Source organism: Heterodontus francisci, chromosome 2 (genome assembly GCF_036365525.1).
Source record: "Heterodontus francisci isolate sHetFra1 chromosome 2, sHetFra1.hap1, whole genome shotgun sequence".
Taxonomy (NCBI): Eukaryota; Metazoa; Chordata; class Chondrichthyes; order Heterodontiformes; family Heterodontidae; genus Heterodontus; species Heterodontus francisci.
In genome coordinates this window covers 9962610-10106788 of record NC_090372.1, presented here as the reverse complement: position 1 = coordinate 10106788, position 144179 = coordinate 9962610, and the positions used below count along the sequence as shown (strand labels likewise).

At 42.8% G+C, this 144179-nt stretch overlaps 1 protein-coding gene and 1 long non-coding RNA gene across 7 annotated transcripts; one reads left to right on the top strand and one right to left on the bottom strand.

Moving 5' to 3' along the window:
• Positions 1 to 34235: 34235 nt before the first annotated feature.
• Positions 34236 to 134614, top strand: lars2 (leucyl-tRNA synthetase 2, mitochondrial). 5 transcript variants are annotated; one of them, XM_068054373.1, is made up of 22 exons: positions 34243 to 34322; positions 36422 to 36518; positions 36806 to 37061; positions 41466 to 41594; positions 52613 to 52704; positions 65965 to 66025; positions 70934 to 71023; positions 73205 to 73348; positions 79509 to 79616; positions 82631 to 82790; positions 89355 to 89459; positions 91257 to 91372; positions 93347 to 93630; positions 95867 to 95965; positions 97183 to 97320; positions 101574 to 101677; positions 102923 to 103105; positions 107107 to 107276; positions 110760 to 110837; positions 118639 to 118750; positions 125700 to 125827; positions 133956 to 134614. In XM_068054373.1, the coding sequence occupies exons 3-22, from the start codon at positions 36825 to 36827 to the stop codon at positions 134133 to 134135; spliced, it is 2718 nt and encodes a 905-aa protein (XP_067910474.1). In that variant the 5' UTR covers positions 34243 to 34322; positions 36422 to 36518; positions 36806 to 36824; the 3' UTR covers positions 134136 to 134614. The 5 variants fall into 5 exon arrangements, with proteins under 5 accessions (XP_067910491.1, XP_067910474.1, XP_067910469.1 ...); XM_068054368.1 differs by having other exon boundaries at positions 34288 to 34322; positions 36419 to 36518; XM_068054359.1 differs by lacking the exon at positions 34243 to 34322 and adding an exon at positions 34329 to 35784 and having other exon boundaries at positions 36419 to 36518.
• LOC137381664 (uncharacterized) lies at positions 100270 to 121149 on the bottom strand. 2 transcript variants are annotated; one of them, XR_010977208.1, is made up of 4 exons: positions 120492 to 121149; positions 109186 to 109246; positions 103549 to 103595; positions 100270 to 101649 (listed from the first exon to the last, which is right to left on the bottom strand). It is a non-coding gene; the product is annotated as an uncharacterized lncRNA (long non-coding RNA). The 2 variants fall into 2 exon arrangements; XR_010977209.1 differs by having other exon boundaries at positions 109203 to 109246.
• Positions 134615 to 144179: the final 9565 nt, after the last annotated feature.

Here is a 144179-nt window from a genome sequence, read left to right as displayed (position 1 = left end):
CAGGAAGTCTCATTATTATAATTATCCAAGAGAACTGCCTTGTTAGTTATAAATTTTGTATATTGCAAAACCCAGTCTAGCTTTAATTTAAAATTCTCATCCTCAAAGCCCTCCTTCATTTCTTAATCCCTATCTCTGTAACCTCCTCCAGCCCCACAACCCTCCAAGAAACCTGCATTCGTCCAACTATGGCCACCAATACATCCCCCACTCCCTTCACCTCTCCATTGGCGGCCCTGCCTTCAGCCACTTAGGCCCTAACCAATGGAATTCCCTCCCCTAAACCTCTCCACCTCTCAGATTTAACAGTGTCTCAGACACCAGTATCCCAGAAATCGAACTAAACAAGCATCAGTTTAAAAGCGGCTTATGTTTTAAATCTAGTTAATTTGTCTGCTTTATTAAAAACAAATCTTTTCAGTCAGTTTCATCTTAACCAGAGTAAAACCACATCATGCTCAGTCCTTATACATTCTGGCTGGCTGAACCTTACCTACCTGTTAGCTGACTCCAATCTTACTGAGTCAAGCATCAAAATGCTGTAAATTAACCTCCCGTCCTGTTAAGTGGCTTGAAATATTATTCAAATACACACGTGCATTGCACATTTTTGAAACCTGCTTCCAGGTACAAATCTACTTTCTACACAATAAACACTGGTACTCTGATTTCCCACGATCGCCTGGGTGAAAACCTTTATACATTTCAGTTCCCAATTGTTGTGTCACCTGATATGATAAACTGAGCATAAATAGAAAAGAAAAGCAAGGAATGTTGGAAATACCTGCACAGTGTAGGACAATTACTTGGGTTGGATTCCTACTCTTAGAATAATGAGAAACAGGGAGAGAACTGTTTCCATTTACACGTGGTGGTGCCTTTACTAAGCCTCATTTTCAAAGTTACAGAAAACAATAATTACTGGTTGCTTAGTATCCCTGAGTGCTGGAGCTCGCCCTGGGTGGTCGATCCACTGACGACTTCTCCTCGCACATCTTCCAGTAACTGACCAGGTCACTCCTTCTGATCTACAGACCAGATCGTCTCCCGCTCTGACTTTTAAATTCTTGGCTGCATTCCAATTATTGTGATGTCAGCATGTCTGCTCTCTCCGACCATATTCACCCAAAAGCCAATGTCAGCTCTTGCAATTGCTTGTCTTTTCAACACGCTCCCCTACTCTCATGCCCATATTTCTGTCCTTGGCCTGCTGCAGAGTTCCAGTGAACATCAACGCAAGCTCGAGGAACAGCATCTGATCTTTCAATTAGGAACTCTACAGACTTGTAGACTCAACCTTGAGTTCAACAATTTCAGAGCATGACTGGATTTTTTTTAAATTTTTCTATTTTCTATTTTATTTTATTTTATTTTTTAACCATGTGCCTGTTATTTCATGTGGACAGACCTGCTATTACTCTGCCATTAATGCTCTCTCAGAGCAAATGTTTTGTCTTTCACCATAAGCACTAACACACTCTTTGCCTTTGTCATTTAATCTCTCCTGCCTTTTGCCCCATCACACATCTTCCCTTTTCTTCTCTTCCCTACCAAACCATCTCTGCCACCCCCCCTTCACTGCTCCCCCCTTCACTTGCTTAAAACCTAATTCTTTTCTAACCTTTGCTAGTTCTGATGAAAGGCCACAGACTCAAAGCATTAGTTCTGCTTCTGTCTCCACAGATGCTGCCTATCCTGCTGAGTATTTCCAGCAATTTCTGTTTTTATTGCCAATTTCAGCTCACCTGATTGGCTTTCTATCGTTTCATTGTCCATCACAGGCCAGACTCTACTGACTGCATCTTCCTTTGTCTCAATACTGATTAGATCATCCCAGGTCATTGCAAGTTTCAACTCGTTACTGTACCTAAGGCTCTCGTAAGTTCTTCGGTCCGACACCTTCTCCAATCTCGATGTTCCACAGTCCACCCCTCCTGCTCATAGCAGGCATGGGTACACCATAACTGTTTTTTCACAATACATCTGTTTCAGCATTTGTAAATCATCTTACACTAGATTTAAGGTAATTGCCAAAACAGTCAGGGAGGGGATGAGGACAATTTGTCTTACACAGCGAGTTATTACGATCTGGAATGCACTGCTTGAGAGGGTGGTGGAAGCTAACGCAATAGTAACATTCAAAAGGGAATTGGATATATACTTGAACAAGAAAAATATTGAAGGGCTATGGGGAAAGAGCAAGGAAGTGTGACTAATTGGATAGCTCTTTCAAGCAGCCAGCACAGGAACGATGTGCTGAATGGCCTCTTTCTGAGCTTTATGATTCTGTTGTATGATATCTTGGGGACGGTGAGATCTGCACACCCGGACTGCATGATCTGCATTTATCCTTTCGCAGACACTGCCTGATCCGTTGATAAGATGTGGATGTTTTTCATAACTGTTATTGCACTTGTTCATGGAAAAACTGTGCTAACGTCAGAGCACTGTCAAGGTGTATATTAGAAAACAATGGCAGTGGCCTGATTGCTGAGGACTTAACAATGCCGAAACCATATACGAGTGCAAAAATAGCCACCTCAGTGAGTTCCAGGCTAGAGTATAATTGCACAGTAATTAATCTCAATCTGATCACGCGGATTATAAATGTTATCCGATCACCTTCACTTAAATGAGAGCAGGTCACCTGCTTATCCTCTCAGCTAGGAAACTGAGTTGGCATTGGAGAAAAAGATGGCAAGAAAATAAAATACATTTTGACAAAAGGAATTAATTATTTATATCGTGCTCTTTATTCAAACAACTCGTTGGAAACCACATGGGAATCAAGATTCACAGGAAAAGACAACAGATGAAGAGTAGGAGGGTATTTGGCTGAGCTCACACTTGGCATGTTCTTGCAATGATAACCTTTTGCTGTTCACATTTCTCTGCATATGTTGCTATATTAGAGCTATACTTAAAAAAAGAATGTTCAGCACCCCAGATAGCTCAGTGGAGAAACGGCCACATATTTTTGGGCAATTTGTCTACGTTTGTTCTGCCAGCAGGGAGCCTTGCTTGCCAGCCATGCGTATTGGCAAACCGTGGGCTCGATGTTCACCATTTTCCATCTTTTTTTAACTATTTGTGTTTGGGGAATGGGTGACACTACCACGGCAGTATTTATTACCCATCGTTTATTGTTCTGAGGGAATTATAGGTCAAGCATGTTGTTTGGGTTTGGGGTCACACTTAGGTCAGAGCAGCTAACAGTTGCAGTTTGCTTAACTGAAGGCCATGAGTGAAGGAGTTGGGCTCCATGAGTGTCAGCTGTGGCTGCTTGTTTTTTAGTCAGGAAGGTAATGGGTTCAAGTTCCACTCCAGAGACTTGAGTACAAAACTCTAGACTAGTGGAGTGCTGCCTTTTGGATGAGACCTCAAACTGAGGGCATGCCTGGACTCCCAGGTGGACATAGAAGATCCGATGACACTATTTTAAAGAAGAGCAGGGGAAATTATTCCCTTTGTCCTGTCCAATATTTATCCCTCAATCGACATCACAAAAACAGATTATCAGGTCATTATCACGCAGCTATTTGTGGGAGCTTGCTGTGCGCAAATTGGCTGTCGGATTTCCTAAATTACAACAGTGACTACACTTCAAAAACATTTCATTGGCTGTAAAATGCTTTGGGGCAACTGGTGATTGTGAAAGGCGCTATATAAATGCTAGTCTTTCTTTCATGGTCACTTTATCTGGTGTGAGTCTAAAAACAGGTTTATTGAATTCGATTACCCAACTTGCGATGAGGGGATTTGAATTCACAACGTCCAGATTACCATAATCACGAGGCTACCAGATCCATTATGGATAGACAGTTGTGAGTAGCAGGCCCTCAGTTTTCCGAATTGCAGAGTCAGAAGATTTCCCTGCATTCGAAACCCGTTCGAAACGGTCAGCGAAGATCTCCACAGTCACTTTCAAAGAGATGGGCTGAATGTTTTACTTGCAATGACAAGTGACTAGCCCAGGTGCCTTCAAACCCATACCCCTCAAGGACAAGCTTCAATCTCTGATTGTTTGTTTTATTATTATTCTGCTGAGGTAAGGGCAACAATGGATTGGATCCATAGTCCCCAAAAAGTATGATTGTATGAGTTTGGAGGAGGAATGCCATCAGCCTATTCCTGTGCACAAGCACATTTTCCCTCCATCTGCTGCCAACTCACGAGGGTGCAGTCTCATCTATGTGTTCAGAAAGGTCAACAGTTGTGGAGACACTGCTATCACTTCTTCCGCATCTTCATTAGCCCATAGTCTCCCCACTCAATTCTGATTATCTTCTCCTCCTCTATCTTTAGGACAAATTAATACTTGGCGAGAATGTGGATTCTGCTTTGAGAGTGGTGACTTATTGATATCTCCAGATACAACACACTGAGACAATGATAACCAATGTTATTTTTCATTGATATGAAAACAAGAAATGCTGGAACCACTCAGCAGGTCTGGCAGCATCTGTGGAAAGAGAAGCCGAGTTAACGTTTCGGGTCAGTGACCCTTCTTCGGAATGTTCAGTCACTGACCCGAAACGTTAACTCTGCTTCTCTTTCCACAGATGCTGCCAGACCCGCTGAGTGGTTCCAGCATTTCTTGTTTTTATTTCAGATTTCCAGCATCCGCAGTATTTTGCTTTTATTTTTCATTGAGCTCCCTTCTGACACTAAATGCCCCTTTCTACTCCATCCTTTATCTAGGCTTAGAATGGGTACCAACCATTTATGAGGAGCTGGGGACAGCAGTGAAAGAGGGTAAGATATGAACCAGCTCACTTTGAAAGGAAAGTGGTTTGGGAAGCAAGCTGTTCCAGCACTAGGATCTCCAGTAGCATTAGAAAGAGGTAAAGATTCTGCACTACACCCAGTACAGTGCCATTGATGGATTCCTACTGTACCTCACATGTATTGGAAACACAATTACAATCTAAGGTTCAGTCACATACACCCATAGCTTCCAGCTTCTTCATGAGGGCTACATATTACAGTGCCCTGTCATGCTGCTGCAGTGGTCTATGGGGAAGGTGATAAACTGGTTACTCAAGCAAACCATGCATCTGTGACTTGCTTGATCCAACCTGTGTACAGACAATTGATGAACATTACAGATGTGCCCGGAGGCAGCTTGGAATGACTCCACAGCATAGACGTTTAAAGCAGTGGCGACCTTGACAGTCAGTGGCCGGGCGGTGCCAAGGTGGAGGTGGGCTGTAGGTCAGGTTGCAGCATGTGGTATAACTCACCCGTGGCTTCCCCTGTGAAGTGCAGTCTTCACAAGCTCTGTTTCTGGGTCGCCTGGAGTTGGAGTGACATCGCCTGTATATTTTGGAGTGAGGGCAACACCAACGGATGGTGTCTGAGCCGACTAGCCTACTGCTGCTTCTCCTCCTCCACTTACTCCAAAAAACATGGACGGAGATGAATTCCCAGTGGAAATCCCATAGTCCCAGTGTTTATACCTTCACAGCAAGATAAAGACTGGCTGCTAGGAGACAAGGATTATTCCCTGCACAGTTGTTTTACAGTTCCTCAGAACCTACATTAGGCTACAGAGCTCCTAAGCAATCAGATCCATGGGTTAATTAAAGCCTTCATCAAGCATGTCATCAGAGTCCTCAAACAATGCTTCAGATGCTTTGATTTGTCTGGTGGCTTCCTGCCAGAGAAGCTAGAAGCAGTGTCCCATATGATTGCACCTTGTGAAATGCTGTTTAACACTGCTCTACAATGGGAACAGCACCTAGACCCACCATTGGAGGATAACCTTCAGTGTGATAAGACTCTGATGGCATACAGGATGGTGAGGAAGTGGGAGGCATCCAATAGTTGCCTGTAGCCAGAGCTTTGACAGCTGCTCGTCGATGAGAACTTCATCTGAATAATCTTTGCTCCTCTGTGTACTCTACAATCAAAAGCCTAAAGCAAAATTCTCTTCTTGACAAGTAACATTGCAGGATTACCAGATTCTACAGTCCTGTAAGATTTCAAACATCATTGTGGTTTTAACTTTCAGAAAGACTTACAAATGATTTTCACCCTAGTGGGAGCCCCTAACATCTGTGTTATCTGCTTTTTTTTACCTACTTTAGTTATGAGGTGATCCCCCAGCCAACCACAATTGACTGATAATTCAGAGTGAATTACTGATAAAGATTTTTTGTGTCACATTATTTATTGATCCTCCTGATGACTTGATAGTGGCCGACCAGCTCTACTATACTGTACTGGGGAACTCAAAAATGAAACCACAGACAGCTCCTTCAGTCTTTATTATCCAGTGCAGGACAGCTAAAATTCTTTTATACTATTTGATCAGAGATTTTCAACACAGAAGTCTTCAGGGCATCTCCCATTCCACCAGCTTAACTTTGGCGGACGTTCTCTTAACCAAGGTTTCCCCTGAAGTTGTTCAGGAATTCCTTCCCTAAACCTCTCCGACTCACTACCTCTCTCTCTCTGCCTTTAAGATGCTCCTTAAAACTGCCTCTGTGACCAAGGATTTTGGTCACTTGTCCTAATATCTCCTTATCTGGTTCAGTGTCAAATTTTGTTTGATAACACTCTTGTGAAGCGCCTTGGGGCGGTTCATTATGTGGAAGGTATGATATAAATGCAAATTGTTGTTGTTATTGTGACAGGAGAAGCCCTGAGGAAATTCATCCCTCCCTACCACCCCCATAGATTGAGAGAATTCAATGTTTTACTGTTAATATAAGAGCATAAGAAATAGGAACTGGAGGAGGCCATTCGTCCCTTCGAGCCTGCTCTTCCATTCAATAAGATCATGGCTGATCTTCCACCTCAATTCAACCTGCCCGCACTATCCCCATATCCCTCGATCCCCTTAGTAACCAAAAATCTATTGATCTCTGTCTTGAATATATTCAACTGAACATCCACAGCTCTCTGGGGTAGAGAATTCCAAAGATTCACAACCCTTCGAGTGAAGAAATTTCTCCTCATCTCATTTTGAAATGGCTGCCTCCTTATTCTGAGACTGTAACCCCAAGTTCTAGATTCCTCAGCCAGGGGAAACATCTTCCCAGCATCTACCTTGTCAAGCCGCTTAAGAATTTTATATGTTTCAATGAGATCATCTCTCATTCTTCTAAACTGTAGAGAATATAGGCCTAGTCTACTCAGTCTCTCCTCATTGGACACAATTCCCTCATCGCCGGTACCAGTCTGATGAAGTTTTGTTGCACTCTCTCTAAGGAGAGTATGTCCTTCCTTAGGTAAGGAGACCAAAACTGTACACAGTACTCCAGGTGTGGCCTCACCAAGGGGGCCTGTATAATTCCTGTAATATTTCTTTATCCTTATACTCCAATCCATTTATAATAAAGGCTAACATACAATTTGCTTTTTTAATTGCTTGCTGTGCCTGCATGTTAAGTTTGTATGATTTGTGTACAAAGATACCCAGGTCTCTCTGAATACCAACGTCTCTCACCATTAAAAAAAAAATTCTGCTTTTTGATTTTTCCTACCAAAATAGATAACTTTGCATTTCTCCTCATTATACTCCATCTGCCACGTTCTTGCCCACTTACTTAACCTATCTCTATCCTTTTGCAGCCTCTTTCTATGCCCCTCACAGCTTACTTTCCCACCTAGCTTTGAATCATTAGCAAACTTGGTTACATTATGCTCAGCTTCTTCAACGAAGTCATTGATATTGATTGTAAATAGCTAAGGGACAATCACTGATCCTTTCTGTACCTCGCTAGTTACAGCCTCCAATCCGAAAATGACCCATTTATTCCTACTCTCTGTTTTCTGTCCTTTAACCAATCCTTAACCAGTCCTGTGAACTGCATTGCAGAATTTGGTAAATTGACTGATTCTGTTGCTTGCACTTGTTTAACTTCATTTAAGGCAAATTTGCCAAACAAAAAATTCACACAAAGCAAAACTTAAAATATTATTACCTTAAACGCACACAAACAGATAAATAATGAATCATTGTTATAAATTTGAATTGTACAAATAGAACTATGAATAATCTCCATGTGTTATACATACAATGTATTATTCAGTAATGCCACACATCATCTATTGCAGTCCTGCTGAGTCACTTTTGCTGATACACTTGCTAATGAGATGTATGATAATTGTCAGCACCAGTAACCTTGGAGAATAAAGTGGATATCTTAAAAACTCCTGAATATATATAACCAGGATCCTCAAGAAAATACACCATTCAAGCACAACAATGATGAATCTATTAACCAGATTCCTGTGTCAGCATGAAACAAAATAACTTGATTTAGAGCTGCTGGCTTCAAATAATTTGATTTTAGTGGAATTTCTGGGTTCTATTTCAGTGCCGTGGCATTTTCAGGCATGGATTCTGAAGCAGGATCCCACTTCTGACTCATATTGGCAGCAATATTATTTTGACCATTGCTGGGGCATGACTGTGATCTACCTGTCAATTTAAATGCGCATAAATAAGGAAATGTGGCCAAAATTACACAATTTACATTTGCAATGCACCAGGAATTTCACATTCAGTTTGAAGGTGAAAAACTTGGCTGTGAAACGAGTGTCTTAAACATAGGTAAAGGTAATGACAAAGGTATGAAGACAGAGTTGGCTAAAGTAGACAGGGAAAATAGGTTATAAGGTAAGACGATAGAAAATCAGTGGCAGACATTGAAGGAGATATTTCATAATCCTCAGCAAAGATATATTCCATTGACAAAGAAAGACTCTATGAGACGGATGCACCATCCGTGGCTAACTAACGAAGTTAAGGATGAAAAAAAGACATACAGTGTTGCAAAGATTAGTGATAGGCCAGAAGATTGGGAAAATGTTCAAAACCAGCAAAGGAATGACTAAATAAAATAGAGGGAGAAAATAGGTTATGAGAGTAAACAAGCAAGAAATATAAAAAACAGACAGTAAGAGCTTCTTCAAGTGTATAGAAAGGAAGAGAGTAGCTAAAGAAAATGTTGATTCCTTAAAGGATGAGATTGGGGAATTAATAATTCGAAACAAGGAAATGGCAGAGACTTTCAACAAACATTTTACATTTGTCTTCATGGTAGAAGACACTAAAAGCAACTCAATAATAGGAGAAAATCAGGAGGCAAAAGGGAGGAAGGAACTTAAAACAATTGTTATCACTGGAGAAAAAGTACTAAGAAGAATAATGGGACTAAAGGTTGACAAGTTCCCTGGACCTGATAGCCTGCATCCCATGGTCTAAAAAGAAATGGCTGCAGAGATAGTGGATGCATTGGTTGTAATCTTCCAAAATTCCCTAGATTCTGGAAAGTTCTCAGCAGATTGGAAAAGCTCAAATGAAAAGCCCCTATTCAAGAAAGGAGGGAGACAGAAAGCAGGAAACTATAGGCTAGTTAGCCTAACTTCTTGTCATTGGGAAAATGCTGGAATGTATCGTTAAGGAAGTAGTAGTAGAACATTTAGACATCATAATACAATCAAGCAGAGTCAACATGATTTTATGAAAGGGAAATCATGTTTGACAAATTTATTAGAGTTCTTTGCAGGTAGTGTATTTGGATTGCCAAAAGGCATTCGATAATAAAAAGTTATTCATCAAGATAAGGGCTCATTGTGTTGGGGTAATATATTAGCATGGATAGAGGATTGGATAACTAACAGGAAATAGAGTATTGGGATAAATGGGTCATTTTCAGGTTGGCAGACTGTAACTAATGGGTTGCCACAGGGATCAGTGCTGGGGCCTCAACTATTTACAGTCTACATTAATGACTTGGATGAAGGGACCAAGTGGCTTGTAGGCAAAGTTGCTGATTGTACAAAGATAGGTGAGAAAGAAAGTTGTGAGGAGGACACCAAGAGTCTACAAAGGGATATAGGTAGGTTAAGTGAGTGAGCAAAAATTTAGTGGTGTGAAAAATGTGAGGTTATCGACATTGGTAGGAAAAATCAGAAAAGCAGAATATTATTTACATGGAGAGAGACTGCAGAATGCTGCAGTACAGAGGGATCTGGGTGTTCTTGTACATGAAACACAAAAAAATTAGCATGAAGGTACAGCAGGTAATTAGGAAGACAAATGGAAGTGCAGGTTGGCCTTTATTGCAAAGGGGATTAAGTATAAAAGTAGGGAAGTCTTGCTACAACTGTACAGGGCATTGGAGAGACTGCACCGAGAGTACCGCGTACAGTTTTGGTCTCCTTACTTAAGGAGGGATATACTTGCATTATCACCAGAGAAAAAGTACGACCGCTTGCAAAGAAAGTTCACTAGGCTGATTCCTGGGATGAACGGGTTGTTTTATGAGGAAAGCTTAACAAGTTGGGCCTATACTCATTGGAGATTAGAAGAATGAGAGATGATTTTATTAAAATTATTAAGGTTCTGACAGGGTAGAGGCTGAGAGGATGTTTCCCCTCATTGGGGAATCTGGAACTAGAGGGCACAGTTTCAGAATAAGGGCCTGCCCATTTAAGACGGAGTTGAGGAGGAATTTCTTCTCTCAGTGGGTTGTGAATCTTTGGAATTCTCTACCCCAGAAAGCTGTGTTGGCTGGGTATTCAATATATTCAAGGCAGTGGTAGACAGATTCTTGAACTATAGGGGAGTCAAGGATTATGGGGAACAGTCAGGAATGTGGAATTGAGGCCAAGATCGGATCAGCCATGATCTTATTGAATGGCGGAGCAGGCTCAAATGGCATACTCCTGCTCCTATTTCTTATGTTCTTATGTAGGAGTAAGCTGGAACAATATAACTGAGACATACCTTTTTCCAGCTTTATCTAGAATTGGCAACAATGGTCCTACAGAGAGATTTTGCTGCTTTGATAGATCAGGAGGAGCTCCAGAGTGTAAAACCCACATGGATGCAGCTAGCTGTGACCTGCATAGCTACGCCCTCCAAAAAGTCCTGGAAATGGAGATACCAGGGGTGATGGCCCCAGTTACTTCGAAGGCAGAAGATGATGAAGAGGGGCATCAGGAGGAGGACATCTCAGTGACAACTGCAGAAGAAGTCAGAAGGCAGCTTATCTGTGTTTCCATCTATTTAGCATCCTCTTTTTGCCACCACTGCTGTTGCTCCTTCTCCCCACCTTCACATAAATTTACATTACATTGCGCCTCTTTAGCTCTCCATGTCAGTGCAAGTCTACATAACATGAAGGAATAACTGAACACCAGATACAAGGACTAGGGGACACAGATCGAAGGTTGTGGGCAAGAAATGCAGGAAAAAAAACATTTTAAAACCATTTTACGCAGCGATTGGTAATGACCTGGAACTCGCTGCCCGAGAGAGAGAGAGAGAGAGAGAGAGAGAGAGAGAGAGAGGTGGAAGCAATGATTTCAAAAGGAAATTGAATGGAAGCTTGAGGGGAAAAAAACTTGCAGGGCTACAGGGGTAGAGCAGGGGAATGGGACTGATTGGATTGCTCTAGGGAGAGCCAGCATAGACTCCATGGAGCAAATTGCCTCCTTCTGTGCCATAAATGGCGCTATGACAACGTAAGTGCACCGTTTCCTCTAAGACTATAACATTGAATAACTAAGCATGACATAATGGTCAAGTGAACCACTCAATTGTGAGGAAGGCGGCTCACCACCACCTTCTCAAGGGCAATTAGGGATGGGAATAAATGCTGGCCTCGCCAATGACACCCACATTCCATGAGCAAATTTTTTAAAAATCGCAGAGTCTTTTTTCACAAGCAACTGGAAAGTGAAATTAAGCTGTTCTACTCTTCCCTCAAATCCTGCTTCTCCTGGGTGTCTACATGTACCTTTCTTTCCCTTATTCTAGTGCTTCTCCTAAGTGCAATGTAAGGGCCAGTATCAAGATAAGTTGGCTACTCTTATGGTGTAAAACGTTCATGGGCTTGAGGTGGCCGTCTGCTCGTATCAATTTAATCCTGGGAGGGAGTTGCTACTGGCTGCATCTCTGGAGCTTATACGTTGACAGCCTGATGTTGCCTCCTACACATCAGTTGCCTGGTGTTCTGAGTGGAACAATGGTATATGCTCAGTCCTGAGAAACAGTTTTGTGCAGGTCACCTCCACCATCACCATTGTACTGGGTCCTGGACCTGTCTGTCCATTGATCAGAGAGCTAGAATCATAGAATCATGGAATGGTTTCAGCACAGCAGGAGGCCATTCAGCCCCTCGTGTCTGTGCCAGTTCTCTGCAGGAGCAACTCAGCTCGTTCCGCGCCCCTGCCTTTTCCCCGTAGCCCTGCAATTTTTCTCTTTTCAGATAAATATCCAATTCCCTTTTGAAAGTCACGATCGAATCTGCCTCCGCCACACTCTCAGCAGGCTGATGTATTGGCACCTATCCGGTCTTGTAAGTGCTGAGAGACTGCAGCCTTGCATCATGGCCTCAAGCCTCTGAAAACAGTGTACAAAATGCAGTCTATTCTGTACCCTACTGCCACCAGGGTAACAACGGTGCTCCCATAGAGGCAGAGTCACCTGCTAGTCCCAGGCGGCTTTTGATGTGGGAACATTTTTCAGATTCCAAGGAAGCTATTACACGGTCCGCTGATTTGTCAATTGCCACACATCCTTGGGAGACTGACCTCAGAGCCTGCAAGGAGGTGTGATGTTCCTGAAATATCCTTCCCTTCAAGTGGTAAGTTCTGGGTCCCCCTGTGAATCTGACGCCCCGGGACCTTCTCCTCTTCCTCTGCTGGGAAGCTGCCAGACTTTCATTGCTTCATACTCCTCCGACTTCCCCAGACGCTGTCATTCACTTGGTACACTTGCAGTATCGAATCCCCCATCAGAGTGAAATGACTTGAACTGGTGCATAGGAGTACGAGCAGATGACATGGCGAGGGAGGGGTGGGGGTGTGGGGGTGTGGGGGTGGGGGGGAGGGTAGATGGTGGTGGTGATAGAAAGGGGGTTGGAACAAAGCAATATGGACAGTCGGTGGGCTCCAGGAATTCTTGTCCAGCATTTTTGCAGCATCCCATTTCTCATCATCATTATTCTCATTATCATGGTTAGCGAGAAAAAATATGTATGCCCTCCTGTTGCTCCTCATCATCTTCCCCTGCTCCGTCTCTGCTGCAGGGCTGGACTTGGAGTAAAAGTGGGTATAAATGTTGAATGGATGACCATAACTCACTTTGGGATTAATGAGAGTAGAAAACATCTAGGCCATCTGCAGCTTCAAAGGGAGGTCACAGTGACTGCTGGCTCTGCACCCACCAAGTTGCTGCCTGCACCTTCGCACCAATCGTAACAGCTCCCACAGCTAGAGCAGTAACTCCACACTCACTCTCTGGCCTACTATATGCAAGGGGTCCTCTCTCCAATGTTCGAAATGCCCCACCAGTCTCCTGTTTTTCATTGGCATTGTCCACAGGTTTGAGTGATTTAAGTGAAGGCGAGTATTTTGACTTAATTTAATTCATTATATAAAATAATGTAATTATATTTAATTAATTAGGGGATGTCTCCCAGCTAACATCAGACAGTCGATGTAATAGACCTGCTGGTATCACCTTGTTAAAGAACGATTTTGTAACCTTTTCCCTCCTCACTTTACCGGTTCCTCTCTCAAAGATAATGGCAACAGCTTCATGACACTGAAGGTGGGCGGCACAGTGGCGCCGTGGTTAGCACCGCAGCCTCATAGCTCCAGCAACCCGGGTTCAATTCTGGGTACTGCTCAGTACTGTGGCGATAACAAGTTTATGCCAAATCCAAATAATTGTCCTGTTTACCCATTCATCTTAATCAAGAAAATTGTTGCTACCATTTTTCACAGAGAACTAACTATACACAACTGAAACTCTGACTATAGTTATTGTTTAAAGTTATCCGAGAATATAAATATAGTCATCAATTATTTAACTGGAGAATTATTTTGGTAGCTATGATTGATGATTCCCACATCCTATATAAATGTAGTTCAATGAATGTCCAATTGAGGCTGAGCCCAGATGTCAGCTTTATTCGATCCATTATATCTGCTCTGGAAATGATTTGCTGTGATTAGGAAGGTTAAGTGCATTAGAGAATCTCAAAGTACTAACTTCATGTCTCTGATGATAATCACTTTAACTGCTGGTTTATTGCTCTGGTTCAACAGCAGATCTCATGTGATAGTGACTGTGAAAGAAAGCATCAGGATCCGAGATTTAAGGTCAGCACAGTGGTCGGCACAGTGGCCGGTAAAGTGGTCTGAACAGTGCTTGGAACAGTGGCTGGTACAGTGGTCAGTATAATGATCAGTATAGTGGTCAGTACAGTGGTCAGAACCGTGGTGAGTACAGTAGTCGGAACAGTGCTCGGAACAGTGGTCAGTAAAGTGGTCAGTATAGTGATTGGAAGAGGGGACGGTACAGTGCTCAGTGCAGTGCTCAGTAGTGGGGTCAGTACAAATGGTCAGTACACTGCTCAGTACTGGGGTCAGTACAAGTGGTCAGTATAGTGCTCAGTACAGAGGTCAGTACAAGTGGGAGGGTACAGTGCTCAGTACTGGGGTCAGTACAAGTGGTCAGTATAGTGCTCAGTACTGGGGTTAGTACAAGTGGTCAGTACACTGCTCAGTACTGGGGTCAGTACAAGTGGTCAGTATAGTGCTCAGTACAGGGGTCAGTACAAGTGGGTAAGTATAGTGCTCAGTACTGGGGTCAGTACAAGTGGTCAGTACAGTGCTCAGTACTGGGGTCAGTACAAGTGGTCAGTGCAGTGCTCAGTACTGGGGTCAGTACAAGTGGTCAGTGCAGTGCTCAGTACTGGGGTCAGTACAAGTGGGTCAGTACAGTGCTCAGTACTGGGATCAGTACAAGTGGTCAGTATAGTGCTCAGTACTGGGGTCACTACAAGTGGTCAGTACACTGCTCAGTACTGAGGTCAGTACAAGTGGTCAGTACAGTGCTCAGTACTGGGGTCAGTACAAGTGGTCAGTGCAGTGCTCAGTACTGGGGTCAGTACAAGTGGGTCAGTACAGTGCTCAGTACTGGGGTCAGTACAAGTGGTCAGTATAGTGCTCAGTACCGGGGTCAGTACAAGTGGTCAGTGCAGTGCTCAGTACTGGAGTCAGTATAAGTGGGTCAGTACACTGCTCAGTCCTGGGGTCAGTACAAGTGGTTAGTATACTGCTCAGTCCTGGGGTCAGTACAAGTGGGTCAGTACACTGCTCAGTACTGGGGTCAGTACAAGTGGTCAGTACACTGCTCAGTACTGGAGTCATACAAGTGGTTAGTATAGTGCTCAGTACTGGAGTCAGTACAAGTGGTCAGTACACTGCTCAGTCCTGGAGTCATACAAGTGGTCAGTACACTGCTCAGTCCTGGGGTCAGTACAAGTGTTCAGTACACTGCTCAGTACTGGGGTCAGTACAAGTGGTCAGTACACTGCTCAGTACTGGAGTCAGTACAAGTGGTCAGTATAGTGCTCAGTACTGGAGTCAGTACAAGTGGTCAGTACACTGCTCAGTCCTGGAGTCATACAAGTGGTCAGTACACTGCTCAGTCCTGGGGTCAGTACAAGTGGTCAGTACACTGCTCAGTACTGGAGTCATACAAGTGGTCAGTACACTGCTCAGTACTGGAGTCATACAAGTGGTCAGTACACTGCTCAGTCCTGGAGTCAGTACAAGTGGTCAGTACACTGCTCAGTACTGGAGTCATACAAGTGGTCAGTACACTGCTCAGTACTGGGGTCAGTACAAGTGGGTCAGTATAGTGCTCAGTCCTGGAGTCAGTACAAGTGGTCAGTACACTGCTCAGTACTGGAGTCAGTACAAGTGGTCAGTACACTGCTCAGTACTGGAGTCAGTACAAGTGGTCAGTACTGGAGTCATACAAGTGGTCAGTACACTGCTCAGTACTGGGGTCAGTACAAGTGGGTCAGTATAGTGCTCAGTCCTGGAGTCATACAAGTGGTCAGTACACTGCTCAGTACTGGGGTCAGTACAAGTGGGTCAGTATAGTGCTCAGTCCTGGAGTCAGTACAAGTGGTCAGTACACTGCTCAGTACTGGAGTCATACAAGTGGTCAGTACACTGCTCAGTACTGGGGTCAGTACAAGTGGGTCAGTATAGTGCTCAGTCCTGGAGTCAGTACAAGTGGGTCAGTACACTGCTCAGTACTGGAGTCATACAAGTGGTCAGTACACTGCTCAGTACTGGAGTCATACAAGTGGTCAGTACACTGCTCAGTACTGGGGTCATACAAGTGGTCAGTACACTGCTCAGTACTGGGGTCAGTACAAGTGGGTCAGTACACTGCTCAGTACTGGGGTCAGTACAAGTGGTCAGTACACTGCTCAGTACTGGAGTCATACAAGTGGTTAGTATAGTGCTCAGTACTGGAGTCAGTACAAGTGGTCAGTACACTGCTCAGTCCTGGAGTCATACAAGTGGTCAGTACACTGCTCAGTACTGGGGTCAGTACAAGTGGGTCAGTATAGTGCTCAGTCCTGGAGTCAGTACAAGTGGTCAGTACACTGCTCAGTACTGGGGTCAGTACAAGTGGGTCAGTATAGTGCTCAGTCCTGGAGTCAGTACAAGTGGTCAGTACACTGCTCAGTACTGGAGTCATACAAGTGGTCAGTACACTGCTCAGTACTGGGGTCAGTACAAGTGGGTCAGTATAGTGCTCAGTCCTGGAGTCAGTACAAGTGGGTCAGTACACTGCTCAGTACTGGAGTCATACAAGTGGTCAGTACACTGCTCAGTACTGGAGTCATACAAGTGGTCAGTACACTGCTCAGTACTGGGGTCATACAAGTGGTCAGTACACTGCTCAGTACTGGGGTCAGTACAAGTGGTCAGTACACTGCTCAGTACTGGAGTCATACAAGTGGTTAGTATAGTGCTCAGTACTGGAGTCAGTACAAGTGGTCAGTACACTGCTCAGTCCTGGAGTCATACAAGTGGTCAGTACACTGCTCAGTACTGGGGTCAGTACAAGTGGGTCAGTATAGTGCTCAGTCCTGGAGTCAGTACAAGTGGTCAGTACACTGCTCAGTACTGGAGTCATACAAGTGGTCAGTACACTGCTCAGTACTGGGGTCAGTACAAGTGGGTCAGTACACTGCTCAGTACTGGGGTCAGTACAAGTGGTCAGTACACTGCTCAGTCCTGGAGTCAGTACAAGTGGTCAGTATAGTGCTCAGTACTGGAGTCAGTACAAGTGGTCAGTATAGTGCTCAGTACTGGAGTCAGTACAAGTGGTCAGTATAGTGCTCAGTACTGGAGTCAGTACAAGTGGTCAGTATAGTGCTCAGTACTGGAGTCAGTACAAGTGGTCAGTATAGTGCTCAGTACTGGAGTCAGTACAAGTGGTCAGTATAGTGCTCAGTACTGGAGTCAGTACAAGTGGTCAGTACACTGCTCAGTACTGGGGTTAGTACAAGTGGGTCAGTACACTGCTCAGTACTGGAGTCATACAAGTGGTCAGTATAGTGCTCAGTACTGGAGTCAGTACAAGTGGTCAGTATAGTGCTCAGTACTGGAGTCAGTACAAGTGGTCAGTATAGTGCTCAGTACTGGAGTCAGTACAAGTGGTCAGTACACTGCTCAGTACTGGAGTCATACAAGTGGTTAGTATAGTGCTCAGTACTGGAGTCAGTACAAGTGGTCAGTACACTGCTCAGTACTGGAGTCAGTACAAGTGGTCAGTACACTGCTCAGTACTGGAGTCAGTACAAGTGGTCAGTACACTGCTCAGTACTGGAGTCAGTACAAGTGGTCAGTACACTGCTCAGTACTGGAGTCAGTACAAGTGGTCAGTATAGTGCTCAGTCCTGGAGTCAGTACAAGTGGTCAGTATAGTGCTCAGTACTGGGGTCAGTACAAGTGGGTCAGTACACTGCTCAGTCCTGGAGTCAGTACAAGTGGTTAGTATAGTGCTCAGTACTGGAGTCAGTACAAGTGGTCAGTACACTGCTCAGTACTGGAGTCATACAAGTGGTTAGTATAGTGCTCAGTACTGGAGTCAGTACAAGTGGTCAGTACACTGCTCAGTACTGGAGTCAGTACAAGTGGTCAGTACACTGCTCAGTACTGGAGTCAGTACAAGTGGTCAGTACACTGCTCAGTACTGGAGTCAGTACAAGTGGTCAGTATAGTGCTCAGTACTGGAGTCAGTACAAGTGGTCAGTACACTGCTCAGTACTGGAGTCAGTACAAGTGGTCAGTACACTGCTCAGTACTGGAGTCAGTACAAGTGGTCAGTACACTGCTCAGTACTGGAGTCATACAAGTGGTTAGTATAGTGCTCAGTACTGGAGTCAGTACAAGTGGTCAGTATAGTGCTCAGTACTGGAGTCAGTACAAGTGGTCAGTACACTGCTCAGTACTGGAGTCAGTACAAGTGGTCAGTACACTGCTCAGTACTGGAGTCAGTACAAGTGGTTAGTATAGTGCTCAGTACTGGAGTCAGTACAAGTGGTCAGTATAGTGCTCAGTACTGGAGTCAGTACAAGTGGTCAGTACACTGCTCAGTACTGGAGTCAGTACAAGTGGTCAGTATAGTGCTCAGTACTGGAGTCAGTACAAGTGGTCAGTACACTGCTCAGTACTGGAGTCAGTACAAGTGGTCAGTATAGTGCTCAGTACTGGAGTCAGTACAAGTGGTCAGTACACTGCTCAGTACTGGAGTCATACAAGTGGTCAGTACACTGCTCAGTCCTGGGGTCAGTACAAGTGGTCAGTACACTGCTCAGTACTGGAGTCAGTACAAGTGGTCAGTATAGTGCTCAGTACTGGAGTCAGTACAAGTGGTCAGTACACTGCTCAGTACTGGAGTCAGTACAAGTGGTCAGTATAGTGCTCAGTACTGGAGTCAGTACAAGTGGTCAGTATAGTGCTCAGTACTGGAGTCAGTACAAGTGGTCAGTACACTGCTCAGTACTGGAGTCATACAAGTGGTCAGTACACTGCTCAGTCCTGGGGTCAGTACAAGTGGTCAGTATAGTGCTCAGTACTGGAGTCAGTACAAGTGGTCAGTACACTGCTCAGTACTGGAGTCAGTACAAGTGGTCAGTATAGTGCTCAGTACTGGAGTCAGTACAAGTGGTCAGTACACTGCTCAGTACTGGAGTCATACAAGTGGTTAGTATAGTGCTCAGTACTGGAGTCAGTACAAGTGGTCAGTACACTGCTCAGTACTGGAGTCATACAAGTGGTTAGTATAGTGCTCAGTACTGGAGTCAGTACAAGTGGTCAGTATAGTGCTCAGTACTGGAGTCAGTACAAGTGGTCAGTACACTGCTCAGTACTGGAGTCAGTACAAGTGGTCAGTACACTGCTCAGTACTGGAGTCAGTACAAGTGGTTAGTATAGTGCTCAGTACTGGAGTCAGTACAAGTGGTCAGTATAGTGCTCAGTACTGGAGTCAGTACAAGTGGTCAGTACACTGCTCAGTACTGGAGTCAGTACAAGTGGTCAGTATAGTGCTCAGTACTGGAGTCAGTACAAGTGGTCAGTACACTGCTCAGTACTGGAGTCAGTACAAGTGGTCAGTATAGTGCTCAGTACTGGAGTCAGTACAAGTGGTCAGTACACTGCTCAGTACTGGAGTCATACAAGTGGTCAGTACACTGCTCAGTCCTGGGGTCAGTACAAGTGGTCAGTACACTGCTCAGTACTGGAGTCAGTACAAGTGGTCAGTATAGTGCTCAGTACTGGAGTCAGTACAAGTGGTCAGTACACTGCTCAGTACTGGAGTCAGTACAAGTGGTCAGTATAGTGCTCAGTACTGGAGTCAGTACAAGTGGTCAGTATAGTGCTCAGTACTGGAGTCAGTACAAGTGGTCAGTACACTGCTCAGTACTGGAGTCATACAAGTGGTCAGTACACTGCTCAGTCCTGGGGTCAGTACAAGTGGTCAGTATAGTGCTCAGTACTGGAGTCAGTACAAGTGGTCAGTACACTGCTCAGTACTGGAGTCAGTACAAGTGGTCAGTATAGTGCTCAGTACTGGAGTCAGTACAAGTGGTCAGTACACTGCTCAGTACTGGAGTCATACAAGTGGTCAGTACACTGCTCAGTCCTGGGGTCAGTACAAGTGGTCAGTACACTGCTCAGTACTGGAGTCAGTACAAGTGGTCAGTATAGTGCTCAGTACTGGAGTCAGTACAAGTGGTCAGTACACTGCTCAGTACTGGAGTCAGTACAAGTGGTCAGTATAGTGCTCAGTACTGGAGTCAGTACAAGTGGTCAGTATAGTGCTCAGTACTGGAGTCAGTACAAGTGGTCAGTACACTGCTCAGTACTGGAGTCAGTACAAGTGGTCAGTACACTGCTCAGTACTGGAGTCATACAAGTGGTCAGTACACTGCTCAGTCCTGGGGTCAGTACAAGTGGTCAGTATAGTGCTCAGTACTGGAGTCAGTACAAGTGGTCAGTATAGTGCTCAGTACTGGAGTCAGTACAAGTGGTCAGTACACTGCTCAGTACTGGAGTCAGTACAAGTGGTCAGTATAGTGCTCAGTACTGGAGTCAGTACAAGTGGTCAGTACACTGCTCAGTACTGGAGTCAGTACAAGTGGTCAGTATAGTGCTCAGTACTGGAGTCAGTACAAGTGGTCAGTACACTGCTCAGTACTGGAGTCAGTACAAGTGGTCAGTATAGTGCTCAGTACTGGAGTCAGTACAAGTGGTCAGTATAGTGCTCAGTACTGGAGTCAGTACAAGTGGTCAGTATAGTGCTCAGTACTGGAGTCAGTACAAGTGGTCAGTACACTGCTCAGTCCTGGAGTCATACAAGTGGTCAGTACACTGCTCAGTCCTGGGGTCAGTACAAGTGGTCAGTACACTGCTCAGTACTGGAGTCATACAAGTGGTCAGTACACTGCTCAGTACTGGAGTCATACAAGTGGTCAGTACACTGCTCAGTCCTGGAGTCAGTACAAGTGGTCAGTACACTGCTCAGTACTGGAGTCATACAAGTGGTCAGTACACTGCTCAGTCCTGGAGTCAGTACAAGTGGTCAGTACACTGCTCAGTACTGGAGTCATACAAGTGGTCAGTACACTGCTCAGTACTGGAGTCATACAAGTGGTCAGTACACTGCTCAGTCCTGGAGTCAGTACAAGTGGTCAGTACACTGCTCAGTACTGGAGTCAGTACAAGTGGGTCAGTACACTGCTCAGTACTGGGGTCAGTACAAGTGGGTCAGTATAGTGCTCAGTACTGGAGTCAGTACAAGTGGGTCAGTATAGTGCTCAGTACTGGAGTCAGTACAAGTGGTCAGTATAGTGCTCAGTACTGGAGTCATACAAGTGGTCAGTACACTGCTCAGTACTGGAGTCAGTACAAGTGGGTCAGTACCGGGGTCAGTACAAGTGGGTCAGTACACTGCTCAGTCCTGGAGTCAGTACAAGTGGTCAGTACACTGCTCAGTCCTGGAGTCAGTACAAGTGGTCAGTACAGTGCTCAGTACTGGAGTCATACAAGTGGTCAGTACACTGCTCAGTCCTGGAGTCATACAAGTGGTTAGTATAGTGCTCAGTACCGGGGTCAGTACAAGTGGGTCAGTACAGTGCTCAGTACTGGGGTCAGTACAAGTGGGTCAGTACAGTGCTCAGTACTGGAGTCATACAAGTGGTCAGTACACTGCTCAGTCCTGGAGTCATACAAGTGGGTCAGTATAGTGCTCAGTACTGGAGTCATACAAGTGGTCAGTACACTGCTCAGTACTGGAGTCAGTACAAGTGGGTCAGTATAGTGCTCAGTACTGGAGTCATACAAGTGGTCAGTACACTGCTCAGTCCTGGAGTCATACAAGTGGTTAGTATAGTGCTCAGTACTGGAGTCAGTACAAGTGGGTCAGTATAGTGCTCAGTACTGGAGTCATACAAGTGGTCAGTACACTGCTCAGTACTGGAGTCAGTACAAGTGGGTCAGTATAGTGCTCAGTACTGGAGTCATACAAGTGGTCAGTACACTGCTCAGTACTGGAGTCAGTACAAGTGGGTCAGTACCGGGGTCAGTACAAGTGGGTCAGTACACTGCTCAGTCCTGGAGTCAGTACAAGTGGTCAGTACACTGCTCAGTCCTGGAGTCAGTACAAGTGGTCAGTATAGTGCTCAGTACCGGGGTCAGTACAAGTGGGTCAGTACAGTGCTCAGTACTGGGGTCAGTACAAGTGGTCAGTACAGTGCTCAGTCCTGGAGTCATACAAGTGGTTAGTATAGTGCTCAGTACTGGAGTCAGTACAAGTGGGTCAGTATAGTGCTCAGTACTGGAGTCATACAAGTGGTCAGTACACTGCTCAGTACTGGAGTCAGTACAAGTGGGTCAGTATAGTGCTCAGTCCTGGAGTCAGTACAAGTGGTCAGTACACTGCTCAGTACTGGAGTCAGTACAAGTGGGTCAGTACCGGGGTCAGTACAAGTGGGTCAGTACACTGCTCAGTCCTGGAGTCAGTACAAGTGGTCAGTACACTGCTCAGTCCTGGAGTCAGTACAAGTGGTCAGTATAGTGCTCAGTACCGGGGTCAGTACAAGTGGGTCAGTACAGTGCTCAGTACTGGGGTCAGTACAAGTGGGTCAGTACAGTGCTCAGTACTGGAGTCATACAAGTGGTCAGTACACTGCTCAGTCCTGGAGTCATACAAGTGGTTAGTATAGTGCTCAGTACTGGAGTCAGTACAGGTGGTCAGTACACTGCTCAGTCCTGGAGTCAGTACAAGTGGGTCAGTACACTGCTCAGTCCTGGAGTCAGTACAAGTGGGTCAGTACAGTGCTCAGTACTGGAGTCAGTACAAGTGGTCAGTACACTGCTCAGTACTGGAGTCATACAAGTGGTTAGTATAGTGCTCAGTACAGGAGTCAGTACAAGTGGTCAGTACACTGCTCAGTACTGGAGTCAGTACAAGTGGTCAGTACACTGCTCAGTCCTGGAGTCAGTACAAGTGGGTCAGTACAGTGCTCAGTACTGGAGTCAGTACAAGTGGTCAGTACACTGCTCAGTCCTGGAGTCAGTACAAGTGGTCAGTATAGTGCTCAGTACTGGAGTCATACAAGTGGTTAGTATAGTGCTCAGTACAGGAGTCAGTACAAGTGGTCAGTACACTGCTCAGTACTGGAGTCAGTACAAGTGGTCAGTACACTGCTCAGTCCTGGAGTCAGTACAAGTGGGTCAGTACAGTGCTCAGTACTGGAGTCAGTACAAGTGGTCAGTACACTGCTCAGTCCTGGAGTCAGTACAAGTGGGTCAGTACAGTGCTCAGTACTGGAGTCAGTACAAGTGGTCAGTACACTGCTCAGTACTGGAGTCAGTACAAGTGGTCAGTACACTGCTCAGTACTGGAGTCAGTACAAGTGGTCAGTACACTGCTCAGTACTGGAGTCATACAAGTGGTTAGTATAGTGCTCAGTACTGGAGTCAGTACAAGTGGTCAGTACACTGCTCAGTCCTGGAGTCAGTACAAGTGGGTCAGTACAGTGCTCAGTACTGGAGTCAGTACAAGTGGTCAGTACACTGCTCAGTACTGGAGTCAGTACAAGTGGTCAGTATAGTGCTCAGTACTGGAGTCAGTACAAGTGGTCAGTACACTGCTCAGTACTGGAGTCAGTACAAGTGGTCAGTACACTGCTCAGTACTGGAGTCATACAAGTGGTTAGTATAGTGCTCAGTACTGGAGTCAGTACAAGTGGTCAGTACACTGCTCAGTCCTGGAGTCAGTACAAGTGGGTCAGTACAGTGCTCAGTACTGGAGTCAGTACAAGTGGTCAGTACACTGCTCAGTACTGGAGTCAGTACAAGTGGTCAGTATAGTGCTCAGTACTGGAGTCAGTACAAGTGGTCAGTACACTGCTCAGTACTGGAGTCAGTACAAGTGGTCAGTATAGTGCTCAGTACTGGAGTCAGTACAAGTGGTCAGTACACTGCTCAGTACTGGAGTCAGTACAAGTGGTCAGTATAGTGCTCAGTACTGGAGTCAGTACAAGTGGTCAGTACACTGCTCAGTACTGGAGTCATACAAGTGGTTAGTATAGTGCTCAGTACAGGAGTCAGTACAAGTGGTCAGTACACTGCTCAGTCCTGGAGTCAGTACAAGTGGTCAGTACACTGCTCAGTCCTGGAGTCAGTACAAGTGGTCAGTATAGTGCTCAGTCCTGGAGTCAGTACAAGTGGGTCAGTACAGTGCTCAGTACTGGAGTCAGTACAAGTGGTCAGTATAGTGCTCAGTACTGGAGTCAGTACAAGTGGTCAGTACACTGCTCAGTCCTGGAGTCATACAAGTGGTTAGTATAGTGCTCAGTACAGGAGTCAGTACAAGTGGTCAGTACACTGCTCAGTCCTGGAGTCATACAAGTGGTCAGTATAGTGCTCAGTACTGGAGTCAGTACAAGTGGTCAGTACACTGCTCAGTCCTGGAGTCAGTACAAGTGGTCAGTATAGTGCTCAGTCCTGGAGTCAGTACAAGTGGTCAGTACACTGCTCAGTCCTGGAGTCAGTACAAGTGGTCAGTATAGTGCTCAGTCCTGGAGTCAGTACAAGTGGGTCAGTACAGTGCTCAGTACTGGAGTCAGTACAAGTGGTCAGTATAGTGCTCAGTACTGGAGTCAGTACAAGTCGTCAGTACACTGCTCAGTCCTGGAGTCAGTACAAGTGGTCAGTATAGTGCTCAGTCCTGGAGTCAGTACAAGTGGTCAGTACACTGCTCAGTCCTGGAGTCAGTACAAGTGGTCAGTATAGTGCTCAGTCCTGGAGTCAGTACAAGTGGGTCAGTACAGTGCTCAGTACTGGAGTCAGTACAAGTGGTCAGTATAGTGCTCAGTACTGGAGTCAGTACAAGTGGTCAGTACACTGCTCAGTCCTGGAGTCATACAAGTGGTTAGTATAGTGCTCAGTACAGGAGTCAGTACAAGTGGTCAGTACACTGCTCAGTCCTGGAGTCAGTACAAGTGGTCAGTATAGTGCTCAGTCCTGGAGTCAGTACAAGTGGGTCAGTACAGTGCTCAGTACTGGAGTCAGTACAAGTGGGTCAGTACAGTGCTCAGTACTGGGGTCAGTACAAGTGGGTCAGTACAGTGCTCAGTACTGGAGTCATACAAGTGGTCAGTACACTGCTCAGTACTGGAGTCATACAAGTGGTTAGTATAGTGCTCAGTACTGGGGTCAGTACAAGTGGGTCAGTACACTGCTCAGTCCTGGAGTCATACAAGTGGTTAGTATAGTGCTCAGTACTGGGGTCAGTACAAGTGGGTCAGTACAGTGCTCAGTACTGGGGTCAGTACAAGTGGTCAGTGCAGTGCTCAGTACTGGGGTCAGTACAAGTGGGTCAGTACAGTGCTCAGTACTGGGGTCAGTACAAGTGGTCAGTGCAGTGCTCAGTACTGGGGTCAGTACAAGTGGGTCAGTACAGTGCTCAGTACTGGAGTCATACAAGTGGTCAGTATAGTGCTCAGTACAGGAGTCAGTACAAGTGGTCAGTACACTGCTCAGTCCTGGAGTCATACAAGTGGTTAGTATAGTGCTCAGTACTGGGGTCAGTACAAGTGGGTCAGTACACTGCTCAGTACTGGGGTCAGTACAAGTGGGTCAGTACACTGCTCAGTACTGGAGTCAGTACAAGTGGTCAGTATAGTGCTCAGTACCGGGGTCAGTACAAGTGGGTCAGTACACTGCTCAGTACTGGAGTCAGTACAAGTGGTCAGTATAGTGCTCAGTACTGGGGTCAGTACAGGCGGTCAGTACACTACTGAGTACTGGGGTCAGTACAAGCGGTCAGTACACTGCTGAGTACTGGGGTTAGTGTAAGTGGTCAGTCCACTGCTGAGTACTGGGGTCAGTACAAGTGGCCAGTAGAGTCCCACTCCTTCATCTCCAACCAACAATATCATGAAATAAATCGTTCAGTAACTGTCACTGCATCAAGATGAAGTGACATGAACAGCAGAAATGGGACATTGACAATTTTGTTCCATGCCAGGGGGTACTACCTCACTCGGGTCTGTGTCACCAAGAATCCTGTGACCTGTGTGTTTTCACAGGTGCTCTGGATGCCAAGAGGCTTTGGGCTGTCATAAGTCCTTTATTCTATTTAAATCATTGCATTTTACATTTCCGAAGACCATTCAGCCTGTTGTGTCTATGCCAGTTCTCTGAAGATCTATCGGCTGACTTCAATTCCCCTTCCCTCTCACACACCCTTTTTAGTTCTTTATTTTTCAAATATTTATACAGATTAATTTTAAAAGTCAATATGGATTCTGCTCCTTTTCTTGTACGGCCATCGATAACCTAATCATTTTGCTGCATGAAAGAAATTCGCGAAACCTTTTGGTGATGCCCTGTAATTTATGCCCTCTTGTTACCAACTCACCTGCCTGGGTAATCTCGTTTTTACTGATTTACTTTATCAAATCCCCCCATTATTTTGAACATCTCAATTAGATTTCCTCTTAACCTTCATTGTTTGAATGAAATGTGACCCAGCTTTCCTGATATATCCTTATAAATAAAACCTGTCATCCCAGTAATCAACTTTGTGAATTGCAGAACCCCATTTAAACACACAAAAACATTTGCTCTGAGTCATGAGATGTGTCAAAATACGTCATTTCATTTAAAACCAATATGTAAGAGTCACTTGAAATGATTAAGACAGATAATACTTTAAATCCAAGGCAATAAGGCGATGGAGTAATGCTCAAGGAGAACAACCCCGATCCAATTTGTAACATATCATTAAAACATGGAAAATCCTCTTTAAGTCACACATGCCAATTCCACATCTGTTACTTCTGTGGATTTGCTCAAAGCACTTCTAGAGTGTTGCTCCAAAGAAGGTCAACAGAAGCTGGAGGAACAGCACCTCATCTTTCGATTAGGCACTTTACAACTTTCTGGACTCAACATTGAGTTCAACAAGTTCAGATCAGAACTACTTCTGATTTTGATTTTGGACAGCAGGTGCTGGAAATGGCTCTACTGTTTCCATTTACACCTCCTCTAGGTCCATCTTTTGTTTCTTTACTTGTTCCATTACCACCCCATTTTGCCTTGCACCATCATCTCATGAATCCTTCCTTCCTTTCACAATCTTTTCCCTTTTAATTTTTCCTCCCATTCCTGTCCTTTCCCCGTCTCTGTATCTGCTGAAAAACTACATAAGAATTTCTTAAGAGCCTACAGCATAGAAACAGGCCATTTGGCCCAACTGATCTATGCTGGCCTTTATGCTCCACATAAGCCTCCTCCCACCGCTCATTCTAGGAACTTTCAGCAAGACAGCCTCACGCATGGGTCTAAAACTGTGCCGATGGGGTAAGCTCAGGATGTCTTCCAAACCAGTTGCTGGCAGAATGTAAAAAGGGTGAGAGCAATGTATGGACGTAGCTCTCAGGAACCAAAGATTAGGCATAAAAGGTGCCCAACACTAAACTTGCAGTGAAGATTAAACATGCTGGGCCTCTGGCCAATACTGAAAATGCTGCGGCCTCCAACACATTTGCACACTAGTTCTAATACTTTCAGTGGTAGTGCTATTTTATTGTGTTCACTGCTTTTGACCCAAAACCAACACTGTGATCAATGTAGACATCAGGGGCCGGACTTTCAAGTGCCGGAGGGTCGGGAGCCGGTGCAGATGCGATTTGAAGATTGCGGTCTTGGAGATTGTCTCTGGAACCCGCGCCTCCGGCACAGACTGCGATTTTCAATGTCAGGGCAGGGAAAGGGAATGGGGAAACCACTTGCCTCCAATTAAGGACCCATTAAACTCCTTCACGAGCTTGTTAACAGGCTGGGTGAGGACGGCACCATGATTTTGGACGGGGATTCTGGCGAACCTGAACAGTCTGGTGCATGTTAGTGCACCCGGCTGTCAGGTTCACTGTGGGGCAAATGGAAAGTGTTTTATTAAATGTTTAAAATGATCAGGAACCCGGGTATCCTGCACGGGGACGTGCGCAGTACCTTTGTTCTAACTTTTTTCACCTCCATTCCATTTACTAGTTGGTCCAGGCCCTCTGAGGAGCTGCCTGCTCCCCTCAACAAGGCAGCAGCAGGCCCCACCATGACTGCCACTTGCCTTTGCCGCTGGCACCAGGCAGGCAGCTCCCACCTCCTGGAGGCGTTTGGTGCCTCGAATTGGGCGCCGAGCTCACCTCCTGTCCAATTAGGGCATTAGCATTTAAAAATAGCGTCGCCTGAGTTATGCAGTGGAGATTTGGGATCCGGACCTAGAAATTATCCAGGCGTAGGGTTCCCAACCCCGGATTGAAAATCCAGTCCCATTACTTTACATATCTAAGCAGTATCCATGTTGAACTGCTAGTTTTGGGCTGAGACCTGTAAATGGGACAAATTCGGAACCATTGTATAGAATCTACAGCACAGAAACAATGCAATCAAGCCAATTGGTCACTGCCATTTTTATACATGAGGCTTTTACCAGTCCAATTACCTCCTCTCATCCTAACCCCATAGCCTTCGAAAGGCTTCTCCCTCATGTATGCATTACCATCATCATCATTTAGGCTGTGTTCATCCACTGTAGGATGTAGCCCAACTCGTGCTTTTTCCATTGATCTCTACTCCTTGCTGTTCTCACCCATGTGGTTCCTAGGTATGATATTATGTCATCTCTCCATCTTCTTCTCAGTCTCCCCCTTCTTTTTCCTATTCTTGGCTGTCACTCCATTAGCCTTTTTGTCCACCTGTTGTCATTTCTTCGAGCAATGTGTCCAGCCCATCTCCTTTTAGCTTATTTTATCTTCTGAATGATGTCCTTAACTCTGGTTTTCCAGCATACTTCATTACACCTGATTTTATCACGAATGGAGATGTGTAACATTTGCCTTTCCATCGCTCTCTGAGTTGTACACAGTTTTTGTTCTATATATTTTGTAGTTGTGCGCGATTCCACCCCAGATGTCATGGTTGGTAGCACACACCACTCGTTAACGCCAAGTGTTATTTTATTACCACACAAAATATCTCTGTATCTCCTGAAACAACTGCCCTAATCTTACTCAATACCTTTTTATTTGTAGAATCCTTCATCCTTAAAATAAGAACAGAAAGTGCTGGAAACACTCAGCAGGTCTGGCAGCATCTGTGGAGAGAGAAGCAGAGTTAACGTTTCAGGTCAGTGACCCTTCATCAGAACTGGCAAAAATTAGAAATGTAACAGTCTTTGAGCAAGAGAAAGGAGAGGTGGGGGGCGGGGTGGGGGTGGAGGCTGGCAGGGGGAAAGAAGAAGAAGAAGGAAGGACTGTGATAGCTCGGAGGGGGGAGAGGTTAAATGGCAGATGTCATGGAACAGAACGCAAATGGAGTGCTAAATAGTTTTCGCAAAAGACAAAGCATGAATGCAGAGAGAGTGCTAATGACAGAATCATTTTTTTTTTTATTCATTCATGGGATGTGGGCATCACTGGCCAGGTCTGTACCAAAAACAGAAAAACATGAAAAATAAGTTTAAGATTAGCACATGGTTAAAAAATAAATAATTAGAAAACAATATATATATATGTATAAAAAAAAATAATGGGGCTCATGGCCTGAAAGTAGTGAACTCAATATTGAGTCCAGAAGGCTGTAGAGCGCTTAATGGGAAAATGAAGTGCTGTTCCTTGAGCTTGTGTGGATGTTCACTGGAACACTGCAGCAGGCCAAGGACAGAAATGTGGGCATGGGAACAAGGTGGAGCAACCGGAAGCTCTTATGGGGCTTGACAGGGTAGATGCTGAGAAAATGTTTCCCCTGGCAGGGGAATCTAGAATACGGGCTGGGGTCACAGTCTCAGAATAAGGGGTCGGCCATTTAGAACTGAGATGAGGAGAAATCTCTTCACTCAGAGGGTGGTGGATTTTTGGAATTCTCTATCCCAGAGAGCTGTGGATGCTCAGTCGTTGAGTATATTCAGGACAGATGTTGATAGATATTTGGGTACTAAAGGAATTAAGGAATATGGGGATAGTGTGGGAAGGTGGAGTTGAGGCAGATCTGTCATGATCTTATTGAATGGGGGAGTGGGGCCGAAGTGTTAAATGGCCTCTGCCAGGTTCCTATTTCTTATGTTCTTATCATTGCTCGCTACTAAATTCCAATCCCTGGAGCACGGCACGGCCTAAAGGAATGGTGTCAGCTCCCAGCAAATTAAAGAGTGTCGCAGATAGTATGTTCAAAAAAAAACATTGGGGACAGTTTTTGTTCAAGCTGGAACAACACAGAGGTAGGAACACTGGACAACCCACCGACCGGTTTCAAGTCAATGCCAAAATTTGGGTTGTAGCAGCTGGACTGGAGATCGTTGGAGACCAGACTCCAAGACCCTGATTACAGATACTGTCAGCAAAGTAGCAGCGAAAAAACAATTGCATTGTAATGCATTGTATTATCAGGGCCAGAGTGATCTCCTGCACTAGATTCAATCACTTCATGGAGACAAAGAGAAATTTCCAAGATTTCTTTTCCCCAAATTGGCCTGGGTTTCTCAGTCTGGTTTCTCACCTCTCCCTGGACATCACATGGTCTCGGGTGGGATGGGAGAATGAGAGAAGTTTAACACCCGGAAGTAAATGTGGAATAAATTGAACCTTACTGTGTGTTCCCTGATCTGTGCATGGAACATAGTAAAGAACAGAAAGGGGAAAGAGATCAGGGACCAGAGTTTCTGTTAGGTAGGTTGTGTTTTTTTTTCTCCAATCGGGGTTTGATGAATGGCAATTGTCCTTGTGCTTCAGTTACTGACTGGGTGAAATCTCTGAGCCACACACCAGGTAGGGTCCAGCGTCGATCCCCAGTCTGCACCAACAAACATATAAAAAGACCATCAAACCCATTTAACTCGACCAAAACAGAAAACAGTATAACCTCGCACACTGCAGTTCCATCTCCAAAAACATTGTCTCTTGGAACAGACAAAGAAACGTGGCTGATTCTGGAAAAACCTCCGGACAATTAATGTCCAACGCCCTGAAGCTCCACTATTGCTGCCACCACATCACAATCTAACCACTAACTCCCTGTCATTGGCAATACCCTCTCAGGAACTTGTCAACTTCCCCTTTAAATGGAGTGTTGTGACCCCACACTCTGCACATGTTGCACATGTTTGATCCAGAGGATGATGACTCTGGGACAGGTCATAGAAACCTCCAGCCCGGAGGGAAAAGTGTTACATCTGAAACTTCATCCAGTTCTGACGACCTGAATCACTGGTGAATTTTAACCTGGAGGAGTGCGTGGGTTTGGGTGCAGGTGGGGGGTTAAATGCAGCAAGCTTCCACGTTTAACTTAAGAGTGTTAAGCTGCCTCCGTGTAACCCACTCGGGAGAGGTGGGCTACCTGTTATCAAATGATAAGCACTCAATTGGAGCGATATTTCAACCCAGTTTTAAATGTAACACCACATCCATGGGTTTCCTGAGCTTCTTGAAACTCAGCATTGAACGCAATGTGAGAACACACAGTGGCAATTGAGGGGCTTGAATCAAACTCATGGAAATAAGGCAGTAAAAATTATCAGTACTTACGGCCGCTTTCTTACCTGCGAGTGGGAAAGGGTTCATTGACACAGAACGAAAGCAAAGCACTGCGGATGCTGGAAATCTGAAATAAAAACAGAAAATGCTGGAAATACTCAGCAGGTCAGGCAGCATCTGTCGAGAGACAAACAGAGTTAACGTTGCTGACAAAGTTGCGAAGAAGATCTGAAGGAAGGCCATCGACCTGAAACGTGAAGTCTTTGAGGATAGATGGGATGTGAGTAGGTGCATTGAAAGAGGTGAATGGCTGCACTATAAGGTGGGTGGGAGGAGTGATGTGATGGAATCAGTTTGACAAGGCAGAGTGAGGTGACGCGGTGATGCTGAAAGCAGGGTGTAAGGGAATGTGCAGCTGTGCTCAGCTTTCCTGACCTTGTCAGGTCATTAAACTGTTGCAGCACTGAATCCAGGAGCATGGTATAATGCTCGTACTACTGACCTCCTTGGCTAACTCCAGCCACGGTTCCTTTGTGGTAGCAGCAGGTTTCTTCCTCCCATTGCCAGAGGAGAGTACTGCTCTCCAAATCCTCACATCCCCCAGCAGTATGTCAAGGGAAGCATCATTGAAGCAGGGCACAGCCATTGAGCATCCTGAATTCACTGTGAAATTTCTTCCCCTCTTGCTTCCAACTCCAAACTCCTCCAAATTCCATCTTTGGATTGGCCCTTTAAATGCAGGCATCAAGATCGCATCATGCAGGCCTTCATCACATCCACTGCCACACAACTGGAAGTAAAATGATAATGAGGTGGCTGTGCCAAAGTACCACGCACAGATGTACTGAAATTCCTTCTCGGGTTCCCATGCGATATTGAACCCTGCCCCCCCCTCTCCCCTAATCACGCTTGCAAAGCATGGGTCTGGTCACATTGCCACAGAATGCTCCATCCAGTTGGACCGTGCTGTACCACCTATCCTGCATGGAAAGGTTTGTGCAGAAAAACACCTTTGACCAGCAGTCCATCAGGTAGTGGTCTGCACAGAATGTCCCCAAGGCCCTACGGGAAAAGGAGATGCTGGATCCTGTCGGATGGTTCCCCGAGCTGACTGCCTCACCACCAGAACTTTCAAACGAGCACCAAGACGTAGCTTTGCTGGTGGTGAGAAGGGTACTCCCGGTCAGATTCTTCCCACACGCCCGGAATCCCACCACCTTCGCACGCTGCCCTTGAGGTGGCTGTGGGTGGGGGGGGGTGGGGGGGGGAAGGTGCCCACCTCCTTCTGGAATGTGCCTTTGCAAAGCAGGCGTGGAAAGTGATGCAGTGGTTTTTGTCGAGGTTCATCCCAAGCAGCTCCGTAACGCAGGACTCAGTGCTCCACAGTCTGTTGCCAGGGATGTATACCGAGATAAACATCAACTGCTGGAGGACCATCAACTTGGTGAAAGACGCTGTTTCGTCTGCCCGAAACTTGCTGGTGTTCCAGTGCAAGGAGTTGTCTATGACTGAGTGTTGCAGACTGGCACATTCCAAGGTCATGGGGAAAGGCCACTGTGTAAGGTCCTCCTCCCGCCATAGCATACCAAGGGACTGGAACCCATTGCGTTTAAAATGGAATGACAAGAATTGTCATGTTTTTCTGAATCGAAGATTGTGATCTCTATTGTGCTTTCTGGGATGTGAAATTTGAACTGTTCTGAGCTGTTTTTAATGTATTTTTGCAATTTTTAATGAATAAAGTATATTTTTGGAACATAAAAAACCTAATCCCGCTCCCAACACGCCTTCGAGTTAATATCGGGGGCAGTTAACTCTGCTTCTCTCTGCAGATGCTGCCTGACCCACTGAGTATGCCCAGCATGTTCTAATTTTTATTTCAGATTACCAGCATCACAAATAGTATGAATCACCAAATGTTAGCGTGCAGATACAGCAAGTAATTAGGAAGGCAAGTGCAATATTGGCATTTATTGCAAAGGGGATGGAGTACTAAAGTATGGAAGTTTTGCTGCAACTGTACAGGGCATTGGTGATACTGCACCTAGAGTACTGCGTACAACTTTGATCTCCTTACTGAAGGAGGGATATTCTTGCATTGGCAGCAGTTCAGAGAAGGTTCACGAGGCTGATTTCTGGGATGAAGGGTTTATCTTATGACGAAAGGTTGAGCAGGTTGGGCCTATACTCATTAGAGTTTAGAAGAATGAGAGGAGATCTTATTGAAACATATAAAATTCTGAGGGGGCTTGACAGGGTAGATGCTGAATGTTCCCCTTGTGGGCCAATAACTAGGGGGCACAGTTTCAAAATATGTGGTCCCCCTTTTAAGCCAGAGATGAGGAGGAATTTCTTCTCTCAGAGGGTTTAATCTTTGCAATTCTCTATCCCTGAGAACAGTGGAGGCTGGGTCATTGAATATATTCGAGGCTGTTAGATTTTTTATCTACAAGGGAGTCAAGAGTTATGAGGGGCAGGCAGGAAAGTGGAGTTGAGACCACAATCAGATCAGCCATGATCTTATTGAATGGCAGAGAAGGCTCGATGGGCCGAATGGCCTACTCCTGTTCCTATTTCTTATGATCTGCAGTATTGTTTTGGTTTCAGTTGCCATCTTGATTGCTCCATCATGAAAGAAATATTTAATAAAAAGATGGGTGCAGTGGCAGGATTGCTGCGTCCTTGAACCTTGCCAAAAGGCTCCAGGAACCCTGTCAATCAAACCCACGTGGGGGCGGAGTGTCCATGGAACGTTGGTGAGTCTCAGGGTTCCGGAGCACATGCAGCCGGCAGCCGGCAACGCGCCTGCGCACGGCGCGTCGGGATGTGGCCTCCTGCCGGTCTGCGCCGCCTGATGTCAATAAAGTTGCTCGCGGAGGGTGGCTTTAAATAAAGTTTTGTTGAGAGCGGACAAGATGGCGGCGTCCAGGCAGTGAGGTGAGTTTTTGTTGCAGGATCACTGCTCAGCCTTTTATAAAACAAAACATCCAATTTCAAGAGCGTCTGCCATCTATTGTCAGCCACGAGAGTGAGGCGGATTTTAAACTCCCCCTTTCTGTGTTTTATTTTCACAATAAAAGTCAGTTGCTGCTGCTTCCCTGATCGATGGGCCTGGCCTGGTTTATTTTTATTCCTTCGGATTTTGTTCCCCTTTTTTGTTAATTTGTTCTCTTTTTTTCCCTTCCCTGCTTTGTCACTGTAACCGGTCCTCGAGCGAGCTCGGCTGTGGGCTCACTATTCCTTCCCTGCCAAACTACAACTTGTATTTATTTAGTGCCTTTAACATTATAAAACGTCCCAGGGCATTTCACAGGATCATTATAAAACAGAATATGACACTGAGCCACATAAAGAGATACTAAGGCAGGTGATCAAAAGCTTGGTCAAAGAGGTCAGTTTTAAGTAGCATCTTAAAGGAGGAGAGAGAGGCTGAGAGAATGTAGGAGCTTGGGGCCCAGGCAACTGAAGGCATGCCTGCTCATGGAGTGTTTAAAATCAGGGATGTACAGGAGGCCAGAATTAGATGAGCACAGTAATGTCTGAAGGTTGTGGGGCTGGAAGAGATTTCAGTGATAGGGAGGGGTGACGCCATAGAGGGGTTTGAAAACAAAGGTGAGAATTATACAAGCAAGGTGTTGCTTAACAGGGAGCCAATATAGGTCAGTGCGCACAGGGGTGATGAGTGAATGGGACTTGATGTAAGTAAGGACACAGCAGAGTTTTGGATGACGACAAGTTTACAGAGGCCAGCCAGGAGAGCATTGGAATAGTCAAGTTTAGAGATAACGAAGGCATGAATAAGGATTTCAGCAGAAGATGAGCTGAGACACGGTGATGTTGGAAGTCTAAAATAGAGTGTTACTTGTATATTAATTGTGTGTTTTATTGGATTCAGTTGGGTGGGCTTTAACTGGGGATTCACCCGTACACATAAATCTAACATACATAGTAGGCTGAAATGGGTTGTTGTTTAGAGATGCATGGTATGCAATGTGTGTCTCTGTAAATAAAAGCTTGAAAGCATTTCAAGGCTAGGCTCCAATTTGCACTTTACTACCTGGTGTTCTGAGGTCAGAACCAAGAAGGAAAGGACAAGTAGAGGAAGAACTAGCATTTAACAGACTCTTCGATGCCAGGTCTCCAGCCTCCCCAGCTCCAGTGCTGATTGTTGTGTGGCTTCCTATGGTTTCCATGGCTGCCTCTTCCACAGGTGTGAGTGGCAGGATCTCCTGCAGTGCTGTTCGAATCAGTCCTGTTGTGTGCCAGTTTCTCATGTAAAACCAGTGGATGCGGGTTACTATAAGCCCTAGGCAAGGGCTTTCACCCTGGATTAGCCAACTTGCAACAGAGTGTGGGATGACAGGAAGAAGCAGAAGGTGTGGCCAAGAGGAACAAGGAGGTAATTACATCACAAAAAGAGGCTGTTTGGCTGAATGGGTCCATGCTGGTGTTTATGCTGCACAGGAGCCTCCTCCCACCCCTTCTTCATCAAATACCATCAGTATATCCTTCTTTTCCTTTCTCCCTCATGTGCTTATCTAGTTTTGTCTTAAATGCATCTGTGCTATTTGCCTCAACCACTCCTTGTAGGCATCTCCATTGGGCATATTAGTGGCTATTGTATTCATGGCGCCTAGTTTGAGGGTCTCCTGCAACATTTTCTTTCCTTCTACCCGATCACACATTTTCAAATTTAAAGACCTCTATCAGGTCACCCCTCAGTTTTTTTTAAACAGAAAAGCGCCCCCGCCTGTTCAATCTTTCCTGTTGGGTATAACCTGTCAGTTCTGGTATCATCTTAGTAAATCTTTTCTGTGCTTTCGCCAATACCTCTATATCCATTTTATAATATAGGGACAAGAACTTTTCACAGAGCCCCAACTGTGGTTTAAGCAAGGTCCTGTACAAATTTGACATAACTGCTCTGCTTTTCAATTCTATCCCTCTAGAAGTGCTTTGTTGTCTATTTTTTAATGGCCTCATTAAACTGCGTCACTAATTTTAATGATTTCTGTATCTGTACAACGTGGAAGAAGGTTCTCCGCTGACTCCTCTAGGCAGCTGTTGCTCTCTTCCTGTCAACTGCTGCTGGTTTCCTGCGAGTGGCCAAAAACCACCCCTAAAGTGACAAAAGTGAGATATACCATTGTTTTTCTGTTTATAGTGGAGATATAAAAAAGTTTTCAAATTTTGCCAACATGAAAATAAACTGCACCGAATGACTTATTGTGCTCTGTGTATTCTATACATTTATTAACCAGTGCTAGTGGGCTGATATTTCTGACTGAGGAATTATGCCAAATGTTATGAATTTTAACTCTTTAATTATTTGTGTGAGATCCCTTTACTTGCCGCAAAAAAATTAAAGTTTGTTTTTCCTCGTTACTACAATTGTTTTTTATTTTCAATGATTTTTAAAGGTGCCCAATTGTACAAAAGATGAAGGCTGCTTTCTGGAAGCTGGGGCATTGCTCCTCTTGCTTGAAAAAACAACATTTTAGTGGCTGGACCAGTTTACTTCAGCAGTATGGGAGGCGGGCAGTGGGATACAGCAGAAACATTTCCAGTGAGGCAGGAACGTGGGAAAGAGAGTACAGAGCTGAGACGAGGAAACGCGTAGAAGGATGCTGGCATTCACGACTAAAGGAGCAATTCCAGGTTATTTCTGAAACAGACGTAAGTATTTAAAAAAAAAAATCACAACAAACATACAGAAAAACACAACCACGTGTCAAACTAGGATTAAGGAAGGAACGCAGGAATAGGAGTAGGTCCTTCAGCCCCTTGAGGCTCAGAATACCAGGGACAGTCAATAAATGGTGGCCTTGCCAGTGATGCCCATATCCTGAAATTTAGCCGTCCTTGCCTCTTTTCTTTTAAACCAGTGTACGGGCCATTAGTGATCTGTCGTGCTTCCCCAATGCCCACAAACGGGGGAGACGGTGGCGTAGTGGTAATGTCACTGATCCAGAGACCCAGGTTAATATTCTGGGGACATGGGTGCAAATCCCACCATGGCAGCTGGGTGAATTTAAATTCAGTTAATTAAATTCGACTAATTAATTTGAAGACTAATTAATTTAATTTAACTAATTAAGTCGAAGAGACTTAGTAGTTGGCAGGAAAAAAGACAGAGGCGCAAGGGGAGAGCCAACTGTGTAACAGCCCCGACAAACAAATTTCTCTGCAGCACCTGTGGAAGAGCCTGTCACTCTAGGATTGGCCTTTATAGCCACTCCAGGCGCTGCTTCAAAAACCACTGACCACCTCCAGGCGCGTATCCATTGTCTCTCGAGATAAGGAGGCCCAAAAGAAAGAATTAATTTCAACTGATTAATAAAAATCTGGAATGATGGTGACCATGAAACTACTAGTGATTGTTGTAAAAACCCATCAGGTTCACTAATGTCCTTTTGGGAAGGAAATCTGCTGTTCTTACCTGGTCTGGCCTACAGGTGACTCCAGATCCGCAGCAATGTGATTGACTCTTAACTGCCCTATTAAATAGCTTAGCAAGCCATTCATCAGTTGTACAAAACCGCTACACAAAAGTTGAAGAGAAATAAAACCAGACAGAACACCCTGCAGCGACCGAGGCACCGGAAACAACAATGCCAAACCCAGCCCTTTTGACCCTGCAAAGTCCTTCTTACTAATGTCTGGGGATTTGTGCCTTAATTGGGAGAGCTGTCCCACAGACTAGTCAAGCAACAGCCTGATACGGTCATACGGAAACATACCTTGCATCCAATGTCCCAGAAGCCATCATCACCATTCCTGGGTGTGTCCTGTCCCACCGGAGGACAGGCTCACCAGGGATGGTGGCACAGTGGTATACAGTTGGGAGGGAGTTGCCCTGGGAATCCTCACCATTCACTGCGGATCCCATGCAGTTTCATGGCATCAGGTCAGACATGGGCAAGGAAACCTCTTGCTGATTGCCACCTACGTCCCTTCCTTAGTAGGTGAACCAGTGCTCCTCCATGTTGAACACTACTTGGGAGAAGAACTGAGGGTGGCTAGGGCACAGAATGTACTCTGGTTGAAGGACTTCAATGTGCATCACCCAGAGTGGCTCGGTAGTACCACTACTGACTGAGCTGACCGAGTCCTGAAGGACATATGTCAGAGTGGGCCTCTGGCAGGTGGTGCGAGGACCAACAAGAGGGAAAAACCTACTAGACCTTGTCCTCATCAATCTACCTACTGAAGATGCATCTGTCCATGACAGCATTGATAGGAGTAACCACTGCACAATTCTTGTGAAAACAAAGTGCCGTCTTCACACAGCGGGTACCCTCTATCGTGTTGTGTGTCACTACCACCATGCTAAATGAGATAGACTTGGAACAGATCGGGCAACTCAAAACTAGTATCCATGAGGTGCTGTGGGCCATCAGCAGCAACGCCTTAATATTCAACCACAATCTGTAACCTCATGGCCTACCATATTCCTCACCCTATCATTATCATCAAGCCAAGGGATCAACCCTAGTTCAATGAAGAGTGCAGGAGGGCATGCCAGGAGCAGCACGAGGCACACCTCAAAATGAGGTATCAACCTGGTGAAGCTACAACACACGTCTACTTGCACACCAAACGGTGGAAGCAGCATGCACTAGACAGCTAAGCGATCCAACAAGCAACAGATCAGATCAAAGCTCTGCAGTCCTGCCACATCCAGTTGTGAATGGTGGTGGGCAATTAAACAATTAACGGAAGGAGGCTCACAAATATCCCCATCCTCAATTATAGGGGAACCCAGCACATCCGTGCAAATCACAAAGCTGAAGCATTTGCATCCATCTTCACCCAGAAGTGCTGAGTGGATGATCCATTTCGGCCTCCTTCTGAGGCCCCCAGCATCACAGATGCCAGTCTTCAGCCAATTTGATTCGCTTCACGAGTTATCACAAAGTTGCTGAAGGCACTGAATCCTGCAAAGGTTGTGGGTCCTGAGAACATTCCGGGAATAGTATTGAAGACTTGTGCTTCAGAACTAGCCGTGCCCCTAGCCAAGCTGTTCCAGTACAGCTACAACGCTGGAATCTGCCCGACAATGTGGAAAATTGCTCAGGTATGTCCTGTCCACAAAGAAAAAGCAGGACAAATCCAACCCGACCAATTACGGCCCCATCAGCCTACTCTCAATCATCAGTAAAGTGATGGAAGGTGTCATCGACAGTGCTATCAAGCCCCACTTAAACAGCAACGACCTGCTCACTGATGCTCAGTTTGGGTTTCTGCCAGGGCCACAATGCTCCTGACCTCATTACAGCCTTGGTCCAAACATGGACAAAAGAGCTGAACTCCAGGAGTGAGGTGAGAGTCAAATGCTGCTTTGATATCAAGGCAGCATTTGACTGAGTGTGGCATCAAGGAGCCCTAGCATAACTGGAGTCAATGGGATTCAGGGAAAACCCTCCGCTGGTTGGAGTCATACGTAGCACAAAGGAAGATGGTTGTCGTTGTTGGAGGTCAATCATCTCAGTCCCAGGACATCGCTACAGGAGTTCCTCAGGGTAGTGTCCTAGGCCCAACCATCTTCAGTTGCTTCATCAATGACCTTCCTTCCATCATAAGGTCAGAAATGGGGATGTTTGCTGATGATTGTACACTGTTCTGTGCCATTCGCAACTCCTCAGATACTGAAGCACTTTGAGTCCATATGCATTAAGACCTGGACAACATTCAGACTTGGGCTGATGTGTGGTGTGAATGTTACATGCCACTTAAGTGCCAGGCAATGACTATCTCAAACAAGAGAGAATCTAACCATCTTCCCTTGACATTCAATGGCATTACCATTGCTGAATCCCCCACTATCAACATCCTTGGGTTGCTATTGATCAGAACCTGAACAGGACCAGCCACATAAATACTGTGGCTACAAGAGCAGGTCAGAGGCTGGGAATTTTGTGGTAGGTAACTCACCTCCTGACTCCACAAAGCCTGTCCTCCATCTACAAGGCACAAGTCAGGAGTGTGATGGAATACTCTCCACTTGCCTGGATGGGTGCAGCTCCAATAACACCAAAGAAGCTCGACACCATCCAGGACAAAGCAGCCCGTTTGATCAGCAGCCTGTCTGAAACCATAAACGTTCACTCCCTCCACCACCGACGCACAGTAGCAGCAGTGTGTGCCATCTACAAGATGCACTGCAGGAACTAACCAAACCTCCCTTGACAGCAACTTCCAAACGCACAGCCTCTTCCACCTAGGACAAGGGCAGCAGATGCATGGGAACATCACCATTTGCAAGTTCCCTTCCAAGCCACACACCATCCTGACTTGGAACTATATCGCCATTCCTTCACTGTTGCTGGATAAAAATCCTGGACCTCCCTCCCAGCAGTGTGGATATACCTGCACCAGATGGACTGCAGCAGTTCAAGAAGGCAGTCACCACCACTTTCAAGGGCAATTAAGGATGGGCAACAAATGCTGGCCTTGCCAGCGGCACCTGCATCCCATGAAACAAATAAAAAAACAATTAACAGCATAAAAGGGAATGGCCCATTTGACAAGAGTTCATCTTATACTTTAAGAGCTGAGTGGTAGACCATGATATAAATAGAACTTCATGTGTGTTCATATTTGATACATTTTCATGACTTGTGAATATGATTGGCAATAACACTTGTGACTTGTTGCTTGACTGCCACTAGGTGAGGAGCCGAAGTTAAATAAGTGTAAAATGCTTCAAATGCTCTACAAGTCGGGCAGTATCTATGAAGAAAGTAAGTGTTAACATTTCGGGTCAGTGACCTTTCATCAGAACTGATGAAGGGTCATCAACCTGAAAGCACGGATGCTGCCTCAGCTACTGAGAATTGCCTGCATTTTCTGTTTTTATTTCAGATTTCTGGCATCTGCAGTATTTTGCTTTTGTTTTGTTGTGTTAAATACTGGTACCTTGTGTTACTCTATCCTTAGTAACTCTAATCTACATCACATTCAATATGTAGATTGAAAAATATCATTCTTTAGTGAATGTAGTGTACAGCATCATAAACTTAAGACTCAGTGACTATTGTTTAATATTTTTTTCACAGATTATCTTTATTTTCCTCTCAGAAATCAAAGCCAAAGTGTTATGTCCTTTCCATGTTTCCGTATCCTTCTGGAAAACTCCATATGGGGCACGTTCGTGTGTACACAATCAGTGACACTATGGCTCACTTCCAGAGAATGCGTGGATTTCAGGTAACCTCATTACAGTGGAAGCTGTCTCAGATTGTAAAATGTATCCGCAGCATTCTGCATCCGTGATTTTGGGTGTTTCTCATGTCAGATCCAGTCACGAGAGGAAGAAGTGACGCAACCTGAATATCTTTTTATCTTCATAAAATCTCAAGACCAAAATGATACTTTTCAGGTTCACCACCACCGTCTGTAGGGCAACAAAGGATAAGAAATAAATGCTGGCCTTGCCAGCGATGCTTACATCCTGAGAATGATGAAAAGAAAAATTTTTGGGACGCTGACTTGTATTTTTTTGATCGCCCAAAATCGAAAGAACAAAATGCAACATCCGTTATATTAAATTTGATTCAGCGATAGTTGGTACTGGTGTGAGTGGATTTGCACTGACGACTTGCACAACTCTCACGGCAGAAGCTGAGGTCTGTGTATGTGTGTGTGTGTTACGACTAGGTGAGAAAGAGGTCTAGGGTTCGCTTTCAGCCTTCACCTGGTCTGACTGTAACAGGGTTTAATTTTAAACACTGTTTTTAGCTCCCCCTTGGCGAATCCTTGTTCACCGCTTTCCAATTACAAGGCAAAGAACAAAGCACAAATGGGCTTTCTTAGGTTTAAAGAAGAAAGGTGAAATTTTATTCAACTTAAACTCTAGTTCGGTTAATGTCTATGGATACACAACACGCCCACACTAGCATGCATATGCAAATGGAGACAGAAAAGAGCAGAAGAAAAATAAAGTGGAAAAGTTTGAGGCAATATCTGAAGAGTTCTTGTTACGGTTCTTCGAGATCACTGTAGCGTCCTTGATTGTAGGTAGACCTTGCTTTTCGTTGGGGCTCAGTATTCTTCTTTTAAACCTTGTTCACTGTAGGAGACTTTTCTCTCATGGGGTTCATGTGTCTTCAGTGGGTTTTTTGCAGTTCCGTGAGAAAGAGATGGGAGCAGGTAGACAGGCAGGAGGTCTTTTTCAGTCCAGGAGTAAAGAGCTTTCTGCCAGTTCAAACACTGTCTTTCCAATTTAAAACTCAGTTCAAGCTCTGCAACAGCCAGTTAGTCATGTGACTAACTGGTCTGACCACATCTTGGTTCTTGTGTATTGTATTTGTCAGGGGATGGTCCTTTGTCTACAAACACTGTCTGTTAATATGCAAGAATGTCTTTCCAGCCAGGGGGCTGGCAACACTTTGTAACAGGCCTTTTCTTCTCAGCAACAATTTGAAATTTAATGTCCAGGTGGCAAAATTAATGTGCCTCATTCTTGGCAGGTCGGGCCTGCATGACCGTCTGTATTTAAATGTATCATCAGCCTCTATTGCCACGTTTTGTTAGAAAATAGCTGAAATTCTTTGTTTGGAAGGTGATTATCTTGGAATAGTTTTCTCTTTCTGCGACTAGCTTAAACAGTCAAGCATTTGCCAAACTCAGAAGTTGATTTTGGACCTGAAGCAGAACGAGATCAGCTTATCCAGGTGATAGAACCATAGAATGCCAAAGCACAGAAGGGGGGCCATTTGGCCCATTGTGCCCGTGCCAACTATTTGGTAGAGCAATTCATTTAATCCCACTCCCCTGCTCTTTCAATATGTAAATGTTTTCCCTTCAAATATTTATCCAATTCTCTTTTGATTGGTAAAATTGAATCTGCTTTCACCAGCCTTTCAAGCAGTACATTCCAGATCACAACATGTTTGTTTTTTTAAAAAAAAGGTTTCCTCATGTCCGTTTTTCCCAAACCCCATAAATCTGCGTCCTTTGGTTACCGATCCTTCTGCCAGTGGAAAAGATTTCTCCTTATTTACTTCATCTAAACCATTAAGAATTTTCAACACCTCTATCAAAGCTCTTAAACCTCTCCACTATTAACATCTTTGGGTTTCTATTGACCAGAAACTGAACTGGAGCAGCCACATAAATACTGTGGCTACAACAGCAGGTCAGAGACTGGGAATTCTGCAGCGAGTAACTCACCTCCTGACTCCCCAAAGCCTGTCCACAATCTACAAAGCCCAAGTCAGGAGTGTGATGGAATAATCTCCACTTGACTGGATGGGTGCAGCTCCAACAACACTCAAGAAGCTCGACACCGTCCAGGACAAAGCAGCTTGCTTGATTGGCACACCATCTACAAACATTCACTCCCTCCACCACCGACGCACAGTGGAAGCAGTATGTACCATCTACAAGATGCACTGCAGCAATGCACCAAGGCTTCTTAGACAGCACCTTTCAAACCCGTGACCTCTACCACCTAGAAGGACAAGGACAGCAGACATGTGGCAACGCCACTACCTGCAAGTTCCCCTCCAAGCCACACAGCATCTTGACTTGGAACTATATCACTGTTCCTTCACTATCGCTGGGTCAAAATCCTGGAACTCCCTTCCTAACAGCACTGTGGGTGTACCTACCCCAGATGGACTGCAGTGGTTCAAGAAGGCAGCTCACCACCACCTTCTCAAGGGCAATTAGGGATGGGCAACAAATGCTGTCCTAGGCAGCGACGCCCACATCCCATGAAACAAATTAAAGAAAATCTTAACAGAGCAATGGCATGGTAGCTAAATTTGCAGATGACACAAAGATAGGTAGGGAAGTATGTTGTGTCGAGGACATAAGGAGGTTGCAGCCCAATATCGATAAATTGAATGATTGGGCAGAAATCTGGCAGATGGAGTATGATGTGGGAAAATGTGAAGTTGTTCACTTTGGCAGGAAGAATAAAAAAGCAGAGTATTACTTAAACGGAGAACGACTGCAAAATTCCGAGGTGCAGAGGGATCTAGATGTTCTAGTGCATGAGCCACAAAAAGTTGGTATGCAGGAAGAGCAAATAATAAAGAAGGCTAATAGAATGCTATCACAAACAAAAACAAGAAATGCTGGATTCACTCAGCAGGTCTGGCCGCATCTGTGGAAAGAGAAGCAGAGTTAACGTTTCGGGTCAGTGACCCTTCTTCGGAATAGAATGCTATCCTTTATTATGAGGAATTGAAAATAAAAGTAAGGATGTTACGCTTCAGTTATACAGGGCATTGGTGAGATCACATCTCGAATACTGTGCAGTTTTGGTCTCCTTATTTAATGAAGGATGTGAATGCTTTGGAGGCTGTTCGGAGGAGGTTTACTAGTTTGATATCTGGAATGTGTGGGTTGTCTTATGAGGAAAGGTTGGACAGACTGGGCTTGTTTTCACTGGAGTTTAGAAGAGTGAGGGGAGACTTGATTGAAGTATATAAGATACTGAACGGTCTTGACAAGGTGCATGTGGAATGGATGTTTCCTCTTGTAGGTGAGTCCAGAACTAGGGGGCACAGTTTTAAAATTAGGGTCACCCTTTTACGACCGAGATGAGGAGAATTTTATCTCTGAGGGTTGTGCGACTTTGGGACTCTCTGCTTCAGAAGGTGGTGGAGGCAGGGTCAAGGGAATCAAAGGTTCTCGGGGGTAGATGGGAATATGGAATTCGCGATACAGACAGATCAGCCAATGATCTTATTGAATGGCAGAGCAGGCTTGAGAGGACAAGTATGTTCATAGTAAAAGAGAATGACCCATTTGGCAAGAGTTCACCTTAGACTTTAAGAGCTGAGTAGTAGGCCATAATGTAAATAGAACTTGATGTATGTTCATATTTGATACATTTACATAACTCATGAATGTGATTGGCGGTAACACTTGCGTCTTATTGCTTGAATGCCACCAGGTGAGGAACCCCAAGTTAAATAAGTGTAAAATGTTGGAAATGCTCTACGGCTGAATGGTCTACTCCTGCTCCGATGTTCCTATGTCCCTGGTGACATTCTGCTATTACATACAGCTTTGAGGAGAGCAGGGACAGTTTTGGTCTCCTTACCTAAAGAAGGTTATATAAATGTCTTGGAGGGAGTGAGCAAAGTTCGCTAGATTGATTCTTGGGATGGGGCTATTATCCTATGAGGAGAGATTGACTGCGCTAGACTTGTGTTCTTCAGAATTTATGAGAATGAGAGGTGATCTCATTAAAACATAAACGTTTTAAGGGGCTTGACAGGGCAGATTCTGGGATGATGTTTCCCCTGGCTATAGAGTTTAGAACTAGGGGTCACAGTCTCACAATAATGGGTTGGACATTTAGGACTGCGATTAGGAGAAATATATTCAGAGGATTGTGAATCTTTGGAATTCTCTACCGCAGAGAGCTGTGGATACCCAGTCATTGAATATATTTAAGACAGAGATTGATAGATTATTTGATTCTAAGTGAATCAAGGGATATGGGGATAGTGCAGGAAGGTGGAGTGAAAGTAGAAAATCAGCCATGAACTTATTGAATGGCGGAGCGGGCTCAAGGGGCTGAATGGCCTACTCCTCTTATTTTTTGTGTTCTTCTAAAAGTGGTCTTAACACAGGTTGAACAAGTACTGAATCAGCCCTAACTTGCTAGATTGTTCGACTTGTCTTGTGTTGGTGTGACATAAAAATAGCCTTGTACTTATGCAGTATAACGGCCTCATTAGTTCTTTGCTTTGGGCATTAAAAATATTGTTTCATGCTATGAAATTCTTTGCACTTTGTTAATCTGCTTTATCTCTAAGATCGAGAGGGTTGCCATTATTACTGCATTGTTTGCCTGCAGTCTCTCTCTTAAGCTGGTGGCAGTTAATATTCTTGTTCTGACCATTGCTGATTTCTGCAGCTACCTTCTTGCTACTTTGACCCTTTTCACAGCTGTTGTGTCATTCCTTTCTGGTAAAGGCATTCCTTTGCTAACTCTAATAGGTCTGTCTCTTCCTTAACTCCTATTTCTTCTCTATTTTCTGCTTGTCGCCATGTTTTTGATTCCAATAACAGCTGTGTTTTTCAACAGCTGCATTTACCTCTTTAACTAATTTATCCCGAATGTGCTGAAAATGTTAGAAATGACCATTAAAAAGATTAGCCTGTATTTCAACAACTCGTAACCTCTATTTAAACTCATTATATCTACGTACTTGAACTGACAGGATTTACGTCTGAATAATTAGTGTGAGCTTGGTGACAAGGGAATCTGTAACCATTCTCACTGGGGCCCAGCTATGTGATTTCTGATGGACAGCAATAACAATATCTTGGAATAGTGTAAAACAAAACATCTTTCTGTGTTAATTTTGATTTGTGTGTCTACATCAGATGGCCAATTAGTTCATTAAAGACAAGTTTTTAAATCAATCGCTATAAATTCGAGCATCTCAGCTGGGTAGGCTTTGCTTGCAGCTCAGACGTGAGCAATGATCTGTGTGTCTTGGCAGCAATTGCTTGTCCTCCTTATGCTAGATCACTGAACTGAGAGCTTTCCAGTGGCCTAAGCAACAACAGCTACATGAATTTATGTAGCATCTTTAATGTAATAAAACGTCCCCAGGCATTTCACAGAGTTATGGAGTGGAATTTGATTCCGAGCCACATAAGATATTGGGGGAGGTCACCAAAGGCTTGATCAGAGAGGTAAGTTTTAAGGAGCATCTTAAAGGAGAAAAGGGAGGCAGAAAGGCTCAGAACCTAGGCAACGGAAGGCAAGGCCACTAAAGGTGGGTGCTCAAGAGGCTAGAAATGGAAGAGCACAGCATCTTGGAGTGCTTTTGGGCTGGCGGAGATTAGAGATAGGAAGGGGCAAGACCATGGAGGGATTTGAAAACAAGGTTGAGAATTGTAAAGTTGAGGTATTGCTTAACCGAAGCCAGTGTATGTTAGTGTGCACAGGGCTAATGGGTGACCAGGACTTGGTGCGAGTTAGGGCACAGGCAACAGAGTTTACAGAGGGTAGAGTATAGGAGGAAGACCAGGAGTGCAGTCTAGAGGTACCAAGGCATGGATGAGGGTTTAATCAGCAATTGAGTTGAGGTGGAGTTGTGATTTTATGGATGTGAAAATAGGCAGTCTTTGTGATGGCGGAGATATGTGGTAGGAAGCTGGTCTCGGGGTGACATATGACACCAACATTATGAAGAGTCTGCTGCAACCTCAAACAGAGAGAGAAATGGAGTCAGGAGCTAGGGAACAGAGTTTGTATCAGGGACTGAAGACAATGGATTTGGTTTTCCCAATATTTAATTGGGGGAAATTTCTGCTCATCCAGTACTGGATGTTGAATAAGTAAACTGATAATTTTGAGACAGTGGAGGAGTTGAGAGTGATGGTGGTGAGGTAGAGCTGGGTGTCATCAGCATACATGTGAAAACTGATGCTGTGCTTTTGGATGATGTCACTGAGGAACAGCAGGTAGATGAGAAATGGTTGGGGGGGTGGCAGCATGGGGGTGCACCAGAGATAACTCTGAAGGACCTTCCCGTTGTGGCTCAAGTGCAAACCAGTGAATTCCAAGTAATGCTCTCAGCATTTTAACTGCTCCTTCTATACAGAGTTAATCAAAGGAGGCACACACATTCCTTGGCTCTGACTTCTGCTCTTTGGACCCAGAATAAGTTGTATCTTATTGGGAGCTGTGTTTGCCCTTTAAAGGACTTTTCCTGAGAGCACTCCTTTACTTTAAAGTTGTATTATTGAGACGAGACTGTACACTAAATGAATAATCATTGCAGGCTTGTAGCAGCCCTTGGTCAGTGCTGAATATTTCTCTATATTTGGGGAACTTCACTATTGACGTTCCAGGCCAGTAGTGGTTGGTTATCAACAGGATTCCCGATGCAGTAATTCCCTGACTTCCTTGGAATTGATGTCAGCAGAGCAGCTCCCCAGTGTGAGGCTCAGACCTGAAATAGTGGATCTCCACAGTGCTGAAACTCTCAGATATAATTAGACATCTCTCCATCTGTAGGAGTTTCTTTTATTTTAAACCCCCTTTTTAAGTATAACAAACACCAGAGAAATTCTTCATATTTAAAATACTTTCCTCTCCCCAAATGCTGATTTTCTCATCCTTGATGGTTTTACTTGGTTTAGCATCAATGTTCTTTTTAACAGCTTTTAATAGTCCTTCTCCAGGTAACATGCTGGGAGCATGTCCAATATAATTGGTGTTGAACACAATAGGTTGAAATCACACTGTGCAATTAGCATGGAAGGATTTTGTGAAAGAGAAGGGAAATGGGATTAGAGTCGGCAGTGCCAGTTGAAAAGCTAGCAGTGTCGGGGCTTAAATGAAGTCAAACGCAAGAGTGTTTAGTCAACTGATACTCAAGGGTTTCTGTGCAGTTATTCCAAAGTGCAGTTTTTCTGCTATACGATCTGTACAGCATTATTAAATCTCTTCTGTTTAATGATTGTATTGGAAAACACAAACTAAATGTCACAGTTGTGGCTGCCATCTCTTTTTGTTTGAATTTCACATAATTTGTAATTGGAACAAAGCAATCCACAATTTTGTATGATACATACCAGTATTAGAACAGGGGCTTACTTAAAGATTTTGTTTGAGAAATAAATGCTATTCTTTATTGTATAGTCATGCTCTCTTTTTACAGAGTTCAACAGACCTGTTTGTGTCTCATCTGTCTACATTTGTAAAGGTCTTATTTCTAGACTGCATTCGATTTGCTCAAATGTACTGTTCATAAACCAACAAATCACAACTAATAGAGTACAAAATCTACTGATAAACAAATAGCAAGTGGGGGCTAAAGATATAAAGGACTGGTAAAAACACAGCTGGTCCATTGAGCCAATCCCATGCTGGCATGATTCCTGCATGCCATCACTATTTCCTCCCCCCAAAAAATCTATCTAACTTGTCTAGCCTATTCACAGACTGAGTTTAATCATTTTTGGTACTTTGAAGCCTTCAATTAAATTTCCTTGAAGTTTACACTTTTTTATAAAGTATACAGTTCCAGCTCTCTCAGCTTATCGTGATGGCAGAGGATTCTTAAACTGGGTATCAGTACAATGGCCCTTCTCAGAAGCTTCTATCTCCCACCATGTTCTGGGACTAAAACCCGACATGGTATTCTAGATAAGGTCTGACCAAGACCTGCATATGGAGAGAAGATATTTCTAGTTTTATATTGTCCCAGCAATACATTTCGACACCAATGCTCCCTTTAACATTTTGCTGTTGAGCACGACCAGCTTTTTCAATGTGCGGTATACGTTCTTTTGCACAGCCATGCATGTGCGGTATTTAACGCGGAACAAGGTCTGCATAGTACTTCCCAGGCTGCTGCACAGCCATGGACGTGCAGCTTAGTGGGAACATTGCTTGGCACCCTGTTGTTTTTTCAATAGCTTTGTGGCATTGGTCATTGGCGTTTAATGACTCGTGCGCTCCACCTTCCCCTTGCTAGTGCCTTTGAGCCTGCAACCCTGTTTGATACATACATAGACTTGGAGTTGCCCCTATAGATTTGAAGTTACTGCTACCCATGTGCTTTATGTCACATATATCTGTACTAAAAGACATCTGCTGCATAGAGCCGCATTTTCCCCCTTCACATCTAGAACCACCTGTAACCTATATTTTTAAATCATCTAAGGCCTCAATAGCTGCACGTATCTTTGTGCCATACTAACACTTGCAGTTTTTCTTGGTGCCATTGTCTAAATCATTGATAGATATGACGAAGAGCAACACCAATTCCTGCCAGACTCCACTAGTCACCAATCCTCAGGCAGAACCACTAGCGTTAATAACTACTTTCTGTCCACAAGATTCTACCCATTTCCATATCTGACCCCAAAGTCTCAAGGCGCAACCTTACTTAGTAACCTCTCGTGTAGCACCTTGCCAAACAATCTCAGACTCCGTGAACTGTTACCAAGTGACTTGCAGAGCGCAGCGCCAACTCCTTTGAGCACGAATGCTGTCTGGGCCGGCAGCCTAATCTCTGTTGAGATCACTAATTCTAGCTAGGGCTATATCCGCAACTGTTTGCTCAGGTATTGACCAATGTTGAATTATAAGTACTCTAACGTCATCTTCAGTAATGCAGACTAATACAAAGTAGCCATTTAAAACCTCTGCTATATCTTGGGATTCTGCCTAAACAATAATAAAAGTGAAAATGATAAGAGAAAGGGGTGAGAGTAAAATCCAGATCATAATGTTAAAGATAACATACTTCAGGTTCAAAGAAATAAGCAGTAATAAAATAACTGAATGCAAGAAGTCTAATAAGTTTATTAAAAAAGGTATGGGGTAAAACAACATCAGGGAATAGGGCAGGATAGGGTCTGTTGCCCAAATAAGTGTTCCTTAGACTTTTTTTTATAATTATCAATATTGCTGTATTTTGCATGTACTTATATTTATTACTAAGCTGTAGTTTCATCTGTATGCAAGTCCGATTTTTGAAATCTTTTCAGCAGCCATCTGGTTTGGCCGGCAATCTCAGGATTATAGTATCGAAACCAACATTTGCGATATAACCAGTGGATAAAAACACACCCAATTCGTAACAAATCTATTAAACTTGCCAACAGAGTTGCCTGTTCTGTGTTTGAAATCTCTCCAACAGTGTTTTCCTCCAGAGACCAGCTTCTCTTTTCAGAACCTGGGGCTTGAGGTTATGGTGATTGGCACAAGGCAACCAGAAGAAGAATGAGAGGGGACAAAAAAAATAAAAAAAAGTCCTTATTCCTTGGAGTACAGTATGGTCTCTTTCTGACCAGATTACACCTCTGTAAATGGCAACATATCAACTTTCTCACAGCTCAAGATCACAACCTAGGGATTATTACAGAACAATGACTGATCAGCTAATACAACAGTTTGTATTTATATAGTGCCTTTAGTGGAATAAAAATGTCCTAAGACACTTCACAGAAAGCTAAATTTGACACTGAGCCACATAAGGCGATATTTGGGCAGATGGCCAAAAGCTTGGTCAAAGAGGAGTGTGTTAAAGAAGGAAAGAGAGGTGGAGAGGTTTTTTATTTTATGGGATGTGAGTGTCGCTGCCAAGACTGGCATTTGTCACCCATCACTAATTGCCCTTGAGAGGTTTAGGGAGGGAATTCCAGAGCTTAGGGCCGAGGCAGCTGAAGGCACAGTGCCTACGGTGGAGCAGTTAAAATCTGGGATGCTCAAGAGGCCAGAATTAGATGAGTGCAGAGATCTCTGAGAGTTGTGGGGCTGGAGGAAATTAGAGATGGGGAGGGGGGAGACAATGGAGGGATTTGAAAACAAACGTGAGAAGTTTAAAATCGAGGCGTTTTGCTTGACCAGGAACCAGTGTAGGTCAGTGAGCATGGGTGATAGATGAACAGGACTTGGTGCAAGTAATGTAGGCCGAATTGGTTTAAACTGTGCATTTGCAAATGCTATCTTCTGATCACAACACTGGTATAAAATAAAATTTTACAACATTCCTGAGAAGCACCTTGAGACGTTTTACTAAGTTAATGGCACTATATAATTGCAAGTTGTTGTTGATGGCATAGGAAACAAAGATTGCTGAGGTCCCAACAAAGCAGGATATTGACCCAAGGGTAATTAAACAGCTTACAAAGTAAAGATTGGTATGAATTGGTCAATGTATGTTCCTTATACTCAGTTAGGAACTTTGGTGAGCTTCTGCGAATGACTTGGATAGGCATCGTTCATGACTCCTGAACTGATCGTTACACACAGATTTCTTGACACAGGACGATGTACTGCTCTGTAAGCAGTCTTAAGATGAATGTTTTGAAACAGTAATAAATTGTTAATCCTCAGTTTTTAGAAGCCATTATTAAAAACGATAACTATTATCCAACTTGTATTTATATAGCATTCCTTATGTACAAACATCTCCGAGCAGGCCAATGTTCCTGAAATTTGTTTCCTTGTTCGTAAGTTGAATAGATCATATGTAATAAATGAGTAGGATTTAGGAAAAGACCATAACATCCCACTGAGCTTACCTTTCTTTATTTCAGTTAAAGCTGTTTTTATAATGAATGTAAGTAACTGGCCTGCAGCATGTGTCTGCTGCTTTTTGTGGAGTAAGAGTTGTACCTGAATGGTTGAGCCTTATTGAACAGTGCTGGGCTAATACTTGAAGCAAAAGCAAATAAAAATACTTGTTTCAGTTTGAGGTTTTGTAACTCCTGTTCTCTGTAAATTGCAGGTCTTGCACCCGATCGGATGGGATGCATTTGGTTTGCCTGCAGAAAATGCTGCAATTGAGCGTGGCCTAGATCCAGAAGAGTGGACAAAAAGGTAAAGCAAGAGGGCAGAGTTGTATTTTTGAAGGGATGCTGTCCTTGTTAAAATGTATAAGGTGGATCTTTATCTTATTTTCTCTTTTATACCGCTGAAGACAATATCCAGTACATTCTATCACTTGTTTGATGATTTGATTTTGACGAAAGTGGCTCTTCTTTCCAAAACAAAGTTTCGCAAAATAACCTTATAAAACCTTGGATAAAGTGTGTTTTTAGGCTGTCTGAAAAATTTGTAATGGAGATTTCAAGGATTCAGCAAGACATTACGATGTGACCAGTGATGAGTATCCAGAGCTTTAGCTCCTGCTTTGAATGATTGAGCCAGATTTATGTGATGCTCTGAGTTTTGGTTTATGAGATCTGCACTGATTGAGATGGGCTATAGCTTGAGCTCTGAGAGTTAGAACTGTTTAGGTGGCATTTACTTACGCCACTTTGCCTTATTTTGTGACCATTTTCTTTCCTATCTTCAAGTTCATAATATTGTTGTCGTGTTACTGTATTGTTTTCACAGGAGCATTTGAATTGAAAGCAGGCTAAGATGCCGTGAAATGTTGCTAATTAGGCTGGGTGGTGAGCGCCTGCTGTTTCAAGCTGTGCAGTAATTGGTGGAAAACATTAATTTCTTTTAATGAGCATAAATCTGTTTTCGAGGAGGATATAAAGATCCAGAACACTTTTTTTTTTTCTGATTCTATATTTCTTCTATTGCTCGCCAGATTGACTTGTGGGCTCAATTCTTGTTGCTCGTATACTGCACAGAACTGCCTCAAATAGAAGCATTTCTGTTTGTATTGGTTCTTTTGGAATCTGTACCATTTGCTTTGTTATGGTGAATTACAGAGCTCCAGCATCTCAATCTCTCCATGTTCTGTGGAGACTGGATGTTGTGCTGAGATTATGTATTAGCTTTGTTGTCAGCGGCTTCTGGATTCACATCCTACCTGGATTGATGGTGGATACTTTGTGTGCGTTGGCTGTGACAGTTGTACATGAAATGGGTTGTGTTTGTCAAAACTGCCCTTAATCAGCGATGCTGCTGGAAAGCTGATGTGGATATGGGGATAGGGTAGGGTGGGGGGAGATGGGAGTGTGAGGGAAAGACGCACTATGGATGCTCTTCTGAAGCCAAGAGTATAAGACACATTGGAAGATGTTGCTTCTGCCCCAACAATGCTGAACGTGCCTGGGAGTGCTCAACACTAATCAGTGTTTGGGGGAGTTGGGGGGGGGTTTTAACCCCAAAAATGAGTGGGTTTGGTTCGAGTGGGAGGCTAAAAAGCTAAAAATCTGAAATGGACTGAACCCGGCTACCTCTGGTTTTAATGGAAACTGGATGAGGGGTGGGCGACCAATCTGCTGGCTGCAGGCGGATTGACCATTTAAATATTACAATGAGGATGCGAGCCTTCATTTTAACTGATTCTATTTTCAACCAGGGTCCGCTGCGTTTCCCTGGCCTCGGGAAATCTGGCAGGTGAAGGAGGCAGGAAGGCCTGAATTCATCAGTTAAGTATCTTCGCAGCACTGCTTGTGGGCCAGGTGGAGCAGGAGTGATTTCACCAGGCTCGATAAGTTACCGAGTAAACAGTGCCCCCACAATCAATATGCTTCCCATCCCCACCCACCTACTTGCTGTCAGCCTGTCAGTCAGGCTGTCTGTGGGCAGGAAACCTACAGAAAAAAATGTACAGATGTTGAAACTGCAGGTCGTTTGGGAAACCCATACTACTTAGTTTTCCCACCTCAAAACGGCCTCCCTGCCTCTGAACTAATATTCAGCTCTCGGATGCCTGAAATGGAAAATATTCCATTCCCCAGCAGTAACATACCTCACCTTGATGAACAGAAAATTTACCCTCCACCCACAACAGTTGCCATTAAGTCACAGTTGCAGGCCTCTACTATTTAACACTCAATCCATTGATGGCCAGAAAGAAAGGTCATCCCTTGGCAGCCTTTTGCATACCTGCACCAGCTGTATTGCCTCTGGCTTTGTAGGGGAAGCATCGCCTCCTTCTGGCGATAGCTGCTTGCCATCAATTCAGGTTAGAGGCTTAACATAGCTGAGTCACTTCATGTAAATTGTAATGCTGCTAGTGTTGGGACTGCTATCAAAAAATAGATTAATATTCTAATGCATGCACCTGGCTGTTGCAGTGTTTCAGTTCACTTTTATGGGTGGTTTGAAGGGTTACTGAATAAGCTAGCTGTCGCTCATTGTGAGGTCAAATGATCTATGCAAATCCTTCAGTTGTAAGTATTTTTAAGAACATGCATGGGGAAAGGTTTTGCAACATTAAATATAGTAGATAGGAACCTATCTGAAAGAGCTGACATTCTTTTTTTGTAGTTGAGGCATATTTAATGTGACTAATGTTGGATTGCTTTCTTGTTCTGGTTTATCTCATTACTTTAAACATCAGAGTACACACCCATACTGTTTTAACAGTGCAGAATGGGACACCATATTACATGATCCAGTAAGTGTGCTGAGGTCTTTAATGAGGCATCATAGCTCACAATCCAGTATGAATACATGGGTCTCACACTTCACAATTCCAGTATGAGTACAGCACACAGTGGTTCACTCAACTCTAATTCTACCCCTTTGATTTATGTCTTCCATGCATATTACAACTGAATCATAGTACATCAAAGCTACATAAAAGTGACATCAGCGTAACAACCTGCAGCCAGCAACATGCACTTGGCTGTACTCTATTATTTATTTAGAGATACAGCACTGAAATAGGCCCTTCGGCCCACCAAGTCTGTGCCGACCATCAACCACCCATTTATACTAATCCTACATTCCTACCACATCCCCCCCCCCCCCCTTCCCTATATTCCCCTACCACCTACCTATACTAGGGGCAATTTATAATGGCCAATTTACCTATCAACCTGCAAGTCTTTGGCTGTGGGAGGAAACCGGAGCACCCGGCAGAAACCCACATGGTCACAGGGAGAACTTGTAAACTCCGCGCAGGCAGTACCCAGAACCGAACCCGGGTCACTGGAGCTGTGAGGCTGCAGTGCTAACCACTGCGCCACCCTTCTAATAATTCCATTACCGTAGGTATATTGCCCTCACAAATCCTTCCAATGATTTTATTGCTGTAAACGCAAGTGATCAGATTAACTTCTTGTAGATGATCAGAAATATGATGAGTGAATTTCACAAATTCTGTTACCCTTCAGCTGAGGAAACATCCTTGTCTCAGGCTCGCTGATGCAATGTATCCATTCTCAGCAGAAAGCTGTGTTAATTCATTGTGCTGATCCCACAGACAACCCAGGATATTGAGATACTTGGGTAGTGTTACTTTTGATCCGACAACAAATAGCATAGCCAAGACTTTGCTTATATTAGATATTCAGCAGTATGTGTAAATGTATTTCCATTGGATACATGTCTAGTTGCTGTAAAATTTGGGGGAATTTCTCTATACTGACAACAGTAGCAACCAGTGCTTACTTAAGTGGGGAAAAAATGTCTCGTGCTTCACAGAGAAAAGAAGCAGACACTAGATTGTTGCAGGATGGTTAGGAGAGATTGACAAAAGGCTTGATTGGATTTTTAGAGTCATGGAGTCAATATATGGCATAGAAGGTGGCCATTTGGCCCAGTTACGACCAGGTGAGAAAGGGGTCTAGGTGTTCCCTCTCGGCCTTTGCCTGGTTTAACTGTATCAGGGTTTAATTTTTAAAAACCCTGTTTTTAGCTCCCCCTCGGTGAATCCTTGTTCACTGCTCTCCAATTGTAAGGCCAAGAAATCAACCAGACAGGTTTTCTTAGATTTAAACAAGAAAGGTGGACGTTTATTAACCTTAAACTCTAATTCGGTTAACACCTACGAATATGCGACACAACCATGCTAGCATGCATGTGCGATAGATAGAGACAGAAAAGTAGAAAGAATAAAGGGGAAAAGTTTGAGGCACTAGCTGGGATTTATTTACAGTCCTTTGAGTTTGACGTAGAGTCTTTGATTGCTGGTAAGTCTTGCCGTTTTGTTGGGGCCCAGTGCACGCTTTAAAACTTGTTTCGATGTAGGTGACTTTTCTCTCTCGACCTTTAAGCGACTTCACTGGATCCAGAGATTTGCGCGAGAAAGAGAGCTAGCCAGGAGAGAGGCTCTCTTCTTCCAAGTTCAGTTGCAATATGACCCAAACTGTGCTATGAGCAGTTCAAACAAAAATCTGGGCCAGCAGGTTAGTCATGTGACTAGCTGTTTGAACAAACTCCTGCATTTGTGGATTCTCCATCTTAGCAGATGTTCTGGAATGCTGGCTTTCTTACATATTCATTGTCTGGTGATCAAAATCCATTTGGGTTAATTGGATTAGGGAGCCATTCTATTGTCTCCAGGCACTGTTTGTTAGTATGCAAGTTTTACAGCCACTGCTGATCTCTTTGAGCAAATCATCTCTTCCTTCCAGCAACAGTTTAAAATTAATGTTCATATGACGAAATTAATATGCCTCATTTGTGGCAGGTGGAGACTTCATGACAGCCCATTGAGTCCATGCCGGAACATACAGGTGTAGCTGTAACTTACCAAAAAAGGTTAACTTGAATTAAAGGTAACGAATTAAAAGGAAAATGCTGGAAGAAAGGTTGTGGAGTGATTTTAGATTTAGAGATACAGCACTGAAACAGGCCCTTCGGCCCGTCGAGTCTGTGCCGACCATCAACCACCCATTTATACTAATCCTACACTAATCCCATATTCCTACCACATCCCCACCTGTCCCTATATTCTCCTACCACCTACCTATACTAGGGGCAATTTATAATGGCCAATTAACCTATCAACCTGCAAGTCTTTTGGTGGTGTGAGGAAACCGGAGTACCCGGCGAAAACCCACGCAGACACAGGGAGAACTTACAAACTCCACACAGGCAGTACCCAGAATTGAACCCGGGTCGCTGGAGCTGTGAGGCTGCAGTGCTGACCACTGCGCCACTGTGCCGCCCAGTGAGCTAGAGGTTCCAGAATAGCGTCGGGTCACTACAGGCTATGCCACCAAAGTTGAATTGGAGGCCAGAACACATAGCAGGGGACATAAGGCTGGAGAAGGTAGCAGGGGTAAGATAGATTGAAGTCATGCAGCTGATTCGTAGATTGGCCCAGGATTTTGATAGTCAGTTCACTGGGGGCAGCTCCATTCTCATCCTGTCATGCAACTACCATGATGACGGCACAGTGGTTAGCACTGCAGCTCCAGCGACCCGGGTTCTGTTCTGGGTACTGCCTGTGCGGAGTTTGCAAGTTCTCCCTGTGACTGCATGGGTTTCCGCCGGGTGCTCCGGTTTCCTCCCACAGCCAAAGACTTGCAGGTTGATAGGTAAATTGGCCATTGTAAATTGCCCCTAGTTGTAGATAGGTGGTAGGAGAATGGTAGGGATGTGGTAAGGAATATGCGATTAATGTAGGATTAGTGTAAATGGGTGGTTGTTGGTCAGCACAGACTCGGTGGGCTGAAGGGCCTGTTTCAGTGCTGTATCTCTCTATGTCTATGTCTATGACAGAAGGTGAAGTCGATGGACCTTTTTCATCTCATAATTCCAATGTTCCTGTGACGTGAAGTCAGTGTAAGACGGTGAAATGGGTGTCTGGGAATTAGCATTGGACGAGATACAGACAGCAGAATGGCCGAGTTTATTGAGGATGAAGGTCAGGAAGCTGGCAGGAAGAGTGCTGGAGAAGCCAAGTCTGCGGGTGATGGAGGCAAGGGAAAGACCTTTGACAGCAGTGGGGTAAGAGGGTGGAGACGTGTAGCATTAAATGGTAAGTGGTCTTGGTCTAAGACAGGAGATTTGAACTCAACCTGGGTTAAAAAGAATGTTGAAGCTGCATGCAGTCTGGTTCAGCCTGAACAAGATGATGAAGCCAATGACGAGGGTTACAGGGTCGTCTGTTGAAATCGATAGCTTTGGCCAAACCAGTGCTCCATTGGAGGAAATTGTGGCTCACCCTTGACCTAAAGTCAGACAGGCAGTCTAAAATGAGACATAGAAATATGAGATAAGAAAGATGACACTGCATTACAGAGGTCCATAATCAAAAGATTGACCAGTAGTGTTGTGCAGAGTGTTGTTTAGCCTCTCCTATTACAATAAAGAGTCACCGTCAGCAGGTGAGAAAGGGAGACTCGCGTGCGCACACACACACACTGTAAGTAAAGAGATTTAATTAGTGGAGTAATCTATTGCGCAATTCACTTGAAGTTCAGTGAGTGCAATAATCAGCTGGCAGTACGATCTATAAAGAGCAAATTAGCAAGAGTGTGTCACTCAGTGCACTCAATTGACTTGGCTCTGTTTTTCATTGCAGCATTATAGATTTGCTCAATGTTTCTTTGCAGATACTTATGACTAAAAAGCTCATTAACATTGTAGTTTTATGTTTAATATTCAATCACAAATCAGATTTGAACCCACAAAACCTAGTAGACCCGGGACAGATGAGTTGTACATCTGAGCAGAATGAAGGGGAATTGGTTCAACCAAATGCAGCTTTTAAAACAAAATCATTCTTTTTGGTGCAGTTTTTGATTTATTGGTGTCCTTCCCTGAGATACGCTGCTTTTGTTCAGACAGCTTGTTTGAGTGTGTCTTCAAAGACCCTGATTGTGCAGTGGTTGGCAAATGAACACTCGCCATTAATTATGTTGCCAGCTGCCTCCACATTTTTATCGTGGGCTTTTGAATGGCAATTTAATGGTTTCTAAAGTGTCTTTTCAACGCGGTGCCCTCTAGAAGGAATCTGGGACTGTTTGAACAGGGAAAGCAACTGCAAGTTACCTCGACCAAACAGATTGACGAATCCTCACTGAGACATGCAGAGTCTAAACTAGGAAGTGTAAATTAGAATGTTTAATTCAATGTAACATTATGTACAGAAAGCAAAATAAAGGGAAAGAAAGATGGGATTAATTCACTTGCATTTAAATGGACAAACCCTAACTTGTTCTGGCATGTTTAGTGAGTAAGTACTTCAAACTCACAACCTTACATGTATTTCAATATTGAATCTCCATAACAGTGAGCACTGAAAGCCTTGCCGTTAATTCTACTGCAAAGTCTGGGCCATTAATATCTTTGACTGAAGGATGTCAAATCAAGCAATGGCGGAGTTGCTCACTAATGTTCAGAGGCAAACTCTTAATAATCTCGCAAGGGAAAGAAAAATAATTGCTGTCAGCAGCACTAAAGGTCAGACTTCATCACAAAATGGGTTTCTGTTCCCACCTATCTGCCATTCAGTTGACAATGCACGTTGGTAAGAGCGATTCAGCACTCTATATTTCATTTGTTCTGTTGTCGATTGTATTCTTGGAGCAGAAAAGCAATCACAAGCTTTGCTCAGGGGAGCAGGAATACCTGATGTGCACAGCTTCACAATTTATATATGTTCCTGATTTTAAAGGGAAAATCAGGGTTGATGGCTGTACAATAGTAGGAATTCAGCAACCCACACCAACTAATGGAGTATGTGCTGAACATGCTGTGAGGCCTGATTAAAAGTATTATCTGGTCAAATAATTTTTTTTTACTTCTTTAATGGTAGAAGTAAAATATGGAGCATTTTCCATTCCGGCACACAGTTGGAGTACAGGAAGTTCCTCGGTCAGGTGTAGCGCAATTATACGACTCAGTGCTAAAAATGTTGCCTCTGCCTCTACTGCAGTAGTATGCCATTCTTTCTTATTTCTCGGAAAGAGATTGTCAATTTAGTTTGAATAGTGGTCAAGATAAGTAAAGGTTCTTTCCCCAGAGTACAGGGGACTTCAACAACAGGCTGCCGTCTTGTGTGGTAGACACCGATTCACTGAATTCCTTTAGGCAAGAGCTTCAACCTGTTTCTGGCTAAAGGGACATCATAGAGTCATTTACAGCATGTACGAAGGCCATTCAGCCCATTGAGTCCATGCCGGCTCTTTACAGAGCAATCCAATCAGTCCCATTCCTCTGCTCAATTCCTGTAGCCCTGCAAGTTTATTTTCGTCAAGTTCCTTTTGAAATCATTGTCTCTGCTTCCACCACCCTTGTGGGCAGCAAATTCCAAGTCTTTACCACTTGCATTCCGCCCACATCGCTTGCCCAAAACCTTCAATCTATGTTCCCTAGTCCTGTACCATCAATTAATGGGAATAGCTTTTCCTCGTCTAACTTATCTAAGCTTGTTATAATCTTGTACACCGCTATCAAATCTCTCCTCAATCTCCTTTGCTCCAGGGAGAACAACCTCAACTTTTCCAACCTAACCTTGTAACTAAAATCCCCCATCCCTGCAACCATGCTGGTAAATCTCCTCTGCATCCTTGCATCCTCCCTAAAGTGTGGTGACCAGAACTGGACGGAATACTCTCGTTGAGGCCTAACCAGAGCTGTATAAAGGTTCAGCATAATTGATTTTGTACTCTATGCCTCTATTTACGAAGCCCAAGATCCCATATTGCTTTGCTAACCATTCTTTCAATATATCCTGCCACCTTCAAAGGTTGATGTACATGCACTCCCAGGTCCCTCTGTTCCTGCACACTCTTTAGGACTGTGCCAGTAGGTCTATATTGCCTCACCCTATCCCTTCTGCCAAAATGCATCAACTCACACTTGTCTTCATTAAATTCCATCTGCCAGTCATCTGCCCATTCTGCAATCCTATCTATGTCCTGTTGCAGGTGGTTCAAATCGTCCTTACTGTTTGCCACTCCTCCAAGTTTGGTATCATTGGCAAATTTTGTAATTCTACTCTGTATTTCAAGATCCAAGTCATTTATATATAGCAAAAAAAGCAGTGATCGTGGCACTGATCCTTGGGGAACACCACTGTCTACCATTCTCCTGTTTGAAAAACATTTATCACAACTCACTGTTTCCTGTCCTTAAGCCAATTGTTTTTATCCAATTGGACACTGATCCTCCTCTTCCCTGAGCCTCAATTTTGTTAACCAGCCTTTTATGTGGTACTTTATCAAAAGCTTTCTTAAAATCCAGATAGACAACATCCACCGCATTCCCTTCATCAACCTCTGTTATTTTACCAAAAAATTCAATTAGATTAGTCAAGCATGATCTGCCCTTTATAAATCTGTGCTGGCTATCCTTAGTTAACTGAAACCTCTCCAAGTCCCTGTTGGTTTTTTCTCTGATTATTGTTTCTAAAACCTTACCCACCACTGATGTTAAACTAGCTGGCCTTTAGTTGCATGGACTGTCACAGAATCACAGAATTGTTACAGCGCAGGAGTAAGCCATTCAGCCCATCGTGCTGCACTGGCTCTCTGAGCAATTCACCTAACACTATTCCGCTGCCTTTTCCTTGTAAGCTTGCCAGTTTGTCAAAGGACAATTGCTTGGGAGCAATTTGGCTTCCCACTTCCAATTTCTCGTTTGTCTGTGGGTCAGTTCCGGACACTAGCGCCCAAATTCCTGTTACGACCAGGAGAGAAAGAGGTCTAGGGTTCCCTTTCAGCCTTCACCTTGTCTTACTGTAACAGGGTTTAATTTTAAACGCACCGTGTTTTTAGCTTCCCACTTGGTGAATCCTTGTTCACCGCTTTCCAATTAAAAGGCAAAATACCAGCACAAACAGGCTTTCTTGGGTTTAAAGAAGAAAAGTTGCAATTTATTAAACTTGCACTCTAATTCAATTAATGCCTATGGATACACGCCACACTAATGTGCATATGTGATACACACATGCAAATAGAGACAGAAAAGAGCAGAAGAAAAATAAAGTGGAAAGATTTGAGGCGATATCTGAAGAGTTTTTGTTCTTTGAGCTCACTGTAGAGTCCTTGATTGTAGGTAGATCTTGCTTTTCGTTGGGGCCCATTATTCTTCTTAAACCTTGTTTGTTGTAGGAGACGTTTCTCTCTTGGGGTTCATGTGTCTTCAGTGGATTCAGAGGCTTGTGAGAAAGAGATGGGGAGCAGATAGGAGAGAGATCTTCTCAGTCCAGGAGCAAACTGACTTTCTACCCAAACTGTTTGTACAAATTCAAAAACTCAGGTTACCCAGCAGGTTAGTCATGTTACTAGCTGGTTTAACCATGTCCATTTGTGTATTCTGCCATCTTAGCAGTGAACCTGGAATGCAAGATCCCCCACCTTCAAAGTCTGGTGATCAAAAGTTTATTGTGGGTTGAATCTCAGGGAATGGCTGCTTTGTCCTTCAAAACACTGTCAGTTAATATGCAAATGTCTTTTTTCTAGCCAAGGTCTGGCAGTCCTTGTAACAGGCCTTCTCCTCGTCCCAGCAACAATTTGAAATTTAATGTCTATGTGGTGAGGTGAAATTAATATGCCTCTTTCTTGGCAGATGGGGGCCTGCATGACACTTCATCTCTCTCTATCTCTCTCTCTCTCTCTCTCTCTCTCCCCCTTGTCATCAAAGGAGCCCTGTTTTTGGTTCCCCTACCCTTCACCCATGTTGGAATGTACCTAGCCTGTACCTGAAGCATCTCTTCCTTAAAGGTAACCTGTTCTGTTTCAGTTTTTCTTGGCAGTCTTTGGGCCCATTTTATCCTGGCTAGATCCCTTCTCATGGTACTGAAATTAATCCTCTTCCAATTGAGCCATTCTGTCTGATATCGTTCCTTGCATTTCTGCAATATGAATCTAAACCTTATGATACGACGATCACTCTTACCCAAGTGCTCCCCCACAGACACTTGGTCCACTTAGCCCACCTCATTTCCCAGCACCAGATCCAGCAATGCCTCCTTTCTAGTTAGGCTGAGAACATACTGATCAAGGAAATTTTCCTGAACACATTTGAGGAATTCCTCCCCCACCTTTCCCTTTACTCTAACGTGATCCCAATCGATAATTGGGTAATTCAAGTCCCCCAGTATCACCACTCTATAGTCCTTGGACATCTGTGATTTTCCTGCAGATTTACTCCTTTATCTCTCTCAATATTTGGAGGCCTATAGCATACCCCCAGTAGTGTGATCATACCCTTTTTGCTTCTCCACTCTAACCAAATGGATTCTGTCCTTGCCCCCTCAAGGTCATCCCCGCTTTCCAACACTACAATGTCTTCCCTAATCAACACTGCCACCCCACCTCCCTTTTTTCCTACTTTATCTTTTCTGAACACTTGATATCCTTGTATATTAAACGCTCAGCCCTCGCCGTTTTAAACCACTTTTCCATTATTGCCACTACATCGTATTCCCATACTGCTAATTGTGCTTGTAGCTCACCAACCGCATCACCTAGCAAGTGTAGGTACTGCATAGAATTCAGGGCCAGAGTGACCTAGACTAGCTCCAAAGGCCTAGATGGGTCAGAGAGAAATTTCCCATATTTTCCCCAGAATTGGTATGGTTCTGACTTTTTCATATCTCCCAGGAGATCGCAGGCTAGACATTTGTCTTGATCGGTGGCGCAAAACGGCGATAACGGATTGGCCGCCCGTGCACTCAGTGGAACTAAATATCAGCGTTATGTATAATGGGCGGGCGATCTGGTAGTGACTGTTTTGTGCCACTGCCTGCGTGCTCTAGCCCCATGTGTTTTTGGGCGGGGAGGAAAATGTATATATTGTGATACACAAAATTTGCGATACCTTGTTCAATGGGCTGGATGGACCAGTCTTTACCTGTTTGTAGTTTGTGCTGATGCCCAAACTCATGTCATACATGCTCCTTGAAGCCAGACAGGTTTACTGCATCGGTCTGGGCTGGATTTGAACACAGACAACACAGATTTCAGGCGATGGACATGAGAACCAGAGGCGACATGAAAAGACTTTTTTAAAGGCACTTTGTTGTGATCTGGAATGCGCTGCCTGAAAGGGCAGTGGAAGCAGATTGAGTAATAACTTTCAAAAGGATAAATACTTGAAGGGCAACAATTTGCAGCATTACAGGAACAGAGCTGGTGAGTGGGACTAATTGGATAGCTCTTTCAATGAGCCAGCACAGACACGATGGACCGAACGGTGTCCTTCTGTGCCACATCATTCTATGGCATTTCGGGTGTAGACCTGCATCAAAGTGCAATGCTGGCGGAGTATCAGTGCGTGGTGTTGGTCAGTTATTTTTCCACTACATATCCGGTGGAGCCACTGTTTTGCCAGCAATTTCTGTTTTCATTCCAGTCCTCCTACATTTGCAGTTTATTGCTTTTTTTCATCCTTTTCTCCATCTTGTCTTTGTATGAATCTCTCCCATGTCTTCATCTTCTTGATTTTTTACGCATTCTTTCAATATATTTCTATTGCCTCACTGAGATATTTTATAGTAGTTTGTAGATCATTCCAGATGTTGACTAATCTGTGTATATCCAGTACTTTGTGTGTTGATTCCCAGTAAAAATACTGTTTGTAATGTACTGCAAATTATTTAGTGATGAAGCAGAAAGAATAATGTTACGATTGAGTATACCAGTCTCTTATGAGATGTGTGAATTGCTGGGAAGTCCAGCATTTATTGCGCATCCCTAGTTGTCCTTGTGAAGGTGCTGGTGAGCTGCTTTTTTGAACCGCTGCAGTCCATGTGAAGGTGCTCCCACACCAGTGTTGGATCGGAAGTACCAGCATTTTGATCCAGTGACCATGAAGGAATGACCAATAAATGTCTAATTCAGGGTGGTGTGTGACCTGGAGGTGAGGGTCTTCCCATGCGCCTGTAGCCCTTGGCTTGCTGGGCAGTGGAGGCCACAAGTTTGGGAGATGCTGCTGAAGATCCTGGGTGAGTTGTTGCCGTGCATCTTGTAGTTGGAACACACTGTAGCCACAGTGCACTGGTGGTGGAAGGAGTGGATCTTCAGGCTAGTAGGTGACTACTGTGTCCTGAATGTTGCCGAGCTTCTTGAGTGTTGTTGCAGCTGTATTCATCCAGGCGAGTGGGGATTTTTGCATCACAGTCCTGACTTGTGCCTGGTAGGTGGAAGGAAGGCTTTGGGGAATTGGGAAGGGAGCCACTCGCCACAGAATGCAGAATATTGGCCTACACTGAAATGACGCTTTGAGATGCCTCTCAATTGGTTTGAAACTTTGGAATTTGGTTATACTTCATACAGTTTCCTACAATCAGTGAACTTAACTGAATGATGACTACCGGTGTGAATGTTTTAACTTGCTGCTTTTTTTAACCAATGCTACATGTACACCAGATTTTCTAAAGCTTGCAGACGTGTAATGTACCTCCATTTTTCTCTAAATCTATGAAAGAATTTGGAAATACTTGGACAAAAATGAATAAGTAATTTTCGTACTGTTTTCTTCCAGTAACATTGCACACATGAGAGAGCAGCTTCATAGCCTCGGTCTGTGTTTTGACTGGAAGAAGGTGAGTGAATGCAATAAAAAATATTAGTTATTGGCCTCTGAAATATTATTTTAAAAATGAATGATGTTTGTCTAACTTAAGTACAGTTTAAAAGAAAAAGGTTGCTTCACTGCTCCTTTCTCTAAAGGAAAGGGGTGGGGTGAGGCAAGACATGTGTAGTTACCTAGAGGGGAAGCGGGAAAAATTAACCTAACACTATTGAAACCAAAAAATATGTCCCCACTAGATTATATGCTGGTGTCGGCTGTGGTCAATGTTGGGGGGGTGTGGGGGGTGGCGGTAGCACTGTCACCTTTGAATCAGAAGTTCATAAATTCAAATCCACTCCGAGCACCAAATCCAAGCTGATACTTTAGTGCAGTACCAAGGGAGTGCTGTACCGTCAGAGGTACTGTCTTTCTGAGATGTTAAACCGAGGCACTATTTCGAAGAAGAGCAGGGGAGCTATCCCTGGTGTCCTGGCCAATATTTATCCCTGAATCAACATCGCTAAAATCCTATTATCTCTTCATTATCCCAGTGCTGTTTATGGGAGCTTGCTGTGCACAATTGACTGCCACGTTTCTGACATCACAACCGTGACTACACTTCAAAAGTACTGCATTGGCTGTAAAGCATTTTGGAACATCCTGGGTTTGTGGAAGGTGCTATAGAAATGCAAGTCTTATTTATATCTGAGTCATTGACCATGTATGCTTATTTTCTATCTTTGCCATTCTTCTCTAAAGGTTGTGTTTAGTTGTAGGACTGGAGCCAAACATACACACATCAGAATCAATATTGATTCCACTGCCACATACAGTGGGATCACTGCACAGATTGGGCATCAAACCTGCTACCTTGCTGGACTGTGGCTCAGTGTCACACGACATTGTGCTTTTATCACCATAGCTTGGTAGACCCTGACTTGCAGCATTGGTGCAGTACAGTGTAAAATCATGAACAGAGCAAAAATAACACCCCAAATTCTTTTGAGCCACTTGTACATTTCCAAAAAATATAATTGACAATTTGAGACCCATCATAATGACAGGAATGGCAGATATAATTGCATATTTGGCATTTGAGTCCAGTCGTCCGTAGATTCCAGGTTGATAATTAGGATAATTATATTAATCATAGTGATAAAAGACAAATTGGTATATAGACACCATTGGTTGCTGCGATAATTAAGTTATTTTCTGGTAACAGGATATGGTGCAGGATAGGATATGAGCAAGAGTTGACCATACCAAAGGCTGCAGAGAGACCCAAGAGGATGAGGAGCACCAAGGTCACCGTCACAGAGAATCTCCATTATGAAATTTGTTTTGCGCCATTTCAGTGCTGTGGGAGAGGCAGAAACCTGATTTGGGGGAATGGCAGGAGTGATGAGCACAGATCTGAGTGGCCACAATACATTGAAGGGTTTTGGAAAAGAGAAGGGAAGTTGGAGATGGGACAGTGACAAGGGTTTTAAAGGTTGCTTTTTGTTGAGATAGTTTTGAAACTACGACAGCAACCTATATTTATATCATGCCTTTAAAATAATAAAACATCCCAAGGCATTTTACAAGAGCATTATAAAACAATGTATGACACCAAGCCACATAAGGTGATACTAGTTCAGATGACCAAAAGCTTGGTCAAAGAGACAAGTTTTAAGGAGTGTCCTAAAGGAGGAAAACAAGCTGGCGAGGTGTAGAGAGAGTATTCCAGAGTTTGGGGCCTGGGCAACTGAAGGGGTAGTCACCAATGATTGAGTGATTAAAATCAGGCAGATGCACAAGAAGCCATAATTAGAGTAGTGCAGATATCTCGGAGGGTTGTGGGGCTGGAGGAGATTGCAGAGATAGGGAGGGGTGAGGCCGTGGAGGGGTTTGAAAACCAGGATGAGAATTTTAAAATCAGAACGTTTCTTGACTGGGAGCCATTATAGGCACAGGGGTGATAGGGTAACAGGTGTTGGTGTGAGATAAGACAAGAAAGGGAGGGGGAATCAAGATGCTGATCCATTGAACCAGCTCAGTTCATTCACTATTTAGACATCTGATCGGGCAGCGCCTGTGGAAGAGTCTGTCACGCTAGAATTGGACTTTATAGCCACTTCAGGCACTGCTTCACAAAACACTGAACACCTCCAGGCGCTTACCCATTGTCTCTCGAGACGAGGAGGCCAAAGAAGAAGAAACAAGTCTTCATAGCCCCTGAATCAGAATGGGTTGGGCATTTTCCATTTGACGGTATTGGCAACTTTGCTAGACTTGCACATTGACGGTCAAACTTTTAATTATGTAACAACAACAATATAATTAATCATGCCTGGCAACAAGTTTAGACTCAGGGGTGCTAGTCATTTGCAGCTTGCTTCTGGTTCCACTGGCCTCATCGTATCATGATTCATGTCTCATTTGTACGAATTGATGTATCCCTGAAGTAATCTAAAATTCAAAATTTACCACCATTGCACAGTCCAAGACGACATTGTAATTATTCGAATGTACCTTTTAATTTTGATAGAGTGCTCTCTGTTGACTAATTAATTTAAACTGTCATTATTAAAAATGGAAAGAGCTTAACAAGATTTCCAGAATGAACTATTGGTGAAATTTGAAGTGTATCTAATGCCTTTGCCTACACGACAATCACAGCACTCCAAAGTGTATGTGGGCGGCGCACTTTGAGACATTTCAGTGACATCATACTAAAGCCAAATCTAAATGGAAGGAATTTTTAAACAGTAGAAATATTTCAAAGAATGTTTTCAGAGATCCGAAGCACAGGCAGTACTTCATATTGTTGGCGTTCTGACAACTAGCCTGTGCAGGCAAAGAACAAGTGCGTCATTTTGATAAGTTCAATTCCAGTTCCAAGAACACAAAACCTTTTATAAATGTATAAAATAAAGGGATATTCAAAAGATGAGTGGGGCTGATTAGAGACTAAAAGAAATCAATCTTGTGGTGGCAGAGGGCGTGACTGAGGTACAGAATGTGTACTTTGCAGAATTGTCTTCACAAAAGAAAAGGTTGCTACTAATGTTACAGTAAAGGAGGAGGGGTTAGAGAAATTGGATTCGGTAAAAAAATAAAAGGGAAAGGGAAGCTACATAAAAGGTTGGCAATTATCAAAAGTGTAAAAAATCACCTGGTCCAGGATAGATCCTCACCGGGTTGCTGAGGGAAGGAAAGGTGGAAATAGCCAGTTAGCCTAGAGTCAGTGGTGGGGAAATGTCTAGAGACTTCTAATCGAGAACCAAATTAATTTTCACTTGGAATGACTGCTAACACGGATTTGTTAAAGGCAAGTACTGTCTGCAATTAAATGCAGAGTGCAGTTGATGTGTATATGGACTTTTAAAAGCCATTTGATTAAGTGCCACATAATAGATTTGTTAGCAAAATGGAAACCCATGGAATTAAAGGGGCAATGGCAGCATGGATACAACATTGCACGCTAAGAAACAGAAAGAGAAAGTGGTGAACACTTGTTGATGAGACTGGGAGGAAGTATGCAGTCATGTTCCCCTGTGGTTGGTATTGGAACCACTGCTCTTTTTGATATATATTAACAGAAAGAATGAAAGATTTTGATTTGTATAGCACCTTTCCTTACCACAGAATGTCCTAAAGCACTTGACAACTAAAAACAAATATTCTTGGAGTGCGACCATTGTTGTAATATAGGAAACGCAGCAGCCAATCTACACACAGCAAGCTCCCACAATAAGCAAGGTGGTGATGACCAGAAAATCTGTTTTGGTGGTGTTGGTTGAGAGATAATTCTTTGCCTGGACACTGATGAGAACTTTGCTCCCTTCAAAATAGTGCCATCTGATCTTTTGCATCTTTTAGTGGTTTTGGTCCTGGACTTGGGTATAGGGGGCACAATTTCAAAGTCAGCAGATGAAACATTTCCAAAACCCTCTTATTTCATTGAAGAACTCAATCAAGTTTGTCAAAACAGTGAGGAAAATAGTAGCAGACTTCATGAGGGCATAGACTGGTAAAATGGACAGATACATGGCAGATGCCATTCAATGCAACAAAGTGTGCAGTGATGCATTTTGAGAGGAAGAATGAGGAGGGGAAATACAAACTAAATGATACAACTTTAAATGGAGTGCAAGAACAGCGAGATATGTTTGGCTTTATAAATAGAGGCATAGCTTACGAATGCAAGGATTTTGTGCTAAACCTTTATAAATCACTGGTTAGTCCATCCAGGCAAGTGGAAAGTATTCCATCACAATCCTGACTTGTAGATGGTGGACAGGCATTGAGGAGACAGGAGGTGAGTTACTCACCACAGAATTCCCAGCCACTGACCTGCTCTTGTAGTCACAGCATTTATGTGGCTGCTCCAGTTCAGTTTCTGGTCAATGGTGACCCCCAGGATGTTAATAGTGCTGGATTCAGCGATGGTAATGCCATTGAACATCAAGGGGAGATGGTTAGATTCTCTCTTGTTTGAGATGGTCATTGCCTGGCACTTGGGTGGCACGAATGTTACTTGCTGCTTTAATAGAGTAGATAGGGCAAAACTGTTTAATTGGGAGTGGGTCAGGAACCAGAGGACGCAGATTTCAGACAATTGGCGAAAGAAACAGGAGAGATGATAATTCTTCTACATCGCAAGCAGTTGTGCTCTGTAGTGCACTGTCTGCAAGGGTGTTGAGCAGATTCAATGGTCACGTTGAAAAGGGAATTGGAGATATACTTGAAAAGGAAAAAATTGCAGGGCAATGCTGAAAGACTGAGGCTAATTGGTAGGTCTTTCAAGGAGCTGCACAAGCTCGATGGGCCAAATGGTTGTCTCCTATGCTGAGCAATGAATTCTATGGTGATTGACTTGCATTAATGGCAGTTTAATAGAGGGCATAATTTGCATTTAGTTGTGTTTTAATCTGCTGTTCACTTTCCCCTACAGGAGGTGACCACCTGCCACCCTGATTATTACAAGTGGACCCAGTTCCTCTTCCTCAAGCTGTATGCGGCTGGCATGGCTTACCAAAAGGAAGTAAGTTACAGTCACTCAAGATCATCAAAGTGTTGAGAGTTTGGCAAATGTGACAAACTTGTACATATTGTATGTCAAATAGTGGGGAGAATTACACACAGTGATTTATCTGGAGATGCAAGTGGTATAAATCACGGTGTGATACTTGAGCTATTAGTTGCTTTGAATTCATTCGGCCTGCGTGCCTCAATTATTTAATAGTAAATGGTATGTGCTTCATTCTGGGGCTTTTATTCACTTTAGGGTCATTTTTCATGTTCTTAATGACTCTTGGCACAGGTAACGCTGTGTGACAGTGCATGAAGATATCTGTAATGATGCATTATAAGGTTCCCTGCAATTTTATCCAGAAATAATTTGAAGGCAAGTGCAGATAGAAATAACATGACCCATGCAGAGTACACCAGTAAGGTGAGAAGCCTGTCTCAGGATCTGGGTGATGTTACAAAGTGATGAGTGCGGCATTCAAGTGGCCAGAACTTAAGGTGGAATCAGTCCCATGCAGCCTTTATTTTAACAGAATTAACTAGGAAGATTTTATTCCATTTTGTCTTGCTTTTTTTCTAGCTCTGTACCTGTGTGCAGGGGATGTTATCCATATAGTTGACAATTGTTGAAGCAGTATAGATTGGTTTAACTTTCAGGTTACAGCTATAAATGCTGTACTGCAGATTGTCCCGTGGTCTTTGCAAAGGTGGGTTGATCTCAGCAGTGTGTGTAGCAAAGTTAAAGAAAGCCAGTTATGCGTCACAAGACCCAGTGTTTGAGAGAATCACAGGTTAATCTGCTCGTAAAGAATCATAGAAAGGTTAAGGCACAGAAAGAGGTCACTTTGCCCATCGTGTCTGTGCCAGCCAAAAAACAATCCACCTATTCTAGTCCCACCTTCCAGCATTTGGTTCGTAGCCCTGCAGCTGACAGCACTTGAGGTGCATATCCAGACTCCTTTTGAATGAGTTGAGGGTGTCTGCCTTAACTACCCTTTCAGGCAGTGAGTTCCAGACCATCACCACCCTCTGGGTGAAAAAGTTTTTCCTCATCTCCCCACTAATTTTTCTACCAATCACTTCAAATCTATGCCCCCGAGTCACTGACCTCTCTGCGAAGGTGAATAGACTCTTCACCTCCACTTTATCCAGGCCCCTCAAAATGTTGTACATTTCAATCAGATCTCCCCTCAGCCTTCTCTGTTCCAAGGAGAACAGCCCCAGCCTATCCAATCTTTCCTCATAGCTGCATTTTTCCAGTCCCGGCAACATCCTCGTAAATCTCCTCTGTACCCTCTCTAGTGCAAGTACATCCTTTCTGTAATGAGGTGAGCAGAACTGCACACAGTACTCAAGTTGTAGCCTAACCACTGAGTTATACAGTTCCGGCATAACCTCCCTGCTGTTGTATTCTATACCTCAGCTAATAAAGGAAAGGATTCCATCTGCCTTCTTAACCACCTTATCGACCTGTCCTGCTACCTTCAGGGATCTGTGGACATTCACTTCAAGGTCCCTCACTTCCTCTACACTTCTCAGTATTTTCCCATTATTCGTGTATTCCTTTGCCCTGTTTGATCTCCCCAAATACATCACCTCACACTTCTCTAAGTTGAATTCCATTTGCCACTTTTCTGTCCAGCTGACCAGACCATCAATATCTTCCTGCAGCCGACAGCTATCCTCCTCGCTATCTACCACACGGCCAATCTTTGTGTGGTCCACAAACTTCTTGATCATGTCGCCTACGTTTACATCCATATCATTAATATACACCACAAAAAGCAGGGGACTGAGTACTGAGCCCTGCGGAACACCACTGGAAACAGCCCTCCAGTTGCTTAAACAGCCGTCAACAATTACCCTTTGTTTCCTGCCACTGAGCCAATTTTGTATCCACCTTGCTGTATTTCTCTGGATCCATGGGATTTTTTCTTTTTACCCAATCTGCCATGTGGGACGTTGTCAAAAGCCTTGCTAAAATCCATGTAGACATATTTTTTTTCCCCCTTGTCCCTTCCCCTGAGGAATCACTACCCTTCCACTTGGCAGGTGGAATCTCAGGAACTCGCCATGGATGAAACTTTCTGGTTTGAGAGCTACAGTACACTGGTTGCAAATGAATTCATTAACTTTCACATTCCATGTTACATCAACAGTATCAGACTATAATGTATTTCCCTCTGCTTTTCAGGGACTGGTGAACTGGGATCCAGTGGATCAGACAGTGTTGGCCGATGAGCAGGTGGATGAGAATGGCTGCTCCTGGCGTTCTGGGGCTAAAGTTGAACAGAGGTACCTCAAGCAGTGGTTTGTCAAGACAACAAACTATGCAAAGGTGAGCAGACAATGAGGTGTACAAGCACAGATGAAGAGAACTCTAACCTGGCAGTACACCAAGCATTCAACATTTTCACCCACTAGAGCAAGACCACTAGTTAACTGTCACCAAAATTAATACAACAGTTTTTATTAATTAACACAGAAATGCTTCCTGTAATCTGCACAAAAATTAATAATCAGAAGATTTTGTCAGGTGGGTTGTGCCAATTCAATTTGTATTAAATGATCGGAATGAGAATTTAGACTATATACAGGAGCTGAAGTTCGTAGTAACATTGTTATGACTGTGCTTCTATTTTTTTTTAAGTATTTTGTTTGAGGACTCATGTAGTTTAGAATTATGGACATTATTTTATTTGGAAAAACCGAAAAGGATTCCATAGATGCTGGACATGTCCTTCCAATTACCTCTTTTTAAAAAGACCTTGGTTTGTAAACAACTCTTACTGGAAGTCACCTGTCTTCAGTTAAATACCCAGCAGCGGCTTTTTGACTTGGAGAAGATATTTACAGCGAAGTGACAGTTCAAGATTTATAGAGGTCAGGAGGCTTGACTCTTGAGATTGTTTTTAGTTTTGCTTTGGACAGTCAGTTCAGGTTTGGACAGTGTTCTGAAAGGAGTTTAAGAATCAATCTGCCAAGGACAAAACCCCAGCTCAGCCTTTTTCTATCTCTTTGAAAAGCCTGCCAGCTTTTCCATCTCTTTGAGAAGCTCTTAGAAGTGAATGTGAGAAATTGATGTTGCATTCCTCTTGAAAGGCCTGCCAAACTGGTCTTCAACATCACCTGAAAAGAACTGTTCTGGAAAGATCCCAGTGACTGACATCTGTGCATATTTGGCACAGCAAACCAAAAAAGGGACAACTGACCTCTTTCCATATCTTCTCTTTTTCTTCAAGGTTAGCAAGTATTTCACCAAAGTATTATTTTTGTCTTTTTTTTGGTAACAGAGCTATAAAGAGAAAATCTTTTTTTCGGATAATCTTTGTGTTTATCTGTTTATTAAAGAAACTTGTTTGTGTATTTTATTCTGGGATAAAAATAGAGTCTATGACCGTTTGGTGTTGATGTTGATGAGGACAGGTTGGGTCAAGGATGGTTGACTTCAAACAGGTTCTCAATTATTTCTAATTTGAAGCTAATTTTTGAAAGATATGACCTTCATTTTGGGCTGTGTGAGGAACTAGAAAGGGCTTTTTTTTGTCAATCGTTTCATGAAGGTAATGCACAATGTTATGAAAGTGCTTCCTTTTTGTTAAATATTTTTTGAGGACTCATTTAAATTGTGCAAATGGATCCATTTTGGAAGGCTGGCGATTTCATAAATGTTGGACTCTTTTTTTTGTGGAAAGTTCGCTGAAAGGACACTTGAGATGTGTTTGAAAACAACCTTTACTGGACATCACATGCCTTAAGGTAAATAAACAACTGAAACCTTAGTGACTTGGGGGAGATGTTTACAGAGAAGTGGCATGCCAAGATTTATGGTTGGTTAGGAGGTTCTGACCTGTTTGGAGTTTCGCTTCTGAGATATTGTTTTCGGTTCAGTTGGGGTGTGAACTGTGTTTGAAAGCAGTTGGAGATCAACCTGCCAAGAAAAAAACACCCAGCTCGTCTCTTTCTCTACCTCTTTGAAAAGACCCTGTGAATCCAGAGTGTGCTAACTGAAACCCCTGATGCCACATTTCTCCTGGAATGCCTACCCGACTATTTCTCGACATCTCCAGAATGAACTGCTCCAGAAAAGATCCCAGTGACACATATCCGTATACCCAGATGCCAGACCAAAAGGGACAACTGACATCCTTCCATAGCTTATTTTCTTTAAGAATTAGCAAGTATTTGGCCAAAATATTCCTTTTTGGGTTTTTTTTGTAAAAGAACTCTGCAGAGAGAATTTTTTTTATTTTTTCAGTGTGTGCGTGGAATTTAAAAAGGGAACTTTCATTTTTCAATCTTTGTGTTAATGCTTTGCTTCATTGCTGGCTATGTCTTGTTTTATAATAAACTGATAATTTTGTTGTTTATTAAAGAAACCTGGTTGGTGTATTTTATCTGGGACAAAGAGTAGAGTCTATGATTGACCACATCAGTAACTGGGTAAACATTTAAATATATGTTGTGACCTTGGAGAAGTGGAACAAGAAAAGACCGTGTACTCCTCCCGCCTCGGTCGTAACAGCAACAATCGAAATCATGCAAGTAAAGAGCAACAAACTGCAAATACTGGTGATCTGAAACAAAAACAGAAAAGGTAAATAAACTACAAATCAGTCAGCTTTAACAGAACAGACAGGTTGACCTTTCAAGCAGAACCTTCAAAAGTGAAAAATGAATGATATAGAGGCTATGAACAGAATCGGAACTGAAGGTAAAGGTTGGGTAATAAACGGATAATGTCAATCACAGTGAGGAAACTAATAAACTAATAGTTGAATGAATAATAAAAGCAAAATACTGCGGATGCTGGAAATCTGAAATAAATACAAGAAACGCTGGAAACACTCAGCAGTTCTGGCAGCATCTGTGGAGAGAGAAGCAGAGTTAACGTTTCAGGTCAGAGACCCTTCTTCAGTTCTGAAGAAGGGTCACTGACCTGAAACGTTAACTCTGCTTCTCTCCCCACAGATGCTGCCAGACCTGCTGAGTGTTTCCATTGTTTCTTGTATTTATTACAATAGTTGAATGACCCTGTCTTAAAAGAGAAGCTGAGGATTGTTCAATGATATCATCTCAGTCAGGCAGAGGTGAAAGAAACAAAAGCACATAAAAATAAGAGACGATGAACAACCCAACGAAGGGAAAAGACCAGAAAAGGGAGAGGGTCGGGGCGAGAGGAGGATCCTGCAGATGCAGATCTAAAATGAAAGCTGAAATAGTGGCGAAACAGTGTGTGCATTAGCTCTGCAAGCAGTGAAAATAAGGCCAGCACCCAGAACCTTGTTCCCAGGACCCTGACAGGCCTACCCCCATCATCAATTGCAGTAAGGAAAATGGGCATTATAGCCAAGGTCTTACTTAAACCAGTGTTCAGTTACAGATTGCCCAAAAGATGAGCTGCAGTTTATGTTGATCTTAAGCTGAAGACCAGGAGATCGAAGTGGGAATGTGAGGGGGGGTTAGAGAAGTGAACCATACAAGAAGGCAGGATTACACTTGCAAAACAAAACCCAGGAATTCAGCACAGCTACCACCTAATCTACTGAGGTAGAGGACACTGCACTTGTAAGCAGTGATGAAGGCATAAATGTTGTTAATTTCATATCATGCACCATATGTAAATCTGATCTGAATTTTAAATGCTGGATCTGCAAGCTATAATTAAAGTAATATATGGAACATTAGAATTACAAATGAAGGGTTTTTTGTATTTGAAATGCTGTGTTGATTCTCAGCAGGCACAGTATCAGCTTTTAGTGGGTGATGAGCAATTTAGTAGCACAAGTTGACAGCTGCTTGGAGTGCAGCTTTGTATGATAATTACTGCACCCACGCTGCCTGTGCTCAATCTGATGTATATCGATGAATTGGTCTAATTTCAATTGTAATCAGCATCGAAGGAAGTGTGGCTGCACAGTCTGTTTCAAAGGGTACTGTATTGTTAAACTAAAATGTTGCTGTAATTAATTGGGTGTGTGCTGAAGACAGAGGAGTGGAGACTCACTGTGCAGTCTCCCCTCATCATCCTGTATTACTTGAGTAATGCTATCTTGAACTTGGAAGCAGAAATATTGTACCTGGCGCATAGATTTCGATTCATCCTACTGATGGAAAGAGCTATAATTACAGCCACTGCTTAAAGTTGCGATTAGTAAAGATATTTTGATGAGCTGTCTCTGGATTAAAAAAAAAAGTAATATACAAACCCAAGTGATGTAGATGTTACATGATGGTTAACACTTGAATTACAATACAAATTGAAAATGGCGAATGAGCTGCAGTACTCCAAAGGGGTTGGAAACCTTCAAGCTTCAATTCCAATCAATGTTATGTCTGCTAAGTTACATTTAATGTTTGGTGAGAGTGTAAATGTATTGTCAGGGCTGATGAGCCTTTCTATAAGTTACTTTGAACTCTGTTGAGTTCAGGAAACTTCAGCTGGAGTATTGTCTGATTCTGGGCATCGCATTTTAGGAATTCTGTAAAGGCTCTGGAGAGGGTACAGAAGAGTTTTTCCAGAGATTACAGTTACATGCATAGACTGAAGAAATTGTGGTTGCTCTTAGAGCAGCGAAGGCTGAGGAAATTTGATAGGTGTGTTTAAAATAAAATAATGAAGCGCTTAGAGTAAATAAAGAGAAACTGTTTCCAATGGCTGGAGGGTCGATTATGCAAGGGCATAGATTTAAGGTGATTGGTAAAAGAACCCGAGGCTACTCTTTATGCAACGAGCGGTTAGGATTTGGAACAGACTGTTTGATAGGGGGGTGGATACAGGTTCAATCATAGCCTTTAAAAGGGAATTGGATAGATACGTGAAGGCAAAATGTTTGCAGGGATACGGGGAAAGAACTGGGAAGTGGGGTTAACTGGGTTGCTCTTTGAAAGAGCCAGCACAGACTGGATGGGCCAAGTAGCCTCCTGTGCTGCAGTATACTATGATTCTATGATATGACAAACCACTTTAGTCCTTCACCCAAATATTTTTCCACAAGTCATTGGTAATTGGATGGTCTGCTTGTAGCATGTGCCTGCTGCCTGCCTTGTGCTGGTTATATGATAGATATCGAAAACAGCACACTAGAGAAATGATTTACAAGAAGAGGGAGCTCAATAACAAATGGGTTTTGTTATATCGTTGCAAAGTTCTGTAAATCTATTTCGTACCAACTACTTATTTAAAGTGAAGTTCACATTCTACTGGATCATTCAAGAACTGGCAAAAGTAAACTCAGGAGCAAACGATCACTTGCAGTCATCCCTGGTTTTCCAGGTTGCTGGATTTTGTTCACTAAAGTCTTGGTATTTTAAACCAACAAGGACTGATAAGTTGTGATGTGAATGTTTTTTGTTGAATTCAGCAAAGACTAAATAAATGGCTTTTTAGGATTTTGTTTGAGGTTGCAAGGGCAGCACTGTTCTCCTGAGTTGGCTCATACACTTAGTGCTACTATGCTTCTTTCTTATGATAGGAGTATTATTGGATGTTTGTGCTAAGTTAAGTTTAACTGTCAGCGATTTCTAGGGTCAGGCTGTTGAAATGATCTAATGTTGTAATGTGCATCTGTGAATAACAAAGGTCATTAGACACTTTCAGTAACTGACATTTTGGAGTAAAGTCTAATGGGGAGCTATCGGGAGATATCAGAACATGCCTGACTCTCAAAACGCTCATTTTATTACTTAATTGAGATTTAAGATTTAATTGAAATGCCTAGAACAAGTCAGTAAAATAAGTGGTGCTCGGGCAACATGCTGAGTGAATGAATACTTACTGACTTTTGAGCTCTCTGGTGTCGTTCTGTAATGGTCTCAGTGGCTGTGACGATCACAGCATTGATTTTAATGGGGGGGGGGAGACGGAGCTGTGATATTTAGCTATTCAACGCTTTCAGCGCAGGGCTGTGAGGAGCAGCGCAAAAGTCGCAGCAATTGGCGATGCTGCGTACGTAATGGCACCAGTCGCTCATGGCAGAATTTCCTGGAATTTCTGCACCTGGATGATGGCATGCACCGCACAAGCACCGTTACTGTGGCAAGAGCTTCAGCAAATCCAGCAATCACCCCCCCTCCCGCCAGGGTCTTTATCAAACAAATGCTTTCAGGTTATCTGCATGCTCATTTTTGACATTCATGTAGTTGGTAGGCTGATGAAAGAAATTGGACATGGGAATTAAAATATTTCAATGGATTTTATTCAGGTTCTGGCCAGTGCTGGCTTCAGTTTGGTAAACTTTGAATAGAAATTGAGCAAATTGATTTTTGTGTGGGGGGTTTTCTGGTTCCTGGTTCGTTGCTATTTCCACTTGTTTATTGATAATTGAACAAGCAAATCAGCGTGGTTACTTGTCAGTCATTCAAATCTGAGATGCTTTAAGATACTGTGAGCATCCTGAGCAGGGTGTACACATTTAAGGCGTGATTGATGCTGGATTGATTAATTGTGTCAATGAGTATGATTTAACTTTTAATTCTACAGTTTTTATGTTTTGCAGTCTTTGCTGGATGCCCTGGATGATCTTCCTGATTGGTATGGTGTCAAAGAAATGCAAGCAAACTGGATTGGGGCTTGCACTGGGTGCTACTTTGACTTTGAATTGAAGGTAAAACATTTAGACGATTCGGGCCTTGATTTCCAACATTTGCCAGCCTGAAGTTTTCTGCTCACCCATCTAAATGGGTGGAAAATCGCAGGCTGCCAACTGCAGATGCAAAATCCCCGAGCCTTGGAGTTTAATGATGTTTGCGAACCAACCAGGAACAGCTAAATGCTATTTTCTTTCTGCTGTGGTTAGAAAGTGGGCTGTGCGATTTTAGGATTGAGGGGTACAAGGAGATGGATGTACACAGCTTTGTCAACAATCGAGACGGTATGAGTCGAGAGGCTACAGGGGATGGCAGTTGAGGAGTGGCTGTAAGTATGGCTACAAGAGTTTAAATGGAGGCAAATGATTTGAGAGGACAGGTGAGTAGTGAATTGAGAGAGCAAGGAGAGCAGTGAAGGAGATTGTAATTGCCAAGGATGAGGTGTCACTCAGTGCAGGGGCTGAGGGAGTCTGTTTCAGGAAGAAATTCGGGGGTAAGGCTTGGGAGGCCGGTAGACGATGGCAAATTCTAAAGGAGAGGTGTGAGGTGCTCGAGGGAAGAATAGATATCACGGGAGTATGGTAGAAATCATGTGATTTGTGAATAGCAGTTTAGATGGAGCAGTTGGTAGAAAGTGTAGCCAGGTAGAGAGCCTTCAATAAGGGGCAAGATATCACCACCTCTGAACTATTAACTCTTATAAAGTGCAGGCAACTTCAGGACATCTGACCTTGTTTGACATTTACTTTTTATAATAAAGATTTCAACCAATGATAAAAGTAGGGAAAATCCCAAGATATTCTATAAGTATATCAATGGGAAGAGGATAACCAGGGAAAGAGTAGGACCCATTAGGGACCAAGGGGAAAATTTGTGGGTGGAGCCAGAGGACATTGGTAGGGTGTTGAACGAATGCTTCACATCTGTCTTCACCCAAGAGAAAGAGGATGTAGATAGGGAACTTAGAGAGAGACTGTGAGGTTCTTGAGCAAATTGTCATAGGGAGTGACAAGGTATTGGAGGTTTTGGAAGGCTCAAAAGTGGACAAATCTCCAGGTCCGGACGATTTGTGTCCCAGGATGCTGTGGGAGGCGAGGGTGGAGGTTGCAGGGGCTCTGACCCTAATTTTTAATTCTTCTCTGGCCAAGGGGGGAGGTGCCAGAGGACTGGAGAACAGCTAATGTGGTCCCACTATTTAAGAAAGGTTGTAGAGATAAGCCAGGGAACTACAGACCAGTGAGTCTCACGTCAGTGGTAGGGAAACTATTGGAGAAAATTCTGAAGGAGAGAATCTATCACCACTTGGAGAGGCAAAATTTGATTAGGAATAGTCAGCATGGCTTTGTCAGAGGGAGGTCATGCCTAACAAATTTGATTGAATTTCTGAGCATGTGACCAGGTGTGTAGATGAGGGTAGTGCAGTTGATGTAGTTTACATGGATTTCAGCAAAGCCTTTGACAAGGTCCCACATGGGAGACTTATCAAGAAAGCAAATGCACATGGGGATACAAGGTAACTTGATAAGGTGGATTCAAAATTGGCTTAGCTGTAGGAGACAGAGTGATGACAGACGGCTGTTTTAGTGACTGGAAGCCAGTGTCCAGTGGCATACCACAGGGATCTGTGCTGGGTCCCCTATTGTTTGTCATTTATATAAACGACATAGATGACTATGTGGGGGGTAGGATCAGTAAGTTCGCAGATGACACAAAGATTGACCGAGTGGTTAACAGTGAGGTGGAGTGTCTTAGGTGACAGGAAGATATAGACGGGATGGTCAAATGGGCAGAAAAGTGGCAGATGGAATTTAACGCTGAAAATTATGAGGTGATACACTTTGGAAGGAGTAATGTGAGACAGAAGTATTCAATGAATGGCCTGACACTGGGATGTTCCGAGGAACAAAGGGACCTTGGCGTGTTTGTCCATAGATCTCTGAAGGCAGAAGGGCAGGTTAATAGGGTGGTGAAAAAGGCATATGGGACACTTGCCTTTATCAATCGAGGCATAGATTACAAAAGCAGGGAGGTCGTGTTGGAGTTGTACAGAATTTTGGTAAGGCCACAGCTGGAGTACTGTGTGCAATTCTGGTCGCCACATTATAGGAAGGATGTGATTGCACAGGAGGGGGTGCAGAGGCGATTCACCAGGATGTTGCCTGGGATGGAACATTTAAGCTATGAAGAGAGGTTGGATAGGCTTGGGTTGTTTTCACTGGAGCAGAGAAGACTGAGGGGTGACCTGATCGAGGTGTACAAGATTATGAGGGGCATGGACAGGGTGGATAGGGAGCAGCTGTTCCCCTTAATTGAAGGGTCAGTTACGAGGGGTCACAAGTTTAAGGTGAGGGGTGGGAGGTTTAAGGGGGATTTGAGGAAGAACTTTTTTACCCAGAGGGTCTGGAATGCCCTGCCTGGGAGGGTGGTAGAGGCAGGTTGCCTCACATCCTTTAAAAAAAATACCTGGATGAGCACTTGGCACATCATAACATTCAAGGCTATGGGCCAAGTGCTGGCAAATGGGATTAGGTAGACAGGGCAGGTGTTTTAATGCATCAGTGCAGACTCGATGGGCCGAAGGGCCTCTTCATTCTATTATTCTGTGATTCAATGCAAGGACACTTAAAAGTAATGACATTTGTTGCTAAATGGTTTTGTTAAAATTTCACATGCCTCCACATTTTATGAATTTGTGCTTTCAAAAAACTTATTTTAAACCTTGAGAATACAACCCCAATTGCACTGAGAGTCTGTTCCAAGCTAAACCCTCTCAGTTAATGTTGTGTGAGTGGACAATTGTCATGTGTCAATCTGTGTACTAATACCATTTAAATTACCTCTGCTTTCTTCTCTGTTAACTGAACAGCTTGGGAAAACTGGTCAGTCACCTATCCAGCGTGCTAACTTCATAACCGCTCCTCCCACTGCGTACAGAATTGTTTGCTTATGTCATTTATTTTAGATGTAGTCTGTAGCTGTGAAATTCTAGTTATTGTGTTGTTCAAGCATGTGAGCATCCATTCTACCCTAGGTGAATGGAAAGCACGTTGGTGAAAAGCTGCCCGCATATACCTCCAACCCGGATGCAGTTTATGGTGCATCCCACCTTTCTATCCTACCCAGTCACAGGTTGCTGCATGGCAACAGTCACCTGAGAGACATTCTTCAAAAGTGTTTTGTACCTGACACAGGTAAGAATTTGTGGAAAATCTCCAACAGAAAATAAGAACATAAAAAAAAAAATGTGCATGTGTGTGGGTGAGGAGGCTCTATAATCAACCTCAAGAACACCTCCGTTCAAAATGGGGCTGTTCGGGGGGAAACCAGCTAGAATTCCCTTTGGAAAGTGGTTTATGTGAACTTTGGATGAAAATCGGATCAGGTTTAGATGTAATGTCATCCCATGCTTGATGTCAACAGACGGAATTACCACTTTGGCAGGGTCTCGGAGCTGGCACCCCAGAGCTGTCTCCTACAATGAGTTACTGTTTTTAGAAGTGCAGTAGAAAAAATTGGCAGGGAGGGAATGGGGATATGCAATCATTTGCAACACTATCTGTAAGTAAGTTTTGTTCTTGGCTAATTTTGAGATTTGGTTGGGAGTCTGGGTAGATTAGGTATTCACAATCTGTAGGAGCGAACTAATGTACGGGCTAACCTGTTGAGTTTTTATGGTAGGTGGTGAGGTGCCAAAGGTCAGTGTACAAGCTACATCGCAACATCTGAAGGTCATAAAAATATCTCTGAAGTATGCAAGTAATGCGTGAATTTTATTGTTTATCTTCTTTCTTGGTCTCTTTTGAATTCAGGAACTCGGATGATATAAGCCCATTGCTGAAGGAGGTTTCCTTTCCTTTATCTGGTGTCTGTATCCTCTCTCTATATTGTTTAGGGAAATGTTAGACATATTCCATTTCCCTTAACTGCTAAACTGGTACCGAGACAATGCGCAGAGGAAGTATACCAATTGGGTTATACACCTGTTTCTTTTGGCACACTTCTGTCATCCAAATGTGAGGACCTGTTCCGTGTTAAATGCCTTTGGAGTAGTGTTTCCCAAGTAATGCATTTGTTTTAGCACAAGTTACTGACCCCAACCTTGCAGTGGCATTTCCTTTTCCCAAAACACTTATCATTGTAGTCTTTGAGTAAGATTTTCATTTTTTAAAAATCTCACTAAATGTCAAAATGGGAGTGGTTTTCTGTTTTGCGCCCACTTCCACTAGGGACTGTTCTCGGGCTGCTCTCTCCACTTGAGACAACCAGTCAATGCAAAGGGGCAACCATCCATATGGGCTGGATTGGAGCCCTAGCCTTAGAGGTGTGAGATCAACGTGCCAATCCACTGTCCCACCCCATTTTCCCAAAATGTGATTTTTGGATTAGCTTCCAGGTTTAAGGAATCCAGGATTTTTGATGTTGTTCGGATGGGTTCCATTCCCAGATTCCTTCCATTTTGTTTCCGTTATCAATTACATTAACTTCAAGCAAAAGTAATACTGGTTTTCTGTGTAGAAATAGTGTATTGCTGTAATCCTGTGTGGTTGAAACCAAAATAATTCCCATATTATACCATCTTAATCTCCCTTTCTACACTTGTGCAAACAGGCTTACCATCTGCACAGTCCAGGGGGACTCTAAGTGCTTGCTATTCTTAGTTAATTTGTCCTTAGCCATGTGTTAAGTGGAGTTTGCTGTGGCAAATAGGAAAATAGCATTTGTTTATACTGTTCCATTATGGTATGTATTTTCCTTTTGTTGCATATTTTCACTCTTCATTTCCTCTTTGAAGGTGTTTTCTCCTTGCTGTGTTCAGGTCCTCCTACACTCACCCAAGTGGTCATTATTTATTCATCTTGTGTTGGCCTTGACCATTAGATTTGGCTGGCTGATAAAACCATGGGGTCACCCTAGCTGTGCTTGATCCTGTCGACATCTGTGTGCTCTCTAGTAGACCCTGGAGGAATTTTCCTCCCTCTCAAGGGCCCTCAGACCAACTGTAGCATCTCCACCACCACCTTGGCTGAATTAGATATGCTTTTTCATGTGTGGGTTGGCGATGATGAGACCATCAACACAGATGGCAGATCCTACAAATAAAATCACTTCTTCGATAGTTTAACGTTGTCTTATTTTTTCTTCTGCCCTTTATTAGTCCATTCCTCCCAGACACATGCATGTCCTGGCCAAAGGGGCAAGCAGACCACAATGAGTGACACTGAAAACTATATGGTGAAGATTTCCCACCTGGTTTCCCTGACCCTCAGTTTGTGTCTTCAGTAGCTAACGTCATGAAATCACTAGTCGCAGTGGGGGGGGGGGGATCTTAACTCTTTGGGACTGTATATTGTCATTAGCTCCCGTGGCAGCAGCTCAATTGTGTGCTTTTCAAATGTAATGTATGAGTGTTTCATGAATTATTATAGAGAACTGGTGAGATACATGAGCATAAATTGGATTGAGGTATACCATGGACAGGGCTGTTTTCCTTTATTTATTGCTGAAACTGTTTTCTTTCCCCACTAATCTTTATGGGGGACAGTAAGTGATAAATCATGTCGATGAGATGATGCAAATAGGTTACATGTCACCTGAAGGTATATAATGGGTAGTTGCTACTTCAGTAATACTGAATATTCTGTGGTAACAATACAGAAATATTTTGTGGTTTATTTACACTATCATTCCATTGTCCTCTTGTTATATCCTCAATTTGTAGATGAGGAGTTACTTTCAATTGAGTCCGTTTTTGTCTGGACAGAGTGGAGAAATGTTGTAGTTACAAGAACCTGCACACCACTCACTGAGGAGTTTGGCAAGCAATAGTATTTGAACAGGAAATTCCAATTGCAGCAATTTTCCTGCAATGGGATTTAATTTCCAAAAATGTGTTTTTTTTTAGTACGGAGCAGGAGGAAATAGTTGTCACAAGCCTTTCTGTCTTCATCAGGAAGTGCCTGCATGTAAGAATGTCCTTTCCTCCATCATCAGAAGGCACAGTGCTGATGGTGTGATTTTCCAGCAACCAGCTGAGCTTTGTTCATTTTCCAAGGGACCAGCAACATTCTTCAGACTGCGAGAAAAAAATTAACCACAATAGGAAGCATTTTTTTCAGACTATCCCCTTTTTAGCTCCGTTGCCTTTGAAGTTTCTCCGCTTGTGATTGAGTTATTTTGAGTGCCAGCTCTCCATTTCTGTGATTTGCTATTGGCTTGCACGGAAATATCCTGTCAAAACATTATCTGATTGGGAGATTGTAACTTGCTCGTAAATATTCTCGATGTAGCACTGTCTTTTCTGTTCTGTGATCCTGCAAAACGCCTGACATATGCATAAACAAGCTAAACTGTTGATCATTCATGTCCCTTCACTCACTTATCCCTCTGTATTCTTTTACCTGGTTTATAGTTTGCATTGGATTGCAGGATTTTTACTGGTATTTTGATGAATCTGATTATGATTCCTTCCATTTATCCATATTATGGCCCCAGTTTCAATCTTCAGCCCTGCTGAATTTACCAATCTCGCTTGTGGACACAGTAGGTGTTATAATTGGCCACAGCATTTCTGGACTAGGAATGGGAACCTCTGGCCATTTCTGTCCTGTTGTTCCTTCTGGATATTTGTGTGTGGCCAGAATCAAGCTGAACTGCACCGTCCAGCCACTTGCCAACATTTGCTGCTGAAGTATAGCCACTTTGATGTATTAGAGGGCTGCTGCTGGTGTGGCTTGTGGGACTGTGCCATCTTCAGGAGAGAAGGGTTAAGGAGAAAAAATTGGAATCAACATGTCAACCAATGCGTCAATTTTAAAATTCCTATCCTCATGTTCAAATCCCTCCATGGCCTTGTCCTTCCTGTAATCTGCAGTCCTACAACCCTTTGAGTTCTGCATTCCTCCAAATCTGGCCTCTTGTGTATCCCCGCCCTCCCCCCACTCCCTTCGCCCTATCATTGGTGGCCGTGTTTTCAGTCAACTAAGCTTTAAGGTCTGGATATCCCTCCTCAAACCCCTTGGCTGGTCTCTCTTTCTGTCGCTCTCTCTTTTTAAGCTGCTGTTTAGAACTTATCTATTTGACCAAGCATTTGGTCACCTCTGCTGATGTCTTCCCCTTTGGCTTGGTATCAGTGTTTGAGTGATGATGCCTTGAGGTGCTTTACTACGTTAAAGGTGCTATATGAATACATGTTGTTGAGAGGTAAAGTGTGAGTAAAGTTCACTGAGAAATGATTAGTATTCGTGAGAGCCTTCTAGTAGTACTGACAGGAAAGCTATTTAGGCAAGAGTTTTTTTTTTATTTGAACCTGAATCATATGAGGTTTTTAGTGAGCATTGCGAACAATGCAACAAAGTTTAAAAAGTAATTGAAAGTTTTTTTAAATTAAGCATGGGAATAGGGGATGATGGTGGAATGGGTGGGGGAAGGTAGGTATTTCGTTACTCATTGATTATCAACCCTACAAAACATGAACCAGTAAATATTAATACAATACCAGTGACTGAGAGTGATACTAAATTCATTAAATCAACATCTTGAGTAACTGAAATTAAAGCAGATCCTAAGCAGTATACATTCTCAGATTTATTCCAGGTGCTTATATGATACGGGGTAGGTGCCAGAGGATTGGAGAATGCCAAACGTGACACCCTTATTCCAGAGAAGGTGTAAGGACATTCCTAGCAACTACAGGCCTGTTAGTTTAACATAGGTGGTCGGTAAGGTTTTGGAAACAATAATCCAGAAAAAATCAACAGGAATTTGGAGGTTTGAGTTAATTAAGGATAGCCACAGATTTGAAAAAGGCGGATCATGCTTGACTAATCTAATTGAATATTTTAATGAAGAACAGAGGTTGAAGAAGGGAATGCAGTGGATGTTGTTTATACGGATTTTAAGAAAGCGTTTGATAAAGTACCATGTAAAAGGCCGGTCAACAAAATTGAGGCTCAGGGACTAGGAGGGTCAGTATCCAATTGGATTAAAAAAATTGGCTTAAGGACAGAAAACAGTGAATCGTAGTAAATGGCTGTTTTTCAGACCGGAGGATGGTAGACGGTGGTGTTCCCCAAGGGTCAGTGCTACGACCACTGCTTTTTTTGCTTTCTATAAACGACTTGGATTTTGGAATATAGAGTAGAATTACAAAATTTGCAGATGACGCTAAACTTGAAAGAGTGGCAAACAGTGAGAATGATGTGAACCGCCTGCAACAGAACATAGATAGGATAGCGGAACGGGCAGACAAGTGGCAGATAGAATTTAATGCAGACATGTGTGAGGTGATGCATTTTGGAAGAAGGATAGGGTGAGGCAATATAGAAAGAGTGTGCAGGAAGAGGGGGACCTGGGGGTGCATGTGCATCGATCTTTGAAGGTGGCAGGGCATATTGAGAGAGTAGTTAGCAAAGCATACGGGATCTTGGGCTTCGTAAATAGAGGCATTGAGTACAAAAGCAGGGAAGTTATGCTGCACCTTTATAAAGCTCTGGTTAGGCCCCAACTAGAGTATTGCATCCAATTCTGATCACCACACTTTAGAAAGGGTCCTTGAGAGGGTGCAGAGGAGATTTACCAGAAAGACTCCAGGGATGGGGAATTTTAGTTACAAGATTAGGTTGGAAAAGTTGCAGTTGTTCTCCTTGGAGCAAGGGAGATTGAGGGGAGATTTGATAGAGGTGTACAAGATTATGACAGGTTTAGATAAGTTAGCCAAGGAAACATATTCCCATTAATTGATGGTACAAGGACTAAGGGACACAGGTTGAAGGTTTTGGGCAAGAGATGCAACGGGACTATGAGGAAGTACTTTTTTACGCAGCAAGTGGTGATGACCTGGAACTCGCTGCCCATAATGGGGGAGAAAGCAGAGACAATCAATGATTTCAAAAGGAAATTGGATGAACACTTACAGGAAATAAACTTGCAGGCCTATAGGGTTCAAGCAGGAGAGTGGGACTGACTGGATTGCTCCAGTGAGAGTCAACATAGATTCGATGGGCTGAATGGCATCCTCCTGTGCTGTAAATGGTTCTGGTCCTATGCTTCACATGCAGCTTTGAAGTGCATTGCTGTATAGATGAATGGGACAACCACCTTTCACATAGCAACGTTCCAAAATGAAATGAATGACTAATAAATTGTTTTTTGATGGTGTTGGCTGAGGGAAGGCTGTTGATCAAGATGTGCAACTCACTGTGTTTTTAAAATTCCATGGAAACTCTGGTTCCCATCTGATTCCGCGGCAACAGAAATGTGGAACACCGTTCATATTGCAGTCTGTGTACGCCTTGATTATTTGCTCAGGTCCTGGAGTTGGACATGAACCCTGCACAGCTTTCACTCACACTCATTCTTCATTTCTTTATCTACTGATTGATTGATTGTCTTGTTTTAGTAACTCATTCCTATATCGTTCACCCTTTCTTTTGCTCTTTGCTTTCTCTCTCTATTTGTGTCTCATCTGTCTTTTATTTTTCTTCTTCTGCTGCATATAAGCCATGTAGTTCAAAAAGTAATTTGTTGTGTGTAGGTGTTTATGATCTTTCAGTATGACATTTTCTATATAAATGGAAATATCATTATTGTTGGACCTGAATTGTCTTGGTCTGTTAGGGCAAAGCTCATTAAAAAAAAAACTGCACTTCTTGTTGTAAGTGATGAGGTCCACTCATGGAAAAGAGCCTGCACAATATTTGAAAAGAAAATGATCTATTAAGAGCCTAACCATGATTTCATTATTGATTGCTTTCCAGACTGCCAGACACCAGTGACTGGTGTAAACCTTTTAAATAGTCAGGAGATTCCTCTTGTCATTTCAGCCAAGAAAGAGTTTGAAGGTCATTTAGACACAGTCATAGGTAAGGAGGCCATTCCTGTTTTTCTTTATCCTGTTTGGTGGGAGGTGGAAATTGGAGATTGCTTTACCTTATTGTGTGGACAGTCTCTTAATATCTGTGAATGTCTTCAATGAACTGTACCAATTTTGCAATTTGCTTTCTCTTTTTTTTTTAATAAACCTTCCTAGTTGATGATTCATGGCGTTGTACAAAAAATAAATGCCTATCTTGCTAACAAAAGCATTTTTTGATTTTTCTTTATTTCTGTTTTGCATCTCACACACTGGTCGGAATTTTGCGCCGCCCCAGCGGGTCGGATGGTGGCTTGGGGGGCGGCGTAAAATTGAGCGGCAGGCTCTGGGAGGCCTAACCGCCGCGATTCAGCCTCCGACCAAGTTTACGGAGGTCCAGTGGGGGGTGAGGAGTGGCCCGCACAGGGTACCCGATTAAGGGTCGCCTCCACCTCCCAACCCAACCCCGGGATCCAAGACGCCCTCCATCCCCCAAATGATCACCCTAGCCTCACCAGGGCACGACCGATTCCCCTGGTGAGGCAACCCGAACTTACCTTCAGTACCGGTTCCTTGGTATCCTCCTCGGTCGGCTGAGCTGCAGTCCCAGCAGTGGCCACCGCTCCTGGTGGTGCTGCTGAGCCTAAGAGCTGCCAGCCCGCTGATTGGCCGGCAGCTCACTGAGGTGGGACCTCCTCCCTCAAGTGGGTGGAAGTCCCACTTGGGCCAATTAAAGCCTGGGGATCCGTAAAATACGGATTCGGCACCGACATTTACGTCGGAGTCCGGCTCCCGTCCGCCCACTGTAAAATTCCGGCCACTTTCTTTTTGCTCCTCTCCCAAAGCATAAAGAAGGGGTAACGGCAATCGAGTGCGGGGTGCTGAGGCCCTGGGGGGCAGGGGTGGGGGAGGGGAGTAGCTGTTAATGGAGCGGCAGAGAAGCCTGGGTGATGGCTGTCTAAGCTCTGGAATTCCCACCCTAAATCCCTCCATCGCTCTCCTTTTAAGACCCTCTTTAAAACTTGCCTCTTTGACCATGCTTTTGGTCACCTGTCCTAATATCTCCTTATGTGGTTCAGTGTCAAATTTTGTTTGATTGCATTCCTGTGAAGTGTCTTGAGACCTTTTACTATGTTAAAGGCGCTATATAAATGCAAGTAGTTGTTCAGGTGGCACACTTCCAGGGAACTCCTGTGTTAACTTCCTTAGGCTGCGTCAGCTATTCAAATGCTACTATCATTTGGAGGCGGGTGGGAGGGAGATGGAAAAGTTCATTTGACATGTAGCAGCAGAAATAATTTATTACCAAGTTAACAAATACAGAAGAATAGAGGGCACGATGGCAAAACAGAAATCAGATGACTCTTGAACCCCCGGCAGCCCTTCTTGGCCCCTCTGAAAACTTATGAAGTAAGTGTGTGTCCTGAGTGTGTTTGCAGCAGTAAAGCATGTACATGTGCCGAATGCAGCTGGCGACAGAGTTCTTACTGTACGCAAAGGGAAACCACACAATGAGGCCTTTCCCTGGCACCGGAGGAGTGAGGATGAGAGTCATCTTACGTCATCTCCTGTAAGCTGGCCGAGATCAGTGTTTGTTGAGGTGCAGTAGCAAGTTGCCATAGGCCCAGTTACTACAGGGTCCTTATTTACACTGAGGGGAGCTGGAGAGAAGATGCAAGGGTGTCACACTTCAAAGCAAGGAACAAGGAAACTATTTAAATTGAGCTAAGTTTTGAGGCAACAAGAATGTTGCTTAACATTACCCAATAATTCTTCCCTTCTTTCTGTGTTGTCTCTGTTAACCAAGGTATTCCCAGCATTCATCCGGAAGATGCAAAAGTTGCAAAAAAGTTGGGTCTGGAATGGCGAGAAGTTTTCAAAACCCTACCTGACGGCACCGAGCAGTTACAGGATTGTGACGAGGTTAGTGATATGGCTGCTGGAGCTGTGGGTTGGGCACTTAGGACTAGTGAATGCTGGGAATGTTGGCCTCCAGTTTCCATCTTCTGGTGCAAGGTGCTCGCAGAAACACTCTACTGCATACTCACCTTCTCATACTGATTGGTTACTCAGACTGAAAACAAAAGGAATCTCTGTCACCTACTTTAAAATCGTTAAGCAAACTAGCTTTACAAAGTAAGTTATGTCCATAATCTTCAGTGTTTGATGTTGTACTATTAATGTTGATGGCAGACTTCTGGATTGGTCATGCATTCCTGTATGTTAAGTTTTGGCTCCTTAGGCCAGAAAGATTTCTGAGCTTACATCTGTTTGAGTGACATTTGAGTGAGTTAATGAGCATATTAATCACTGTGCAGACATCTGGATCAGAAACTGAAGTATTGGCCCAGATTTTGCAGTCAGCGATGAAGCAATTGCGCTCGCCGCTGCCCTCAAAGATCTAACAATCTCTCTGGTGTGGATTTCCCCTTTCCCAACATCAGTTTGAATCTGGCACCAAATCAAGGAGATCTCCAGGCGTCCAGCAGCAGTGATGTCATCAAGTATGATAAGCAGACAATCACATTGAAGTATTCTCGGATAGCGAACCAGGAAATGAAAACCACAGAATGCTTTCACTTCTGATTTTATATTTTACAGCTAGTGAAATAAATGTGACATAGACCTGGGATTTAGATTAAAGTTAAATTATTACAAAAAACTTTAAAAAAAAAATGTTTAAGAATATATGAAATTTCTCATCATAGTGAAGAAATTTGGCATTCATCAAATATAAAATTTCTCTTTCTGGATCAGTAAAGGTGTTTAGATGAATTATGAACTTAGTACACCGTTAAAAACTGAGTTGCACCTCATTGAACAAGGTGTAACTTTAAGAGTTTTTACAGCGAGACTAAGCGAAAGAGTGGAAATTCTTGTCAGTTCAGTGATTTCTAATTGCTTGTCTTCTGGGAGATCTCAACAGCGCACCATCTGGAGAAGCATAGAATCACTGACTGCAACTCCCGGATTTCTGCATTTAACTGAGCATTTGTGCGCTCCAAATGTTGCTGTCGTTTTCAGAGGAATAATGATGGCAAATGCCGAAACAGTCACCATTCACCCTCATTACTACAAAGCCAGGGCCATTAAAACATTTTGGTAATCTTTTGAAGTTTAGGAAGAAAAAGGGGATATCTACTTGCAACAGCAATCGATTGTTTTTAATAAATATCTATACACTTTTGAGAAATGGACTGTTCTAAAAGATCATTAATATCTTAGAACAAGGACTGAAGCTTCAGTGAACTGGGAAATGGTTTAACATTAAAATAGGGCCATAGACAATTATGGCACAGAAAGAGGCCATTCAGCCCATCGTGTCTGCACCAGCTTTAAAAACAAACTAGCCGCCCTTTCTAATCCCACCTACCAGCACCTGGTTCATAGCCTTGCAGGTTACAGCATTTCAGGTGCAGGTCTGGGTACCTTTTAAATGAGTTGAGGGTTTCTGCCTCCGATCTAGGCAGCGAATTCCAGACACCCACCACCCTCTGGGTAAAAAAGTTTTTCCTGATGTCCCCTCCAATCCTTCTACTAATCACCTTAAATCTGTGGGCCCTGGTAATTGACCTCTCCGCTATGGGAAACAGGTCCTTCCTGTCTACTCTAGGCCGCTCATAATTTTGTACAACTCAATTAAGTCACTCCTCAGTTCCAGGGAAAACAACCCTAGCCTATTCAATCTTTCCTCATAGCTGCAACTTTCAAGCCCTGGCAACATTCTTGTAAATCTCCTCTGTACTCTTAATTATGTCCTTCCTGTACTGTGGTGACCAGAACTGTACCACACCAAGACTTTGTCAAAAGTTAGAAAAAACATGCTAATTAGAACTTGCTTACTAGTAGCAAATTATTACTTAAAGTATTTATCAAAAATCTTGGCTAACTTTTCAGTTCACAGGACTTGATAAACAGTCTGCAACTCAGGCCATCTTGAAACATGCAAAAGACCTTGGAATTGGTGGCTACCTTACGAGCCCGAAAATGCGTGACTGGTTGATATCCCGGCAGCGTTACTGGGGCACGCCTATTCCCGTCGTCCATTGTCAGTCTTGTGGCACTGTACCTGTCCCTTATGAAGCCCTACCTGTGCTTTTACCCAAGATCAAGTCATTTCCAGCCAAAGGGCTTTCTCCACTAACTGCAGCCTCCGAGTGGCTCAACTGTACCTGTCCTAAGTAAGTTAACTATCCTTAGTTGCTTAATTATTTACCTCCAAAACTGCTCCAGTAGTTTTTGAAATAAAAACCAAATATGTTGGAAACATGCAGCATCTGGGAAGTGATGCACAGATTGATGTTTTAGGTCAACGTCCTAGTGTAACTAGTTTTTAATAGTTTCTAATGAGAAAAGGAAATGGTTTAAAGAGGAGATAACTGATGTGATAAGCATGTTAAATTGTAAATTACAATAAATTCCAGTCTGTGAATTGATCACTTTCTACTGTTTTCCCAGCCAAGCATGGGAAAGTGACTTGATCAGTCTGTAGTGACTTTGCTGTATAGCTGGGACAATATGGTCAGCAACAGAAAGAATTCCAGTGTATTTCAGTGCCTCCTGGACAATACTGTGGTAGCTTTATTCTTGTTCACTGATAAAGATGTTACTTTATGTCAGCAGGTATATTGTCTAACTTTTACGCTCGGATATCAAAGCAGCTAGTTGGCAACTGAATCTGAGGAAGGTCCTGATCTCCATGGCATCACTGCCTTCGTAGCATGCTGACGCAAAATGCATTTAGTTTCTGCCATAATATTCTCACAGCACTGACTAAAGGACAGGCATCACTGGAACAAGAATAGACTTTTGATGCACCAAAGTCATAACATCAGCCTCTGGATTATATTTATTTTGGGGATGGAAAAGTGAGTGCAGTTGTTAAGTTGCTGTGCAGAATATCTGCTAGAAGTGCCCAATGGTGTTGGGTGTTGATGAGGTAAATCGGCGGGGGGGGGAGGGGTAATCTATTTCCACTGGTTGGTGATTCAGTAAATAAAGGGTATAAACTTAAGATCATCACCAAAAGAACAAAACAAGTCATTCGTTTTTTTGTAGCACATAGAAGGCCCCCAGCAGAAACAGTGCCAACTTTTAAAAGGATTTGCAGATTAGTATTTGAAAAAGACAAATTTAACAGATGAAAGGGGAATAGGGCTGTAGATAGCACTTTGAGAGTCAGCACAGGTATGATGGGCTGAATAGCCTCTTGTGCTGTAAAATTCTATTATTCTAAGCAGAGTTAAACAGGAATAGACAGATTCACCAGTGAAGAACAAGGGGTGGCTCATACCAAGATACAGGAATTTTTTTTCACAAAATTTCAATCATAAAATATAGAGCAGCTTGTATACTAGGTTCTTGCAGTAAATTGCCTCCGTGTGCTCCATCCAGAACACCTCATGGTTGAAAGCTACCTCTGGGGGACATTTCAGTGCAGAGGATGTGTTCTGGTGACATCTGCCCTGGATCCCTTTTAGGGTATTACTTGGGTCTGGTTTGAGTGTAGTTGGTCTGGTTTCTGTAAATTCTTGTGTGGTAAGAACAAAGGTTAAAAATAAACTCCTGATATCCCTGTTGCACTAACCAAGTGTTTTGAAGCCAACTATGGCTATTGGCCAGGTGCCTTCTGACTGGAGTTACTAGAGCACAGCTGATTCAGTTCCTTATCTTTGTGGAACGCAAAGAGCAAAGCCGTCTACACTGGAGAAGTGAGCAGTCAGCTTCCTCGTTATTGATGTTGCACAGTATTTACAGCACAGAATTGGAGCATTCGGCCCAATAGGTGCATGCCAGTGTTTATGCTCCACACGAGCCTCCTCCCACCCTCCTCCTTCTAACCCTGTCCACATACCCTTTTATTCATTTCTCCCTTCTGTTTATCTAGCTTCCCCTTAAATGCATCAATGTTCGTCGCCTCAGCTACTCCATGTGGTAGTGATTTCCACATTCTAAGCATTCTGGATAAAGAGGTTTCTCTTGAATCCCCTATCGGAATTATTGGTGACGGCCTTATACATTTGTTTTGAAGGCCCTTTGACAAGGCACCAGCGGACTTCTGGATGCTTGTAGATTCGTACATTGGAGGGAAAGAACATGCTGTTATGCATCTGTTTGATGCTTTCTCAGGGTACAGTTGATTAACAGGCACATCCAGGATTTGTGTGTGATGGGTGGCAAATGAAGGATCCTGGTTGCAGATCATTCTGTCTCTTAAGTAGTTTCCTCTGTTTGAAAAGGAATGGTCCTGTCCTTTTGTTGGGCAAAGTTGCTGCTTGCTAATGGTGTTTAGAACAGTAAAGCTAGTTTATGTTGCTTAATTCAGTCAGCAGTGTTCCATGTTTGTAGTGTGGTTTAATCACTAAACTGTTCAGTACTGGAAATCACAGAATTTGTAACTTGCCTCTTCCTGTACAGATGTAAGGGCCCTGCCCAACGAGAGACTGACACCATGGATACGTTTGTGGATTCAGCTTGGTATTACTACAGATACACCGACCCACACAATAGTAAAAAGTAAGTTTGAAAATGCCTGTTCTTAGATTTTTTTTTAATTATTTATTTTCTGTCCTTTTTCCTCTGTTAGGCTGGACGTAACTTCGCCTGCATTTAAATGGGAACAGGAGTAGGCCATTTAGCCCGTCTAGCCTGGTTTGCCATTCAGTTAGATCATGTCTGACCTCTATTTTAACTTTATTTAAACACCTTGGTTCCATATCCCTTAATAGCCTTGCCAAACAAAAATCTATCACCCTCTCTCTCTTTTTTGAAGTTTCCAATTGACCCCCAGCCTCAACAACTTTTTGAAAGAGCGATTTCCGCTACTTTGTGAAGAAATGCTTCCTGACATCGCCCTTGAACAGCCTAGCTCTAATTTTATGGTTATGCCCTCTTGTTCTGGACCACCCACACCAGAGGAACTAGTTTCTTCCCCCATTTCTCCCCCCCCAAATCTACCCATCTACCCAATCAAATCCTTTAATCATCTTAAACACCACAAGTAGGCCATCCAATGATCTATACTCAAGGGAATACAAGCCTTTCTATGCAACCTGTCTTTTTAATTTAACCTTTTTTAGCTCCTTGGGTGTGCTGCCCAGAACTGAATGCAGTACTCCAGATGCAGTCTAGCCAGCGTTCTACGCAACCGTAGCATAACATCCACCCTTTTGTAGACCTCTTGAGATTTCTCCAGTGTTTTCTTATCTTTATGTTGGGCTTTTTTTTTTGCACCCACAAATTTATCATTTAATTAAATTTTATTGTGCCACATTAATGACAACATTGCATCTCTTTGGGAAATTCCAATTCAATTTAAAGGAAGGTGGGATAATTCACCTTTGTATACTGAAGTTGGGGTTGGTGGTGAAATTCATCCTGTGAACTGGATTGGGGAAGGGTTTGGACTAATTCGCTTGTGTATGGGATGGAGGGAGAATGCTTTACAACTTGAAATCACTTTGAGGTTTATGGTAAGGTGATAAAATGCCTCCTTTTATCCGTGTGGCTGTAATTAAGTACCCACTTAAAGGCAGTATCAGTATCCTGATGTATGTTACAAGTTCTTATTTGGTTGCTTGGCAACCAATTATTCCAGAAAGTTGACAGTGGGGAAATGTATATTTTTAAAAAACCTTCCTTGACTAAGGATTGAATATTCTGCATACATGCATAAAATAACGCCTCTGCCATGAAGATAGTTGCTAACTGTGCGTCATTCACTTGTTTTGAAGGCCCTTTGACAAGGCACCAGCCGACTTCTGGATGCCTGTAGATTTATACATTGGAGGGAAAGAACATGCTGTCATGCATCTGTACTATGCAAGATTTATTAGCCATTTCTGCAAAGATCAAAACATGGTTAGATACAGGCAAGTATGACCACTCTAAAGGGAGGTGTAACAAAAACATTTTTTAATGCACCATGATGTGTGGGAGGATATTTGTTTTGCTGAAGGCAGGAGGTTAATGTGATATGCTAGTGTCAGATTCTCAGGCAATATGCACGACTGCCTACTCAGTACTGCCTCTGTTGCAGTTCTGGGAATCTGCCCCAAGGGGGTGAAAGTGAGCTGTACATATGTTAAAGTGTCCTCCAGTGGGAGAGGTTTGTTACTATAGTTTCACAAATTCTATAAGGATATACTTCAGGATATGACCTGACAGTGAACTTATCCTTTGTTAATCTGGCAAAAGCACCTCCTACAGGCTTTATAAAATATATTTTTATTTTCATATAAATACATATGTATAAATTCAACAATCCAGTCCATGGCCATTATGTTCGCCTTTTTTGAATGTATAAACCGAGCTAATGTGTATTGAACACATTTTGGGACTAGTGGTTATACTGCTGATGATCTGGTGGGTGAGCCTTCGTTGGATTATAAAATAGCACTTGCAGTCATGCCTTTTCATGTCAAAATATCGCAAAGTGCTTCACACGATTTCATTTATTTTTCAAAGTCCAGTCGCCAAACACGATGACCTGATGTGCCTGCTGTTCAAAGTTACCTATATTGGTCAGGCAGTGAGGCTTTGTCTGTGTTCAGTAGAGTGGCACCCTCACTGCTTTAGAACACTCCATCTGTGGGAATTGTTCTCCTTGGGACAGAGAAGGTGAATGGGAGACTGAGCAGAGATACTCTAGGCTCTGAGTCAGAAGGCTGTGGGTTCTAGTCTCATATCAGAGACTTGAGCGCAAATCTCTAGGCTGATGCTCACAGTGCAACACTGAAGGAGTGCTGCACTGTTTGAGGTGCCATCTTTTGGATGGGACGTTAAACCCAGTTTCCATCTGCACTCCCTGGACAAAAAAGACCCCATGGGACTATTTGGAAGAAGAGAAGCGGAGTTATTCCCAGTGCCTTGGCCAATATTTATCCCTCAATCAATCCTACTTTTAAAAAAAAAATTATCTGGTTATAATCACATTGTTTTTTGGGAGCTTGCTGTGCACAAATTGTAATGTAAGAAACAGGGCAGCAAACAGTGACGGCACTTCAAAAGTGCATCATTGGCTGTAAAGTGCTTTGGGGGTGGCTTGAGATTGTGCTATATAAATGTAAATTTTGCTTTCTTCAAAATAATGGGGATGTCAGTGGGGTGGGGGGGATGATAGTAAGACAAAACTGGTTCCTCCAGCAAGTAGTCAGCGACCAGGGATCATAGATTTAAAACAATTGGCAAAAGGACTGGAGAGGAAATGAGGAGAAATGATTTTGCACAGGGGGTTAATTCATACTACCTGAAAGGGTGGTGGAAGCAGATTACATAGGGAGCTTTCAAAAGGCAATTGGACATGTACTTGAAGAGGACTATTAAGCAGGGCTATGGGGAAAGAGCAGGGGGCTGGTGGGACTTATTGGATAGCTCTTTCAAAGAGCCAACACATGCCCGACTGGCAGAATGGCCACCTTCGCTGCTGTAGGATTCTGTGCTTCCAGGACCTGCTGTGAAGTCCAATGGCTTTCTTGGGAAAATCCAAGAAAGGGGAAACTTGATCATTGATCAGGTTTTATTAAGTTATCTGTTAAGATTCTTGAATGAGGATATTCTTACTGCCAAGCTACTGGCCACCACAAGAGACATTGTGTGTTCTTCTATATCACTAATTGCTAGGAAGAGTTCTTTCTCCCCACAATATTAATGCAACATTTGTTTTCATTTGGGATCTGCGTAAAGCTTGTACTGCATATTCTTCGCATCTATTACAACAAATCTCGAATTTGACCTCCATTTATTAACCAGTAATGGTGATGATAAATTGTTTTTCTCCTTTGTGTATCACCCTCTCTTTTACGCATGCACATTCACTCACTCCCCACCCTCACCCCCGCAAAAGAAAACCCTTGGAGCAAGAGAGGTATTATTTTTCACATTCTGTGTCTATGTTTGATAGCAGATACCTGCTGCTTGGTTAGATTCCACAAACTTATAACAAACCTCGGGTATTCCAGCCAAGCAGCTATTCTCCGTGCATAAGCCTGTAAATTGAGTGAATGGACTGTTTGGCCGTGGAGGTGAACTCCAACCTACTCTCTGTCAAAGTCTCCAAATGCACTTCCACCAAGTTGCTGGTTGGTGATTAAAACTGTGGCTGGTTTCAGATGAGTATTCCTTAGTTGAGACTAATTGTAGCAGCTGGATCATTGCCAGCAGAAATCAGTTGGCTCTGTACAGACAAGGAATTGAACTTCAGGATGGTGACTTACTCTATATCAACATCACAATAACAGATTATCTGGTCAGTATAACATTGCCGTTTGTGGGACCTTGCTGGTGCAAATCAGCTGTCGTGTTCCCTACATTACAACAGTGACTGCACTTCAAAAGTACTTAATTGGCTGTAAAGCACTTTGGGACATCCTGGGGTTGTGAAAGGCGCTATATAAATGCAAATCTGTATTTTCTTTTCTTTATTGCCAAGTTCACCTGTGCATCGTAGTTAAAAGACTGAGTGTGTGGAGCAAGAGAACCCTCCTGTCGCATTAAAATAAAACTTTGTTTCTGTACAAGTGTCATTGAAACATCTCAAAATGCTTCACACAATTGATTATTTGAAGTAAAGTAACTTTTACAAACATATCAGATGTTCTGTACTAGCAAAGTCCACATACAGCAATGTGTTGAAGAGCCAGCTAATTGTTTTGTGTTATTGGTTGATAAAGCAATGTCGGCCAGGACACTGGAGTTATACACCCTGCTATTCTTTGAATTATGATCCCCATGAAGATCAGCAAGCAAAAACAACCAAATTCACTGACCCCAATAAAAAAATACATGGACAGGATTTCAGTTTTATAACTTTTATTCCAACAATCAAACCAAAATCAACATAAATTAAACATGAAATAACCGACAAATCACAGTCAATATATATAGTTTACAAATTGCATGTTAATTATCATATGCAACAAAGATAGATCTTACAGATTTACTGGGCAGTCCCCTGAGCAAAGATGTCTCCGAACAGCCACAAAGTTCTTCAGGTAGATTTCCAGCTCCTCTCTGATGCAGACACCTATGTAATGCCTTTTCGTCGATAGCGAGCATTGCAGTCTTTCCTTCATCGTTTCAGTCTTGTCACCTCTCAAACCTCCTCAGCCCTGCTCATGAGAGTCTTGATGGCGTAGTTCCACCAGTATTTCTTTAAGTCACCGAAAGCAGTTGCCGCAACCCGTATTTGCTAATGGCCAGCTCCCAGAATTAGCGCTTTCTCTCTGCAGCTTGTCTGCCAGACAGCCTGCAGTGTGTTTGAACTCTGCAATTTTGTAATCTGAGCTTGGATAGCTTTAGTCACATACTTCTGGTCAAATAACTACGTGTCTTATTTGGTTCTAACCTGTTTCAGTTTCCCCAGAAACCAGAAGTTTTTTGTTTCACTTTTAAGTTAGGGACTGTCTTTAAAAAAAAACTTTGAAGCCAGAGTCAGTGCACCTAAACAGAATTCAACAAGTCATCTATTCCGACAACAATCTGCACACACTCCTCCATTGGCCTCACAAACTGCGGGACAAAATAGAGCCATTAGATTTTTCACACCCAACTCACAAAGTAGATGTGGCCTTTGTGTAATTTTGTTGTGGTCATAATGATGTTTACTATTGGATGAATCTTTTTTACGGGCACACTAGGTGAAAAATATGATTTTTTTTTAACTGCTGTTTCAGGCACACAATCTTTTCTAACTGGACAGTGAAGTCCACCAAACAGCCCAGAATAATTAACACTCTGTTTTCCTTCCATCCTCATAGGACAATGCCCAGTCTCTCCTCTCCTGGCATAGCCAGGACTGGTAGATTGGCACGTGGGAAATTTAGATTCAGAAGGATACATTATGTAAAGGCGAGGGGGGGGAGTAGCTCTTTGCTATTGGAAATTTGATTTCTTTCAAGTTTAATTTGGTTTGACTTTGATCTTTGCAGTTCCAGTGACATGAGATTTACCTTCAAATTAATTATCAAGCCAGCTTTTCCCAGTTTGGATAATCAATTCTTTTTGGTCTATTTTTCTGCTCAGATGTTGCCGTGATGGTTAAGAAATGTCATTCGTCCATCATGGTTTGATCATTTTCATTTCCTTTGCATAATTTGTGCTTTCCCTTCCTCTGGCCTGGGTTCAGGGAACCTTTCCGTAAACTCCTAGTGCACGGACTTATCAAGGGGAAGACATTCCGACTGGCGTCGAGTGGCCAATATCTGAGAAAAGAAGAGATAAGTTTCAGTGGTAAGTGGCCATTGGAACGAAATGAAAAGTCCAGAGGGAAGGTGACGATTATATGGTTGTTTTAAAAAAAAGGCAAATTGCAGCTATTTAATCCTAAACTATATACATGAAATATATGGCTACAGATAGGCAACAGGCATGCAGGATTTGCAAGTTGAGGTCACTGAGGCTGGGTGCACATGGCCCTTTGTGTTCTCTGGTTCAGGTTTATTGCCGATCAACAAAGAGAAATTTCACTTCCTGAGATTTCCGTTGCCCCTCTCCCTACCCCTCTCCCCCAGTTAGTTTCTTTTATTGTAATGATTATCAAATACAGGGTAATATTTAGTGTGCAGCATGTTACAGGACAGTAATAGATTGAGGAATTCAGATTATTTTGTCTGAGCCCCCAACTGTGTATTGTCCTAGCTATGCACTCTGGTCTGTTCTTCAGCTGTGTAGTTAGAGTTTATTAGGCTAGTTTTATTTTGCTTTTGCTTTTGTTTTTGCAGGTGATTGATGGCGTGGGGAGGCAGCCTGTTCCCAGGACATTGTCAATTGACAGACTCGGATTATCAATAGACCTTATTTGAATTGAAGCAAATTAACATAACATAAGAAATAGGAGCTGGTGGAGGCCATTTGGCCCTTTGATCCTGCTTTGCCATTCAACTAGATCATGGCTGATCTTCTACCTCAACTCCACCTTCCTGCACTATCCCCATATCCCTTAATTCCCTTAGTATCCAAAAATCTATCGACCTCTGTCGTGAATATACTCTGCGACTGAGCATCCACAGCTCTCTGGGGTAGAGAATTCCAAAGATTCACAAACCTTTGCATGAAGAAATTTCTCCTCAACTCAGTCCTAAATGGCTACTCCTTATTCTGAGTTTGTGACCTTGTGTTCTCGATTCCTCAGCCAGGGAATTGCTAATGGACTGCATGATTTGGACAGCAGCAGTTGCAGGTTTTCATTTAAAAAAAAAAAATACTGATATGTACTTGGCTGCACGTGCCAGTTTTCAGTATGCATTTGACTTTTAACATCCCACAGAATGTCCGGCTCAGGAGGGGCAGCATTCAGGACGTACAGGCACTGCGTGCCTGCTGTGTCACGCGTGCTAATTCATCAGCCCAAAACTTAAATCAGTTTTACCGTGATGAAGTTGCATCATTTTTGAGTGACATGAAGCAAGCTCTTAGAAATTAAGCATTTCTTTATATAATGTAAGTAATTTTACTGTTTTCCTCTTTCCACATCAGGTTCTGACCCACTCCATGCCACTACCTCTGAGAAACTGCAGATCACCTGGGAAAAAATGAGCAAATCCAAGCACAACGGCATTGACCCAGCAGAAATGATCCAGCAGTATGGGATTGACACAATGCGCCTGTACATCCTGTATGCTGCCCCTCCTGAGCAGGACATTCTGTGGGACATTAAAAGTAAGTGACTGAGCTCCTCCAGTTCAAGTTACATTTTGCAAACTGCACATTAGCTTCTTTTCAATAGTTATGAGTACATTGACTCATCAAAGAAATGTATCACTGAGTTGAGGGAACTTCTTAATTCCTCCTTTCGCCTATCATCTGATCTGTCTGCCTGTTTTACCACCATTCACAACCAATTATTAACTGGGGTGGACTGGTGGTGACAGCAATAAACCACTGACCTTTCAATGGGAAGATTTTGGTTTGTCAATGTTTTTGGCTGGTGGTTATACTTCCCCTTACCCCAAAGTCACAACTGAGATGAAGAAGAAACTGCCCCATAAGGGAAGGGAAGGTCCTTCCTGCTCGAGATGACCCTGACCGGTCCCAACAAGTGACATCGCTATTGCCTGAGGGTCACTTATTCTTCTTGACCAAAATGAAGATGATAGCTGTACCTTTCGGGAGGATAATGAGGTGGTAGATTTTTAAATTGACCTGCTCCCTATAAAATGAAATGAAACAGTGATTTAATGTTATGCTCAGCTATAAAACTATATTTTAAAAAAAAATACAGGTAATAAAACTTCACTTTTTAAAAAAAAAAGTGCTTGCACTTAAGGCTCTGAGACACACCGTCCTATTTACACTTGAATTCAAATTCATCTCCAAATGATCAAATGAAAGTGTCTTCCCTCTGCTGGTTGCAAAGTTCCTGTGTAATTTAGATAGTCACAATCAAGGCAAAAATGGGCATGAGATAAAGTGCCCATAATTTGGCAAAAAATCACCAATATTCTGCACAGAAATAACAAGGATTGCTCATGTTGAAAACTGTATATGTTACACTGCTGGAGTAGGGCATTCGTCCACGTTTTGGAGCAGAGTAGCAAAAGCTTTATTCTGCAGATGTCTGTGCTCTACCTGTTTCTGGTGCTTTGCTGACATTGATATCTGAATTGGGAAAGTGTTCCATACCTGCAAATTAACATCCTTCAGCTTGAGCGCACAAATTCACCCCTCAAAAAAAGGGTGAGTGAGGTAAGAACATCTGTTGTTGAATTTGGAAAGATCACAATAATGCAGTAGGGGAGGTGTTGATGGAAAGTTGGATTATACTAGACCTGGTATTGTGCAACGAGATAGAATTAATTAATGACCTCATAGTTAAGGCGCCCCTAGGTAGCAGCGATCATAATATGATTGAATTTTACATTCACTTTGAGGGAGAGAAGAGTGGGTCCAAGACTAGTATCATTAACTTAAATAAGGGCAATTATGAGGGCATGAAAGCAGAGCTAGTTAAAGTGAACTGGCAAATCAGGTTAAGGGATAGGTCAATAGAGATGCAGTGGCAGACATTTAAGGGGATATTTCAGAATACACAGAATAGATGCATTTCAACGAGAAAGAAAAATTCCAAGGCTGAGACCCGCCATTCGTGGTTAGCGAAAACAGTTAAAGATAGAATCAAACTTAAAGCAAAAGCCTATAATTGCGCAAAGATGGGAGGCAGGTCAGAAGATTACAACATAAAAAACAGCAAAGAGTGTCTAAAAGATTGATAAGGAAGGTAAAATTAGAGTACGAGAGAAAGCTAGCTAGAAATATAAAGACAGATAGTAAGAGTTTCTATAGATATTTTTTAAAAAGAGTTAACAAAGTGAGCATTGGTCCTATAGAAAGTGAGTAATCAGAATTAATAATGGATAATAAGGAGATGGCAGAAGAATTAAACAGATATTTTGCATTGGTCTTCACTATTGAGGAAAAAAGTAACATCCCAGTGTTAGCTGTAAGTCAGGAAATGAAAGGGAGGGAGGAGCTCAAGAAAATTACAATCACCAGGGAAGTGGTACTGAACAAATTGTTGGAGCTGTGGGCTGATAAGTCCCCGGGTCCTGATGGACTTCATCCTAGAGTGTTAAAAGAAGTAGGTAGTGAGATAGTTGTTGCATTAGTTTTAATTTTCCAAAATTTCCTAGATTCAGGGAAGGTTCCATTAGGTTGGAAAATAGTGAATATAACTCCTTTATTCAAAAAGGGAGGGAGACAGAAAGCAGGAAACTACAGGCTAGTTAGCTTGACATCTGCCATAGGGAAAATGTTAGAAGCTATTATTAAAGACAGTATAGCAGGGCATTTAGAAAAATTCAAGGTAATCAGGCAGAGTCAACATGGTTTCGTGAAAGGGAAATCATGTTTAATCAATTTATTGGAGTTCTTTGATGGAATTACATGTGCTATGGATAAAGGAGAACCGGTGGATGTATTGTACTTGGATTTCTAGAAGGCATTTGATAAGGTGCCACATCAAAGGTTATTGCTGAAAATAAAAGCTCATGGTGTAGGGGGTAACATATTGGCATGGATAGAAGATTAGCTAACTAACAGGAAACAGAGAGTAGGCATAAGTGGGTCACTTTCTGGTTGGCAAGATGTAATGAGTGGTGTGCTGGGGCCTCAACTTTTTATAATTTATATAAATGACTTGGATGAAGGGACTGAAGGTATGGTTGCTAAATTTGCTGATGACACAAAGGTAGGTAGGAAAGAAAGTTGTGAAAAGGACATAAGGAAGCTACAAAGGGATATAGATAGGTTAAGTGAGTGGGCAAAGACCTGGCATATGGAGTATAATGTGGGAAAGTGGGAAATTGTCCACTTTGGCAGGAAGAATAAAAAAGAAGCATATTATCTATATGGTGAGAGATTGCAGAGCTCTGAGATGCAGAGGGATCTGGGTGTCCTAGTGCATGAATGGCAAAAAGTTAGTATGGAGGTCCAGCACGTAATTAGGAAAGCTAATAGAATGTTATCGTTTATCGCAAGGGGAATTGAATGCAAAAGTAGGGAGGTTATGCTTCAGCTATACAGGGCATTGGTGCGATCACATCTGGAGTTCTGTGTACAGTATTGCTCTCCTTATTTAAGGAAGTGTATAAATGCGTTGGAGGCAGTACAGAGAAAGTTTACTAGACTAATACCTGGAATGGGCAGGCTGTCTTGCAAGGAAAGATTGGACAAGCTCGACTTGTATCCGCAGGAATTTGGAAGAGTAAGAGGTGACTTGATTGAAACATATAAGATCCTGAGGGGTCTTGACAGGGCGGATGTGGAAAGGATGTTTCCCCTTGTGGGAGAATCTGGAACTAGGGGTCACTGTTTAAAAATAAGTGGTCGCCCATTTAAGACAGAGATGAGGAGAAATTTTTTCTGCCAGAGGGTTGTGAGTCTTTGGAATTCTCTTCCTCAAAAGGCAGTAGAAGCAGAGTCTTTGAATATTTTTAAGGCAGAGGTAGATAGATTCTTGATAAGCAAGGGGTTGGAAGGTTATCGGGGTTAGGTGGAAATGTGGAGTAATCAGTTCAGCTATGAACTTATTGAATGGCGGAGCATAAGAACATAAGGGCGGCACAGTGGCGCAGTGGTTAGCACCGCAGCCTCACAGCTCCAGGTACCCGGGTTCGATTCCGGGTACTGCCTGTGTGGAGTTTGCAAGTTCTCCCTGTGTCTGCGTGGGTTTCCTCCGGGTGCTCCGGTTTCCTCCCACAAGCCAAAAGACTTGCAGGTTGATAGATAAATTGGCCATTATAAATTGTCACTAGTATAGGTAGGTGGTAGGGAAATATAGGGACAGGTGGGGATGTTTGGTAGGAATGTGGGATTAGTGTAGGATTAGTATAAATGGGTGGTTGATGTTCGGCACAGACTCGGTGGGCCGAAGGGCCTGTTTCAGTGCTGTATCTCTAATCTAACTAATAAGAAATAGGAGCAGGAGTAGGCCATTTGGCCCCTCAAGCCTGCCCCACCATTCAATAAGATCATGGCTGATCTGCCCCAGACCTTGAAGGGCCAAGTGGCCGACTCCTGCTCCTAATTCATATGCTCGTATGTTCAATTATTGAGAGAGCTTCACTCTGCTTCTTTCTAGCTTTGGACTCAGTAAAGTTGAAAAAGGCATGTTGAGGGCTTGTTGAATGCTTGTTTGTTCACTTTTTCCTCTTTGAACCCAGCGGATGCCATTCCTGGTGTACTGAGGTGGCAAGCCCGGCTTTGGGCCCTGGTTACCAAGCTGATTGACGCTCGGAATGCTGGAATGATGCCCTGTCCCGACCACCTCAACAAAAAGGAGAAATTAGAAGCCAAGAAAATCTGGCAGAGCAAAAACTACACTGTGTCTCAGGTAAGTGCTTGTGGCTTGTTGGGTGCGGGAAAGCTGGTATTTTATACAGTCAGTCTAAAACAGAACGGTTAAGGCATATTGACAAGACACTCTTTCACAGGAGAACTCCAGTTGCTTCCTTCCCCCTCCACCAAACCATTTTTAAAAAAAATTGATACTTCTAATGTATGTTTTGATTTTCATGTTCTGAAGGACCAGTAAACAATTAAGGAAAAGAAGCTATGAAATTTGTTCCAAAATCCCAATCCCATTATATTCTTCTTCCACTACAAAAATAAGTATTTGGGTGCCAACTCCAGGATTTCAATCTTTAACATTGTTCAGTCCTAACCAGTGATGTGACATGAGCTTGTGTCGTATGGACTTTTTTTGTGTTTGCTTTTTACTGTCCTTAATCCATTCCCTACTCCATCCCACCCCAACAAATACTTCTTGTGAAAGTGAGAAAAATGAGATCTTGTGTGAGGCAACCCGCTTTTCAACACAAAGCGTAAAATGGTACAGATGAGATAATCTGAGTCATTTTCACACACTTATTGATTGATGTATCTCTCAAGCTGCAAACTAGAAAATCAAGGATCCAGGGCATTAACAGTCAAACGGCCAAAATCAGGACATTATTTCATTGTGCATTGAGACGTGTATTTAAGTAACATAATATCTGCCCTTTTTTAATGATTAGGAATTTAATGGAACTCGCTACCACCAGGCGTAGTCGAGACGAATAGCATCAATGTGTTCAAAGGGAAACCACATGATAGAGAGAGGAATAGAAGGACGGTGGGAGGTGGCTTGTGTGGAGCATAAACAGTGGCATAGACCTATTGGGCTGAATGGACGGTTTCTTTGCTGATAAAACTATGATTCCACAATTCCTAATATGAAAGCTCCCTCCTGGGAAGGGAAGAAAGCTGCCTATATTCACTTAAAAAGTTTGTGCCTGTAGGTGGCAGTGTCAGAATAATGTTATGTATCCAAGGGGTGTTCTAAAGTTATGTGACCATCAATCTACTGATCTTCAGCCTCTTTTGTGAAATCTGGGTGCCATTCTAAACTGTAACCACTGTGCAGCATTGTAGCAGACCTTGCCTTGGAAAATAGCGGATCTGTTGGTATAAGTGAGTAAAGGTAAGTTCACATAGACTCCGTGAGGAAAAATTAAGGTTGAAGAGCAATTGCACCAACACCAGATTGAGGGAACAAAGTAGATTACTACAATCTGTCCTCTCCAAGCAAAGTTGAAATAGACGATTGGCACTACCTCTTCACCCTCAAACAGAAATGTCAGACCCCAACATTGCATTCCCCCTCCACCCCACCCCTGCCACCACTAAGCGGTAAAATCATGACTCCCCTCCATGAGCACAGACATGTGGAAGAACCCCCCCCCCCCCCCCTTCCACCCCATCCCTCCCAATGTGCACTTGAGAACTTCCATCTCACACTGAGCAGAGATACAGTGCCCAGTTTTCCTACCGATTCCCATCAACCAGGCAACTCTCCCACACTAACCCATCGTTTTCATGAAAGTAGACACCCGGAGACCTTGGCGGCTGTGCGCCCTCTCCCTTGGCAGCCCTGCGCCCTTTTGTACCAATGTACTTATCCCCTGCCCTCTAACCTGCTTGACCTCAATATTGTACTTGGTCCTGATTCCCTTGGTGCAATGCCATGAGAGATTAACCAATGTTTCCTTAAAACAATTAAAATAAAAAGTTTTCAAAAAATGAATTAAATCCCTAAGCCTCATTTAGACCGGGTTTTTGTGGGTGTAGGGAGGGAGATGAGATTCTCTGTTTAAAACCCTGCACGTTAGCCAGAAAGGGCTTGCGCTGACCAGCAGCATCAGAACAACCTGATTAAATTGCAGCAGTTGAGCAACATAATGTTAGCAAGTGGAGGTACAAACCTTCTGGGACCAATTACCTGCCTACTTGCTTTCATTGGAGTACAGTACAGCACGACTAGACCTAATGGAAGAGGGGAAAATAAATAGCTTAAAGAATACATGTTCAAAAGCTAAAGCAACTTATAACTGAATATTGTATAAGGCTCCTAGTTCACATCACTGTTACCATGTTCTTGCTTCATGCTCGCCTGATTAAATTTGAGTGACAATTTTGGACTGTTTTCCAATTAACTAAACTAGAAGCCTCCGAGGCCTTGCATGTATCTCCTTGGATAGAGGGCAGAGGTTTTTTTTAAATCACCATGCAGTCACGTCTTCCCAGTAATTGTATTTTGTGCTGTTGATCCTAGTTGTCAAAAGTTGTACAGGCATCTACAGCCTGCTCCTTTCTGTCTGAAAGCGGCTGCAAAGATGGGAGAACTCTTGGTCGAGGGAGGAATGGGAGTAATGGTGGTGGGAAATGAATGAGAAAACTAAGTAAGCAAATGTACTGCCCATTGAATGGGCTCAGCTTGTACGGTTGCAATCAGCAGCTGAACCAAACAGAGCACTGAGGTGCCAACATCAGTCTGCACTCTAGGTTGGAATTAGTTGGTCTCTGCTGCAGAGTTACACTTGGCCTCTATGCCATTGGTTTATGGAGGGGGGATTTGACTGGGATTCCTGCCGATGATTACTATGCATCAACCTCTGCTAGAGGTTGCATTTGGAAGAGCTCTCCAATTAGTCCCATGCCCCTGCTGCCTCCCTGTAGCCCAATATTTGTTTTATTTTATCCAGTTCCCTTTTTGAAAGTATCGAAACTGCTTCCATCAACCTTACGAGCTGTGCATTACAGATCATCTGAACCGGCTGTATTTTTTTTTTTTTAAATTTCCTCGTCACCGCTTTCTAGTGCCAATCATCTAAAATTTATGTCCTCTGGTTACTGCAAACAGTTTCTCTTTGTTTTGTTTATCAAAACACTGAATTGCTATCTACTGAGTTTGGACTTGGCTGGGATACCTCTGCTTGTCCAGACTCGCTTGTACATCACAGCCGTTTTGGGTGATTTACTGTGTGATTCCTTTGGAATTAAAGCCCAACATGACGTTAGCACCTTCAGGAGGGGTGGGAAGGGAGAAAATTGGCCGCAAAATGGGAATTAATTCAAATGGGGAAAAATAAAAACAAGTTATAATGATCGCACTGCGATCTTTAATTTTTCAGTGAGGATCTTGTAACACAATGACTCATCTATCAGTGATACAGGTCACAATGTTAAAGACCGAAAGCAGAACTTCATGCTATTTGTAATTTTAAAAAAAACAAGGCTTTCATCTCTGGTTTCAGATGAGCAATAAATAAGTACTCAGGTTTATTCTCATGATTAGTGTTATGCTCTGAACCCCACATTCTGCCTTGTAAAAATAACCAGGTAGCTGCTGTTTGTAATCAATTTCACAGGGTAAGGCTGCACAAAGGTCTGTTCAAATTTTGGAGAGGGGACAAATGTCTGCTGTTTCCACTTGGCCGGACAAATATTGCAACAATTGTTTTTAATTTTGTTTCCCGTGCTTTTAAATGTGTTTTAGGTAACCAGTTACATGACAGAGGATTTCCTGTTGAATGCTGCAATCTCCCGGCTAATGGGCCTCACAAACACTTTATCAGTAAGTGCAGTTCCTCAAATCTCTGCGCACAAAGAAGCGGAAAGTTAGTGAGTACAACCGACTGCATGCTAAGGAAAGGACACAACATCTGTTAGATGGCTTTGGCTTTATTGGTGGGCATGAAGGAGCAGCTACCAGAATTTCATGTTAAGTGCAAAGTAAATTTCTATGAATTTGTTCTCCTAAATACCTTTTTATTGTTTAACTGGCGCAGTGGTTAGCACTGCAGCCTCACAGCTCCAATGACCCGGGTTCAGTTCTGGGTACTGCCTGTGACCGCATGGGTTTCCGCCAGGTGCTCCGGTTTCCTCCCACAGCCAAAGACTTGCAGGTTGATAGGTAAATTGGTCATTGTAAATTGCCCCTAGTGTAGGTAGGTGGTAGGCGAATGGTGGGGATGTGGTAGGGAATATGGGATTAATGTAGGATTAGCATAAATGGGTGGTTTTTGGTCGGCACAGACTCGGTTGGCCGAAGGGCCTGTTTCAGTGCTGTATCTCTAAATAAATAAAAAATAAAATAACTGCTGCAAGAGTGCACACTCTTACGAAATACAATTATTATTCTCAGATCAGCCAAATTACATATTTAAAGTATACTTTTTAAAGCACATTTCTGTGATCAATGGCGCACTGTCGAGTGGAAGCCAGGAGCTCCCTATGGGGAGAAAAAGAAGACCCGGAGATACAACAATCTTGGTCATACTTGCGGCAGTGTTAGGAGAGGTGTTTGAGCAAATTGTTTTCGATTCTCCCCTCTACTGCAGTGTTGCCTAAAAGAGGGGGAAGAGTAGAAAATACAAATTGTCCTCATTTTAATTTAACTTCTTATAGAAAACAAGTTGAATTTAGAAAACCAACAGAACCCTTTGAGGGAAGTCGATTAGAAATGGAGGTAGGCAGAAGGGAAGCAAGTTGAGGCTGCTTATCGCTTGTCCTTGCTCCCAAGCTAATGACAGTAAGGGTAGTAGATGGAGGGTTAAAGGAAAGGTGTGTGATGTTGGTGGAAGAGGATACAGGGGTCACACAGAACCAGGAGTAAATCATTCAGCTGATTCAAGCCTGTTCTGCTGCTCAGTTAGATCGAGGCTGATCTGTACCTCAACTCTGCTTACACGCCTTGGCTTCATATAGCCTGTCAATTACATTGCTCTCGATCTTGAAAATTTAATTTGACTTAGCATCGACAGCCTTTTTGGGGAAGACCATTCCAAATTTCCACAAGCCTTTATGTGGGAATGGGTGTTTCCTGATTTTGCTCCTAACTGGGTGAGTGGGTAGTTCAAAGAAGAAGAGATAGTAATGGGAATGAGGAGGTGGTGGGGAGTGGAGGGGAATAATGGAAAAATAAAAAGGGGATGAGACACAATGCAAGTGAGGTGGTGGGAGAAGCATGAGTGATTGGGATGGATCAGCTGAGATGCACTTTTTTGCATCTGCTCCCTCCCGTGCCCCATGCATCTCCAGGGCTCAAGCCAAAGGAAGAAATAGGTAAGAATATGTGCAAATATAAATTTGTAGAGATGGTGATAAAAAGAATCATCTTTCCCCTTATTGTGTACAGTATTTGTATAGCAGATTTAAACCTTCAACTGTGAAACGTTAGAAGCCATTACTAAGTAACTGTTGGCAGCAAGTTTCTTCAAGGTATAAAACTTGCAAGGCTGTTGATAAAACCGTAAATTTTTCTCATCTTGCTATCAAATTTTATTGCAATTTCCACCATTTATTTCACTGCAGCATTATGGAAGGCAACTTAAAATTCTGATGACGGGTCACTGAGCTGAAACGTTAACTCTGCTTCTATCTCCACAGATGCTGCCTGACCTGCTGCATATTTCCAGCATTTCTTGTTTTTATTTCAGATTTCCAGCATCTGCAGTATTTTCCTTTTATTTAATTTAAAATCCTTATTTTATCATCTCCATTCACATTTGTATTCCTCTTATTTAAGTTTCTACATTTTTATTTGATTTCATTTACCCTTTTTAGGTTCAGCCTCTGGAGACACGGCTTAGTGTAATTGCGGTGGCCATATTTGAATTTGTCTGTTATTTTGATTGACATCCAGCTGTAACCTAATTGAAGGAATGAGTCACATAATTGGCTCGTGCTAATTAGATCACGAGAAGAGCACTCTTGCTGAGGAGGCTATTTTGACAGCTCGAAGTGGAAAATTGCTCAATCGTTTCTTCGAGATAGTTGCTGTTTCCTTTCCCCACACCCCCACCCATGCTTTATGTCCTTCCAGATTTTTTGGTCCATTGTGGAAAAGTGCACTAAGGCTGGAAGATATCAACTGTTGAGGAGCTGCTGAAAAGAAATTCCCTTAAGCAGTTGCCTCAGCAATTAATTGCAATACAAATACTGTTCCCAGTAATGAGAAAAATGCTGGCATCTTCTAAACTCTATCCTTTCCCACTTTTTCTTTGCCACACAAATTGAATAAATAAATCTGTGTAAGGATTTAACTCATTCAGTGGGGCAATCTTCTGAAAATAGCTTGTGTATGACAAATAAAGACCAGATTTTTCAGCAATAGTTAAAGGAACCTCTTTGACCAGTCTCCAAGGCATGAGGGATTCTGGCTTTAAAGTAACACTAAAGCTGTAACTAATTAACAGCTGATATCTGTACAATGTGCCTCATGATGCTGCTTGATATCTTTAAATGTGTGTGGTTAGTCTTAACCTCTCTTGATATGTATCTTTAAGATTTTTCAGTTGGTTTTTATTAGGAAAGCTCCCTGAAGAACGCAGTTTATACAAATAGTCTTCCCCAAGGAAAAACAGATATTCCAAATCTCTGTTATTAGGGCTATTCTCACGATCACACTGGAAATATTTCAGAGTTATTTTTAAGGCCAGAAAACATTGTTTATGTGTGAAAGTGCTATAGCCTGGTGTTAAATGCTTCTGTGTTTGTGTTGAGTTTTTTTTTAACTAACAAGGAGCACTTTATGTTGCGGCACAGAATTATGGACAAAGTTTTGAGCCAGCTGCAGTCCTCTCTAGGTTTCCCGTACCCCACCAAGTTGACTTCAAAATTCTCATTCCCCACCCCCACCGCCATGACCTTGCTACAATCTACACTGCCTTGTATCTCTGCATGCACCAGTGCTGTAATGTTTGACCTCTCCTTGGTTCCCCACTTCATCGTTGGTGGCCTTGGTTTCAGCCACTATGCCGTTTAAGAAAAATTTGTTCATTGGATATAGGCGTTGCAGGCAAGGCCAGTATTTATTGCACATCCCTAATTGTCATTCAGAAGATGGTGGTGAGCCGCCTTCTTGGACCGCTTCCATCTGTGTGGTAACAATACTCCCACACTGCTGTTGGGGAGGGAGTTCCACGATTTTGACCGAGTGATGTTGAAGAAACCACGATGTGTGTCCAAGTCCTGGAGGGGATCTTGGAGCTGGTGGTGTTCCATTTTCTTTTAGGTGGTAATGGTTGTGGGTTTAGAAGGTGCTGTCAAAGAATCCTTGGTGAGTTGTTGCAGTGTGGATCTTGTATATGGTACACATTGCTGCCACTGTGTGCCAGTGGTGGAGGGGGTGGATGGAGTGCCAATCAAGTGAGCTGCTTTGTCCTGAATGGTGTTGAGTTTCTTGAGTGCTGTTGGAGCTGGACTCATCCAGGCAAGTGGAGTATTCCTTCACGCTTCTGACTTGTGCCTTGTAGAAGGCGGAAAGTCTTTGGGATGTCTGGAGGTAAGTTACTCACCGCAGTATACTCAGTCCCTGACCTGGTGTTGTAACCACAGTATCTATATGGCTGGTCCAGTTAAGTTTCTGGTCATTGGTGACCCAACCGTCCCCCCACAATCAGCGATGGTAATACCATTGAATGTCACGGGGAGGTGGTTAGACTCTATTGGAGATGATTATTGCCTAACACTTAAGTGGCACAAATGTTACTTGCCACTTATAAGCCCAAGCCTGAATATTGTCCAAGTCTTGCTGCATGCGTGCATGGACTGCTTCATTATCTCAGTCCCTCTGGAGCCCACTGCCCAGTTTCCTCTTCCTTGCAACCTCCCTTCTTGCTTTTAAAAAACCTCCTCAAAACCCCTATTTTCAACTGTGCCTTTGATTTTCTGTGACTGCCATGCCTATCAATCCTTTCCCCATTTCCCTTCTCTTCTCTCGCTTGGTTACATTGTTTTGCCGTCCTGGTACTGAACACCTGGAGAGTCTTTCTGCACACAAAGCGCACTGTAGACCTGAAAGTTGTAATATTAGGTTGAGGATTTTGAATTTAATGTTTGGGAAAGAGTGATAGCCAGTGGAAGTTGACAAGTTGAGGATAACAGGGTAGTGGCACTTTGTGTGGGGCAGGATGCACAGTGTAAATCTTTGCATGTGGATGAGTTTATGTAAAGTGGAGCCAGAAACAGCCACTAGACTTTGTTGTCTTAAAGAAACATCTATTAACACTTTAGCAGAATGATAATACATTGTGTTTTATAATCCTGTCCATAGTGCATCTGCTGCTTTTCAGTAGCCAGTACCATAGTAGATTTCCTAGTACTTACATCTTGCATATTAAATTAAGTCTTGGGCAGTCATTACATTGAAAATTCATTATGTACCTGTTACTCTTGTAGTTGCTGCGATGGATATTTTTAGTGTTAAAATGTCCCACTGTATGACACCTAAATGGATACCATTGTAGAATGAGTATATTGCCCTGAGGTTCTGTAACCTGGCCACAGATTTCCCATATATCACTCAAAATGATTTCTGAAAAGATTTTCAGCTACAACCTTTTTTCTCTGTAACTGAAATTTCAAATATCCAATATGACTTTCAAGAAAATACATTCCAAAATAGTAAATATTCCTCTGAATTACCTTTTATGTCTTGCCTTTATTAAGTTATTTACTTAAAGGCCAAATTCTTTTCCAAAAATTGAGAATGGGACTTGATATTTTTGCCTAAAACTATGACCGACCTAAATTTGGATTATGCAATTTGAACATATACAGTATACCTAATTCCCTTGGGTGCATTAGTGCTGTTCAGTCACCTGTACTGAAGGGATATTTTTCTTTACCTCTAAGCACTTTCTGCCAATTAGCTTTTCTTCAAATAATCTAGAAAAACAAGAGGACAAATTTCAAAAGCTTTACTGGGATAAAATTTATATATCTTTTTGAAAAATGTGAGGCTGTTTTTATGAGAGAAACTTACAATGTTCTCATTACATCTCCGTTGTACTTTTTGTTTGGTGTTCCATAAAATTTAAATAGTATATTAAACTAAAGGAAAACCTGATGAATTGGCGGATAGAAACAGACTGGGATTAAAGATAGAGGTAAGAGAGAACCTCTCTTTTAATAAAAGCAAAATACTGCAGATGCTGGAAATCCGAAATAAAAAGAAATAATGCTGGAAATACTCAGCAGGTCAAGCAGCATCTGTGGGGAGAGAAGTAGAGTTAACGTTTCAGGGCAGTGACCCTTCTTCAGAACTAGCAGATATTAGAAATGTGAAAGGTTTTAAGCAAGTAAAGTGGGGGTGGGGAAAGAGGTAACAAAGGAGAAGGTGTAGATAGGACAAGGTCACAGAATAGCTGACCAAAAGGTCATGGAGCAAAGGCAAACAATACGTTAATAGTGTGTTGAAAGACAAAGCATTCGTACAGATAGGGTGTTAATGGACTGAAAACTGAACAGTCACAAACACAAACATGAATAAAACAATGGGTAAGCAAACTGAACAAACTAAGATAAAATAAAATAAACACAAAAAAAATTTTAAAAATAAAAGTAAACTGGGGGCCCCGTCATGCTCTGAAATTATTGAATTCAATGTTCAGTTCGGCACCGATTAGGCACACTACAGCATTTCTTGTTTTTATCTCTTCATTTAATGTTGCTTCACTTTTCAACAGACACCAGTTGGGTTTTGAAGCCAATTAGTTATCTCCACCCGAGTTAGAAAAGGTCACTGCCAATCCTGTGCATCTGAGAGATAAGTTCTAGTTTCTAGAGGGAGAGTGAGACAGACACGAGGGGGAAAAAAAAAGGTAGATGGGCAGTTTCTTTAATTCCAAATTAATTTAGTCATCTTTTTACAAAGGAGTTAAATTCTGAATACAAGAATACTTGAGGGAAATCAGTAGGCGTGGAGGGAAGGAAGCGAGCTAGTTGACAGTGACTGGGCCTCAATCCTCTTGGCATCCACCCTTGGGCAGAGTTAGTGCGAATGGGTGAGAGTAAATTGGGGGCTGGGAGGGGAGGTTTATGCAACAAGGCATTGACTGGGTCATTCAAAGAGCAAGAGATGATGAGAATGAAATGATGGCAGTAAGGTGGGGGTGGGGGGGGGGGGGGTGGTGGAGAGCAAGCACATGATTGGGGGTGTTGAAAATGGAGCGCTCGGTCATATTTCCTGTGCAACCTCCACCTCAACAGTAGCTTCTAGCTGTTGGTGGAATCAGTCCCTACTATATTACACCATTCTACACACCACCTACGATGTATAAGAAAACGAAAAGAGAGAAGCAAAAAGAAGAATTAAGGGGAGAAACTGAGCAAAAAAACAACATGAATGCATGCAAGAGGATCATATTCTCTGGTTAACTGTGTTTGGTGCCATAGATGATTGATTTCTTTGTAAATAAAAAGTCATGTTCCAAACATCACATTTCAAAAAAAATTTCTTTAATAAAAGGAAGCCAGTCATTTTCTGACTAGACTTTTTTTTTGGAATCTCAGGATGTGCCTGTTTAGGTCACTTCTCCACAGGCTGTATCTGAGCTTAAAGGGAGAGATGAGGTGAGTGATGAAGCACGGTGACCATGCAGCAGACCCCGCACTATCCATGAGCAATGGCACAGAAGAACAGATAGAAATTACTGTTAACAGAATACTTTTCAAATCTCCAATCTGCACGTGTTGGAGTTTCCCGAGGCTACTAAACTGATGGATTTTCCTAGTGGTACCATGATATAGTTTTGTTGTGTGTCAGTCTGGCTGAATCACACAGTTGCATCTGACTCGGAAGGTTGTGGGTTTAAGCCCTCCTATAGACTTGAGCCCATAATTCAGGCTGACCATTCACTGCAGTACTCGGGCATTGCTGCACTGCTGGCGAGACCGTCTTTCAGATGAGGCGCCACCTCCCTGCTCTAGTGGACGTAAATTCTATCAAAGACAGCAGGAATTTGTACAGGTGTCCCAGCCAGCAATTCTTCCTCAACCAACTCCACCAAGAACATGTCATTCGTTCATTTGCCATTTGTGGGTCTTCTCTGGGCCTCTATTTCAAAAGTGACGCCACTGCCAAAAGAAACCCATTGGTTGTAAAACACTTTGGGATATGCTGAGGCTAAATGCAAGTTTGTTTCATGCTATCAGACTTTTCCCTTGTGTTCTTTCTTTGCGACTGTGCCCCCAGGAAACATCGAGTCAAATCTTGTGCTCTGTGTCCTTGCTAACATTTTCTCATGTCTGAGCACTGTTCTAATGTCTCAAAGTTCATAAAGAATCCCTCCTGGATAGCATTAACCCCTCATTTGGATTGAATCCTTTTTCTTTGTTTCGTGCAAACAACAGCTTTTCACATCAAATGAGAAAACTGTGCAGTGGCTTAATGAGGTGGGGAGGGGTGCTGGGGAACTCGGTAGCATCTTTGTGTGTGTATGTGAGCTCAACAGTGGAAATGTCGTCATGCTGATGGTTTGGTAATGTGTGTGTTTACAGCAGATCATGTGTAGGTTTCCCTTTTGGAAATTGGCTCTGGCTTTATACATTTATTAAAGATTGTATTGTTTGTCTCTTCCCCTTACCTTCAGCAATCTACTTCTCAAGTGATACTGCACAGCATGGAATATGAAGATGCTCTGGCTACCTTGTGTATTATGATTGCTCCCATGGTTCCATACCTCGCATCAGAGTTGTGGAAAGGTAAAAGCTAACATTTTTTAACTTTTTTTTTAAAATGGTGTCACACATACGAAAAGGAATTTGTAAGGAATGCAATATTAAATTCATCACTGAGCATGCTGCGCTTATTAGGCATTTTGATGTTTTAAAATACGCAACCAAAAGCAAACATGTGGCTCTCATGCCATTGGCAGCACCGAACCACTTTTTCATGAGTTTTGAGTCCCACCAGGCTTGCTGGGTTCACATCCACCCAACACCTAATGATAGACACTGTTGTGTGTAAATGAGAAGAACAGCACTGGCAGACCAGTACTACACTGCTCACATTTACTGGCATAATGTAAAATTGCCTACTTAGAGCCTGAACTAAACTAGAAAACGCCAAGGCTATTGTGTAGAGTGCTAGTCTAATTCTAGACTTGTTGGGCTTCATGGCCTTTTCCTGTTCCCACACCTTGCAGCAACGCGTGCTGACATGTTCATTATTGATTGTGGTTCTCTAATATCTTGTTGAGCTCCTCATTTGAGAGCCAAGATAGCATCGAATAGACCATGGCCAAACAACTCTTTCTCCAGATGTTCACCACGCCTTCCAGGAGCTGGTTAGCAAACAATAATAGGAACCCTGGGTATGTATAACTTTCTTTTCCTCTGTCGTCCTAACTGGAGGTCAGTTGCAGTGTTGATTTGACTCAACCCAAAGCACAAAAGAGCACGTACTGCTGGATTGGTACATCTTCATATTATTCTTTTCTGCAACAGCCACCCCAAGGTGTTAGCTGTGTCTTAGTGGGTCAGGCTCGTTCCACTGTCTGTAGATTGCATATTCAAGTGCCATTCTAGAGATTTGAGCACCAAATAATCTAGGCTGACAGTTCAGTGCAGGGCTGAGGGAGTGCTGGTGTCACATGGGATGTACCCAGAGCATCACCTGACTGCAAGCTAAGAAATAGTGATTGACTGAAATATCCCCTAAAATCTGTCCTATTTCAGGTAGGACAGTTTCCAAACAACAATGAGCAAGCAACCAGTCAAATTATTCACCTGTTATTAAAAATATTCACATTATTCAAACCTATCAATCTAGAACCAACAGCTGCCAAGCAAAATCAAATTGTCCAGATAATTTCTTCATACTGTTCATGACCATTTTGTTGCTCCTGCATTCGGGTTAACAAATAGAGCTTGAAAATCAAATCTATAATGTAACAGACACAAACGTACCAGAAAAAGGGAGTCAATTAATATATGCAAGGAAATTCCCCACCAGTGGGCTGTATTCCAGTAACGGAAATGCCGATCACATAAGAGCAATACCATGGGTGATCTGGTGTAAAATAATTTTAGTGATTTGTTTTGTCATGCACTCTTTCCACCCTGTTTGAGCTACTGTAATCAGACTCCATCTATGTGTTTTTCTTTGCTTACTGATTGGAGCAAAGCACAAATTATAGCAAGTCATCCTGTCTTTCACAATTACTGTGCTGTCGTTTCCCTCCTTCGTTATTTCTGAAAAGATAAGTTTCATCGATCACATGTTTCCATTCGCTTATAGTATCGGGTTATTTGCTTGAAATCAAATTAGAACAAGTAGAAAAATTAAATGCTGAGTGACTGAAATCCCAAGCACAGACACACCTTCCTCTGCTGCTTCAAATCCCCAAATCCATATTTAAGGAGCTGCACACACAACTAACATCACTAAAACTACTTATTTGTTGTACAAATAATAACTTTGACAGTATGTTTTCTTGCTTACCGTAGTTTGTCAAGACAATTTTTTTGACCCAATCTCTCCTTGTGAAGGTTATTGTGGTGATATCAGCTGTGGCTCAGTTGGTAGCACTCTCATCTGAGTCAGAAGGTTCTAGATTCAAGTTCTATTTAAGGACATGAGCACAAAAATCAAGGCTGACACTCCAGTCCAGTACTGAGGAAGTGCTGCATTGCCAGAGGTATCATCTTTTGGATGAAACATTAAACCGAGGCTCCATCTGTCCTTTCAGGTGGGCATACAAGATCCCACGGTGCTATTTTGAAGAGCAGGGGAGTTATCCCCAGTGTCCTGACTAATATTTATTCCTCAATCAAAATGACAAAAAGAATTACTTGGTCATTATATTATTGTTTGTGGGAGCTTGCTGTGCACAAATTGGCTGCCACACATCCTACATTATAACAGTGACTACACTTCAAAAGTACTTCATTGGCTGTCGAGAACTTTGAAACGTCCAGTGGTTGTGAAAATGTTACAAAAATGCTCGTTTTTTTTTCTTTGAGTCAGCTCTTGTATCTGCTCGGCTGTCTCACCTAGCTATAGTACTAGTTTTTCTTGCAAAAAAAAAATCCTAATTTGTCAACTTACTGACGAAATGAATTTGATTTGAAAATGCTGCAAAGGCATGGATGCTTCTAGTTTAGAAGGGTCAGTTGAATGAAAATTAAAGAGCACATCTTTAATCTTTAACTTATGAAATAATTAACTCAAAAATACACCTCTTTTGGAGTTGGCCTTTAATGATTTATGAATGGTAATGTGAAGTGGAACTTTCCGTAAATGCTGTGGGCGTTTTGTCCATGTTAAGGGTCAGAAAGATGCATCCTGAACATTAGATTTTTTTAACTAACATTACCAACATGAATACTCTTTTCAGCTTCAGCTGTGTGTTCTTTTTAATAAATCAATTTTTGATTTGGTTTTACTGTAATCTGATTCTCCATGTATGCTGGGACAGTTATACCTCTTGGAGAACTGTTCAACAAAGCAAGTCCTGCTGCTCAATAAAAGATTTTTTTTTTAAAGTACAAAAATTAACACTGATTTGACCACCTTCTACCTAGACAATCAGATATCATTTTAATTATGTCATATCAAAGAAAACTCATTTAAGTAATATTTGGAGCCTGAGGAAGTGATTTGAATAAAGATGTCAAGCCAATGGATGAGTATTTCTTTTTTTGTGTTATCCAGTTCTTCAGCCGCCTATGCACCTGTGTTAATTGTTTTTAAACTTCAGCGATTGGTCTCTCTGGCAACTGTTCATGCATTGATGTTGCTAATAGTTTTTAACATAGCCCTGACAATCTGCAGGTAGTGTAATTCTGATTTGTTTTCAATAGAGTGGAACTCGGCCATTTTCCTAAAAAGCCACAAGAAGTGTTTTACAGCCAGAGAAGGGCTGTTCTCTTCCCCGCCTCTGTCTACACTCCCTTTGCTGGGATATGTTGTGGGCTGTTTCTAGTCTTCTGTTCACAGCTGCTGGTTCAGTGGAATATAAGATTAAGTTTACAGATTGATGCTCAGCACGGGTTTGCATGACAGGAATGCAATGCTGAGCATCGAAGTTACCATGCCCATTACAATTTCAATTAATAGATGGAAAAATCACGCAGACCTCAGTGCCCAAGTTCCCAATATATGCACTCATTACATGAAACCCTGAATCAGGAGCAGCAACTCATAACATCTGCCCCTATATTTTTATTCTTCCATCTTCCGATACGAAATGCTTGGCCTGCTTGAAGTGTCTTCCCCATGGTGACTGGGTTTATGCACTGTCTGTGTGTTGAGGAATTGAAACTGTTCTGCAGTCATTGCCGTATGCAGCACAGACTTTTGTTGTTTTACAGCTTATGATGACATTTCTATTTGCAGCTCATGAGGGGATTGCTCAGCGGAACCCTGTGGTTACAAACCTTAGCCTTTTGAGCCTTCTGCCATCATTCAGTTTCTTGTATAATTGTAATGACCTGTTGTGCTTTGCAAATAACTTCTGCAGGGAGTTTTGAAGGAGAAGATAAAGCTCAGAAATAATAAAGTTTAAGCAACGTATCAAAAGATGCATTATATTTGGCTTTAAGAGCACAATTCTTCGCAACAGAAGCAGACCCATTTCAATCAACAACGCTATCCTTTATTGCTCATTTTATCTACCTCTGCACTCGATCATTTCTTTCCTGAGGAATGTGGCCAGTTGCCTCTTTGACACATTTATAATATTTGCTTTGCTGGCCTGCTTGGTAACTTTGAAATTATCTACCACAGCAGGGCTGGGGCATCCAGTGTATCCAAAACTTTGGAGAACCAACTGATTGTGAAGACTTGTAAAAATTCCTGGGGATAAATATTCAGGCCTGTCCTGTAACCTCATGGTTATGGTATTGGACTCGTACCATAATGCAGTTCAAATCTGATCATGAAGATTATCTAATCACTGTAAAAATCCTAGTGGCTCACTAATGTTCTAATGGGATGGACCTGTCTACTCCCAGCCATTCCGGTCAATATGGCTCGTACCTCGCACTGTGGACAATCGAAACATAGAAAATAGGAGCAGGAGTAGGCCATTCGGCCCTTCGAGCCTGCTCCGCCATTCATTATGATTATGGCTGACCATCCAACTCAGTAACCTGTTCCCACTTTCACCCCATACCTTTTGATCCCTTTAGACCCAAGAGCTATATGTAACTCCTTGAAAACATAGTGTTTTGGCCTCAACAGCTTTCTGGGGTAGCGAATTCCACAGGCTCACCACTCTCTGGGTGAAGAAATTTCTCCTCATCTCAGTCCTGAAAGGTTTACCCCATATCCTTAGACTATGACCCCTGGTTCTGGACTCCCCCATCATCGGGAACATCCTTCCTACATCTACCCTGTCAAGTCCTGTTGGAATTTTATAGGTTTCTATGAGATTCCCCCCTCGCTCTTCTGAACTCCAGCGAATATAATCCTAACCGACTCAATCTCTCTTCAGACGTCAGACCCGCCATCCCAGGAATCAGTCTGGTAAACCTTCGCTGCGCTCCCTCTATAGCAAGAACATTCTTCCTCAGATAAGGAAACCAAAACTGCGTGCACTATTCCAGGTGTGGCCTCACCAAGGCCCTGTATAATTGCAGCAAGACATCCCTGCTCCTGTACTCGAATCCTCTCGCTATGAAGGCCAACATACCATTTGCCTTTTTTACCGCCTGTTGCACCTTCAGCGACTGGTGTACGAGAACACCCAGGTCTCGCTGCATACTCCCCTCTCTCAGTTTATAGCCGTTCAGATAATCTGCCTTCCTGTTTTTGCTACCAAAGTGGATAACCTCACATTTATCCACATTATACTGCACCTGCCATGCATTAGCCCACTCACTCAACTTGTCCAAATCACCCTGAAGCCTGTCTGCATCCTCCTCACAACTCACCCTCCCACCCAGTTTTGTGTCATCTGCAAATTTGGAGATATTACATTTAGTTCCCTCATCTAAATTATTAATATATATTGTGAATAGCTGGGGTCCTAGCACCGATCCCTGGGGTACCCCACTAGTCACTGCCTGCCATTTGGAAAAAGACCCATTGATCCCTACTCTTTGTTTCCTGTCTGCCAGCCAATTTTCTATCCATCGCAATACACTACCCCAATCCCATGCGCTTTAATTTTACACGCTAATCTCTTAAGTGGGACTTTGTTGAAAGCCTTCTGAAAGTCCAAATAAACCACATCCACTGGCTCCCCCTCATCAACTCTACTAGTTGCATCCTCGAAGAATTCTAGTAGATTTGTCAAGCATGATTTCCCTTTCGTAAATCCATGCTGACTCTGCCCGATTCTACCACTGTTCTCTAAGCGCTCTGCCATAAAATCTTTGATAATGGACTCTAGAATTATCCCCACTACCGACGTCAGGCTGACTGGTCTATAATTCCCTGCTTTCTCTCTACCTCCCTTTTTAAAATATTACCTTGCCCACATCCCATGAACAAAATTTAAAAATAGAATCTGCTGTTTGTGCAAATTTCATGTTACACCTGTACTATTTCAGTAAATGGCTGCTTAATATAAATGAGCTGCGACATTACATAACCATTCAGATGAACATGATTTTCCTTTTAAGGTGCCACTTCTCCATTTTTTTACTGTTTCCAATTTAAACAGAATTGCACTAATTCCAAACGGTGGTTAGAAGTTCTTGCTTGAATCAATCAAGTCGCCTTCCCTCTTTTTACACCCCCCACCCCCCCCATCCCCATCTCCTAAATTTGATTGAATCTGGTTTGCAGATTCATGTTTTCCATGGATATATAAATATAACCCTTGGATTAGTAAATGTTTGTATCTCCTTGTCATCACTATAATTGTGTGTCTAGTTTTGGTACATCAAACAATGAAATTGAAGTTTAACCTTTGGTTGTTGTTTGGAGCAGACTTAGAATTTGACTAACATTAACAGGATAAGGAAATACACAGTTCCTTCCTGAAGCCCGGGTATGACATGCTACATTGATTCTGCCATTACATTAAACAATAAAATCATTATTTTTTTCCCATGGTTTTGGTAAAGTATGGAGAAGAGAGAAATATGATTGTGGGGATGTGGAGAGTGAGGTTTTAATGATCAGCCTTTGATTTTAAAAATGTGCTTAGCTGCCCAGGTCCAAGAGCTGATCATCCATCAGTATCCAAACATGTAACTCATGATGGATGTGACTGTAGTATTTGCAGCTTGCGCCACAATCAAGCTTAGTTTGCTTGAATGCAAACACCAATATATCAGTTCTTCCTGTTACTCAATAAGATTATGTAAGTTATTTCAATGAAGAATATTGGCTAATTTGCTTTTGTTTTAGAGTAATTTATGCAAACAGTGCCGCTCTCAAAAGCAAAATCAATATTACAGCCACACCATTGAGTCTGTTGCAACAGGTTTTTTTGTATGATTTTGAGAGAGCTATACTGTGATACTGCATTGACTTATAGCTTGAAAATCCAGTCTGTGCTCATAAAGTGGTCTGTGGTTTTCCAACTGGTGCAGGGGAATTATCTTCCAACGTGCACAACTGCATCTGAAGCAACCCTCCCTTATGACAAATGAACATTGTTTCCTTCCACCACCACTAGCAGCTGCAAGTCTTTTGGGAAGCCACACTTTAATCTTTCCATTGATGTACAAATGAAAGTGTTTCTGTCTGTTGCAGGTCTCTCCAGTGTCCAGAATAAGCTTGCCATTCAGTATCGGTGGGGCACGGATGTACTATTTCAACAATGGCCGAGCCTGGACCCAATGTATCTGCAGCAGCCGGACTCTGTGCAGATGATTGTCAGGGTAAGTGCAGAAGTGGAAAACAGAGGATAAGTTACAACTGTGGGAAACAAATCTCAAGTATAACCCTTACTTCCTGTAGCATTTCTTCCATTGTACATTTTCCATCATGCTACATTCTTCACTGTTCTCATTATGCCTGTCTGACATATTTCAACTTACTTAGTTCCCAAGTAGTTCTCCAATCTGTGTCTCCAAAGTAGGTAGTGCTCTGTTCCAACCTGATATCAACTTAGTATCTGACTCCAGACCCAAATCAATGAGGTTTACTCTTAACTGCCCTCTGAAATGGTGTAGCAAATTATATAGGGATAGGCAATAAATGCTGCCCGTGCCGGTGCCCACATCCTGTGAATGAATTTTTAAAAAATCTTGATGTATTATTAGTTAATCTCCAGTGGTATTGTACGAGGGTAATCCAGACCAAGTCGCAGTATTTGGGTCGAGCAGGTTTAGATGAGGGTGGAGGATTAATTCGACCCAGGATTGGATTGGGGTGAGGAGAAGGACAATGAGAGAAGATGAAGATGGACAGGGGGAGAGGGGAGGATGTAGATGGGCTATGTGAAGGACAGGGAAGATACCTCAGTGGGTTGCCAGGTGGTAGAGACTCTGAGTGAAAGGTGAGGTAGATGCCGTCCCTCCACGAGGCCCTGATTCCCGGGAAGAGAGGTCGCTGGACTCTATTTTCGTCCACACCCCACCCCCCCCCCCCCACACCCCACGCACCCATTTTGATCTCATTACCAAGTCTCAACGGCATGTGCACGCATACTGATAAATACCTGAACTATCATTCTTTTCATCATCCCTCCACTCTTCAATCGGTTTCCAATACCCTCATCAGAAGAGCCTACTCCATTAGCAATACAAAACAGCTACAACAAGAACTGTGCACATCAAGTTTACACTCCTTCCCACAAGATCAACACATGTCCACTTGTTACTTGCAATGCAACACCTACCTCAATCAAGACAAGAGTCAGCCTCCCATACATCAGCTCCACCCTTGCACAGACTACAATGCATACTTGTCAGTGGACTTAGAAGCTCTATGTCTATCCAAGAAGCTCCACTCCATCCTTCATGCCCACGAAGACAAGAAACCATCTCACAACAAATTTACAGCATACCATGCAACTGTGGACTCATCTACATCAGAGAAACAGGCCACAGCCTGCACAGTAGACTCGAGGAACACCGAACCCGCTTTAAACACAGTGAATGGGACAAGTCAGCCATCGTCAAGCATGCTCAACTCAATAACCATCACATTGAATGGTCCAATTCCAAACTCATCCCATCCATTATGTACACTGTCCCCCAAAACAGTGGCCTGCACATCAGGGATATCTGGCTACCCCTACTCAAGAAACACATCACTTCCTGCTCTGCAGCCAACATATCCTAACCAGAACAATAGTAAGTATCGACTTACTGCAAGACACAATAGCTGACCAATCTGCTGCTAGAACAATAGCATGTACTGACGTATCACAGAACACAATTAGCCACCCAATAGCTGCAATAAACTAACATGTAATGACCTATCAGCAGTAAGATCCCGCTCACATTGCCCTTCTCCACCACACATAAACCCACTGTTTCCACCTGTTCCAGTTACTTCTCCAGACGACAGGCAGCGTACACTGCTCAAAACATCGAGGCCTGCCAGTCCTTCTAAGAACTCCTCTTTTCAAAGAAACAACTTCTCTTTTCAGAGCAAATTCACATGGTGTAAAGTCATCTTACTCAACATTACAGCTCTCCCCATGAAAACCTTCAATCAACTTTCACACCTATTTTGTTTGCAAGGACAGGGTATATAGTAGGCTATCCTTTCTTGTCTCATGCCTGAATCATCTCAACTGAAGAGGAGAGGGAGAAATGCAGGAAGATACCATTCTCTTCCCCAGTCCATAAACTTTCTCTCAATGGGGCAAGTGAATGTGGTTTTCTGCCTATTGCTGCTCCAGCCCTGGATCATGCTCTGGGAGAGCAACAGGGTGTGGGGCTCTCAGTACCCCTGACCATTCCCTTGGCTGTTGGCGGCTTGGGCTTTTGGGAGTTTATCATCTTAGTGCAGGAGGATCAGAGACCACTTTATTTGGTCAGCATGTGGCAGTACAAGAGAGTCAGCAGAAGCCTGAGGATGCCAAAACCGACAGGGGAAGCACTAGTCAAAGCTGCTACTTGCATTAATCAGTAAATATCTCAATCCCTCTTTATATGCATCCAAGTAATACTTCACTCAATATCCAATAAGCCATTCTGAGAGTATGGTCATGTCTGCTGCAGGTCACGTGGGCTGGCCCAAGGAAATAATTAACATTAAATAAAATAATTATTTTGAGGAGCTGTTGGGGCCATGGAGAGAGGGACCGAACGTTACTTAAGATTAATTCAATACTGTTTAATGCTGCGTATTTTTGATGTCCCAAGGCAGATACATGACAAAAAAAAAAAAATATATATATATATAAACCATTTACTCCCATTAGTGCATAGCACTCCCTGTATATATCACTAAGTTAGGTGAATCTGTGACAGCCAAGCTGTGATACCCTTGAAAGTAAAAACTCCTTTTGCAGTAGTTCTGATGGACGTAACTGGCACTAGAAACAATATAATGGATTTAGCCATCGAGGTAAAGTTCACATGGAAGGCTTTAATGAAACACGCACCTTGTACAAAATGTTATATATAATGGATATACCTGCACAAATTAATAAAATGAAAGGCCACAGGCATCCAGTGTGAAACTCCATTCAGTTTCCTGTGAGCATCCAATATTCAGAATACGCCAGATTGTAACAGAGAGCCTCTTCGGGGGGGTTTAAACTAATTCAGCAGGGGGATGGGAACCTAAATTGTAGTTCCAGTGTACAGGATGTTGAGAGTAGTGAGGTCAGGGATAAGGTTACAAGGACGCAAGAGGGCACTGGCAAGCAAGAACTTGGTTTAAAGTGTGTCTACTTCAACGCCAGGAGCATCCGGAATAAGGTGGGTGAGCTTGCAGCATGGGTTGGTACCTGGGATCTCGATGTTGTGGCCATTTCGGAGGCATGGGTAGAGCAGGGACAGGAATGGATGTTGCAGGTTCCGGGATTTAGAGGTTTCAGTAAGAACAGAGAAGATGATAAAAGAGGGGGGGGTGTGACATTGTTAATCAAGGAGAGTATTACGGCGGCAGAAAGGACGTTTGAGGACTCGTCTACTGAGGTAGTATGGGCCGAGGTTAGAAACAGGAGAGGAGAGGTCACCCTGTTGGGAGTTTTCTATAGACCTCCGAATAGTTCCAGAGATGTAGAGGAAAGGAAAGCGAAGATGATTCTCGACAGGAGCGAGAGTAACAGGGCAGTTGTTATGGGGGACTTTAACTTTCGAAATATTGACTGGAAATACTATAGTTCGAGTACTTTAGATGGGTCAGTTTTTGTCCAGTGTGTGCAGGAGGGTTTTCTGACACAGTATGTAGACAGGCCAACCAGGGGCGATGCCACATTGGATTTGGTACTGGGTAATGAACCCGGCCAGGCGTTAGATTTAGATGTAGGTGAGCACTTTGGTGATAGTGATCACATTTCGGTTAGGTTTACCTTAGCGATGGGCAGGGACAGGTATATACTGTAGGGCAAGAATTATAGCTGGGGGAAAGGAAATTATGATGCGATTAGGCAAGATTTAGGATGCGTAGGATGGGGAAGGAAACTGCAGGGGATGGGCACAATCGAAATGTGGAGCTTATTCAAGGAGCAGCTGCTGCATGTCCTTGATCAGTATGTACCTGACAGGCAGGGAGGAAGTTGTCGAGCGAGGGAGCCGTGGTTTACTAAAGAAGTTGAAGCGCTTGTCAAGAGGAAGAAGAAGGCTTATGTTAGGATGAGACGTGAAGGCTCAGTTAGGGCGCTTGAGAGTTGCAAGCTAGCCAGGAAGGATCTAAAGGGAGAGCCTCGAAGAGCGAGGAGAGGACACGAGAAGTCATTGGCGGATAGGATCAAGGAAAACCCTAAGGCTTTCTATAGGTATATCAGGAATAAAAGAATGACTAGAGTTAGATTAGGGCCAATCAAGGATAGTAGTGGGAAGTTGTGTGTGGAATCAGAGGAGATAGGGGAAGCGTTAAATGAATATTTTTCGTCAGTATTTACAGTAGAGAAAGAAAATGTTGTCGAGGAGAATACTGAGATACAGACTACTAGGCTAGATGGGATTGAGGTTCACAAGGAGGAGGTGTTATCTATTTTCACACTTTCCAAAATTGCTAAGTCCCCTGGGCCAGATGGGATTTATCCTAGGATTCTCTGGGAAGCCAGGGAGGATATTGCAGAGCCTTTGTCCTTGATCTTTATGTCGTCATTGTCGACAGGAATAGTGCCGGAAGCCTGGAGGATAGAAAATGTTGTCCCCTTGTTCAAGAAGGGGAGTAGAGACAGCCCTGGTAATTATAGACCTGTGAGCCTTACTTCGGTTGTGGGTAAAATGTTGGAAAAGGTTATAAGAGATAGGATTTATAATCATCTTGAAAAGAATAAATTCATTAGCGATAGTCAGCACGGTTTTGTGAAGGGTAGGTCGTGCCTCACAAACCTTATTGAGTTTTTTGAGAAGGTGACCAAACAGGTGGATGAGGGTAAAGCCGTGGATGTGGTGTATATGGATTTCAGTAAGGCGTTTGATAAGGTTCCCCACGGTAGGCTATTGCAGAAAATACGGAAGTATGGGATTGAAGGTGATTTAGAGCTTTGGATCAGAAATTGGCTAGCTGAAAGAAGACAGAGGGTGGTGGTTGGTGGCAAATGTTCATCCTGGAGTTTAGTTACTAGTGGTGTACCGTAAGGATCTGTTTTGGGGCCACTGCTGTTTGTCATTTTTATAAATGACCTGGATGAGGGTGTAGAAGGGTGGGTTAGTAAATTTGCGGCTGACACGAAGGTTGGTGGAGTTGTGGATAGTGCCGAAGGATGTTGTAGGTTACAGAGGGACATAGATAGGCTGCAGAGCTGGGCTGAGAGATGGCAAATGGAGTTTAATGCGGAAAAGTGTGAGGTGATTCACTTTGGAAGGAGTAACAGGAATTCAGAGTACTGGGCTAATGGGAAGATTCTTGGTAGTGTAGATGAGCAGAGAGATCTTGGTGTCCAGGTACATAAATCCCTGAAAGTTGCCACCCAGGTTAATAGGGCTGTTAAGAAGGCATATGGTGTGTTAGCTTTTATTAGTAGGGGGATCGAGTTTCGGAGCCACGAGGTCATGCTGCAGCTGTACAAAACTCTGGTGCGGCCGCACCTGGAGTATTGCGTGCAGTTCTGGTCACCGCATTATAGGAAGGATGTGGAAGCTTTGGAAAGGGTGCAGAGGAGATTTACGAGGATGTTGCCTGGTATGGAGGGAAGGTCTTACGAGGAAAGGCTGAGGGACTTGAAGTTGTTTTCGTTGGAGAGAAGGAGGAGGAGAGGTGACTTAATAGAGACATACAATCAGAGAGTTAGATAGGGTGGATAGTGAGAGTCTTTTTCCTCGGATTGTGATGGCAAACACGAGGGGACATAGCTTTAAGTTGAGGGGTGATAGATATAGGACAGATGTCAGAGGTAGTTTCTTTACTCAGAGAGTAGTAGGGGCGTGGAACGCCCTGCCTGCAACAGTAGTAGACTCGCCAACTTTAAGGGCATTTAAGTGGTCATTGGATATACATATGGATGAAAATGGAATAGTGTAGGTCAGATGGTTTCACAGGTCGGCGCAACATCGAGGGCCGAAGGGCCTGTACTGCGCTGTAATGTTCTATATTCTATGTCTGTAGCCAGTGTTGACCTGGGAGTAATCAGTGCTAACACTGCATATGTAAATTGGAAACTTTTCCATTCCCCATCACAAACACCCCTCTTCTTGATGAACACAAAAAGGACAGAGGTCAATAATAATTTGCCTCTCAAAAAAAAAAAACCTGTTGTTGTCATAAAACCTTTGTGTCTAATTCTAGACTGGTGTTCCTCACACTTCATGCACTTCAAAGCTGTGGTATCTTTTTACCGAAGTTTGACTTTCCAGTTAACTCAGCCAGTGATGTGCCCTCGCTCATGTAAATTTAACAAGTCTCCTGAAACGTTAACTCTGCTTCTCTCTCCACAGATGCTGCCAGACCTGCTGAGTATTTCCAGCATTTCTTGTTTTTATTTCAGATTTCCAGCATCCGTAGTATTTTGCTTTTATTTCAGATGTTTTTATTGTTGGATATTTCACCATGCATAGAGTTGTGGTGACATAACACCATAACAAGAGTAATTGCATCTAATCAAACAGGAATTTTTAGCTTTGTGCAGTTGGGCAGCACTTTAATTTCAACATACCTTGACTTTTAACTCTGCATTCTTTTACAAATCTGCTTTTCAGAGTGGTAATGAAATTTTTGGAAAATATGTTCCAGCTTGGACACTTCAAAGGCTGCTTTCGAGCAGCCCAATCACCTTAGTTTTAAAAAGAAATTCACTGTCCCCAGTCCCGATCCTGTCTGATAGAGAATTGTGGCTGTGAGGCTGGATTCTGCTGGAGTTGTCTGTATGACTATTATCTCCACCTGTTTCAACTTGTCAGAGAATTTCTACTTTCCCTTTATTGGGAACCTTCGCTTCGAGACTTTTGAAAGCTGGAAATGTCCATTTTGAAACACGTCTGATATTCCCTAGTGTGGGTGTGAACCTGTCCAGAACACACTCTTGTTTGTAAATGCCATGAATCCTGCCACAGGCCAGTGACTACAAAGTATAATCAACCCTTCACCACCCCCTTACACTTTCAAATCTTACTCTTGAGTGAATCGCATGTCAGGCCAACGCCTGACTTAAATATGTAATGTAAATCTGTCACCTTGGCCGCGCACACAGCCTCATGTCTACAATCACACATTTGTGGTTGTACCAATGTTTGAGAAAGGTAATTGTCGGAGCAGAATTTGCTTTCGACTTGCTGCCCACTGTGACTTTATTGTGGCACTGTCATTCACTCCCCTTCTTCATTCTGTAGAAAAATGCATGTCCAGGCCTGGAAGATCTAAATTCAATCCTCAACTTGCTCTGAGTTAGCTGGTCATAGCCAGGGCAGCAGAGAGGGGGTCAGCAATTACTTCAGTCTCCTGGATTTAGGGAGGGTTTTCATCGGCCAGGCATTCTCACTCTTGTAGTCACCCCTGCTGTGAAGAGTGTGCGTGGGTTGGATTGGATGAGGGCAGGATCAGATTTAGACGTGATTCTGTGAAGTTGAATAATCTGACATTAACAGTCTAGATATGCAAATGGCAAAGTACCAGAGTTTGAAACTGTCTTCCAATGTGAAAACAGCATCAGAGGGAGAGAGAATGTGAGAGGGAGTGGGAAGAGAATCTGTGTAAACAATGTCTGTGTGTATGTATTTTATGAATCTATGTCTCTGCCCCACCATTGGTGGCCATGCCTTCAGCTGTCTGGGCCTTAAGCTCTGGAATTCTCTCCCTAAACCTCTATCTCTGCTCCTATAAGATGTTCCTTAAAACCTATCTCTTTGACCAAGCTTTTGGTCACCTGCCCTAACATCTCCTTATGTTGCTCGTTGCCAAGTTTTGTATGTCCACTGTAGTGCCTTGGGGTATTTTTATAACACTAAAGGTGCTATATAGATGTAAGTTGTTGCTGCTTCTCAATTACAAAGTATAAGTGTAATGGAGAACTGGATTTTCTGTCGTATTTTCAGAATCTGCATGTGGTTCTAATATAGAAAGTGCAGCTGCACTGGCAGCACAGTTCAGATCAGGTGCTGGCATGATGTAAGAGGTCCCATGGTTGCTGATAAACTGTTAAATTCCATGTAACTGTCAACCTATTCTCATATGAATGATGTCATAAAGCTTCTGGTCAGCTGCCAATACTGCAGATTGATATGGGCTGAACAGGACAGTGGCCGAGGAAACCAGGAGCTCTTTTGGGGAAAACCACAGAGAGAAGAAGCTCTGCAGGCAAAGTGAAGTGCTGCAGAGAAACTGCATTGGAAAAGAGTACCTCGGCGTATAAGCCTAGAAGTGATGATGTGACATGAAACATGTCAATATTGTACTGTTCAGTTCTGTTGCTCAGTCATCTCCCATCTCTCTCCACAGATCAACAATAAGGTCTGTGGCTCAGTAAATGTGCCCCAACAAGTGGTCAAGAATGCAGAGAGAGTGCAGGAGCTGATCCTTCAAAGTGAACTGGGGATCAGGCAGCTACAGGGACGGGCCATCAAGAAAGCCATCCTGTCTCCCAGGACTGCCCTCATCAATTTTCTAGTGGAAGAATAATTAGGGATACACAGCTGTTCACATCTTCAAATGATTTTGTTGTCTGGGTTTATGCTTCAAAGTGAAGCCCAAGAATTCTCGCCGTCAGCTCATCATTTTAAGCAATGAAAGGAGCCCAGGAGCTGTGCCCCAAAGCTCCCAATGAGATGGAATGCGTGGCTCAAGTTTAGCTGTTACTCCTTCCAGCTAACCTTCAGTTAGAGTTGAAAGCCACAGGACAATGTGACGCTTCATTCTATGATGGAATGCTATTGACAATGGCATTGATCATTCAACCGTCTAAGCTGGAGCGAAGGATGAGGGATGGAGATTGGCCGGCAGCAATGAACAGGAGACTCTCAGTTATTGGCTCATGAAATCAAAGCATTTTGGCCCCAGTATTATGGTGCAGAATTAGAGAAATTGTTTCCAGACCTACATGTTTTTATGTTCCAATCATCAATTATTTTGTAAAATTAATAAATTGCACATTAAATGTAGTGAAATACTAGGAGTTTGTTTTAATAGCAAAGGAAAATGGATTAATTTTAGATTAGATTAGATTAGAGATACAGCACTGAAACAGGCCCTTCGGCCCACCGAGTCTGTGCCGACCATCAACCACCCAGTTATTGTAATCCTACACTAATCCCATATTCCTACCAAACATCCCCACCTGACCCTATATTTTCCCTACCACCTACCTATACTAGTGACAATTTATAAAGGCCAATTTACCTACCAACCTGCAAGTCTTTTGGCTCATCATTAATCATTGAGAGAATTTTAAAATGTAATTTTATTAAAAATGCAATTTAATGCCATGATTGTTTTTGCAGAAGGCAGAAGGTAAACAAAATTTTTAGTTTGTTGAAAGGAACAAGGCCTCTTGCCCAAACTGTAATTCCCCCAAATTATGAAGAGACAACTGTAGTGACCATTTGTTTGATTTGTTAAGTGAGAAATTTCTAATCGTTCAACATGCACAACAGTGTTTGGTTTTTAGTCTGGCAGCTGGTGCTTTGCTTGGGTACAGTAGCAGATTGGATAAGTGGGTTATGCTCACAATGTTTGGGTAACGCCGTACAAGTTCATTGCATCCTGCGATAGAATCTTCAGAACATGAAATGGTCACATTTACATGGTCAATAAAGTGTTGATTCTCATCATCCTCTAATAATGAGGTACCAACAACCCAGCATAGTTTGCATGTTGATTTCCCACCACAAAGATAACTGCAGTGCTTCAAGTTGTCTATTTTTAGTATTTCCAGTATTTCTTGTGTTCTTTATTCGTAATGATTCGCGATGTGTATTAATAACTCTTATAAATTTCTCATCATAAATCTATTTTTTTAGTTTTTTAAAATTTTATTTAAATCCCTCAAGTTTTACACTTTGATTTTCCGTCCTTTCCCAGCTCTTTCCCCCCCACCCCTTCACCCCAAGTGTCTTTAGCAAGCTGGTTTCATGCTTAATTCAGTAAACCTGCAGAACTGCCACGAAGCCCAAATAAATAACCATTGCAAATAGCCCGAGCTGTGCTGTGTGGAACGAGTGTACAGGATGGGGTGGTGCTTAGCTTTTAAGTGAATCAGTCTGCAAACTCGGTTGAAATGTAAAAGCTCAACGAAGCAGTCTGAGTGGAGTGAGGAGTTTGAACACACTGCATGATCTATTGCAGGAAATCTACACCTTATGTGCTGGTGTGTTGAGGCGATACAAAACACAAGTGCTGACGCAACCTGCACACCGGCAATAAACATAGCAAGACTGAAAGGCCAGTAGTCCTGTTGGTGGTGAAGATCTGACTTATTTTAATATAAACAGTAGGCAGTTGCACAGTATTTTTCTGTCGCCGCTCTTCATTCTTTCTCCAGTCTTGCAGTCATCAAGACTGAAAGTGGGATTTTATGGAGTCCAGAAGCCAAAGCCAATTACTAAGCCAGATTTGCTGTTCATTTGGCCAGCTATATTGCTGATAAGTTACCTTGATCTTGTGACAAGAATAGACACTCCAAGATGTTTGGGACATGGAGCTGCCTCATTACAGTAGGAGAGGGAAATAATGTAGGATGACTAGATCAGATTGGTCGAAACAAATCCCATATACGCTGCAGAAAAATGGACAGTTTTCCTACATACTGTATACACTCGTGTAAAAGTTGAAGTAGAGACCAATTTTTGATGCTAAAATTTGGGGTTCCACTCTTACACAAGTCACATATTCAGACTTTTATTAAAATAATTTCTTTCAGGGTGTAGAGTCGGAAACAATGTATGCATTCCGATGATGTTCACTGATCCATTCTGCAACTTTACCATCTAATTGCAGTCACTTGCTAGGCTTTCCCCTGTTGGCACTTTTATTCTTTGTTTCCTTCTTTCCTGATACTTTAATTGTGCGGCAGTGAGACAATTCATTCGCCTTCTCTGCACACGCAACGACTTTTAGTTTCAACTGTGCTGTTTTTGTGGCACCAAGGAAGAACATTGAAAAAATGTGGGGGTCCCAGCTGAATGTTTGGGTATTTGTACAGGTACCTGATTAGAATGTTCTGTCTGTGGTCTGAACATTGAGGTCGACCTTTACACAAGATGTAGGAAACATTCAAGATTTTTTGGCCTAAATTCATGGGTCGACTTTTACATGAGTATATGGGGTAAATTTAAAATTAATTGGATTTTATATTTTAGTATGTGATTTTAGATGGAAATGAAAATTCTACAAATATAAATAAGCTTAGGATAATTAATTTTGCAATGGTAGAAATAAAAGGAAGAATAAAAAGAACATAAATAGGAGACCATACAGCCTCTCGAGCCTGCTCTGCCTTTCAATAAGATCAACTGCCCTAACCCTATTATTCTTTGATTCCCTTTGTGCTCAAAAATCTACCAGCTTCTGTCTTGAATATACTCAACCACTGAGCATCCACAGCACTGGGGCAGAGAATTCCAATGATTCACAACCTTCTGCGTGAAGAGGTTTCTCCTCATCTCACTCCTAAATGGCCACCCCTTAGTTTGAGACTTTGACCTCATGTTCTAGGCTCGACAGCCTCTCAATATCTACCCTGTCGAGCCCTCTAAGAATTTTGTACGTTTCAATGCGATCACCTCAAATCATCCTAAACTCCAGAAAATATAGGCTCATTCTACACAATCTCACCTCTTTTCGGCAGCCCTCTCATCCCAGGAATCAATCTAGTGAACCTTTCTTGCACCACCTCTTAGGGAATTACATCCTTGGTAAGGAGACCAAAACTGTATACCGTACTCCAAGTGTGGCCTCACCAAAGCCCTATATAATTGCACGGGACTTCCTTACTCCTGTACTCTAATCCCTTTGCAATAAAGGCTAACATACAATATGACTTCCTAATTGCTTACTGTACCTTGCTGTTAATTTCCTGTGATTGGTGTACAGGAGAACCCAAATCCCTCTGAATATCAATATTTACCAGTGTCTCATGAAATATTCTGCTTTTCCATTCTTCCTACCAAAGTGGATAATTTCACACTTCCCCGTATTATACTTCATCTGCCACCTTCTTGCCCAATTATTTAACTGGTCTATATCTCTGAGTCCTCCTCTCAGCTTACTTTTCCACCTAACTTTGTATCATGGGCAAATTTGGATATATTACAATTGGTCCCCTCATCTAAGTCATTGATACAGATTGTAAATAGCTGAGCCTCAATTGCTGAACCTTGTGGTACTTCACCAGTTACACCCTGCCATCCCAAAGATGGCCTGCTTTATTCTCGCTCTTTGTTTTCTGCCCCTTAACTAATCCTCAATCCATGCTAATACATTAGCCCAATCAATCTTGTGTGCCAACCTCTTGTATGGTATTTTATTGAATACCTTCTAAAAATCCAAATATACTACATCCACAGGTTTCCCTTTATCTATTGTGCTCGTTATACCCTCAAACTATTCTATTTGCTTACCATGATTTCCCTTTCATAAAACCTGACTTTAGCTCATTGTATTATGATTCTAAATCTAGCCTCTTGAGCATCCCTGATTTTAGTCGCTCCATCATCTGCGATGGCCCTAAGTTCTGAAATTCCCTCCCTAAACCTGTGTCTCTCTCCCTCTCTTTCCTCCTTTAAGCCTATCTCTTTGACCAAAGTTTTGGCCATTTGCCCTAATATCTCCTTATGTGGCTTGGTTTCAAATTTTGCATTATAAAGCTCCTGTGAAGTGCCTTGGGATGTTTTATTACATTTAAAGTGCTATATAAATACAACTTGTTTTCCAGGTGTCCTGTTACCATGTTTCTAATGACCAGTTGTAGCATTTTCCCTATAGCTGATGTCAGGCGAGTTGGCCTATAGTTTCCCGTTTTCTCTCTCCCACCTTTCTTGAATAGTTTACTACTTTCCAACCCCAGGAACCATTCCAGAATCAGGGAATATTGAAAGATCAAAACTAATGCATCCTAGGGTGTTGGCCATCCAGTCTGGGGATTTGTCAGCTTTTAGTTCCATTAATTTCTCAAGTATTCTTTGTTACTGATAGTAATTACTTTAAGTTTCTCACACACATCAGACACTTGGTTCCCCACAATTTCCGCTATGTTCTTTGTGTCTTCTACTGTGCAGACAGATACAAAATCCTTCCACAGATGCTGCCAGACCTGCTGAGCGGTTCCAGCATTTCTTGTTTTTATTTCAGATTTCCAGCATCCGCAGTATTTTGCTTTTACAAAATATTTGTTTAATATTTCAGCCATTTCCTTATTCCCCATTATAAAATCTCCTCTTTCTGCCTCGATACATCAAGATAAATTAATGTAGAGGAAAAGCTCAATATTTTAACCTTAATTAGGAATAATATTTAAAAATTGCCCAAGTGTTAATTCTTGGACTGGTTTTAATTTCTTCCACCTTGCAATAAAAAGAATTAGTTGTTAAGGAAGCAGAGCTAATGTGAAGTTGAGTTTAATTGTTTGGACAAGGGAATATTGCACAGTAGAAAGTGCTCATTAGTTTTTGGAAGCAGGCCAGAAGCAGCCAACATTTCAATGTTGGGCCTTTTTTCTCTGTTGGAAGCAACTTTTGTTTAATGTAGTGCCTGGAGTTTGATGTCCACATGTGCTGATGCACCGTTTTAAAATTATTACTGGCAAACCCCACCATCCCATTGCTGCATCAGGGAATGTGTTATATTAAACATAAAGGAACATCATATCATACAGTGATGACTTGGGGGGGTGGGGGGGGGGGGGGAAGGGTTCCACAATTAATGGCAGAAGTATTGAATAACTACTTTGCCATCACTTTTACTAAAGCAGATAACAAAATAGACACCACTAGAGAATGTGTTTGAAAAGAATATTAATACAGGTGCGATAGAAGGTAGATAACAACTGACAAACTAGTAAAACTAAACGAAGATACACTCCCAGGTCCGACGGCATACTCAAGGAAGCTAGGGAGGAAATCGAGGCTCTAGTTTTTATATCCAAATTCCATTGAATGGGATAGTGCCATAGGACTGGCGGACCGTTATTGTTCCTATGTACAAAGAGAGTTAAAATCTGGCAAGTCTAGACCAGGCAGTCTAATGTCAGTTAGTATACCGGAATCTATACTTAAAGAAGTGATCGATGAGCATCTAGAGATAGAAAATATAATTTTAAAATAACCTGGATTCTGAAAGGCTAAGTCACGCTTAACTAATTCAGAAAATAGACAGACAGAATGCCATAGATATCTCATACTTGGATTTTCAAAAGGTCTTCGATAAGGTCCCACCTTGTAGGCTTATGACAAAGGTCAAGACGTGGAGGTAGGGGACAAATAGCTGAATGGATAGCAAATTGGTTAAAAAATAGAAAGCATAATAGTGATGTTATTGATTGGAGGAAGGTAGAAAGTGGTCTTCCACTGTTAATAATTTACCTGAATGATTTGGATTTAGGAATAAGTAACTCAATATCAAAATTTGCAGATGATACCAAACTGGGGTTTGTAGCTAACACTGAAGAAGAAGGCAACATAATACAAGATAAGATTAGAAAACTTGTAGACTGGGCAGTTAAGTGGCGAATGTACTTTAACAGAAATAAATGTCAGGTGAGACACGGAGAAACAGAAACATCACCTGCACCTTAGGAAATAAGAAACTGAATGGGGTCGAGGAGCAAAGAGATCTAGTGATAACAGGCGAATAAATCATTAAAAGCAGCATCACAGGTCAGCAAAGCAGTTAAAATGTTAACAAAGCACTGGGATTTATATCTAGGCAGTAGAATTCAAATGTAGTAAAGTTATGTTAAACTTGTATAAGACCTTGGTCAGGCCACATGGAGTACTGTGCACAGTTCTGGTCTCCATACTATAAAAAGGACATAGAGACACTGAAGAGAGTGCAAAAAAAAAAGATTTACACAGATGGTACCAGAACTCAGATTACAGCTATTGGGAAAGATTGAAGAGGTTGGTGCATTTTTCTTTAGTAAAGCGAAGACTTAGAGGTGACCTGATAGAGGTCTTTAAAATTATGAATGGTTTAGGCAAAGTAGATGTGGAGGGAATGTTTCCACTTGTGGAGAATCCAAAACTAGGGCCCATAAATACAAGATAGTAACTAATAAATCCAATAGGGAAATATGGAGAAATCTCTTTACTCAGTCATTAGAATGTGGAACTCACCTATGAGAAACATAGGATTTTGAGGGTGTTTGACAGGGTAGATGCTGAGAGAATGTTCCCCCTCCTGGGGGAATCTAGACCTTGGGGCGCAGTTTCAGAATAAGGGGTCTCCCATTTAAGAGGGAGGGGAGAAGGAATTTCCTCTGAGGGTCATTAATGTTTGGAATTCTCTTCCCCAGAGAGCAGTGGAAGCTGGGCCATTGAATATATTCAAGGCTGAGTTAGACAGATTTTTGATCAACTAGGGAGTCGAGGGTTATGGAGGGCAGACAGAAAAGTGAAGTTAAGACCACAATCAGATCAGCCATGATCTTATTGAATGGCGGAGCAGGTTTAAGAGGCCAAATGGCCTACTACTCCTCCTATTTCATATGTACAATCCTGCCTCGACCTTTCTGCAGTCACATGGCTTACTATGCCATCCTCCAATGTCTCTCTCTGGTGTCCAGCGTGACTCTAAACCTATCCAATCATGGCCAGAGCATCTCTAACAATGGCTTCTTACACTTCCACACCATCACCTCTAGAAACCCCTAAGGATCGATCCTTGGTCCTCATTTGCAAGCTGCCCCTGGATGGTTTCACAAATTTAAAATACTTTATGTTTAAATCCCTCCAGGGCCTTGCCTCTCCTTATCTCTGTCAGCTGCATGTAGTGACACTACTATTCCCAGCCAGAATGGAAATGATTGGGTAATTTCCCTGTCAATCATACCTGCAGTGACAGATGTAAGTGATTAGATTGGTTTTCTGCATATAATTTGTGCATAACTATCCACCACTCATTGCAATTTTGCTGAAGAAATCACCCTGCTTTTATCAGGAGAAGTTGCTGTAGTTTCAGTCATGAGTTCTGTTTCCTCTACTTCAAAGAGACCCTCTTTATACACTGTAGACTGCTGTGGTGCATTGTTTAGATTCTGATGAATAAACATACAATGTTTGCTTTGCTGGATTTAGACTGCTGCAAATCCTGCCCTCCTCCAACTGTAGGTGTGACGGGTGGTAATAGGCACTCTGATCTCTGTAACCTCCTCCTCCAGCTCCACAAGCACATGTCTCCCCCGAACTCTCCATTCCCCGAATTGCAGCCTCCTGTGCATTTACTCTTCGCCCCATCTGGGTCCCATGCTCTGAAATTCCCTTCCTTAAACTGCTCCACCTCCCACTCTTCATTTAAAATCTTCAACACCGATCGCTTTGATCAAACTCTTGATCGCCCTTCCTATTATCTCCCCTTGTATGTTTTTTTTTTAAATGAAGCGCTTTAGGTCATTTTCCTACATTAATGCTCTATAAATGCAAGTTGGTGTTCCCACCAACTGACCTCATGCCTGTAGTGTCCTAAAAATGTATCAAGAATGATAAGTATAAGTGCAGTAAAAGATTGACTAGCAGTATGCATGTTCTACATAATCTGAGATTTCAAATCTTCACTCGTGTTTCAATATCATTTGCATTCTCTCTTTGTTACAAAGAATTGGAATATAAGAAGTCCATTGCAATTGTATAGGTCATTGGAGAGGCAACACCTGGCATTCTCTGAACAGTTTTGGTCTCCTTACCAAAGGAAGGATATACTTTCCTCAGAGGGAGTGCAATGAAGGTTCACTAGTCTGATTCTTGGGATAAGGGGATTGTCCGATGAGGAGATTGAGTATTTTGGCCTATACTCCTTAGAGCTTAGAAGAATGAGGTGATCTCATTAAAACATTTAAATTCTTAAGGGGCTTTACAGGTTAGATGCTGAGAGGGTGTTTTCCCTGGTTAGGGAAGTCTGGAACAGTGGGGCAGACTAAGGGGTTGGTCATTTAGGACTGAGTTGAGGAGAAATTTCTTCACCCGAAGAGTTGTGATCCTTCAGAATTCTCTACCCCAGCGAGCTGTTGGTGCTTAGTCATGGGTATATTCAAGACAGAGATCAATAGATTTTTGGACACTAGGGGAATCGAGGGATATGGGTATAATGCGGGAAGGTGTAGCTGAGGTAGAAGATCAGCCATGATCTTATTGAATAATAGAGCAAACTCAAGGAGCCCGCTGGCCTTCTCCAGCTCTTATATCTTGCATTCTTATGGACTACTGCATTGAAATTAATTTTGCCCTGTCAATTTACTGAGCATTTCATAAGTAAACGTGTTTGAACATCAGCAACAAAAATTCTATTTAGGATTTTACCGCACGAATTGATTGATCGATCCCATCTGCCTGGAATGGAAATCCACTCTTTTCAGCCTTGTAGATACTGGACAAAGTTTGTCAGGTATTTTTTTCTAACCTAGACTCCACGGGTTATTACCTAATAAAAGGCACACACTTCACATAGTAATTTTCAACATAAAAAGCATCAAATATTACTGTTGTGCTTATAACAAAGGCATAGTTGAAATATCCAGCTGCCTGGGGGCTAATTTCAAAAAAGGCAGGACTGGCAATGTTGAGACTGCAAATCAATGAGATTGATTTGGTTTCTAGGGGCAATTGTGAAGTCGTGAATATGCACGGTTGCTTAGGTAGGGTGTGGTTTTCAAAGCAGTGCCGACATCTGGACACTCTGAGATCTTATTGTGTTTACCATTGTACGAAGACATGAATGTCAGTGTACAAAACAAACCATATTTGTGCATCATACTAACAATTTGTTTTTTGAGATTTGACTTGTTATGTAAAGAAGGCACATTCGTGCGTCTTTGTGCATCGGCCTCTCAATTCATTGGCATAACTAACTGGTCATATGTACAGTCCATGTGCATCTACGTTTTGAGAGACTGAGCCACAGAACCACCCACATAAGTTATTCCCTGATTTACTAAACCAAGTGGAAACACGCTCTTAAAAAATAAAGTACAGCAGGCAGCATTTATGATGACATTTCTGTCTCGAAACAAAAATGCTCTCTGATGATTTTTAATTGAATTCTTGTTTTCCTATGTATCTCATCTGATTGCAATGAGCACCACTCCCTTTTAGCCTGGCACGTGATGTGCTCTTCAAAAAAAGAGCTCTCACAGAACAGAGAAAAAGACATTGTGAGATCAGAATCTGGGATTAGTCACAACGGGAATGAATTTCAGCTGGAATTCTCCTATAACGTTGGTGTACAAACTGCAAAAATCCCCAATGTGATATTATAGTGCATTCATATTACATTCCTCACTTCACTATTTTAATTGAGCAGTTAATCTTTTAAGAAGCAGGGAGAAACCTGATGCAAGTGTGTTAAGTGTACCCATGATAATATGGCCAACATTCATTTCTATCCCATAATGCTTTATGATATAATGAATCCTGCTGTCCAATTTATCTTTTATCAAATCAAATCCACATATTAACTGAAAAGAAGAATTTTGCTTTCTTGCACTCTCTCCCTTTACTCCCTAAACATCTCTCCCAAAGT

Coding starts and splice junctions, on each gene's coding strand:
- lars2 (XM_068054390.1), top strand. CDS start 36,825: ATGAAGGCTGCTTTCTGGAAGCTGGGGCATTGCTCCTCTTGCTTGAAA. Junction 66,026..70,933: donor TGTGTTTTGACTGGAAGAAG/GTGAGTGAATGC, acceptor TTTCCCCTACAG/GAGGTGACCACCTGCCACCC. Junction 79,617..82,630: donor ACTTTGACTTTGAATTGAAG/GTAAAACATTTA, acceptor ATTCTACCCTAG/GTGAATGGAAAGCACGTTGG.